General features: G+C 42.3%; 1 protein-coding gene and 1 non-coding gene across 5 annotated transcripts; one reads left to right on the top strand and one right to left on the bottom strand.

Annotated features, from left to right (window-relative positions):
* Positions 25,092-121,613, bottom strand: TJP2 (tight junction protein 2). Of its 4 annotated transcripts, none has more exons than XM_018052053.1 (23): positions 121,493-121,613; positions 63,640-63,693; positions 61,000-61,124; positions 60,245-60,347; positions 58,287-58,848; positions 54,282-54,385; positions 53,488-53,641; positions 51,703-51,811; positions 51,465-51,598; positions 49,612-49,678; positions 48,644-48,794; positions 44,714-44,822; positions 43,357-43,567; positions 42,422-42,609; positions 41,461-41,556; positions 40,670-40,749; positions 40,054-40,264; positions 33,232-33,332; positions 31,817-32,029; positions 30,428-30,538; positions 28,948-29,277; positions 27,387-27,472; positions 25,092-26,016 (listed from the first exon to the last, which is right to left on the bottom strand). In XM_018052053.1, exons 2-23 carry the CDS (start codon positions 63,682-63,684, stop codon positions 25,851-25,853), a joined length of 3,456 nt encoding a protein of 1,151 aa, XP_017907542.1. In that variant the 5' UTR covers positions 63,685-63,693; positions 121,493-121,613; the 3' UTR covers positions 25,092-25,850. The 4 variants fall into 4 exon arrangements, with proteins under 4 accessions (XP_017907542.1, XP_017907539.1, XP_017907541.1 ...); XM_018052050.1 differs by lacking the exon at positions 121,493-121,613 and adding an exon at positions 102,889-103,083; XM_018052052.1 differs by lacking the exons at positions 28,948-29,277; positions 30,428-30,538; positions 121,493-121,613 and adding an exon at positions 102,889-103,085.
* On the top strand, positions 87,624-87,695 carry TRNAG-GCC. The gene has a single exon. It is a non-coding gene; the product is annotated as a tRNA-Gly (tRNA).

Raw genomic sequence — 144,179 nt, 5'->3', positions numbered from 1 at the left:
AATACTGGAGTGCGGTGCCATTGCCTTCTTAAATGATATCATTAACCCCCCATTCTCTATCCCCCTGACCCTGGCAACCACAATCCTACTTTCTGTCTCTGTAAATTTGAATACTCTAGATATTTCATATAAGTAGAATCATACAATTTGTCCTTTTGTATCTGGCTTATTTCACTGAGCATAATGTCTTCAAGGTTTATCCATGTTGTAGAATATGTCAGAATTTCTTTCCTTTGTAAGTCTGACTAATCCTGCATTATATGTATACCATTCATTTTGTCTATCCATTCATCTATCAATGGACTTTTGGGTTGCTTCCTCCTTTTGACTACTGTGAATACGGCTACTACGAACTTATGTATACAAGTATCTATTCAAGTCTCTGCTTTCAATTCTCTGGGACTGTATACCTAGAAGTGGGGTTGCTGGATCATAGATGTTATCTTTTAAAAATATTTTTATGATGGAAAATTTCTAACATTCACCCAAGTGGAGAGGATATTATAAGCAGCCCATGTCCCCATCACCCAGCTTCAACCACTACTGGCTCATGGCTGATCTTGCTCCATCCATCCTTTACCACTGGAGTACTCTAAAACAAACCTACATGCCTACCGTTACATTTATAAATACTTCAGAGTCTACTTCTAGCAGAAGTGATTTTTTTAGGGAGGTTTTTTTTTTTTTAGGGAGTAAATGTACATTGTGAGTGCTTAACTACTAAATACCAATTTGGGTAAGTACTCATTGAGTATTTATCACTGTTTGGAGCTTTAAAGTGGCAGCCTTCTAAAGAAATGTTTTATTATAAAAATTTTGAAATACGCTATAAACTGGAAAAATTTGAACAAGGCACCCCCATGTGACCATCACTCAGCTTCAATGACGATCAATAGCAAAATGGTACTCCTTTTTAAAATGTAGGCATAAGATTGCTCATATGATAATCTGAAACTTCCTTCCTCTGGAGAAAAGAACAGGAACTAGAGTGGAATTGATAGCAAGAAGAATTCTTTTAATTCTAGAAAGGTTTATTACTCATTCCTTATTTTAAAATGACTGGAGCTTTGCTATAAATGCTCATAAATGTCAGCTCAAATTCTCAGCTACAGTGTGATTCCTGGTGTATCTGAGCTCACTTGCCTTTCCTCCCTGGCTTAAATCTAGGTGACTTTCAGATTTTTCCAGCCTAAATGGTTATTTACAGAAAGAACAAGTTGACATTTGAATAAAGGCAATGGCTAACAAGTTATTTCTCCTTTTATCACAAGCACAGAAAAAGTGCAGTCAAAAATGGAAGGTGCACACAGGTTTAACTTTTTTAAATTAGGGATTTGTATAATTTTAGAAACAGATGCATTTCCTAATTATTCTTATAAAGACCATATCACTAAACTTTTGTTGCCTAACAAATCATCCCTCAAATTTAGTGACTTAAAACAATAATCATCAAGATGGAAGGATTTTCTTCGTTAGATATCAAAACTTAGTATATGTCATTGATTCTAAGACACATTATCTTTGAAGTTAGGCTACATAGATCTAACAATCTCTGACATTGTGGAATCACTCTTCATCAAGTAGCAGTCAGGACGTATTTGTTGTTACCTTCACAAGACTGAATGTGGTCATGGCTGTTTACATAGTCACCACCTCAGCTGAGTAGAATGTATGGTTATATGCAAGTGGCTCAAACGATAAAGAAGGTGCCTGCAATGTGGGAGACTTAGGTTCTATCCCTGGGTCAGGAAGATCCCCTGGAAAAGGGAACGGCAACCCACTCTAGTACTCTTGCCTGGAGAATTCCATGGTCAGAAGAGCCTGGCAGGCTGCAGTCCATGGGGTCATGGAGAGTCAGACATGATTCAGTGACTAACACACACACACATGCGAATGTTTAATTAATCTTCAAAAAGACTGTACTTTTCGACCAAAAATCTATGGAAATAAGCTGTTCAGTTCAGGTCAGTCACTCAGTCGTGTCCGACTCTCTGCGACCCCATGAATCGCAGCACGCTAGGCCTCCCTGTCCATCACCATCTCCCGGAGTTCACTCAGACTCACGTCCATCGAGTCCGTGATGCCATCCAGCCATCTCATCCTCTGTCGTCCCCTTCTCCTCCTGCCCTCAATCCCTCCCAGCATCAGAGTCTCTTCCAATGAGTCAACTCTTCGCATGAGGTGGCCAAAGTACTGGAGTTTCAGCTTCAGCATCATTCCTTCCAAAGAAATCCCAGGGCTGATCTCCTTCAGAATGGACTGGTTGGATCTCCTTGCACTCCAAGGGACTCTCAAGAGTCTTCTCCAACATCACATTTCAAAACCATCAATTCTTCGGCACTCAGCCTTCTTCACAGTCCAACTCTCACATTGATACATGACCACGGGAAAAACCATAGCCTTGACTAGATGGACCTTCATCGGCAAAGTAATGTCTCTACTTTTGAATATACTATCTAGGTTGGTCATAACTTTTCTTCCAAGGAGTAAGCGTCTTTTAATTTCATGGCTGCAGTCACCATCTGCAGTGATTTTGGAGCCCCCAAAAATAAAGTCTGACACTGTTTCCACTGTTTCCCCATCTATTTCCCATGAAGTGATGGGACCGGATGCCATGATCTTAGTTCTATTATGTACCAAAAAAAGTGTTGAAGCAGGTCAGTTGCATAGATTATTGATATTACTGAAACAAATTTTCATTGTTGGAGAAATGATCTTGATTAGACAGATATGTCCTTGCAAATCTGTGTTTTATGAGACCAAAGAAAGGATCACTCACGATGGTGTGATCACTCACCTAGAGCCAGACATCCTGGAATGTGAAGTCAAGGGGGCCTTAGGAAGCATCACTACAAACAAAGCTAGTGGAGGTGATGGAATTCCAGTTGAGCTATTTCAAATCCTGAAAGATGATGCACTCAATATGCCAGCAAATTTGGAAAACTCAGCAGTGGCCACAGGACTGGAAAAGGTGTTTTCATTCCAATCCCAAAGAAAGGCAATGCCAAAGAATGTTTAAACTATCGTACTCATCTCACTCATCTCACACGCTAGTAAAGTAATGCTCAAAATATTCCAACCCAGGCTTCAACAGTACATGAACCGTGAACTTTCGGATGTTCAAGCTGGATTTAGAAAAGGCAGAGGAACCAGAGATCAAATGGCCAGCATCCACTGGATCATCAAGAAGGCAAGAGAGTTCCAGAAAAACATCTACTTCTACTTTATTGACTATGCCAAAGCCTTTGACTGTGTGGATCATAACAAACTGTGGAAAGTTCTTTAAGAGATGGGAATACCAGACCACCTTATCTGCCTCATAAGAAATCTGTATGCAGGTCAAGAAGCAACAGTTAGAACTGCACATGGAACAACAGACTGGTTTCAAATCGGGAAAGGAGTATATCAAGGCTATATATTGTCACTCTGCTTATTTAATTTATATGCTGAGTACAGCATATGAAATGCTGGGCTGGATGAAGCACAAGCTGGAATCAAGATTGCTGGGAGAAATATCAATAACCTCAGATATGCAGATGATACCACCCTTATGGCAGAAAGTGAAGAAGAACAAAAGAGCCACTTGATGAAAGTGAAAGAGGAGAGTGAAAAAGTTGGCTTAAAACTCAGCATTCAGAAAACTAAGATTATGGCATCTGGTTCCACCACTTCATGGCAAATAGATGGGGAAACAATGGAAACAGTCAGAGACTTTATTTTCTTGGGTTCCAAAATCATTGCAGATGGTGACTGAAGCCATGAAATTAAAAGACGCTTGCTTCTTGGAAGAATAGCTATGACCAACCTAGACAGCATATTAAAAAATAGAGACATTACTTTGCCAACAAAGGTCTGTCTAGTCAAAGCTATGGTTTTTCCAATATTCATGTATGGATGTGAGAGGTGGACCGTGAAGAAAGCCGAGAACCAAAGAATCGATGCTTTTGAACTGTCATGTTGGAGAAGACTCTTGAGAGTCCCTTGGACTGCAAGGAGATCAAACCAGTCAGTCCTAAAGGAAATCAGTCCTGAATATTCGTTGGAAGGACTGATGCTGAAACTCCAATACTTTGGCCACTTGATGCAAAGAACTGCCTCCTTGGAAAAGACCCTAATGGCAGGAGGAGAAGGGGATGACAGAGGATGAGATGGTTGGATGGCATCACCGACTCAATGGACATGGATTTGAGTAAGCTCTGGGAGCTGGTGGTGGACAGGGAAGCCTGGCGTGCTGCAGTCCATGGGGTCACAAACAGTCGGACACGACTGAACGACTGAACTGAACTGAAGAAAAGATTAGATGACATTGTATTTTATTTTGTGACTAAAACTCATTGAAAAGAATTGCCCATTATATACTAAAAAACTTTTCAAAATGGGTGTCAGAAACTTGGCACCCAAAATCATGTAACGATAGTTGAGCATTCCTTTAAGAAGTGCTACAGCAGACTGCCCTGATCGTACAGGGGATCCGAATCCACGTGCTAATGCAGGAGATTTTCGATTCCTGGTCCATGATGATTCCACATGCCTCAGAGCATCACAACTACTATGCCTGAGCTCTTGAGCCTTCGAGCTTCAACTACTGAGCCCATGTGCTACAGCTACTGAAGCTCGCACGCTTAGAGCCTGTGTTCCACAACAAGAGAAGGCACCGCAGTGAGAAGCCTCTGCACAGCAACAAAGAGTAACCTCCTGCTCGTTGCAACTGTAGATAGCTCTCATGCAGCAACAAAGACCCAGTGCAACCAATAATTAATTTTTTTAAAAAATGCCACATTTTCAGTGCTCTTAATGGCTGACAGACAAACCTAAATACCACTGACTCAATAAGCTATTGGAGAAGGCAATGGCACCCCACTCCAGTACTCTTGCCTGGAAAATCCCATGGACGGAGAAGCCTGGTAGGCTGCAGTCCATGGGTTCGCTGAGAGTTGGACACGACTGAGCAACTTCACTTTCACTTTTCACTTTCATGCATTGGAGAAGGAAATGGCAACCCACTCCAGTGTTCTTGCCTGGAGAATCCCAAGGAGGAGGGAGCCTGATGGGCTGCCTCCTCTGGGGTTGCACAGAGTCAGACACTACTGAAGCAACTTAGCAGCAACAGCAATAAGCTATAAGTTTGTTTCTCTGAGATATAAAGAATTCCAGGGGCAGCCTGTACAGGATGGACATATAGCATCACAAAGCTACCAGGGATATAGGTTATGTTTGATCTTACTGTTCTGCTATTTTCTGCACATGACTCTTGATTCATGACATAATATAGCTGCTTCAGATCCAGACATCATGTGCATATTCCAAGAATGAAGGAAAGAATGAAAAGGAAGCAAAGGGCAAGTGCCAGCTGACTTTCTAGAGGAGCATATGCTTGTTAAAGGAAGGGAAGAACAAGTCTGTAAACTCTGGGTCTCCCGGAGAGAAGCACCCCCCGCCCCCAGCTATTCACTCTTGTGTATTTTTAGGCCCTGGCTGGCATCAGCAGGTAGGTCCTAAGGGTCACACTGTCAGGAACCCAGAAGGTACTTCATGTGGACTCTTTGCCAAGGGCTACTCCGGAAGTGCTAGTAAAAGGAAGGAGCCAAAAGCTTCAGTATCAGCCTCCTCTCCTCCCTCTTCTTCAGGCCACTTCTCCCCACACCTGCTTGCCTCTCATTCTTCCTTCTTCTGTTTGGAATTGCCCTGTCAGATTCTAGAGCACTGTTTGGGCTACAGAGTCAGTAGAACACAATCTTGCCCAATCCAACATCTGGTGGTTCATAATCACCCAGTAAATCCACTCAGAGTATGTGAAGATAAGCAACAGACCTGCTCCCTCTCAGCAGGAATTGCATATTTCATGGAATCTCTGCAACTCTCAGACCCCTCCCTGAGGAAATGGGAGTGCATGAAGAATTGTGCCCCAAGTGCCTACTAGGTTTGAGGATCCTCTTTACAGAGCACCTCAGAAGTCTGTGATTCTTGTGTGACACTTGGCATGTCAATACATTGACAGCAAAAGCCCTCCCATAGGACATTCAGAATGTAACCCTACTGGTCAAACTAGGGATGCAATTTTCCCTCTCAGATCTTTGCCAACACCCAGCCCTCCCCAGGGCCCCTTTGTCCACACAAGTTTGAACACATCTTAGAACGAGGCTGACTTAGTCTCTGCCTCCACAGAGCTTTGTCCAGCAAGTCTGACAGAAGATTCAACTGTTTAAACTTAACGTCTCTGGTGGTTTTTTGTTTTTTTTTTAACTCCAGGAGGTAGATCAAAAAAAGATCTTGCTGTGATTTATGTCAGAGTGTCCTGCCTATATTTTCCCTTAAGGGTTCTATAGTATCTAGGCGTACATTGAGGTTTTAAATTCATTTTGACTTTATTTTTGTGTATAGTGTTAGGGAGTGTTCTGGTTTCATTGGTTTACATGTAGCTGCCCATCAACAGATAAATGAATAATGAAGATATGGTACATATGTACAACGGAGTATTACTTGGCCATAAAAAGAATGAAATAATGCCATTTGCAGCAACATGGATGGACCCAGAGACTGTCATACTGAGTGAAGTCAGTCAGAGGAAGACAAATATCATATGTTATTGCTTATATGTGGAGTTTAAGAAAAGGATACAAATGAGCATATCTAGAAAACAGAAATAGAACTACAGATATAGAAAACAAACTTATGGCTACCAGGGGATAAGGGGGGAGGGATAAATTGGGAGTTTGAGATTGACATATATATACTGCTACTGCTACTAAGTCACTTCACTCGTGTCCAACTCTGTGCAACCCCATAGATGGCAGCCCACCAGGCTCCCCCATCCCCGGGATTCTCCAGGCAAGACCACTGGAGTGGGTTGCCATTTCCTTCTCCACATATATATACTCAGTTCATTTCAGTCGCTCAGTCATGTCCGACTCCTTGCGACACCATGAATCACAGCACGCCAGGCCTCCCTGTCCATCACCAACTCCCGGAGTTCACTCAGACTCACGTCCATCGAGTCAGTGATGCCATCCAGCCATCTCATCCTCTGTCGTCCCCTTCTCCTCCTGCCCCCAATCCCTCCCAGCATCAGAGTCTTTTTCAGTGAGTCAACTCTTCACATGAGGTGGCCAAAGTACTGGAGTTTCAGCTTTAGCATCATTCCTTCCAAAGAAATCCCAGGGTTGATCTCCTTCAGAATGGACTGCTTGGATCTCCTTGCAGTCCAAGGGACTCTCAAGAGTCTTCTCCAACACCACAGTTCAAAACCATCAATTCTTCGGCACTCAGCCTTCTTCACAGTCCAACTCTCACATCCATACATGACCATTGGAAAAACCACAGCCTTGACTAGACGGACCTTAGTCGGCAAAGTAATGTCTCTGCTTTTCAATATGCTATCTAGGTTGGTCATAACTTTTCTTCCAAGGAGTAAGCATCTTTTAATTTCATGGCTGCAGTCACCATCTGCAGTGATTTTGGAGCCCCCAAAAATAAAGTCTGACACTGTTTCCACTATTTCCCCATCTATTTCCCATGAAGTGATGGGACCAGATGCCATGATCTTCGTTTTCTGAATGTTGAACTTTAAGCCAACTTTTTCACTCTCCTCTTTCACTTTCATCAAGAGGCTTTTTAGTTCCTTTTCACTTTCTGCCATAAGGGTGGTGTCATCTGCATATCTGAGGTTATTGATATTTCTCCCAGCAATCTTGATTCCAGCTTGTGCTTCTTCCAGTCCAGCGTTTCTCATGATGTACTCTGCATAGAAGTTAAATAAGCAGGGTGACAATATACAGCCTTGATGTACTCCTTTTCCTATTTGGAACCAGTCTGTTGTTCCATGTCCAGTTCTAACTGTTGCTTCCTGGCCTGCATACAGATTTCTCAAAAGGCAGGTTAGGTGCTCTGGTATTCCCATCTCTCTCAGGATTTTGCACAGTTTATTGTGATCCACACAGTCAAAGGCTTTGACACAGTCAATAAAGCAGAAATAGATGTTTCTCTGGAACTCTCTTGCTTTTTCGATGATCCAGCGGATGTTGACAATTTGATCTCTGGTTCCTCTGCCTTTTCTAAAACCAGCTTGAACATCTGGAAGTTCACGGTTCACGTATTGCTGAAGCCTGGCTTGGAGAATTTTGAGTATTACTTTACTAGCATGTGAGATGAGTGCAATTGTGTGGTAGTTTGAGCATTCTTTGGCATTGCCTTTCTTTGGGATTGGAATGAAAACGGACCTTTTCCAGTCCTGTGGCCACTGCTGAGTTTTCCAAAGTTGCTGGCATATTGAGTGCAGCACTTTCACAGCATCATCTTTCAGGATTTGAAATAGCTCAACTGGAATTCCATCACCTCCACTAGCTTTGTTTGTAGTGATGCTTTCTAAGGCCCACTTGACTTCACATTCCAGGATGTCTGGCTCTAGAGGAGTGATCACACCATCGTGATTATCCAGGTCGTGAAGATCCTCTTTGTACAGTTCTTCTGTGTATTCTTGCCACCTCTTCTTAATATCTTCTGCTTCTGTTAGGTCCAGACCATTTCTGTCCTTTATTGAGCCCATTTTTGCATGAAATGTTCCCTTAGTATCTCTAATTTTTTTTAAGAGATCTCTAGTCTTTCCCATTCTGTTCTTTTCCTCTATTTCTTTGCATTGATCACTGAAGAAGGCTTTCTTATCTCTTCTTGCTATTCTTTGAAACTCTGCATTCAGATGCTTATATCTTTCCATTTCTCCTTGGCTTTTCGCTTCTCTTCTTTTCACAGCTATTTGTAAGGCCTCCCCAGACAGCCATTTTGCTTTTTTGCATTTCTTTTCCATGGGGATGGTCTTGATCCCTGTCTCCTGTACAATGTCACAAACCTCATTCCATAGTTCATCAGGCACTCTACCTATCAAATCTAGGCCCTTAAATCTATTTCTCACTTCCACTGTATAATCATATATATACTACTATATATAAAACAGATAACTAAAAAGAATCTGCTGTATAGCACAGGGAACTCTACACAATACTCTGTAACGGCCTACATGGGAAAAGAATCTAAGAGTGGATGTATGTATATGTATAACTGACTCACTTTGCTGTACATCAGAAGCCAGCACAATGCTGGAAATCAACTGTACTCCAATAAAAATTACCAACAGATAACAAAAAACCCCCACAAAACTTAAGGTCTCTGATGTGGGGCAGTGTGTTTCAACAGACCTGATAATCACTATTTACCTAAGCTCCTTCCTTTGACCCTCCTTTTTCTTTTACTTCTTCTCAGGGATCTTAAAGGAAAAGTGGATCAAACATCTATCCTTGTTTGTTGCATGAAAGCCAGCCATTACTCCTTCCCAACATCTTCACCTTTCCCTGTTTCAAAGTGTAATTATCCAGTCTTGGAAGCACCTTGGTATAAACCCCCTTAGTGACCTGGATGTAAATATGGCAGGCTGTTTTTCCCCAAAAGGTCACAGCAAAGTTTCCAGCCCTGCATTGTTTCAGAATCTTGCCTCTAAGAAGAGGCAGATTCTATTCAGTCTTCCCTTGAACCTGAATGAGACTTGTAACTACTTCAGAGAGTAGGATGTGGCAGAAATAATGATTCATGACTTGTGAAGCTCGGTCAGAGAAGAAGATAAAACTTCCTCCTGGCTCCCTCTCTTGGAGGGCTTGCCCTCAGAACTTGGCCGCCATGCTGTGAGGAAGTCCAAACCAACTCTCATAGAGGAGCCACACGGGACAGTTGAAGTGGAGACAAACTGAGACTCCAGCCAACAGCTGGCATCAGCTGCCAGATGCGTGTATGAATGAACTCTCAGATGATTCCAGCCCCCAGCCTTCATGGCCCCAGATACTGTGGAGCAAAGGCAGGCTGTCCCTGCTGCATTCTGTCCAAATTCCTAACCCATAGACTCTCTGAACATGACCAATGGCTCTGTCCACCACTCACTTTTAGGGTAATTTATTAGACAGCCAGAGTAACTAGGACAGGAAGCCAAGCATAAAACACAAAACCTGCTAAGGTCCTTATCTCAGCACCTGCAGACTCCTACTCATCCTGTGTCACAGTAGCAATGCCCAGAGACCAGAGGGGTCACCACCGGGATGGTTCTGCTCCCATGGCCAGTGCAGCCATGAGGGAAGCGAAGATGTAGAAAATGGGAAGAGAAGTGCAGAAGCATAAGAACAATTGGGAATTGACTGTACAGTGTATAGAATGTCACTTACCCAACCCTGACCTTTCCTCTGGAGAAGGCAACGGCACCCCACTCCAGTACTCTTGCCTGGAGAATCCCATGGATGGAGGAGCCTGGTAGGCTGCAGTCCACGGAGTCGCGAAGAGTTGGACATGACTGAGTGACTTCGCTTTCACTTTTCACTTTCATGCATTGGAGAAGGGAATGGCAACCCACTCCAGTGTTCTTGCCTGGAGAATCCCAGGGATGGGGGAGCCTGGTGGGCTTCTGTCTATGGGGCTGCACAGAGTCGGACACAACTGAAGCGACTTAGCAGCAGCAGCAGCACTTTTCTAACCCTGGTGTTGTGTCTGCTAGAACTCTGTTTTTGGCATTGGCATTTTCTAGTTGCCCCTACCCCACTTGTTTTTTTTTTTTTTTAATTTTTTTAAGAAAAACGAAAAGGTATGTGGGCAGTGGGGGTTTGAATCATTTCATTCCCCTGGGCCTTATTACCTCCAGCTTTTTTACTTCCCTAGAAGGTCTTTCCTATTTGTACACATCTACTCCTTATTGCTTGGTTTGCTAAAGACCAAGAAATTGAGAATTTAATGAGCTGAATACCCAATAAGTGGGGGCACCATCAGCAACCCCCCAGTAATCCCCAAATCAACATAATCATTATCAACATTTTTTTGATGGTGTTTTCTGTTGATTTTTTTTGCCACTCTGTGTGGCTTGCGAGATCTTAGATCTATTAGGGATTAAATCCAGGTCCTTGAAGTGAAAGTGCAGTCCTAACCACTGGACCACTGGGAAAGTCCCTCATTATCAGTATTATTGTCATCATAATCTTTGATATGACCAAGTGATGCTTAATCTTATGAAAAGTAAAACTCCAAACCACTTGAGAATATTCTGCTGTTATTCATTTGTAGCTATCTTACTCTAGGTGCCCCGAGTAGAACCCAAGACAAGGGCCTATGTGCAGCTAGTCTATGTGGAAGGTGGCCCCAGGGAGTGAGAGTGAATGAGAGGGGAGACTAGACCTGGAAGGCAAAAAAACATTGGGTACATTAAAAGGGTACGTTTTTGCAGTTGCTTCTTTAGATTGTGGAGTGTGATTCCACTGGACTTCCTGAGAGGCACATGGAATTTCTCCACTGTAGGGCTTCCCAGGTGGTGCAGTGGTAAAGAATCCACCTGCCAATGCAGGAGATGCAAGAGATGTGGGTTTGATCCCTGGATCAAGAAGACCGCCTGGAGTAGGAAATGGCAATCAACTCCAGTGTTCTTGCCTGGGAAATCCCATGGACAGAGGAGCCTGGCGGGCTATAGTCCATGGGATCACAAAGAGTCAGACATGACTGAGTATCTGAACAGGATAATATTGGCTAGCATTTGCTGGGCACCAACTGTGCTATTTATTTCCAAACACTGTTTAATTATCAGAACAACACCATGAGGGGGGTTTTAATTATCCCCATTTTATAGATGACAAAACTGAGGCTTAAAAGCTTAAACTGTCTGAGGCCACAGAGCTTGGCAGAGGTGGAACCCCACCTTCTGACTTCAAAATCCTTTGCCACTTTAGAACAACTTCTCCTGTGCAAAGAGGGCAGAGAGTTTTGTTAGTCTTTCTCAGAAGCTCTTAGAAAATGCAAAATTATCTTTTTGGCCTCAAATCAAAAGCCTCTGAAGAAAACAGTCTTCAAAAGTAGAGTAGGAATTGTCTGGCAAACTTATACTCAGCTGGAAGCCCAGCTGAGAAGGAACATCCTCTGAGACCCTTGATAAGCCTCTCCAGCCCGTTATGTTTGTGAAGATGCAGCTGACAAGACGTCACAGAAACACATGGACTGCAAAACCACAGACCAATGAAAAACCTAGGATCCAAGGACTTAGGTCTCAAGGACTCCCTGGCAGGAAGCAAGTGAAGTTCCTTGTGGTCCCTTCACTGTCATCCTCCTTCATCAGTCAGAGTCCTATTCTTAGTTTGAGGGATCTCAGTTGTCACCGATGAGAACTCTCAACTGGCTGAATAATTACAGTGGCTCAGAATAGCACATCTGAAGTAGCGAGCCAAGCCGGCAGGCACGCTGCTACATTAAGAGAAACTGGGTGGGGAGGAGGGAGAGTCTGTGTATGCTGGAAGCCAGATCACAGGGCCTTCCTCTTCACTCAGGGAAAAGGCCAGAATCACTGGTTTTGCTATAAAAACAGTGCTTTAGGGGAGAAGAAGTAAATTTAGAGTAGAGAGCTAGTACACAAAGGCTAAAAAAAAGCAGCCTTTATTCATTTAATTCCTTTTCTTCAGTCTGTCAGATTTAAAAAATGGAAATAGCTTTGTTCTTTTGCAGTTATAAAATGAATGTATTCTCACTGTAAAAAAAAATCAGACACATAATAACGTACAAAAAGGAAAAGAAAAGTGAGTAAACAACATGATCCTAATGTATAGTACAGGGAACTCTTCAATATCCTGTGACAAACCACAGTGGGAAAGAATATATACATACATGGGCTTCCCAGGTAGCACTAGTGGTAAAGAACCTGCCTGCCGATACAGGAGGCATGAGATGCAGGTTTGGTCCCTGGGTTGGGAAGATCCGCTGGAGGAGGGCATGGCACCCCACTCCAGGATTGTTGCCTGGGAAATCCCACGGACAGAATAGACTGGCAGGCTACAGTCCATAGAGTTGCAAAGAGTCAGACACGACTGAAGAGACTTAGCATGCACACACGCATATATGTTTTTATACATATATATATATACACACACACATATATATATACACACACACATATATATACATATATATATACACACATATATATGTATGCCTGGGTCACTTTGCGTACAGAATAAATTAGCATACATCGTAAATCAACTATACTTTAATACATTTTTTTTAAAAAAAGAAAAGTAAAAACTGGTACTAATTCCATTATCCAAAGCTCAGAGATACAAACACTATTCACTTTATGGTATGGAGTTTTGTTGCTGTTGTATGCCAACAACTGGTATTTGCTACCCAGAACTTTCCCCTCTTTCTCCAGCAAAAGTCCGCCCAAATTCTTTTGGCATCTGTCTCTCCCTCTAGTTCTCAGCCTGGTGGTTAGGGATTGCCTCACTGTCGGTTCCATTATCCCTTATGGCTTCAGCTTACCACTGGAGCCCATCACCCTGGCCAAGGAATTTGGTTCATGAGTGCTCATGTGACCCAAAAGAGGGCAACACCAATGAAGTTCATGTCTTTTTCTGGGACACTGAGACAAAGACAAAGATGCTCTCTACGTTCTATGTGAGATGAGGAAACAGAGCCCCAGAGACTGATGGCAGCTATCTGGGGATCATGAGAGACAAAGCAACTCTACAGAATGCATAAGAGAAAGAGAAACCAGGCCCTCCAGAATGTCACTGAGCCCCTGGAATCCACCCTTTTCAGTTACAAGAAACAACTGACTTCATTATTATATCAGCTTTGAGTTGAGTTTTGTTACTAGTAGCTGGGAAAAAAATTCTAATCAATATCAGTTCTTTTGGACTTTGACCTTATCCCAACACTTATGGTTTCATGAATAGGGATTGTAGTATCTTTTCAGGTCAAGAAATACAGGCATATATAATAGTGATTTCTAACATCCATCTTGCCATGTAAAGTTCTACTTAAATGTCATCTCAGTCAGGCTTCCCCTGACTCACCCCTAGTCACTCTTTATCACAACACCCTTTCTGTTTTTATCCATAATACTAACATGACCCAGCATAAAAAAAAAAGTTTCTATTTATTCCAGGTAACCAATCATTAAAACGTAACCTCCATTAAAAAAGATACCTGTATCCCTAGATTTTACAAAGATATTCTCTCAACCTATGTGCTCAAAGAATGCTTACTGGATGAATGAATGAATGTCTGAATAATGTTTCATGTATACACCATAGTTTATTTAAAGTAAGCCCCTATTGTTGAATATTTAGGGTGTTTCCAAGTTTTTCCTCATAAAAACAATTATCTTCAAACATTTATTATTTTCTTAGGATAAGTTTTTGAAGTAGAACTGTTGATCCACAGCAAACATGTTGAAGGGTCTTGATGAATATTGTTATGTCATCCTGCAAAAAATGTATACCAGTTCTGCTCCAACAAGAAATCATGAGATTCTAAGACTCTACTTCATACTCCACAGATGAAAAATCTTTGTTGTCTTATTTTTCATGTGCCAGGCTTTGTGCTAAGAAATTACCTGTATTATAGCATATAACCCTCACAATCAACCTCTTGAGATAGATACAAATTTTACGCTTAGTTTACAGATGAGGAAACTGAGGCTGCCACAAAGATATTATACAATTAGCCCAGGATACACTAATGAGTAGTTTTCAGAGAGGGATCCAAACACAGGTAGTCTGTTCAGGGGCTGATATCCTCAATTACTGTGCTTTATGAAGTCATTGACTTCAGAGGAATTCTACTCCCTAAGTTTTGTCAGTAAAGAAAGGAAGATGACATACACTGGTGTTAAGTTTGGGCTAATATTTTTGCAGTACTTACACTGGGCCAGTCACTTAGGTAGTCTCTTTACTTAATTCTCACCACCATATTTTGTAGAAGGAAATACCACAATCCTTACTTTGTACACGAGGAAACTGCAGCTCAGGCAGTTTACCCCAGGTCCCAGAACCAGTGAGTCACTGTAGCCAGATCAGCTGAGATACCAGTGTTTCCTCTGAATTCAGGATGGATGGACATGAGTAGCTCTACCCCAGCCTTTCAGGTTCTCTCTCACAGGACCCTCTTCCTCTCTGAGCTCAGTCATCTCTGCAGCAATCCCACAGAATGTTACCCTCCTTCCAACCAGTTACTATAACTGCACGAAAACTAAAGAGTTGGCCCTGCTCCCCTCTGTCACATGCATATCTATTGATGGATAAGTATTGATTAATTTATGAAATGTTAATTCATTTAGTCCTGAAGAGGAATCCAGACCGAGGGATAATTCCAGCAGCTGGGCCTAAAACCATTATCTAATCCTCTGCAATGTCCTAGACTACATTCTTATTTCTATAGAGAATATTTCAGAATGCATTTCCTCAGACCAAGGCCACAAATGTGACCTCTACAATCATCCTGCTAACAAAGGTGGAAGAAATCCCATTTGGACCTTATTCAGCAGAGTTCTGGGAGCCGATTTTCCAAGCAACAAAAACATATTTGCCACCCTTTCCCAATCTCTGTTTTTCACTCCAACACATTTCAGCTGTAGTAGCCATGGAGAGCAGGACTTGAAGAGATATACTCATGAATGCTTTCTAGAGCCAAGTGAAATTTCTGGCCCATCTTATAGAGGAAGTTGAAAACCATGCCAGGGAGGAGCAGACTTCCTTCTGCATGTTCAGAATGCTGGCGTCCCTTGCAGTTATGTGGATGCTGCACACCCAGCATCGATGAAGGGAGGGGAGGGAGGGTTGCAAACTCCATGTCCTCACCAGTCTTGAAAGTCATATTGGCGAGTGAAGTCATATCAGCCCAGTTCCACTTTGGGCTGAAAACACGCAGCTCCCGCCTGCGACTGTCCTATAATGATGTGCACCCAAAACTGCCAAATCTACCATTTATAAAGAAAAGCCCCAAATCTTGACTTGTATAAAAAATATACGGATTTTTAAATTAAACAAAATTTCCATCACCTTGTACAGGCCAAACTAAACATGTTGGTGAACTAGATTAGTTCCATAGCTTCTGGCAATTTGCAGGCTCAGTTTAAAAGTGCTTTTTAAGAAATTGTAAGTAGAATGTAATACAACATGATCAACAAACTATCTCCAAAGATCCTATAGGAGTGGCCTCTGGAAGGAAACACTGGAAGACTGGACTCAGAAGCAGAAAACTTTGTTTTGAATCCAAACTATATGTATTTGTTATTAGTGAAGGATTCTAAACAATTTATCCAACTCAGTTATGGATTACTTATAAAATTAGCATAGCCACACCTGCTATTCTTAATATATATAGGCTGTTGCAAAGAACAAATCAGACTGTCAACTGAGGAATTTCTCATGCAAATAAAATAATTTGTAATGTAAACTTCTGAAAGGCAAAGAATAGGTCACAGTACATAGTGTTTGTATTTATCAGCACACCGATGCACTCAATAAATATTTTTAACTGACTTAGCTTACCAGAATCCTGCTATGATTCAAATTTAGAGAATTAATTTCTTTCAGAGTCTACAAAATACTTTGTGTGACTCTTAAGCATAATAATTCACATAGTGACTGATGAGTGGTAAAACTATTGATCAAAGTTCCCAGATTCAGTGAAATCACATGCTAATGTGTAGCTCTTTGTCTGGTAGAGATGCAAATAATTTTTGTCTGGTGGAAAAAACAAAGACAAAGGTTATCAATTACTATCCTGTAGGATATTAACCAGTTTTATGTAACTCTGAATTCTTAGCCTAATTGATATTCCTTAATAATTACTTATCCATAACTAGTTCTTCAGATGTTCTTTAAACCAATTCTAATATCTTACTGGTTGCCTCATTAAATAACAGTATTAAAAAAGCTTTGACAAGGATTCATATATTTGCATGAGAATTAAAATTTTATCCTTTTGAAAACTATACTTTGATATTAGCCTGTCTTTTCTTAGCCAAACTAAGTTCTTTGATTTTCTCAACTTGTTTTACTAATGTTCTCCAGTTTACATCAGTGCTGTCAATGCTGAAGTTTAACTGGGCACAACGTTAGAAAATCTTATACCACTGATATGCTTTTGGACAGATATATTTCAATTTATTTATTCATTCATTCATTCCATTTTCCAACAAATGTTTCTGGAATATATGCAGGACACTGAAGAGGACTCAATGATGAGTAAAAGACACACACACAAAACAAACATCCCTTTTAAGGAAGTTGAGGAGTGAGTGGGAAGTAGTTCTACACATTGATAACTAGAATATCAAAGAATACAGATGAAGGGCTATGGAAACTTACTGAAGGAGTCAGTGTTAAATTTGATTGAGGGCATCAGAGAAGGCCTGACAGAGAATGTGATACATTATCTGAATCTGGAAGGATGACTAGGATTCTGAAAAATGGTGAAAAAAAGAAAGGTATTCCCAGCAGAAGAAACAGATAATTCAAGGAATGTACTGGGGACGTATCCTTCTATGAAACTGGCATATACATGGGGTTTGAAGGAGAAACTTACCTGAAAAAGGCTGTGGGGGTATATTGTTATAAAGCAAACGACCCTAAACTCAGTGACTGCACACAACACTTGTATAATATTTCTCATATATCTGCTGATCTAAGCTGAGCTCATCTAGAATGTTTCTGCTCCACATTTCTCTCACTCTGCCTGGGAGACAGTAGGTGGTCTGAGGTGTTCCCTGGAATGGAATGGCAGAGGTGCAGGAGAGCAAGCCACACGATCAACCCAAAGCCAAAGGGTGGGGAGATAGATTCCGACTCTTGAGTGGAAGAAACTGTAAAGTCATATGGCAAAGAACATAGATACAGAGAGGGGTGAAGTGGAACCAGTGATGCAGTATCCAAGGGGAACCTGCAGGATACCTGAATGCCATAACAAAGATTAAACTCTGTTGTTAAGAAACTAGATCTTAATTGTTCTCATCACAAAAAAGAAACAATAATTATATAACATGAAAGGGGCCAACACCAAGGTGGTCATCCTACTGCAACATGTAAATATATCAAATCAACAAGTTGCATGCCTTAAACGTACAGTAGTAGTACATGTCAGGTATATCTCAATAAAATACAAAAGAGTTAAACGTTGTCCTAAGCAGTGGAAAGTCATCACTCTTTTTTGAAGCAGCAAGGAGACATTCTTAGGTCTATGTTAGATGATTCTGCCTGCTAGCTAGGTGGAGAATTAGAGAGTTTATAACCAGCTGAACTAGGGTAGTGGCTGTGGGAAAAGGGACAGAGGGACAAGGTAAAAATAGTTCTTACGTAGAATAAAGTAGGTCATCTTTCGGAAGAAAAATAGGAAAATTGAAGACACCACTCAGATTTCTAAAATGATATGGGGCTGAGAATATTACTAGCTACATTTACTGAACATTTATTTTGTGCCAGCTACTATTTCCAACATATTACACATATCATTTGATTAAAGTGTCACACAAAACCCACAACACAGTGTTAAGGTTTCTACCCATTTTATAAACGCAAAACCTGAGCCTTAAAGAGAGTTGAGCAACTTGCCTAAGGTTCTATGCTATACTTGACAAAGCTGGGGTTTAAACATAAAATTATTTTGAATCCAGAATCTGAACTTGTAAGCTCTATGGGCTGCCTCAGCAGCACAGGGATACTGAATGAGGGAACCAGCTCTTGGGGGAACTAACATTTGATTTGGGGAAGGGACTGGATTAGCGGCTTTATATCCTAGCCCATCATACTATTTTTGAGTAGTAACATGCCAGTGTATTTATTGGTATAAAACATCATTTTGATTATTTTTATTTATTTATTTTTTGGGGGGATTCCAGCTTTATTTATTCCCCTTTTAACAAAGTAGAAGAAATAATCATGGTGCCACTGTTTACAGCAATATTGAAGGGGAGAAAATAACACTAATTTAGGGACTGATATACCACAAGGTCCAGGTTTCACAGCATCAGTGCAATAAATTCACAAAACTATATTACAGCTAATCAGGTTTTGTTTTTTTTTATTTGATTATTTTTAAATGCCTGAAATTCTAATCACTTTGGCTCAAAGGGGCATTCATTTGGAAAGACTCAGAACCCATCTTCACACATACACACACACCATCCCCTCTCAAACCCTCCTGAAGTATCTTAGCTGTAATTCCCTCTTCTTAGGCTTCTAAGGGGTTTTTGTGTATTCACCGTTTGTTTCCCACAGATCCTTTGGCCCGTCTATACATATGGTAGTCCCTAACAGGGTTTAGAAAGGCTGAGGGGTGGAGAGAAAAGAGAGCATTCAGTGCGGGTTCTGGGAAGGAAGAGAAAGGAGGTTCAGGAGTGTATAGTCCAGCTCCAGCCCTTTCCTCTCATTTTTTCCAAGTCTTCCTTCTTTCCACTCCTTTCTCTTGTCCTCAGAGACAGATCTACTCTCATTAACTCAACACATCTCTCCAAGGATGATTTACATCAGTCAATGTGTTTTCCCCCAATCATTCCTCCTAGAGACTCAAGCTCAGGTCAGAGGGACCTGGACTCTGGTCCTCTCTGAGGTGGAACAACATCTGAGGCCAGTGCAGAAGCAATGAAACCACGTCACACTTTTTATTGTACGAAACAAATGCCAAACTACTACTGTTGCCATTCAATCACTACTAGTCTGGGGAATGTGAACTGTGTCAATTTCATACCTGTATATATGCAGAGGTGACTTAAAAAAGCTAGGATAGCAATGTGAAGAGCTCCCTCTCCACACATACAAATATATATTTTAATTGCCATTCAGCCTTTTATTTTAAACCTCATTTATTTCACTAAATGTTATTTTAAAATGTCAACTACCTTATTGTTATGGGGGTTTCTCAACACTATGATTTGAATTCCTTTTATTCATTTATTTTTTTATTGAAGGATAACTGCTTTACAGAATTTTGTTGTTTTCTGTCAAACCTCAACATGAATCAGCCATAGATATACATATATCCCCTCTTTGCTTTTAATTTTTAAGGCTTTTGTACATATTTTTATTTAAAACAAAATATATACATAATATATGCATGTGAAATGTGTACCATATAGAATCTATAAAGAGGTGTAAATATAATTTTCCCCCCTTTGGTTCATTTAGCTTTACCACTGGATGAGATGTCCAGCTACAGGGGTACCTACAAGGTGAAGGGTACTGTGATGGTTAATTTTATGTCTATTTGACTGTGCTGTGCTGGCCAGATTATTTGGTCAAATGTTATTCTGATGTTTCTATGAGGGTGTTTGGGGAATGGGATTAACATCCTAATCAGTGGATTTAGAGTAAAACAGATTGTCCTTCTTAACGTGGGTAGGCCTCAAGTCAGGCATGAACATAGAAAAAAGCTGATCTTCCCTGAGCAAGAAGGAATTCTGCCAGTAAGCCTCCAAGTCTTCCTTGGGTCTCTCGTCTGCTGACCTAGCCTGCTGATTTGGGATTTACTAGGCCTCCCTGGGCTTCCCTGCTGGCTCACACAGTAAAATATCCACCTGCAATGAGGGAGACCTGGGTTTGATCCCTGGGTTGGGAAGATCCTCTGAAGGAGGGCATGGCAACCCACTCCAGTATTCCTGCCTGGAGAATCCCACGGGCAGAGGAGCCTGGCAGGCTACAGCCCATGGGGTCACAAAGACTCGGACATGATGGAGCGACTAAGCACAGCACAGCACAGCACAAGCCTCCACAACAGTGGGAGCAAGTCCTTAAAATAAGTCTCTTTCTATATACACATCCTGCTGGTTCTGTTTCTCGGGAGGAGACTCATACAGGGATGTAGGCTTTCCCGTTCCACTCTCCCTAGGGGATAGTTCCTTAGTTCTTCTCATGTTCCCCCATGTTTCTAAGACACCAGACAGAAAAAACCCTCACCTTGGAGGCCTCAGTAGATCCACAGCCCAATCATCACCATCATACATGCCACCAGGGTTCCTCAGGACGTGCACCACTGCCTGCTCCAGCCTGCCAACTGCCAGCCTCTGTGTTGTTTTGCCTGAAAGAAGGGGGAGTTGAGGAGAGGGAAGGGGTCAGGACACCGTCTCCCCCATCAATGCAAGTATATTTGACCTGAGCAGCCCTCAGTCAGTCTAAAGCCAGCTGGTTTTAGAACAAACAGCCTGGCTCTCCCACCACCTGGGTGGGAAAACCCTGAGGCAAGTGTTTCATGCTTTTCAGCAGAATTTCCTGGGTGTGTGTGTGGGGGGGATGGGGTGGGGTGGGATTAAGTTCCAGTCTCCCATTGCAGTTTACCTGCATTTCCCAAACTACTTACACTCAAAATCTGGTCTTGGGTTCTGTGACCCAAATAACAATCTCCCCCATCCTCCACTGCACAACTACTGCTGTTTCATTCACCAAAGTCAAGGTTGACAGAAGCAGTAAAGTGAGGGACAGACAGGTTATGCTGTACTTTTGTAAGATGCTGCTGATGAAGCAAGACTACCATGCAGATTTGGAGAATTTCAGAGGGCGGAAGGTGCCCCAGAGACCTGTGAGGATACAAAACATCACGTAAGTCCCCCATGTTAGCCTGCACACTCGTGGGAGATTTGCACTCTGCCGCATGATCTACCTTGTGTTTCAAACACCCACCCCCGACTCTGAGTAAAATGGATTTTGCAGAAAGATGGATTACTTATTTTCCTTGGGGATTCATACAGGTCATATTGCTATCTGAGAGGCAATGGCCCTGAGTGCTCTAGAATTTTATTTGTGGATTAGATCAGAAGGCAGGGCAGTTTCTACATTGCAGTCTTCAGTGCTTTCTCTAGAACTTTTACTGAATGGTCCTTGGAATTATGCTACTGCCCTACAGTGAACACAGTAAGGAAAAAGTGAAGTTGAAATGAAGTCACTTAGTCGTGTCCGACTCTTTGTGACCTCATGGACTATAGCCTACCAAGCTCCTCCGTCCATGGAATTTTCCAGGCAAGAGAACTAGAGTGGGTTGCCGTTTTCTTCTCCACGGGATCTTCCTGACCCAGGGATCAGACCCAGGGATCAAATCTGAGTCTCCCACATTGCATGTAGAAACTTTACCATCTGAGCCGCCTGGGAAGCCCAATAATACTCGAGTGGGTTGCCATTTCCTTCTCCAGATCTTCCCAACCTAGGGATCAAACCTGGGTCTTCCACATTGCAGGCAGATTCTTTATCAACTGAGCCACGAGGGAAGACCACAGAAAGGAATGGACCTCCCAAATCCTAGCAAGAACGTGGTCACAATCGCATGATGCAACATGAGACCCCAGAGAATAAAAAGAAAAGGGGAGGGGATAGATTTCTGGAAAAACTCCCCTCCCTTCCTCCACGTAAACTGAACACTATCCTCACTCATGTTTGTCTTTCCTATTCTGATATTCCTTCCTCTTTCTTCATTTGCCTAGCACCCACTTTTTTCTTATTTAACATCCATATATATTGTAGGCAGCCTTAAATCCTCCCCAGGACAAAGCTGAATATGAGTTTAAAAGGGGTAGGGCAAAGAAGAAAAAGAAAGATATGCCCATTTGAATGCAGAATTCCAAAGAATAGCAAGGAGAGATAAGAAAGCCTTCCTCAGTGATCAATGCAAAGAAATAGAGGAAAGCAATAGAATGGAAAAGACCAGAGATCTCGTCAAGAAAATGAGAGATACCAAGGGAACATTTCGTGCAAAGATGGGCACAATAAAGGACAGAAATGGTAGGGACCTAACAGAAGCAGAAGGTATTAAGAAGAGGTGGCAAGAATACACAGAAGAACTGTACAAAAAAGATCTTCATGACCCAGATAACCAGGATGGTGGATCACCCACCTAGAGCCAGACATCCTGGAATGCGAAGTCAAGTGGGCGTTAGGAAGCATCACTATGAACAAAGCTAGTGGAGGTGATAGAATTCCAGTTGAAAGATGATGCTGTGAAAGTGCTGCACTCAATATGCCAGCAAATTTGGAAAACTCAGCAGTGGCCACAGGACTGGAAAAGGTCAGTTTTCATTTCAATCCCAAAGAAAGGCAATGTCCAAGAATGCTCAAACTATCGCACAACTGCACTCACCTCACACACTAGCAAAGTAATGCTCGAAATTCTCCAAGCCAGGCTTCAAACAGTACGTGAACTTCCAGATGTTCAAGCTGGATTTAGAAAAGATAGAGGAACCGGAGATCAAATTGCCAACATCCATTGGATCGTTGAGAAAGCAAGTATTCCAGAAAAACATCTAATTCTGCTTTATTGACTACGCCAAAGCCTTTGACTGTGTAGATCACAATAAACTGTGGACAATTCTGAAAGAGATGGGAATACCAGACCACCTGACCTGCCTCCTGAGAAATCTGTATGCAGGTCAAGAAGCAACTGTTAGAATTGGCCATGGAACAACAGACTAATTCCAAATTGTGAAAGGAGTACGTCAAGGCTGTATATTGTCACCCTGTTTATTTAACTTATATGCAGAGTATATCATGCGAATGTACATCAGGGCTAGATGAAGCACAAGCTGGAATCAAGATTGCTGGGAGAAATATCAATAACCTCAGACATGCAGATGACACCACCCTTTTGGCAGAAAGTGAAGAACTAAAGAGTCTCTTGATGAAAGTGAAAGAGGAGAGTGAAAAAGTTGGCTTAAAACTCAACATTCAGAAAACTAAGATCATGGCATCTGGTCCCATCACTTCATGGCAAATAGATGGGGAAACAATGGAAACAGTGATAGACTTAATTTTCCTGGGCTCCAAAGTCACTGCAGATGGTGACTGCAGCCATGAAATTAAAAGACATTTGCTCCTTGGAAATAAAGCTATGACCAACCTAGACAGTATATTAAAATTACTTTGCCAACAAAGGTCTGTCTAGTCAAAGCTATGGTTTTTCCAGTGGTCACGTATGGAAGTGAGAGTTGGACTATAAAGAAAGCTGAGTGCCAAAGAATTGATGCTTTTGAACTGTGGTGTTGGAGAAGACTCTTGAGAGTCCCTTGGACTGCAAGGAGATCCAATCTGTCCATCCTAAAGGAAATCAGTCCTGAATATTCATTGGAAGGACTGATGCTGAAGCTGAAACTCCAATAGTTTGGCCACCTGATGCAAAGAACTGACTCTGATGCTGGGAAAGACTAAAGGCAGGAGGAGAATGGAATGACAGAGTGAGATGGTTGGATGGCATCACGGACTCGATGGAGTTCAGTTTGAGCAAGGTCTGGGAGTTGGTTAAGTACAGAGAAACCGGGCATGTTGTAGTGCATGGGGTCGTAGAGAGTCAGACATGACTGAGCAACTGAACTGAATTGACGGCAGACACTGATGATCCACTGGGCACTGCTGGAACATTCTAGGGAACAGAGGTCCTTTCTTCCTGAGCGTACCTCCTAACTCATCAAAGAAAAGTGCTGCAGCCAGGGACAGTGCAACTCCTGCTCAAAAGCTTCCTTTCCTCTTCTCCCGAAGTTTGCAAAAGGACTCATTCCTGTATTTAAAGAGCAGAAGCAAACCAAACCATCATATATTTAACCATTTTTTTCCATCCACAAAAGGTGGCTTTTATTTATGAAATACGCAGATTTGAGTCAGTGCCTTGAAACCTGCTCAATTCACGGTGTTGCACTAAATGGTTTATAAATTACAGCACCTGAACAGACACAGACACAACCAAGGGTACATTTATAATATAACTAAGTTATGAGTATGCTGAATTTCCAACTCAACTAAAACATGTGCTTATTGTGTCAATTCATATTACAAAAAGCCCATAATGGAACCAAGACTCTTCTCCTTTCCTAAATTCAAGGTACTTCCAATTCCAATTTACACAAGCCTAAATTCCTAGTTTTTTTTTTTTTTAATTTCAAACATATTTTAGCCTTTAAACAGTAAATACAGGAGTATAAATTGATGCAACTTTTCTAGGATGCAATTTGGCAGTAAACATCAAAAGCCTTAAAAATGTTCCTCTGCTTTCACTCAGTAATTCCATTTCAGAGAACCTATCTGCTGCAAAGGATTAAAATGCTGCTCATTGATATATTAATATAAAAATGGATTATATATAAAAAGGTGCATTTCATATTAAAAGAAAAAAAAAAAGGAAATAATCCAAATGGCCAACAATAGTAGAACTATCTATTTAGGCAGCAATGGTCACAGCACACACTATGATTGTGCAATTATTATGTCCTCATTTTCATGATCAGTAACTGAAATAAAAGATGTACTTTAACACAGGAAGTAACATAGAAATTCACCACTAAGCACCTTATTGATTGCAATGTCCTCCTTTTTATTAAATTATAAAACTGGCTGTCAATATACACATTTTTGGAAATGCATTTTTCTGCTTTTGTGGAGCACATGATTTTAAACAGACAAAATATTTCTATATTAACTTCTCAGTCTTTAAGCTATTTTGTACCGGTAGCCAAACTACCAAGTATAGATATTATAATATACAGTCAGAATTTATGGAAAATATTACAAAGACAAATGCCTTAAAAAGATGACAGTGCAGAAAAACCATAGCTCTGAAACAGGTATAAAAATTTAGTCAAAATATTTTAGTCCATTATGGCTTTGCATAAAGCTTCAAAGGAAGAAAACTGAAGACACTTCTCATCAAAGGCACTTAAAGAATTGTAATAAAATACTTCTTTGAATCCGACAGTATTTTTTATCTCTCTTTTTCACATTCTGTCCCTCATTGAAACAGTCTTAGAAGGCAGCTATTAATAAGGAAAAATAGTTATCATTTCTTAATATACATGTTAAAAATATGCAAACAGAATTAATACAGATTTTGGTCCATGGAAGCAAGTAACAGTATCAGACTGTAGTATTTCTCTTAATTCTGAGCCCAAAGCTCTCAATTCCCCAGACTCAGTCCCCTGGGCTCCCCAGGAGGTGCCCCACCATCGGCACAGCACGCTGAAACTGGAAAGAGCCATCCTCCCTGCTCGGTGGGAGTGCTGCTCTGAGGGAACGGCCGCGGAGCACACAGGAGTCAAAACTCGGGTATTATAATTCTGTGTCCCGGTATCGGGAAGGCTGGCCATAATAACCGCGCCTTGAGTGTTCGGACAGCTGCTGCCGGTATTCCTCCTCCTCAGCATCACTGCCATAGCTTCCTCTGGGATCCTGATAAAGTCTGGCAGGGCCTTTCTGTGGCTCGGGAGGCCTGGAACTAACAAAGAGAGAGGGTTACGTGCAGCCCAAAGCTCGGGCCTCCCTGCCCGTCCATGCTGCATGCAGGGGGCAACTGCCCAGGACAGATGACTTACCTGAGTCACACTCTGCTAACAAACCAGGGCACTCCTGGCCCCGCTCCAGGTTCACAGAGTGGTGGAATTGAGGATAGGAATAACAGGTCAAGGCTGATACCCACTCAAGTAGCAAGTGGGGAAGACAGACACATACTCCCTGACCTAAGAACCCTCCAGCATGAGGGCGCCTTCCTGAGATCACTGGTCAAAAGTTCACAAGCAGAGCGAGTTCTTCACCAGTTTTGGTCAATTATACCAACTCCCCTCTGTTGCCAGGGGCCTCCTGGTCAGCTGTGCCACTATTTGATTGGTAAAGAAGAAACTTGCCTCTAGTTTTCTATTGCTGTAAAACTAGACTCCAGTTTCCAGTCAGAATGGCTGCAAGAAAATGTGGTTTTGTTTCCTATTCTCGGATGCAAGAAATGATCCAGTGCAAAACCTCAACAGGAAGACTCTGTGATAACCACTACTGCTTACGCAGCACTTTAAACATAAGGCATCCTACCAACACCAGTCAATTGACGTTCCCTTTCCCTCAGACCACAGCTCACACACAGCCTGACTTTGCTAAGTGACACAAAAGGATTACTGAGCTTGTTGGCCAACAGCTAGAAAATATTAACAATGAAACAACTGGCATCTAAACCCCAGGAATTTTGCTCATGAACTATCCTAACACAATTTAACACATCTGTGCCTCCAATTGGATTTCCCCGGTGGCTCATTTCCACCTACAATGCAGAAGCTGCAGGAGATGCTGGTTTGATCCCTGGGTGGGAAAGATCCCCTGGAGGAGGGCATGGCAACCCACTCCAGTATTCTTGCATGGAGAATCCCATGAACAGAGGAGTCTGGTGGGCTACAGTCCACTGGGTTGCAAAGAGCTGGACATGACTGAAGCAACTTAGCATGCACACACATGGCTCCAATTGTCAGTGATTACACTGTGTTGGAGAAGGAAATGGCAACCCACTCCAGTATTCTTGCCTGGAGAACTCCACGGGCAGAAAAGACTAGTCGGCTACAGTCCATGGGATTGCAAAGGGTTGGACATGATTGAGCAACTAAACAACACCACTATGTTAGTTTTAGCACGCAATCAACACTACCATAAAACTTTGACTCTATGGTCTTTATAATTAAATTTGACTGAATAAGTAAACAGTTTACCAGAAAAAAAAAAACAAACAACTTTCTTGTTACTTTGAAATGTAGGTGAAAAAAAATTCTTAAGCATCAAAGTCCTACACAAGCCCCTTTTTTACACCTATACCCTCAGAGCAGCCCTTACCTTGTGTACTGGGGTGGGCCCTGATCCGGCTTGTGTGTTTTGATTGGAACTGCATAGATATCAGGATGCTTCTGAGCAATTTCAATCTGTGGAGATTACGGGGATAAAAAAAGAACAAGAGGGAAGGGATGAATGACTAGCCAGTCAGCTTGCTCATTTCCTGCTGCTTCCATTCTCCAATCCCATTTTAGCCAAGAAGGGGAAAGACAAGCAAACCTCTAGTTTCCAGAGATGTATGTGATGCCTAGTGGTAAATGTCAAATAGGAAAAATGTTTAAAACTAATGAAAGTCTGCCACATGCTACAACATGGTTGAACCTTTAGGACACTATGCGAAGTGAAATAAATCAGCCACAAAAAAGACAAATATTGTATGATTCCACTTCTGTGAGGCTCCTGAGCTGTCAAATTCATAGAGACAGAAAACAGAATGGTGGTTAAGGGGCTGGAGGAAGGGAAAATGAGGAATAATTAATATACACAGAGTTTTAGTTGGGGAGGATGACAAAATTCTAGAGATCGACGATAGAGATGGTTACACCAAAATGTGAATATACTAATGCCACCAAACACTTAAAAATGTTAAAGATGGTAAGTTCCATGTATATTTTACCACCAAAAGAAGCACAAAAGAAAAAGAGTGTGGGTCATCTCTTGCCTTCTGAGATGGCCCACACTCTGTCCATAGTGTGCTTCTCCAGGGCCACTCTTGCCTTTGGAGACAGATTGCATTCTGTCTGTGGAATGTATCTCTCTAAATACATCCACTTTGTTACTAATTACTTTCTCTCTCACTGAATTCTTTCTGCAAAGAGACATAAAGAACCTGAGTTCCAATAAGCCCTGACACCAGGAACTAAGGTCCCCTCCCAGTTGGAGGATAGAATTATGTGGACCCTCCTGACTTCAGTCAACTACAGCCTGGACTCTGTCAACCTCTGTTCCAATTCCATGCTGAAGTCTTCTCTATTCAAGCCCTCTTATGAACATGCACATAGCCTTAGTCTTAAACCTCCCTAAATTTCCAGTTCAGGGAGACTGCTTTGGGAAAAGATCCCTCGTATTTTCCTTACTTGCTGGTAAGAAGGTAATAAATCCTTCTTTTCCCCTACCTTCCCCCTCTAAAAAAGAAAAAGGCTCAGAAGCACTGCAATTGTGACCAATTTAAATGAAGAAAACTCCCATAACCACTGGGCCAAAATGCTCCAGAAACCTTTATTTAATAAATGTTACAGTGAAAAATAATTTTGAAGAGGCCACAGATTCTCTTGTCACGCTTTCCTATTCCAGAACCCAATATAAAGTTCTGAAGCACAAAGAGTAGAATCCTATTCACCTGCAATGTCAGGTTTTCTTGACTGGAAGGAAAAGGGATGTGCTAATAGTCGGCAATCTGAAAATGACACACGCATCGGAGGTGCCTTTGTATCATGCATGTCAACATACCCTTTCATGTTTGCGGCAGTGGCAAAAGGACTGTAAGTCATTACACTGCAATGGAACTTCTTTAAAATTCTTATTGTTGACAGACTAAAATGACCCAGTGATTGAAAACAATTACCCTTGCATTCTGTGCTTCCTGGAGCTCTTGCATTCTCTGTAACTTTGCCTTGTGATCCATCTTCTCAAATATTTTTACTTTGCCCAGGACAGACTTGGGAGCATTGTGCTGCTCCTCACTGCCCTCTCCCGTCTCCTCACTCTCTGGGGGAGGGATGGGAGTGGAGGGCTTCAGTATAGGCCGTCCAAAAGTGGGTTTCGCTGCAATAGGAGGAGGACAACCTTTGGTAGATGCCCCTGGAATTTCGTTACCAGCAGCAGCTGAGGGGTTTGACTTGTATTCATAAGATCTGGAGAAGTCAAAAGATTCTTCTCTGTTTGGGGTTTTGGCCTGCAGAGAGCAATGACATAGTTTTAACCTTGAGCTTTCAGTTTATTTTCAAATCTCTATTAGTGATTTAATACACTCCATTTCCTGATCAGTTTCCAAAGGTGGTCAACAAATTCCACTCCAACAAGGAATCAAATACAAGGTACATGGCCAAGATCTGGCATCCAAAGCCCTACCTCACTCCCTACAGAAGAGTATTAAGTGCTCGAGGAAACCAAGAGGGTGCTGGGAGGCCTGCAAGTGCTAGAGGGGGATCAGACCTAACTGTCCTAGAGGGGATTTGAATCCTAGGGAGGACCTAGAGCAAGTCAGGCTTCAGGATGGAAGAGTGGCTCCTGAGTTCACACCATGCTGAGGGGACGTGCCTTGGCCCAGAGGTCCACCCAGAAGTGAGGAGACTGGGGTGGGGAGCGGTAAGGGAGAATATCATGCTGATGGCCGCTTTGTCTTCATACTTTCATCTTAGGCCGCTTGTAAACTTTCACTCATCTATATTATTAGGTCACCAATTACCTCTGAGAGATCACAACGAATTATTACTTTCTTCTTATCTAAAGCACTGAGTTAGGAAGAGAAACTTTAATGGGTTCTAAGGGAAAGCCTATAGTTATAGCTGTGATTCAGAGAGGCTCAAAAATCATATGATATTGATTTTTTTCTGGACAATGGTTTATTTAAAAAATAAACTGTCCTCATAATGAGAGGCACTGTAAACAACAGTGGTGATTGTTTCCTTTAGCAAGTCATCAGGAAGGATTTTTTCAGGTGCATCTAAATCAGATTGTGGGCAGAAAAATTTAATTGGATAGAAGAAGAAAAACAGATTCTATGACAGGTGATTCTGGGCATGCAGTATTCATCCAACTTTTATTCTTTCTACATAAACAAACAAACAAAAAACAAAAGGAAACAAACACTAACAGTCCTAAAATTGTACCCTCTTCTAAAACTGCCTTTCCATTTTACGTTTTTGCCATTTCTTAATTTTTTGGATTCACCCAAAAGATAGGCTCCAGTGGAGAACCCAGTTGGTCAAAACCATAATCCAGTGCCATCTTACTGTGCATGCTCTGCCCTGGCTAGGCTGGAGCTCCAGGTGAGCTCCATGTGTTTCTTCCTCCTTCCCATCCTGGGCGTCCCAGCCACGTACCTTGGGCGGCTCTGGCTTGAATGCCGGGGGCGGGCTATTGTCCCTAAGTTGATCTCTGCTAGCAGCCCTCCTCATCTGAGCTCGTGGCTCTGGGCTGGGTTTCCTTATGCTCTACAAGACATAAAGGTTCATTCACAACGAGAACATCCCAGCAGGAAGAAGAGAGCCACTGGTCTTCTTTGCTGGAGTTCTTCAAACTTGTAGGAATTAAGATGTTAAGGTTCCTAATGTGCGTAAGTTGAGCTACTGACCCAGTGCTTCTTTACTGAAAAGGCAGATACCTGGTATACTCTCCAATCACAAGTGTTTAAGGTGTATTTTTTCCGAAACTAGCTGCATCTCTCCCTTTACAGTAAGAAAACAAGAGGTTTCTGTAAAGTTTTGTCGCTAACAGCTGTTAATATTTTATTCTTTTTTTCTTTCGTGTTTGGCCGCACCATGTGGCATGCATCATCCTAGTTTCCCACATCCCCTGAAGTGGAAGTGTGGAGTCTTAACTACCTGACCACCAGGGAATTAACTACCTGACCACCAGTTGTTAACAGTTTAAAGCATTAGCTCAACTGTATCTGCAGACATTCATGAGTTAATTTACTTTTTATGACTTGTCCGACAGTATATACTAATTTTTTTTTGTCATGGTGAATTGTTCCTCCTTTCAACTTACATATTTGGTCCTTCTATATTGTAAAGAACAAAATTCACTGAAACAACCTAAACTGCTGAAGACAAGTCCACAGAAATCCAAATATATGGAGAATCCTGTCTGCAAAGGTCATTATCCCAGTGTTCTCTGAGGTGCAACCAATAACTACTCTGGTCCTAACTTAGTGCTGGCAATGTGATTTCTAGAATCACAGAAGCAGTCTATTCACTGGCCAGTGGATGCACAGTATGTGAGATCAGACATAATTAATCAATAAACTCAATTGAAAAACTGAAATACAAGAGAGAAGGAAACTGATGGGGAAACACTCAGAAGTTTTGGCAAGATTAGAAAGGTTAAAGGTAGGGTGGAGAAGAAAAAGCACAGATACCTAAGAGTACGGAGAGAGACCTAATCAAAGGTTACAAGTAAATACAACAATATTGTATTTAAAAATAATGCCCCACTGGTAATTTGGACAGCTGGCCTCACATCATGACATCATGCCCAGGGGCATCTGTGGGGTGAGTGCTGATCACTCAACCTCTCCCAGCACTTGGTTCCTGTCCCACTCCCCTCTGGACCATATCCACAATCACACAGGCATTAGCTTGGAATGAGAGGCTCCCTAGATATCAACCCTTAGGTATACCTGCCTCAGCACCCTGAATAAGCTGTTGGCCAAAGCAATTCGAGTGAAACGCCAGAACCTCCTTTTCCTGCCCAGGCCTGCCTCGCCTCACCTCCTCATGCTGCACCGGCTCTGAGGAGCGGGTGATGGAAGACACCAGCGGCTCCTCAGCTGGCTCATCCAGCTCATTGTCAGTGTAGGCGCCTCCTTCACCGTCGGTGTCTTCAAAGTCACTGATGAGGCGGCTGTCGCAACTCAGATAGTCCGCGCCCATGGCGGTTAAGTAGGACATGCGGTCTTCGGGATCATCATCCATCCCTTCCATCTAGAGGAATTTGTTTCGGAGGGTCAGTGGGATCTGAGATGGCTCCTGGGAGTGAGGACTCAAGAAAATTCCCAAGGGCACAGCCAAGGGACTGAAACCTCGACTTGTTCGAGAAAAGGAAGTTCACCTTTATCTTCCCGAAATCACGTGGCTTTAAATGACTATGTAAATTTTTGTGTATAGACTTAAATTAGAAACCCTCCACCCTATCTCTCCTTGCCACCATCCATCAGGCTTCCTCACATTGTGCACTTTTCTTCCAGAATCTGGCTCCCCTCCAGTTTTTCTGATGAACTGGTCTCCCAGAGATAAGTGCATGCTGTCTGGAGCTGTACGCCTCTCCACTCACCCACGAGATTCTCAAATCCTTGAAGGCAGAAGCTCCATCGTGCTCAGCCTGTTCTCACCACGGAGGCTAGCAGAGAGCCGCAGCAGGCATAAGCAGTCAGTACATGCTAGATACTCTGACTGAACACGCAATTCCTAAAGGGCAGGGCTAGGACTCAACCATTAACTGGTAATAGAGGCACTTACGGAACAAAATCGTACCCTGAATATCACAAACGACCTCAATTCAGCTGGACCGCAGAGTACCAGCACCGGGGGCTCCTAGTGCCACAGGCAGTCTCTAATTTCTCTGCTCCCTTCCTGCAGGAGGGCTGTGAGAGCCCTTCCTCCACACAGAAGTGGGCCAAGGTCAGGAGCCTATACCAGATTCTAGTGCTCTCCCATCACCTACGCAAAACCCTAGCACTCCTCCTCTGCCAACCTTCTTTCTAACACAACGATTCCAACTCCATTAGCTTTCCCTCCTTCTATTAATTCTTAACTATGTTCTCCACGCCCTCAACCTAACCCCTCATCTCCCCTCATCTCTGGGTTTCCCAGGTCCTTGGTAATAAGCTGTGGAGTTCAGCACAAGGTCTTGTAAGCTCTGATTAGTGTGCTTGGAACACAACACTAGTTACTACATTAAAAGCAAAAGGGAAGTGAATGTAGGGCTGCATATATCCCATTCTGCTTTTCTTGTAAAAGTCCCTTTGTTTTATTACTTTTCCAGAGAATTTACAAATTTTTGAACAATTGAAGCATATGTTGAGATTACTCGAAGTGTGCATGGTTTTACTACATTCACTACCCTCTTGAGAAAAAAATTCAGAACACAGACTCTCACCTCAGAGCAGAGCATCTGTGTCACATACCTTTCCTTCGGAAACCCAGACTGCTTCTCCTTGCTGATGCTGAATCGTGTCTTTCAAGCTGCCAAACCAGCTGTCGTTGGCTGAATTGAGGTTGATAGTAGCTACAGAAATGTAAACCAAAAGGTGTGCCTCAATTTCATGTTTATTAGAAAACGTACTGGACATAACTTACCCTAACTTGTCATATTTCAATTAAAACTTTAGCAAATAGAAGAGAAAGCTGGCACATATTTGAACCCTATTCTTTCAACTGAATATAATTAAAACTGTTACCATCTATCTGTTGAAGTCTGCATTATAGGTGGATGTCATAAAACTAAAAATGGATTTATGTTTATTTTTCAGAAAAGCTACCTTTAAAAAATATGTTTTTAAGAAATGAATTTGAGTCAGTTGTAGTGAGGTAGATCAACCTAGAGCCTGTTATACAGGGTGAAGTAAGTCAGAGAGAGAAGAAATATCACATATTAATGCATGTATAGGGAACCTAGAAAAATAGTACTGATGAACCTATTTGCAAGGAAGGAATGGTGATGCAGATGTAAAGAACAGACTTGTCAACACACTAGGGGAAGGAGAGGGTAGGATGAATTGAGAAAGTAGCATAGACATATATACACTATCATGTGTAAAACAGCTAGCTAGGGAGAAGCTGCTCTATAACATAGGGAGCCCAGCCTGGCACTCTGATGACCTAGAGTGGGTGCGATGGGAAAGGGGGAAGGAGGATCAAGAGGGACAGTATGTGTACACACACACACACACACACACACACATATAAATATATAAAATCATAACTGATTCATGTTGTTGTATGGCAGAAACCAACTCAACACTGTAAAGCAATTTTCTTCCAATTAAAAAATAAATTAAAAAAATACATTTTTAAAGAGTGCTTTCAAGGGCAACAACAACACATCTAAATAAAATATAAAAGTACATATTTTAAAAATCAACATATACATATGAACAGTAAAAGAAAAATATATACCAATGTACTGTTTATCTCGAATAAAAAACTAAATGTATGTCATTTTGATAGGCTTAAATATTTCAGAAAATAGATACAGACTAACCAACTCTACAGGTGTGTGTGTTCATGGGACACACATTTTCTATTCTGAACAAAATGCTTCCTACATAATAGCACTTACTAGGACTGACCAAGCACTTTCCTAAATACGTTACATGGATTAGTTCACTTTATGCTTAGACAAACCTTGCAAGGTGGGTGTTGCTATCATCCCTATTCTATAGATAAAAAACTGAGGCACAGCAGTGAAAGTAACTAGTCTAAGGCCTCACACCAATCAAGTGGAAAAGCCTGGATGCAAACTCAGAAGTCTGCTTGTAGAGCTTATGGCTTCAGCCACTGCGTGACTCAGCCCATCTGAAACATGAATTTGGAGCACCAGGATAAAATACCAACCAGTAAAATACATGTGATCATTCTTCAGCAATACTTTAGACCTAAAATGATCAAACTCCAGATAAATCGGTACTTTTTAGAGCTACATCATCATGGCCTATTATTAAGCCCATTATGTGTCACCCAAAAGAAAACTGGATCTTATTGCTGAAACTTGTTAGGCAGCCTGCTCCATCTATCCTGAAGTCTGCATACTTCTCTATAAATAACTCCAAAGAACCAGAAAGCACATTTTGTAAGCAATTTTGCTTCAAGATTTTCTTCCCAGTAACATATAGCATTCTTTCATTTAAAAAGTCCCAACACTGACCTTGGAAAATCCTGAACAAGCTGACAATTTCCTGGGCTATTAATTATTTATAGTATTAGAATAAACTGATACCTTGGACAACTAAAAGAAAATCAACCTTGTTTCCTTGGACTTTTGTACCCTTACCGTGTATGTGTTAGTCGCTTAGTTGTGTCCGAATCTTTGTAACCCCATGGACTGCAGCCTGCCAGACTCCTCTGTCCATGGAATTCTCTCGGCAAGAATACTGGAGTGGGTTCATTCCCAACCCAGGGATCAAACTTATGTCTCCAGCATCTCCTACATTGGCAGGCGGGTTCTTTACCACTAGCGCCATCTGGGAAGCCTTATCATAGTACCTTGTAAAGATTACTATCCTCTTGGTAACAGAAGTGACATTGGGCACCCCAGGGACAAAATGAGTGATCTCCACTTTGTAACATTCTGTATACAGAATGTTCAGCTACCTTTTTGAGCTTTATGCAGCCGTTGTCTAAGATGAGTACAGTTTGTATTTATCATGAGGAAAACCTAAAATTAAAAGGGCCATTTGTGAAATGCAGAAAATATGTTCATGCCCCCTGATAAAATGAAACAAGCCAGAAGCCTCTTACCGAATTCATACTGAAGTCTAGTGCATGGAAAAAAAGGAAAAGCAATGATTTCTAACTGAGTTGGCAGCATTCAAATCATGCACTTTACCTATAAGAGGTGGGAGCACAGCCATGATGTTGCCTTCCTTTCTCTTAGAATCAAGTTCCTTTGGTTTACTGTTGACTTTTGCTCTTCAGGTTTCTCAGATTCTTCGACTACAAGCCATTAGGTTAACTCCTATCATTTCCAACCTCTGGATTAGACTCATGCTTCCTTGGGTAGACTAAATACATCTCTCAAACTCCAGAAGGCGAAATACTGGAAGGAGCTTCCTTCAGCCTCCATCACAGCCAGGAGTCCTGGGCTTCTGAGGGCACCCATTGCCAGCCCAGGCACGGGTGCACTTGGCACTACTTCTCCTTCCACAACCAAGGAGGCTGGGAAGCACAAGAGCAAGAGCACAAGCTGACAAAGGCGACATGTGAGGCTGGCGGGGTGGGGAGAAGTCAGAAGTGACTGTAACGGTATGAGGTTTCTCTTCAGGGTGATAGAGAAGTTCCAAAGTCGGTGGTAGTGGTGGCTGTGCATCTCTGAATATACTAAAAACTCCTGAATTGCATGCTTAAATCAGGTGAATTATAGGGTATATAAATTAAATTTCAAAAATGCTATTCAGGGCTACCATTTAGAGGGACTCTAAATGGACAGGCATCAACCAAGGTGCCCAGCCAGGGAGAATGGCAACTTCCATCTGCTTCCTGTGGTCCTCAGTATCCCTACATATCCTTGGGAAATCAAAAATTGCCTATTGCAGTTTGGGTATTTTTAACTGGTACAAGATTCACTCCTCCCCACTAGGCTTTCTCAAACACTATATTATGGAAATGAAAAATGTTTACAATATGTAACAATTAAAGATTTTGAAAAAGTATAAAATAGTACCACTAATGAATAGCATTTATTTGGCATTTCCAAAGTCTTAGGACTGCATTAATTGTACATTAATTTTAAATTAATATAATTAAAGTAATGATCTGTAAGTTACAAATTTCACATTAATGAAATCTGGGAAACTGAGAAAAGTGCTGGACCATCCTGTGGTACCTTAAAAATCCCACAGTTTCGCACAAAGGATGGCTCTGCATGGATCTCTAAGTCCACCATTGCATTTCTGTGGTCTTTAAACCACGAACTGAGTGCTTCAGCAAAACATGTTCAACAACTCCAAGAAAATACATAATGTAAACTTCATGTTTAAAAAAATAATTTTTGTAACATGTACATGCAAAATGTATTATTCTACAGTAACTTTTTTAAAGTGATGGGGGAAGGTTGGGAAGCCTAACATTTTAATTTACATTGATAAGTTAACTTGCTTTTGGGCAAATCTCAGAATAGTTTCCCCTTGTCATCTCTGCATAATTGAGAAGTACCTTGAATGAGCAAGAAGAGTCATTTTGCTTTAATTTTTTTAATTTTTATTTTTTAGGTAAAAGGTATTTGATTATATTGTAAAAATAGTAATGGATATATGTTAAAAAAAAAGACAAAATAATTTATACCTTTCAAAAATGAGCAAGACATAATATTAAGCAAAACAGTACAAAAATAGTAAATCAACAAAAACTAGCAATGCTAGTTTTTCTTGTAACCAGCTACAATTAATATCATACTAAGCCCTGATTTGTCCTACATCTGAAATGCTAACAATTTATCATGACACTGTTTACAGATCTTCAGTTCTCCTACTCAATCACTTTTATACATAGTAACTTCAAGGAGAGTCATTTTAATACTGCCAAATTTAAATACTCATCTATGGAAAATGGGATTTTCTCATTACTGTGCAACAAGGAAAAAAGAAAGATATTCATTGAGTTAATCCACCTGCAACATAAGCCTTGATTTTGAATTACTGTTCATCACAGTAGCTCCATTTTTCCCCACTTAATTCATTGTGTGTGTGAAGGCATTGCTTGATGACTATTGTCACTGATGTAAATCTGATTCTTGTTGCTTAGTTGTTGTTCTGTTAGTCGCTCAGTCGTGTCCAACTCTTTGTGACCCCATGGACGGTAGCCTACCAGGCTCCTCTGTTCATGGGATTTCCCAGGCAAGAATACTGGAGTAGGTTGCCATTTCCTCCTCCAAGGGATCTTCCTGACCCAGGGATCAAACCTGCATCTGTTGCATTTCCTGCATTAGCAGGCAGATTCTTTACCACTAGCACCACGTGGGAAGCCCCTATTAATTCACTTAAAGGCCATAAATGCTGTTAATTTAAAATCATTAAAAAAAAAACCAACAACCTTGGATTCTGGCCTTGGCATACATCAAGTCACAACCTGGCCAGGTTGAGACACAGGGCATATAAAGTGCTCAGTGGGGCCATCCACAGAGTTTCAAGAGTTAAACTAAGCAGTCTGGAAAAGGCCGCAAAGGGCCATCCTTTTGTAAGTTACTCAGCATCCTGCTCTAACCATCATGAAGACTTGAGTCAGCAAATGAAGCTGACTCAAAGGCAGACCAATGAAGTGGCCAGCGTCTAGCACTCCTCAGCCTGGCTCTTCCTCTACAACTCATTATTTCCCTGCCTGCTATCTCAGATCCTCACATGAATCCCAAATTCAACTCTCTGAGGGAAGCTCCTAGCCACTCAGTGAACTTACACAAAGGTAAGGAGGTGGGGGGAAATGAAGTGGCTGTAGGTTTAACATCAGTCACAATCACATGGACCTCAAATTCAATGAATTATCTGTTAAATGGAGGAATGGCAACATAAGACCCCATTCAGCATCAGGATAATACTTCTGTGCTGTGACGTACATAGAATATTGGACACACAGTCAGAGACACCAGTGTTAGTCTGGGCTCAGCCATACACTAATGTGTGACCATGCAGAAATCACCTGGCCTTTCCTATGGCCTAATAAGACAGCACCCGTGAAAGGCTGTCCCACTGTTAGCTATTGCTGTCATAAAAACAGTAACGATAATGTTAATTACAGTAGTAGCAGTAAAACAAAGCAAAGATCACATATGAATATGCCAAAAGCACAAGCTTAACCTCGACTCTACGTTCACAAAAGTCCAGTTTATGAAGCACCACTTCCTTCTTTGCCTTTGGTTAGAGGACCTCTCAGTTAGAGCACTGCACCATAGTGGTACATAGTGCATCTCACTCTTTAATAAGAAAAGCCAGTAACAATGAAACAAGGGTCTAACGCAGACATTCATTCACACTCTCCCCTTCCCTTCCCTTCCCAGTGTCAGATAAGCTAAAAGTGGCATAGGTTGATGATGACTGGTGCTGAACTCAGTTTACTCGCTAAGTCGTGTCCGACTCTTGAGACCCCATGGACTGTGGCCCACCAGGCTCCCCTGTCCATGAGATTCTCCAGGCAAGAATACTGGAGTGGGTTGCTATTTCCTTCTCCAGGGGATCTTCCCGACCCAGGAATCAAAAGTGGGTCTCCTGCATTGCAGGCAGATTCTTTCCCAATTGAGCTATAAGGGAAGCCCGAATTCACAGAGCTATCATTATCCTAAGGATATTAATTATATCCACACAATTGCTACATGTGGCTTCCATAAAACTGCATGACCAAAAACTTCATGCAACCCTTTTAAACCCTTAATTACACCACATTCACAGAACTAGTCGTTTTTTTTTTAGGTAGTGCACACATTCAGTTACTAAAAAGGTCACATTCTTAAATCATTTTACTTTCACAAATAATAGCAACAGTAGGTCTTCACTTCAGGAATTTTAAAAAAATATCCTCTTAAGGAAAACTTCAGACATACAAAAGTGGAGAGAAGAGTATACATCATGAATGCATCACCCAGCTTCAACAACTATCAACTCTTGGCCAGTCTGATCTATAGCCACACTAACTCTCCTTACTGAAGATTATTTAAGCAAATCCCAGACATGATATTAGGTCATCCATAAATATTCTTATTTACCATACATGCCTAAAAATGAGAACTTCTAAAAAAAAAACCTAACATAATCACAGTATCATTTTCACCTTAAAAACAGAAGTAATAAATTCTTAACTTCATCTGATATCCAGAATATTCAAGGCTATTTCAGAGACATTTTAAAATAATGAAACCAAGTTCCTATCACCTTGTAAGTCAGCATACGCATGGAGGGTAACAAGAGAAGAAAGACACAGCCCATGCCAGATACGGGTACTCGGTGCTCTGCCAGGCTTAACTATTAGCCTTGTAGTCCCTCCCAAAAATTTGAACCTCATCAAAATGACCAGGTATTGTGTACTATGGATCTTTATGATCATGTTCAAACAGTCAAACTTACAAAGTTAAATAACAAACACCATGAGTCTAGTACACTCACTTTATAGGATTAGTTCCTTTCCTAGGAGTCATAAACAGAATTTCAGACAACTATTTTCCATTCAGATTATTTTCCTACTCCTTCCACCCTATAGTTTCTCATTCCTTACTTTTGAGCAAAGAGTACATTTTACATTTCACTTACCCGTGAAAAGATGTGCACAAGTTTTTTTAAGCTTGTTGGCTTGATCAAATAACTTCCGAGAACTTTTGTTAGAAGATGGATTCAACCTCTGTCTCATAGTTTTGACACCTTGCCTAGAGTCTGGGTTGAAAAAGATCACAATCGGGAACCACTGAGTATAGTTCAACAGGTCCACAGCCTTAGGAGTTACATCCAGGAGTGCGTGCTTGCCCTGTTAGAAAAACAGGGGAAAAGGTGACATAGGTGGGTAAAAGCCAAATAGCATCAAAGAGTTTGTGTTAATAAGTAAAGGTCACATTAGATGAAATGTGCCCATGTAAATCACAAAGCTAAAAACATTTCCATCACATTAGGTCCATTTTAATATTACCAATCTATAAGAACTTCTGAGAAAATCATTTAACAAGTTTTTGGTATAATGCTCAGAACTCCAAGAGAATTAATACATTGGTTCACAGAACATCAACTGATTGCCACACAATGAAACAACTTACATTTATATTCAGCTTACTAACATCTAATAATTATTAAAATACAGACTCTATTCTTAAAAACACTGCAGCAAACCATGACCCTATTCTTTCCAACAGTGTGGCCCTCAGGTGACTTTTCTTACCTGCTCAATAATTTGTCTCACGGTATTTAACCGCACCACCCCGGTGGATTTCTCAGATCCTGCGTCTCTTGGTTCCGTTTCTGCAGAGGAAAAAAAATAAAGCAGGTAGGGGTGGAATTAACAAAATTTTAGAAATCAGTGACAACCAAGTACCGCCCTCCTAGCATCAACTGGGACAAGAAACCTGACATTCATTGTCTCCTAATAAGAGGCAATGGGAAGGACCAAGACTACCCGTTTCACCAAAATCTAACCAAGGGAAACAGATCAAGCCAACGGGAGCATCCTATGAGACAAATGGTTTGGACTGTTCAAAATATCATGCCACAAAATAATTTAGAAAAGGAGAAGATCACAAAAGATACAAAATTCGAAAGTACTGCATTCTGAACTTAAAAAAGAAACAACAATAATTACCTTGAAAGGCATAATTGGGATAACTGATAAAATTTGAGAAAGGGACTATATACTAAATAACATTATTGTATCTGCGTGAAATTTTCTGGTTGTGATAATGGTATTATGGTTGTATAGGAGGAGAATTAGGAGATTTACAGAGGTAGGAAGTGTTATAATGCCTACAACTTAAACTTTCAAATACGTCAGCAGAAACTGTAAAAAGTGTGTATGTATATGAGTGTGTCTATGGGGGAAGAATATAGATGGCAAATGTTACCTGGTGACAAGTGATTCCAGGTGAAGGGTATGTGGGTGTTCATTATTTTTTCTGCAGGTTAGAGATTTTCCTAAACCAAAGTTGAGGGAGGAAAAAGTATCACTGACAGACTTACTAGCAGTTTGGAACAGGTCAGGCAAGTCATTTGCCAACTTCTCCAGGGCTATATCTGCTATGGGGCCGAATAAGACGACAGGTCTCTTGAAACCAGCTGAAACGAGAAAAGAAAAAGCCATGAAATTAGATGTAAAATAAGCTAGAAGGATATATTTTACAAAATGAGGAAGATGGCCAATATTTTATAATAACTACAAATGAAGTGTAATCTTTAAAAACTGTACACCTGTAATTTTATACATAATATTATACAGCAGCTATACTTCAATTAACAAAAAGAAAAGCCATGAAGACACCTACAAGTCTTTAGCTGTTAATAAACAAAAGTATTTTATAGAGTATTGATAACAAAATAGTGGACTTCCCAGGTGGTGCTCGTGGTACCGAATCTACCTGCCAATGCAGGAGACACAGGAGACCCGAGTTTGATCCCTGGGTTGGGAAGATCCCCTGGAGAAGGAGATGGCAACCCATTCCAGTATTCTTGCCCAGAGAATCCCATGGACAGAGGAGCCTGGCAGGATACAGTTCATGGGGCCGCAGAGTCAGACATGACTGAACAACTGAGCGCACACACTGAAAACACAACTAAAGAAAAGAAACTGTGTGTTCTTCCATCTCCAATTCAGCCCAGCTCTTTTCTGATGAATAAAAGCTCTCTCTTTTATTTTGGTTCATTCCCCTCACTATAACTAAACATAAACTTTGCTCTATAGAATATATAAAAACTTCTGAATGGTAGTTATTAAAATAAAAAATAACCAAGGTTGTAGAAATACAAGTTTGCACAGTTCAGTTTTTTGTAAGTCCTATTTTGTGCTGAAATATGATTCCAGCTGTCAGCTCACTTTGCCTAAGTGATATAGATAAATTGGAACATGACCATTAAAGTTTAAAAATGAAGAAAAACAGGCTCTGAGCCCAGTCAGGTCATTTCCTGGCCCACATGGATCCCTCACCTTCTCGAAGCAAAACCCTCTCGTAGGCTGGGAACTTGGTGCTGACGGTCACGGCGGCGGTCAGGTCCTCCCGACTCTTCCGTAGGTTCTTCTTCACACCTGATCTCTGGCCACGCATCCTCCAGAAGTCTGCCCTGTCCCCGGTGGTGTCTCTCTGGGCATTCTGAACGCTGGCCATTTGTTCCGCTCTGAGAGAAGAAGCCAGGAGAAGTAAAGTTCTGAAGTCAGGAAATGCGCAAACGTGAGAGTCACTAACTAAATCCAGCCACTCTCACTTATGGACTTGGATCAGAGCAGATGCAGCGTACCAATGAGCAATGCCAGGAGTTCTGGTTAGGCTGGTGGACAGACATGCCCTGTCTTCCTCTACTCTGCTTTATCATACTCTGCAGACCCTGCACTTTTTGTTTGCAAATTATAAAGATATATGGCAACTCCACATCAAGCAAGTCTGTTGGTGCTGCTGGTCTATTCCCAGCAGCATCCACTCGCTTTGTGCCTCTGTGTCACAGTTTCTCTCAAAATTTCAGCCTCTCCACCAGCAAAAACCACTATGAATCACTGAAGGTCCAGATGATGGTTAGCATTTTGGGGCAGTACAGCATTTTTAATTAGGGTATGTATCTTGCTTTTTTAGACATAATGCTACTGTGCAATTAATAGACTTAATAGTATAATATAAACATGACTCCTATATGCACCAGGAAACCAAAAAATGTGTGTGCCTTGCTTCATTACAATATTTGTTTCATTGTGGTGTGGTCTGGAACGAAACTTACCATCTCTCCCAGGTCTCTTCATACATGAGAAGTGGATGATGGGAGAGGTCATGACGACAAAGGACGAAGTCATATGGGGCTTCCTTTATGTGGGGGTGTTGTTTATGTGTAGGGGGGAGACTTGGGGGTTGTGTGGAATCATGTGGTCTCAGATACCTGCTTTTGTTGGGGATTAAGCCTTTCTCCAGTTCGTTTCCGATCCTCACGGCCAGCCAGTGGCCCAGTTTGCCATCGTAGAGTGTATCTACCACACGGAAGACCTCCCCTCTGGTGAAGGCCAGGCTCTGTGGAGTTTCCTTCTCACATTCAAAGTGGCTTCTTATAAAAAATGAATCCCCTCTGCCACAAGCCAGTATGTCTCTATATACTGAAAGACAAAAGCATCGTTTCATGCGGTGCTCAGCCTGGCCAGGGGTCTTTCCTGGAGCGGTTATTGGGTTCTCTGAGCTCTGATCACGTGCTTTACCTTCCATGCATTTAGTGAACTCAGCACACAGGCCCCATGGTAACCACAGCTCAAACAGGAAGGACAACTAACTAAGTTCACGACTTCTGCTGCGATGGTTAATTTTCTGTGTCAACTTGACCGGGCCATGCGATGCACAGATATTTGGTCAAACGTTATTCTGACTGTGCCTATCGGGGGTGTTTCTGGAGGAGCTAACATTAACACACAGACTGAGTAAAGCAGACTGCCCCCCCTCACGGGGGTGGCTTCAGCTAGTCTGTTGAACGTTTGAACAGAACGGAAAGGTCAATCCTTCTCTGAGTAAGAGATAATGAATTCTTTTTGCTTTCAAGGTGTGACGTCAGCTTTTTTCCTGCTTGCAGACTCAGATACACTGGCTCTTCCTGGATCTTGAGCCAGTCCACCTTTGGGCAACAACTACACAATCAGCTCTCTTGGTTCTCAAGCCTCTGGACTTGGACTGGAAGTAAACCATCAGCTCTCTTGGGGTCGCCACCTCACCAACTCACCCTGCAGATTTGGGGACTTGCCAGGTACCATAAACCTATGTGCCAATTCCTCATAATAAGCAGCTCTCTTTCTCTGTGTGCCATTTTGTCTGGAGAACCCTGACTAATACAGGTGCCAATCAACCCTCTGAAGCAGACAAGAAGATTCTATTAACTTTCATTTTACAGATGACAACAAGACCTGGAAAGGTGAGTCAACTTGTCAGACTGATAAGGGTTAGTCTGCGGGCTGACCTGCAGGTGTGGCCTCTGCAGCTGTCATACGGAAAACCTCAACCATAACTTCAGGCAGTAATTAAGGATGGATTTCTGTCCAGAAAAGCAGTTTTATTCCAAAAATCACACAACTAGTGAAGTTCTTTCAGTGGGTGCATAGAAAGCATTTCTGTAGGAAGTTAAATCCCATCCAAATTCTTTCCACATACCTATGACCTACAGTTAGGTCAATTTTTTAACACTCAGATTTGCCTATTCTGGTCCCAAGCTACCTCCTTTCCCCCTACCACCCACTGAACTCAAAACCAAACTTGCTTACCATCAGCTCGGCTCTGAGCTAAAATGGTCACCGTTTCACCTTTGGGGATTTCTAACAGGTAGAGAACAGCATCCTCCCGAACGAGGCCTCTGAAATCCTGTGTATTCACCTGATAGAGGAGGGGCAAACAGAAAAACAAAGCAAGAGAAAATAAGAAGTTGTTTCTTAAAAGGTGCTCCCTGAGCTTCAGATCTTTTGTCATCAGGGCCTACCTATGTAAAGACGCATACATCAGGGCCCACAAGTAAAGAAGCCCTTGGTGCCCTACTGAGGCCCGCCAAGCACCCAGCCTGGATTGTGGGCACCACCACAGCCTCCTGTTCCCCACACTGCCCACCACCCCTCAGGAATGTGTCATTCCACCAAGGACTCATCACTGGATCGGGTGAGAATTTCTAGGAGTGTGTCAGTCTCCCTCTTTGTGTCTCCCGCGCAGGTGGCCAGGGAGGTGATGTACCATTATGAATCCAATAACTAGAATTCAATAGGGAGTGGTGAGGTCTATGGCGAATGAGCATGCTGGCTCAGCTTAAGGCATTTCTACTTTTTAAATTAGTTCAAATAGAAGCCTGCAAATAAGGATTCTGCCCAAATCCACCTTCTTCTTACAGCTTCTATCATCTGAAATTGAAGAGCATTAGTTTTACATGGTAGATCATCAACCTAATGTATAGGCTTTTTTATATTTAAGCTTCTGCCACACAATGGGTAAAAAGCCCATGTTTATCCACTGCTGATCAAGTAGGGTACTCTGTAAACAGCTTTTGGAAGACAAATTAGAAAGAGTAAAACTCAAAAATGGTACAAAGAAAAAGACACTTTGCATCTTTGCTCTGTACCTTGAAAACCATTTTAAAACAGAAATACACATTAGTAAAATGCAAAAATCATTTTAAAGTACCTTATGTTTTAAAAAGGTATTATTACAGAAGTGAAGATATAGAATTTATCTGAAACATTTTCCTCAATCATTGAAGACTTGTAGAATCTTTTAATCAAAGAGTAATGCCTTACTACTGAAAAAAATAATTAATTGAGCCTAATTTAACTAAGGTTGGAATTTACAATGAAGTGAAAATGGCATTTTTTCTTCATAGAAGTTTTCAATGTGGGGAGATGAACTGAGCTATCCCTTTTCGAAGTGTAGGCAGACACAGGGACTTGGCGTTGTCACTAACTAGGCTCTCTTTGGGAATGTTTCTCCCAACACATTCTGCGTCATGCTTGTGTTATAACTACTCTGGAGACAGTCTGGCTGTGTCTAAACTGCATTACTGTTCTGTAAAATATAACTGTATAAATACAAGAACAGAATGTTGAAAAGAAAAAACAAGTGAAACTAGGCATGAGACTAAAACTATATTTGGTACATTAAAAATGGTGATTTATTAAACCAATCATGTTAACTTTTCCTTTGATACAATATTTAGCATTTAAGACAGCTCATTTCCATCTCTTTGTCTTTGAATTAAGGCTATTTGACCTTTGGTATTGAATCCTTTCTCGCGTGCTATCCGCTGATCTACATTCGTGTCTATTTATGGCTATGAATGTCTTTATATACACTGTACATGCTTGCATTTGTATATTTAAATAAAGCAGGGCCAAAGGGCATGGGGGAAGACCTTGGAAGGCCCTCTGTCCACCTCTACAAACTGAGAATGACTTTCCATCAAGCTAAACACTACAATGGTCAAAATTAAAGCATACATGGTAGCTAAAATCCACAGTTAATAATCAAACTTACAAGGCTCTTTTTTTCTGTCTTTTCTCTTCTCTAATAGTTTCCGAAAATGAAATGACAATCATACCAGGTAACCCAAGCACTAAAGCACGTGTTATTTCAGTTATCTACATGGCACATAATTTGCCACCCAACACACTCATGTTTTCATTCCACATGTCAAGTTGTCACCGTTACAAAAGAAAGAGCTGCACGTAAAAACCTGCAACAGAAGAAAGTGCTTGGTATATGTGTATCGGACCCTGGTATACTCAATCTGACAATGAAAAGAAGTGCTGAGACAAACTAAACGAAAAAAAGGCCAAGACAGCACTTTGGTTAGGTTGCATAGCCCTCTCTAATAAGTATTCTCTTCCATTATCTAGTTAATCGTCTACACGGTCCAGCTGTGTCTGTTGTGAGCCTGAAGAGGACTCCGTGTCAGCTACATTAAGACTGTGTCACAACCGCTCTGCCTCAGTAGGCAAGCTCAAGTTTTTTCACCTCTTTGCAGAATGGAGGACTCCTTTTGAAGTCAACCGAAAATTTATTCATGCCTAAGAATGAAGACCATCTACTGTCTGACCTCCCCATGAGACTACTGCAAAAGAGGTGGGTCCCCACAGTTTCTTCCCTGTCGCCAGGGTGATAACAGGAAATAAGATACTTTCTTAAACAGCAAACATTGTGTATCGTAATTTCTACCCATGGAAGTGACTCTTTCTGTCTTTAACTTGGAGAGAGGTCTGTGAAGCCTCTAAATGAATTTCCTTTTTTTTGCCATGAAAATTCTGAAAGTCTTTCTCCACGCCACCCTACTCTCACCCCCGGGGGTAGGAAAATATTTTATCCTTGAACCTTCAGGAGCAACAGCTTTCAAATTCCTCCCTGACTTCCTGTGGCCCCACATCATTTAGGACACATGCTTCTTCTCTGGCATCAGCCCAAGAGTAGACTGGTATGAGCTGGCACTTGAATGGGGTTCTTATTGGTAGCACTTGGTAAGCAGTGCTTCCTACGCTCATGTGGTACCCTGAGGTTCACTCAGGTACACTTTGTCTTCCAGGATCCTGGCTAGAGCCAAAGAGGATCTAGAATGTCACTGCAAAGCTTCAGAGAACCTCGTGGTCAAGGTCTGCCCTTCATCTGCTCTGGAAATGAAATCTGAACTACCACCATGAGGCCACAGGCCAGGAAGGAAAAGGACCACTTCTTTCTGGGCTCTGCTGCCTGCTGCCTTGGGAATTCTGCTTTTCTCCCCATTTCCTTTGAGGTTAGATGCTCTTCTTACCAGATCCCCTAGGAACTCATGATAAGAAAAGCAAGTTTACAGAAGCAGAAATTCCAGTGAAGACAATTCCCGAGCATTCTATATTTTTATAGTCACAATGTACTCAGCATGCTTGAAGTGAACACTCAAGTCAACAGAAAACACATGGTATGTTTTTCATAAAATGTCAAAGCAGGACTTGCTTATCAGTTGTTTTTAACCAACAGATTATACAAACACATATACAGTAGCTTTAAAAGTATCAATATTTGGTTAACTAGGTGTTCCCCTTCCTGAACAATTTTAGACGTAAGTGACACAGAGTGGCAGCAACTTGTTATTTTTCACTGGGAAAAAGAACGGACTCTGACCCTCCTCCTCTGTGCTAAGAACTCTGCTGAATTCTTGTATCATCTGCTCTAACTTTCCCAGGATCCCTGCGAGGCAGGTATGCTTATCGACATTGAACAGATATAGAAACCTGAGTCTCAGAGCTGGAGCCAAGGCCACAAACTAATATGAAGCTGGGACAGGATTCAAATCAGACGATCTGATGGCAATATTCACCTCTGCTCAGTTACAGCGCACGGCCTGCAGAGTGATAACCACGCAGGAGAACGGGCCAAAAACCACTAGCAAGATCTTCCCTCTAGGCCTTCAGTGAAGGTCTCAACTGTTCTGTGAATCAAACTAATAAAAATCTTTGGGAGGGTTCTGAACGCTATAAGTTCCCACAGACATAAGGATGGGTTTTGAGTTCCAGGACTGAGGAGACAGGGTTCACTGGAACGAAACGGAGACCTGACGCTCAGCGGCAACAAGCCCGCAGCTGGTCTGTTTTCACCAGCGGGGCCACTTCTTCATCCTTTATGTAAGACCCTCCAGGAAACCCTACTCTTTCCCAGTAACACCTACAAACAGGGCTGGGATCTCATACCTTCAGAATCTGGTCCCCTTCTTGAAGACCTTCTTGCTCCGCGGAGGTACCCTCTTGAATGCCAGCCACAAATATCCCAACGTCATTGCCACCAGCCAGCCGGAGGCCCACACTGTCTCCCTTCTTGAACCTCACCATTTTGGTGTTGGGGCTGCAACGGGTTCAGTTTCAGTAAAGAAAGATGGGAGGTTTTCTTATTTTTTTTCGGTAAAGGAGAATCAACATTAGCAGTGAGAGATTTAATTTCTTCTATCTATAGCGTGATTGACCCTTTATAAACTCTTCCTTATATAATCTATAATTTTATCTCCCTTGGGGCTGTGAGATGAATATCAGGAGGTCACTTTACCAGTGAAGAACAGAAACGGAGAGAATGTCTAAGTAAACTCATTTAAGATAAAAAGCAAATAATGGGCAGGGTTGGGGTAAAAATTCAAGGCCATCTGATTCCTACTTCAGGATTCTTCCTAAGAAAATCCTGCTGATCCCACAGGGCTCCTGTCAAATGGAGACAGCCTAAGTCCAGGCGGGCATGTTCCTAACCCATGGAACACCACGGAACCAGGGGTTCTCTGTCAAGTGCAGAGCCCTGCATCACTTCCCCCCTCCCTCCACACACCAGGGCCTCCTGTCACTACAGCCCCTACAGAGGCACCAGAGTTAAGCAGTTCTTCACCCATCTGGGCATTCTTGATCTGGCAAACTCAACTATTCAGAATAACATCGGGAACACTAGCCAGCTAAGCAGACAAGCAGGCAAAATGAACACTCACTTACTTCCCCATTTTACTCTTCCTACGAATGATTTCTCTTTCTTAAAAACACTAGCAATAGAGATGGGTTAAAGGCAGCTGATTATATACAAAATCATCACCATTTAATGGTGTTTAAGAACACCATTTTTCCAGATTTAAGTTAAGTGACAGAGCTGTGTGGAGGAAGAAAGGGGAACAGGAAGAGATGCCTACCCATATATTGCTAAATCTTCAGGACTTGGACGAAGAACAGCTCTTGGGGCTGGTTTTGGTGGAGGAACTGTGGATTAAAAAACATCACTAGTTATAAAATTTAAAAAAAAATCATTAGCAACCAAGACAAACAGGTTTTGTCTCTAAATATGAAGACCACAAAATCCACAAAAAATTCAAGTCTGTTCCTTATGCTACATATACGTCATCACATCAAATGAAAAATGTCTTAAAAGTTAAATTCTGAAGCACTAGCAGATGTCAGTAGTTTCTCAAAAACAAGTGAGAAGGAAAATGAAACTTAAAAATGCAAGGTGCATAATCACATTTACAAAATGGTAGCATTTTAAAATAATTTAAAAGTCATTGTTAATGCTGCTTTTTCCATGGGTAAATATTTATACATTTAAATTATGATACTAATTTTATTGTGGTGGGGGGTAGGGGATGCAGTTGAGATCAGAAATGCAGGGCTTCCCTGGTGGCTCAGTGGTGAAGAATCCATCTCCCAATTCAGGAGACACAGGCTCCATCCCTGATCCGGGAAGATCCCACATGCCACGGCTCAGCTGAGCTCACATGCCACAAGTACTGGGCCTGCACTCTAGAGCCTGGGAGCCACAACCACCAAGTCAATGTGCCTTAGAGTCTGTGCTCTGCCGTAAGAGAAGCCGTGTACTGCAGCAAGAGACAAGCCCTTGCAGCAACGAAGCCATGCACTACCACAAGAGGAAAGCCCCAGCACAGCCAAAAATAAATACATAAAATTATTTCCGAAATAAAGAAATGGGACATAAGAGGACTTTAATCAAATCTGACAAAATGCGACTGTGTGACATAATTAACAAGTATGTATCTGGTCTCTGCGCCACCCCCAGGTCCTGACACAGAGATCCTAAAACCCCTATAGTTTCTGGAGTGAAAGGGGTACCAAGAGCATCTTTTGCTCTAATATTTGGTCTTTAACCCTAATTTCTGACATAGAGCTCCAACATCCTTTGGAATTTTCTGGGTGATAGGAGAATCCTTTGCTCTAAAGAGATGACTCCTAGCAGGCTTCTGGACAGCCTCAATCTGGGGCTGGTAACCAAGAGGAGGAAGTCATGCTCATGACAAAGCCTCCCAAAACTAGGGGATTCAGAACACTGCAGGATGGATGAAATCATGGAGGTGCTGGCAGGGTGACCTGCCCAGTGAGGGCATGAAACCTCTCCACCCTCTCCCCATACCTTGCCCTAGGCATCTCTTCCATCTGGCTGTATCCTTTATTTCTAAAAAAATGATTAGCAATAGTAAATGAAGTGCTTTCCAGAGTTCTATGAGCTATTCCAGCAAGTTATCAAACTTGAGGAGGGGGTCATGGGAACTTTCAGTTTAGAGCTGATTGGTCAGAAGTAAAAGCAGCAACCCAAGGCTTGTGACTGTCATCTGTGGTGGTGGCATCTTGTGAGACAGAGCCCTTAACCATCAGGCTCTGCAGGAATTCAGGTAGTCAGTGTCAGAACTGAACTGAATTGCAGGACAACCAGGTTGGTGTCTGGAGAACTGATAGTTGGGCAGAAGACAAAACCCATGCAGCTGATGTGAGAAGTGTTGTGAACAGAAAACAGTTCAGGTTGGGATCAGGGATGGGAGACAAAAGGACCATGACTAATGAAATATAACAGAAGGTGACCAACCTGTTGGTACATACAAAAGGCAAATTCTTTTTTATTTTTTAAATATTAAATGAGTTAGGAGTGCCTCTTCTATACATAAGAATGATTTTAAATATTTTTTCTCTCTCCTACCAGCCACCCTCTGGAATTACCAAGCACACACACCTGAACACAACTGTGTAAAATGAGCCTCACCTGGGGTTTCCTCTTGGTATCTGGGTTCCTTGCTGGGCTCCATGCTGCCCGCAGCCGCCAAATCCCCAGTGGACTTAAAGGGAGTGGGTGTGGCGCCCATCCTGGACCATCTGCTCTGCGTGTCCTCTCTGGAACTTAAGCACACAGCATGTTAATGTTTCATCACGTGACAGATTTGCCCACAAGTATGCGTATACACACACAGGGACATGTGCAAGGGAAAATGCTATCATCTTACTTTGGTCTCTCCTTTAGCTTTTCATTTGAGGAATGGTAATCATAATCGGAATACTGCTGCCGTCTCTCCTCTGGAGAAAACGATCGGTTGGACTCTATTTCTGAGATATCTGGTTTCAAAAATAAGAAAAGTCTTTTTAATGAAACATTTAAGACCTGTGCCAGAAATTATTCAATTCTCTGAGCAAGGAAACATGGGAAATGGAAGAGAGGGCAGGCAGTAAATGTGCTATTAAATAGTTTCATAGTCTTCCCTCGGGGGGGGGGGGGGTGGGAAATTGGATAGCTTGAACAGAAAGACATTAATTAACAAAGAGGAATCCAAATTCAGAATTTTATGTTCCTCATTCATTATTCTTTCCATCAAAGCTGCCACTGAAGAGCCAAAAGCCAATGATGGGGATTTTATAGATGGAAAGATACACAAACTCATTTTTACCGTACAACAATGCTTCTCAAACTTTAATGTGTATACATGTCATCTGGGATCTTGTTAAAAGGCAGTTGTTCTGGGTAGGGCCTGAGATTCTGCAGTTCTATCAAGCTCCTGTATGACACAATGCTATTAGTGGATTGAGGATGACATTTGGAAAAATGAGGTAAACTGCAAGCTCCTTGCAAGTTGGGATTATTTCTCATGCTCTCCTTGTTCTCCTGTACTCCGAGCAGTAACCACTTGATTAAACATTTTATATAATAGAAATTAAACTAAGTTTTAAGGTTTTATGAAGTAATTCTTTTAAAAAGCAAGTCCATTTCTAAACTTGAGCACTTAACATTTTCTAAACTTTTCTGCACAAAGGCAATACTAGATGGTTACGTAGGAAATGCCATGCCTAGTTATTTTTATTGGTAATTTTTACATGGTTAAAATGTTATCCTGTGTGTTGTATATCAACTATATCTCAATTTAGAAAGAAAAAGAAAAAAATCATAATAAAGACATGCCTAAGAGCCAAAAAAAAAAAAAAAAAGAATAAAGCACAAAATATCCAAGACCAGTTTGAAGAACATGAAGTTGGACTTGTTTGTGGAAATAAACAAGACTGACCAACTAAATAAATGATGTTATCCTATGTACTATTCATCTTCAAGTTAAAACTAAAAGAAATGAATACATCTTCATACAAGAGGTGACACAAATTCCAAACCAATGAATACTATAATATTCAGTTGTTCTAACTGATTCCTTATTGTAGTCTACCAGTTTTAGCTACGCTCCATATTGTCTTCTCTTTGTTGGAAATATTAATAGCCACTTCAAAAATATCACGTAAGAAAGCCCAAGAAGGAGTAATTTACAAATGTATGTGGTTAGTTCTTTTTGTTTGTTTAAATATTTATTTATTTGGCTGCACAGGGTCTTAAACGCAGCACACAGGATCCTTAATTGCTGCATGCTGGATCTTAGCTCCCTGATCAGGGACTGAACCCGGACGCCCTGCATTGGGAGGGCAGAGTCTTAACCACTAGACTGCCAGGGAAGTCCTGTGGTTAGTTCTCTGAGCCACTCCGATATACATTTGTTTACTCACAAGTTTTGTATTCAGTGGCCTTAATCAGAGTCCACTGGGACTCTTAAGTGCACCAGAATTCCATACTGGAATTCCAACTTTAATAGACCCTTTAATAAGAAAATAACAACCTAACTAGGAATTAAAGTTTAAAAGAGAGGTTTGTTAGGAATTTAACTTCCAGCTGAACGGCTATGATAAATAGAGATGAGAATGCAGAAGCAACAGCCTTCCTCACTCCCAGCTAAGTTCACACCTTCCCCTTTCTTTACCTTCTATTTCTGAGTCACTGTCATTTAATGAGGGGATGTTGATGAGCGTCTGTTTGCTGTCCCTCAGCACCACGAGCTGGAGTTTCCCTCTTGACTTTTCTATCAGTTTTCGAGCATCCGTTAAAGACATGTTCTCAGTTACGGTTCCATTTATCTGTGTATGTGAAGAACAGTAATGTTCCATGTAATACAACTATTAAGAGTGAAACAGAAAAGTTCTTATTTCCCCTGCTAAAAATGGAAAGGCTCTGCTCAGCTATTCAAACAGACATGGGCTTTAAGATGATAGAATGAACAAAAATGAATTATCCTTTAAATTAAATATAACCTTGCATGTCTGAAACCCAAACACAGGCATGAAAGCTATAGTGTGCTCAAGTGACTCTGTGAATTTACTGAACTTCCAAGTTCAAGACAATGGCTTGGTTTACTACTGGAATATGTTTCCTGACTGAAGAGGCTTACAAAAACTATTAAATATTTAGCATTCATATATCACCATGTCATCCTCTCATCTTTCCTTCATTCAGAAAACAGGAGCTTAAACTTTAAATAAACAGGGGAAGAAGGATGTCTTTGTTGAGATTCTTTTCTTTAAACTGACATTCCTCTATTACAAATCTCTAAGTCTAGTTTTCCTGATTAAAAACGATCTCTTTGCTATTCTTCCTGGCTTTGTCTTACTATTGAGACTCCCATCTCAACAAAGTTTCACCGTGCTGGAACTTAAATGTGGAAATGCAGACTATGAAGCCGAGCATGAACCTGGTTGTTCTCTGCCCTTATCTGCCTACCTTGAGAATTATGTCTCCTTCATGCAGGTTGCCATCTTTAGTTGCTAGACCGGTTCTGGTCATTTCCTTTATGAAGATCTGACTCCCAAGCCGGAGACCATATTCTAGGAGACAAACACAGAAATATACACATATTTCATTAACATGTCCAGAAAACTGAGTCTGGCTTTCAGGACTAACTACTTAAAAATATGCATGAAAAGTTAATTTTGCATGTGGGAGAGTGTATAAGACCACTGGCTTGAACTTGTCAAAACTGTCAATGTCATAAAAAACAAAAGAGGCAGAGAGATTGTTCTAGATTAAAGGAGATACCAAAAAACAAACACACTGCATAAAACTTCACTAGGTCCTCAATTCAATGCGTGGGGGTACAGAGGGGCTGGTGTTGGGGGTGAGGGTGGATTACATTATTTTGGAGTAACTTCAAAATGAACTGGGCTATAATATATTAAAAGGCATATTCATACTAATTTCTTAACAGTGATGATGGCATTATGGTTATGTAAGAGAATGTTCTTGTCCTTGGGAGATACCCACCGAAATATTTAAGGGTAAAGGTCATCTTGCCTGCAACTTATTTTCAAGTGGGTTCCAAAACACCAATTAGAGACAGAGAGGACGTAGGGGAAGAAGAGGGGGAGGGAGAAAGGGGAAAAAGAGAAATGGAACAAATGTGGCCAAATGTTAAAAACTGGTAAAACTAGGTGAAGGCTATTTGAGTATTCATCACAAAATTAACACTTTTCAAAACAAAAGTTGGGGGAAGAAAAACAAACACAATTCAGTACAAGCATGTTCTATTGAGAATCCAGTTGCCTATAGGAAGGTACCACCAATATTATACTCTCTATCTGTAACAAGTTAAATTGTGTAGGGTTTGGCACTGAAAAAACTTCAGTGTGTGAAGAAAAGGGATAAATACACCAGCAAAGCAACAAATACAGTATTCAACTAAAACTGGCACAGCTCTGGGGATTCATGGGCTTAGTGTTGCTCTCAAAAGAAAAACCACTGTATTTACTAAGTATACATATACTATAAAATATTTTAAATATTATTCTGATTTTACTAAACTTGTAAATAGACATATTTTGAGGATGAACTTTGGTTATTTTAGGAAGCTACCTAAACCTGCTGCTGCTGCTGCTGCTGCTAAGTCGCTTCAGTCGTGCCCGACTCTGTGCGACCCCATAGACGGCAGCCCACCAGGCTCCTCCGTCCCTGGGATTCTCCAGGCAAAAGTACTGGAGTGGGGTGCCATTACCTAAACCTAGCAGGTTTTAAAAGAGGCACATTCAAATTTTCATTATTATTGTTATGGGCTAAAATCTTATCAGTTCAAAATAACTTTTTACTACTTAGACATAGATTTAAAGATCAGTTTTAAGTGACTTACCGTAAGTTTGCATCAGATCTTACAATGATTTAACTGTGTTGAGGTCCACCCCTACCTTATTAGAAGATGACTCTCAAGAAATAATAAGGGTAAGATGGATGACATTTTCTTTCAAGGATGGCAATTCCTTACTGGTTAAATAGCCTCACAGTCCAGCACAGAAGGCTGAGACAAACCTCAGCCATGAATTCTCATGTGTCTACAATTCCTCTATCCTCTTAAAAACTGTACTCTTACTGTAAAGTTAACAAATAAGTTGCTATTGATGTGTTTGTGGGCATCTTTCAAATTAAGAAAAAAATCAGCTGACCAGCTTCTAAGACTTTTACCAGCAAGTCTATCTAATACCCATGAAACATGTAAATGCTGGGCATATGAGTGGATCATATTTACCTTAATCAAACGAAGGTCTTGCCAACAGCCAGACAGTTTTAAAGATTAACTTTTAAGGAACTCTAGCCAGTTATGCTTAATTATTACGTAATCTTAGCAAAGTGAAAGTGAAGTCGCTCAGTCCTGTCCAACTCTTTGCGACCCCGTGGACTCAGGCTCCTCCGTCCATGGGATTCTCCAGGCAAGAATACTGGAGTGGGTTGCTATTTCCTTCTCCAAATCTTAGCAAAAGGTGGCTTTAAAAATCTTTTTGAAAAAGTAGAACTTTGGGAGGAAAACAATGAACACTGAATTCCAAGTTTAAAGAACAAAATGGCCCAAGAGGAGTAAATGTCATATCTGCAAAGGGGCATGAGCTCCCTTTGTTCCTTGATAGTATTACTAAGACCAGGCATGACTTGGGCAGTTTCTTAGGACACGCAACATCTTTTTTAACTGTGGATCACAACTCATGAGTGAATCTTGAAATCAATTTAGTGAGCTGTGACCAGTATTTTTTAATTCAATGTAATGGAACTATTCAAAAACCAACACACAGTAAGGATTGTCCCATGAAACATTTGGTCAAGTTTTTCACATATTGGTGCACCCACGATTATTTGCAGCATGTGGTTCTTTCCGTGGCAGGAGTAGGAGGGGGAAGAGAAGGCAAAAGAGGAAGAAGCAGGAGAGGAGAAGGAGGAAGAGGAAAGTACTGAAGAGCACTATAGCGGAGAGCTTGGGAACCTGGGTGCAAGTCCTACAGAGCATACAGTAGACCTCTGTGAAGGATGCCTCACATCAAGTCATCTTTCTCAAAACTCCTCAACAGTCCACAATCTGGAAGCAGAATGGTTTCCACTCTGCAATTCTTGGGGGTTGATGATGTCATTATCTAGGATGATAAGACTCTCTAGAATCCTTAAACCAGCTAAGATGCACATTCCTCAGAGATCATACAATCTCAACTTTCACCATTACCTTCTGGGCCTGTGCTCCAGGTATCCTGTTATTCACATCCTTGCAATTATTTCAATATCTTTTCAGTATCAGGTCTTTCAACAGGTACCCAGTACTATAACTCAACTCTTTAGGCACCGCTAGAAGAGCTAAAGAAAACAAACCCTTTCATCTGATAGGCTCTTTAAAATGCAAATTCCCAACCTTAAAAGCAAGCGATCTTACACATTACACTCTTGGACACTCATCTTTTTTCCTCTTGAAGAAGAATTAGAGAATGAAAAGAGATAAAACGTATATTACAAGGAATTTAAAATGTTGAATGCCAAGAATCAATGCAAGGAATATCACAACATGGGGCTCTAAATCCCTGTTCATTCACCTACTTGTTTCCTGTCATTTATTTTCAAGACATGAAGTTTAGGTTCCAACTCTATCACTTACTTATCAGCTTCAAGATGTGGGCAAGTCACCTCCCACCTCTGAGTTTCACCTAAACTGCAAGTAATACTGCTTTGTCTACCTGTCACCCAGGGCTTTAGTGAATTTGGACATGATTAAATGTGTGCAAATGCTCCAGGCACATGACATGGATCAGCAGTGCAGGACAGAGCCCACCTCATCCATGGACACACCATAAATCTCTCCTCACATACCATAAATCTATCCCCACCAGTAAAAGAGGAGCGAAGTTTCCTACCCACCACGCAGGCTTCTAGTGAGGATTAAAGAAGAAAATATTTATTCCAGAGAGGCCCTGGCATTGAGCAAAAACTCAATCAAGACTGGCTGGAGTAGCATCCTCTACTGTGGTTTCATTAGTTTAAGCTGCTCTGGGTTCACCAGGAAAGCTTAACATAAGGGGTCACCGAAGTGCCTCTGATTCAGTGGGGGCTAGGCTGGGGCCTAAGAATCTGCCTTTCTAACAAGAGTCCAGGTGATACTTATGCGGGGCCTAAGAATCTGCCTTTCTAACAAGAGTCCAGGTGATACTTATGCGGCTTTGAGAATCACTGGCCTATCCATTTAAAGCCAAATTTCTGCCACCTGGCTCTGCCATTGATGATTATAACTCTGTGCAAGTCAACGGACTTTTCTGCACCTCAAGTTTCCTTGTCTATAAAATAAAAATATGAATAATGCCCACAGGAGGTGGTGGTGAGGATGAAATGAGCTAATCTATGCGAACCATTTAGGTCAGTGTGTGGAACAAAGCAGGTACCACTGAAGAGTTAGCTGGTGTTACAGTGCTTTTCTTCATCACGCATGCCTACCTTCATTTGCTTTGCTTTTCATCAGAAGGACCCCGATGGGCTTGTCTGAGTCCGGCCGCCCCCGGGGCTCCGGGCTGGGGCTGCGGGAGTGGAGGTGCTCACGGCTGCGGCTCTGGGACGCCCCATACCGGCCATCAGGCTGGGCCCTGTGGCCATACTCCCCCTCGGGGGTGTAGGCGCGATCGTAGACCGGGTCAATGTTCCGGCCGCGGCTGCTCTCCCGGGCTCGCCTGTAATCATCGTGGTCCAGGCCCCGTTCGAGGCTGCGGCCACGGCTGCGCTCCCGGGCTCGCCCATAGTCGTCGTCGTGGTCCAGGCCCCGCTCCAGGCTCCGGCCCCGATCCCGGCTGCGCGCCCGGTCGTGGGGACGGCCCCTCTCAGGGCTCTCCTCCCAGCTGCGGCTGCGCCCTCCGCGGCTGCTGGGCCGGCTCCTCTCGCTGTAGCCGCTGCGGGCGCTTCTGCCATCAAACTCATCCATCACCTCGAAAGCCCGGTCATCTTCGTGGACAGGAGGACTGTCCCGCAGCGGGGCCAGCTGGACCTTCCGGGGCCTCTTGACCACCTGTCACCAAAAACAATCCCAACCAAGCAGAGAGAATACAGTGGTTAAGAGCCCGGGTCTCCTTTCCAGCATAACTGTGCATTCCTACCCAGGCTAAGCCTCAGGATCCTCATCTTTAAAACAAGAAGGATAAATACCTTAGAGTGTTAAGAAGAAAGTAAGACAATGGAGTATAAAATGGAGCACAGTTGCTCCAAATATCTGCTTCTACTCAAAAGTGTGAAAAGCACCAAGAGGCTTTAAATCAATAAGTTACAAAAATGAAAATGTGGAAAGTGAGACATTCTGTATAGGAGTGCCTAGGTTCATCCATAAATCATGTCATTCAAAGTGGGGGGTGGCATGTAGGAGGAGAGAGGAGGGCAAAGAGGCATCCTTCTAGATAAAAAAGGACTGATGAGATAAGGACCAAGTGTGACTCATGAATTTTGACTAGCTCCCGGATGGAGAACAAAAACAGTCTATCAAAGTCACCTTAGGACATGGACTATGTACTAAATGACGCGGTGAAGTTATTACTTTTCTTAAATAGGATATCAGTAGTATAGCTATGTAAATGAATGTCCTTATTTAGGAGATTTCAGAAGTAAGAAGGGTTGAACTGCCGTGTCTTGCCCCTTCCCCTCAAATGGTTGACTAAAAATAAGTATGTCTTTATGTACACATACAGAGAAAAATTAAGTGAATACAGCAGAATATTAACACTATAGAAGATATGTGTCGGTTATACTAATCTTTGAACTTCCCTTTTTGTTTGAAAATTTTTACCATATAAAGCTGGAAAAAAAACATCAAATACCACACACCCCATGTATCCCCCAGCACTGTCCCTAACACACCATGTTCCCAATTCTCGCTCAGTGTGTCCACTTGCCCTGCTGGAGTGAACACTCCTTACAGCTCAGACCTGTTCCAGGGCCAAGCGGATTTTCAACCAATGTTTGCTGAATGACTGAGTGAGCCGATAAATGAGTGAATGGCACAGACTGCCAGTTATCTCCAAAGAAATGCGAGTTTATGAAGAAAGATCATGATCCTGTGAGACCTGTTACAAATGAGTTTATGAGCTCATAATTTAGTTTCTAAATTAATGCGGTTTTACCATTGTTTGCAATCTAGCTAAATCTCTTAGAGAGTAATTATCTAACCTGGCTCTTCAGGCAAATTCATTCAGGCAAGAGAGGCACTGGTCTTAAGTTAGGAGAAGGATGAGAAGGCAAGAAGGGATCTTTACATCAACCGTAGTTAGCATCACCCTCCCAACATACTGAGGATACAGAGGGAGTGGTCCCTAGATTGTGCAATTCTGTCAAGTGCTAAAGAGTAAGTAGTAATTTTCCTCTGGGCAAAAAACAAAGCTCTACGGAGTCAAGCTGAAAACAAACCCAGGACATACAATGGCAGCGATCTTCCCACTTTTCCTCAGCTGCTGAACAGCAAATGAATGGAGCACGTCTTCCATGGGGGTGCCATTAACCATGACCACCCTGTCATTCTCTCTGCAAACAAAACAGAAAAAGGGGATATGAAAAACCCCCAGCTTGCCCCTATGAATCATTTATTTAGGAACAAATAAAAGCAAAAGATTGACCCAAAATTTCTATTAAAGGCTCAGTGTCTAATGACTGCTGAGGTTTAATCTGTCAACTCGGTCTGAGCTCTTCGGAGGAAGGAACCCAGGAGACTCTCAGAGCGCTTTGGACAGTGTCTCCTGGAAACCATCTGTGGAGAAGGACCCAAACCCATGGGGTCCCTACGAGTCGCTGGATGGCACTAAGGTCTGAGCACAGAGGGAACTTGTACATCAGGCCCTCCTTACCCACGGTGTTTGGTGGAACACGGTACATGGTATGCTCTAGCAAATCTACAGATGACCCCAAAGGAGGCTGACAGTCACTTGTGTTTTGGAGGGGATGAAGTCAAGAGGTTGCCTCAGCTTCTTAAAGAAATTTTGAGGTCACAGAACCCTAACTTTTAATTTTATCTCATCCCAAAAATGATGTAAAATTTCAACCATGCTCTCTGTATGAAAGAAAACTAACTTATATATATATATATTCCTTTCTTTTTTTAATTTTAAAAGTGCACACCACCAAAAGCCCCCTGTCCAGTGGACTGGCAGGGATTGGGAGCAGGAAGAAGGACACTCACTGAAGCAGCCCGTCGGCGGGCCCACCCGGGAGCACGTCAGAAATGACGATAGATGTTTCCCCATTTTCAAAGTGGGGGTTGTCTCTGCCTCCGGATACTGCAATCCCAAATCCTCTCTTGGAATCCTGGTCATTGAAGTTAAGATAAAAATTAAAATAAAATCCTCTATAAGTGGCTTTCAGGATTTATTACCAGCAGTCAATAAAATAAAGGTCAAACCAATAACCAGAGACAGTTCAGAAACAGAAGGCTTAGAGAAACAAGTGAGAAATGGAACACGGCATCATCATGGTTAGCCGACAGGTTTATAAAGGGAAACACCTTATCTAAAAGGAACAGCCTTGTGAAAGCTGGACAAGATTAATAGCACAGACTGGAGTTATCACTAGAAGCTGGCAGGGGATGGAAATTACATCTTCTGTCCAAATAAGAATGTGCTATTGGAATCACCAATCACATCTGTTCTCATATCCAGGCCTGAGCTGGAAAGGCTTGTCACAACTGAATCTGTGCAAAAACTGTATTTTTAAAGAATACCTTTAACTTATAAGTTAGAGGAGCTAATGGTCTTGTTTAATATACAGTGAAGAAGAAGTATATGGATTTTAAAGACAAAATCTGAAGATGAACTTATTTTTGACATCTTATGAGAGAGCAAAGTATTAAATTCTTTTCTATATGCATTTAGGATGGAAATAGAGATGAATGAGATTGAAGATTAACCTAGAAATGTATACAGGTGAACCCAAATAATACAGAATCTTAATTCATTTCAGTGTTCAGAAAAGCTAAGCTCCTGGATTTCACCCAGGTGACTATATGGACTATATGTGGACTATATTCACATCCAGGGATATATGTGGCTATAAGGCCAAATAAGGGTTTGATTATATAAAAAGCTATTCAGAGAATAAAAGAAACCTTCACCCAAAAAAAAGTTCCCATGTGGGGCCCACTATGCCAGTTGACAGCAAACAGAAACACAGAACAAGCTGGGCTGCTGTCCATTAGCCCCACGGCTTTGAGTTTGGCAGGACTGTCGCCTGATACCAGTTTCCACACAAAGAGAGCTCCATCCTCTGCACCAGGCCTAAAATGTTTCTCACCTCTGCCAATTTGTGGTTTAAATTCAAATGGTATATGGCGAAAAGGCAGAGAAAACAGTCAGAATGGAAGCCCCAGAAAATGACAAGAGGCGAAAAATAAGACCTAAAGGGGGAAGCCCCTCAACTCAGGAAATCATGATTACCGCTCCACAAGTTTCAGCACCTGAGCATCCATCTGTGTTTTTCTATCTGAACTGATTCCATACATATTTATTCAGAAACCAGTTTCCACTGAAGTCATGGTCTAAAGTTCACGGCTGTGATGGGCAAAGGAAAACTCCCCCTTTGAGGAACTCAGACTCCACCTACTCAGTGACAGAGACTGGAAGGACTCAGAGTGGAAAAAGACCCATACAGGGCCCAAGAAAATCATGAGGCTGACCAAGGCAGCTTGATGAGTAAGACTTTGGAATCACGAGTGTGTGTTTAGTTCATTTAGCCACACACAAATCACTTACAAGTTCTTAATGGCTGCACTTGTCTTACGTGGCGCTAACACCTATCATGCCTACCTCGAACTCTGCTGTCAGAATAAAAAGGAATAGAGCTAGCAATTATTAACATGTACTGGACTCCAAGTTCTAGAAGTTCTTTGTATTATCTAATTTAACCAAGAGGGGTAATACCTGTGACATAAGTTTAAAAATTCAGTAAAATACATTTACGTATTTTATGATCTTACTTTATGATCTTACTTCTACTTTCAATCCCATTGTGTGTTGGAGGGAGGGTGAGGGGGCATCATTAAAAATCTGATTAACTTAGCCCCAATAATACAATCAGGAGTGGGACAAGGAATACAACCCATGTCTCCCGAGTGCTAAACCAATGTTTTAAAGTCCTGTTTGGACTTAAAATTCAGTGAGGAAATAATGTTATAAATGCTATACTTAAAATTACAGATATTGTAGAAGCTGCCTTAACATTAAACAGAGCAGATTATTTCCATTCCTCCCCTTCTTTCCTCTTTTTCCTGCAAAACATTCTATCTGAAGACATGTGAATACATTAATGAATCTCTATGATTCTTCTATATTATACAGATCTTAGCCAAAAAATAGAACATACAAATCCTTGTTAATGCAGTAATCGTGTCTGTGTACAAATAAATAAGATCCATGATCTGTTATGGTATCTATAAATGGAATAATAGTCATTATATGTCCACTCGTATGTGGAATCCAAGAAAAGATATTAATGCAAATTAACCTACAAAGCAGAAACAGAGACATAGAAAACAAACTTATGGTTACCAAAGGGGAAAAGGAAGGGGGAATAAATTAGGAATCTGAGATGAACAGATACACACAACTATACATAAAGTACACAACAGGGTCCTGCTATAGAGCACAGAAAACTGTATTCAGTATCTTTTAATAACCTATAATGGAAAAGAATCTGAAAAAGTGTGTATATGTATCTGTATGTGCTGTATACCTGAAACAGTCAATCAACTATACTTCAATTAAAAAAAGGTTCATGATCTGTAAATACAAGAACAGATTGTAGCAGATATGACATACGAAACACTCACCTTCTGCAGGGTCACGGTGTACTGTTCCCATATCAGTTCTTCCATGCCTGGAGCCTGTTTTAAAAGAATCAAAACCAATTTGATTAAAACCATAAGCATTTCAATGCTAGAAATAAAACTGTAATTCAAAATGTCTCCATAGAAAGTCCAGCTCACACATTCCACACATCAAAAAGAGTGGGAACATTATACTACTTATTTCCAAACACACTTTCCTTCAATGAAATGGCAGTCTTAACAATACAAGGAAAATTAGTGAAATACATACTGAGAGATACACCCTAAAAAGGGAGAAATATTAAGTGTTAAGCTTTTTTCTTATCACCACTCCAAAACACGGTCATGATAAAAGTGCTTATCTAGAGTTGGAAACAGATATATTTCAATTAAAAAAAAAATTCTCATTCGTCCTGTCAAAAGCAACTTCCTAGGGAAGTTTATGCATTTTTAAGTCTAAGGGAAACCTTGGCCTTTATCAAGAGAGTGCCAAACTTGATACTATTTGTATCAAGGTCCATGGGACCCCTTGGCCTTTTCCCCATCAGCATTATGGGTGTAAAAGATGATAATGCCAGCATAAACAGACCCCTGGGTGTCAATTTCTGACAATATTCTAGACAAACCTGAAAACAGTGGATATCATTTCATAATTGTAATAATCCATTAAATGCATGCTGGCTTTGAGGGGAAATCCTTAAAGTCAAAAAATGCCAAGAAAGCTTAAAGCCAGAGAGATAAGGCAGCACACTGCAGCAGGCATTTCAACAGGAGGCTGGAAAGAGAGAAAACTGTAGATGTAAACAGGGTGGAGATCAGATCAGAGTGGACGTATAAAGGGGAAAAGCATGTGAGGCAGATGGAGACAGCAGGCACAGCTGCCTGTCTCATTCTTGGCTCTGGGCAGAGTGGAAATAACTAAAAATATCTCCCTGGAGAATTCCTGTATTGAGAGACCTGTACTCACTCAGGCTTGAGACTGAAATTCATGTTATAGACGTGACGACACCCTCCCCTACTGAAACACTCATACCCAAAGTGGTTCTACACTGGCACCACCACCCAGGTACATGGAGTGAATGAAATACTCCAGGAACACACTAAAATTACCCAGGAACACACTAAAAAGCAGGCTTCAGAGAATCCTGCAGACAAGTATCTGTGGAACATGAGTTCACAGTTTAAACACAAACACAAAACAGGTCATCATTAGTGAGAGTTAAGAGAAATAAACTGCAGAATCAAAGTCTGTGGATTTTGGAAAAAATCAATCACAGACCAAAAGAAAAGTATAGTATGTCTCATGTGTTTTTCATAAGAAATTAAAAAGGGGGAATTCAAAGTGTACTCAAAGAACAGCATCAAAAATGATCAGGCAAATCTAAACTTTTTTTAGAAATAAAAAAAATACGATAATAAAATTAAGTTTAAAAATGGATTGAACCACATACCACAGAAAGTTAAAGATAATAATGAATTGGAAGAAAGATGTGAATAAATTACCCAGTGCAGCACAAATCATTAAAAAAGTGAAACAGTTGAAAGAAATTGAAAGTGAGATAGTCTTACAATGTGTCTCTTTAGATTTCCAGAAGAAGTTAAGAAAGTGAGACAGACGCAATACTCCAAAACAACAAGACCTGATGATTCTTCAGGTTCAAGACTGATACATCACAAACAGGGTAAATTAAAAAACCAAATTAAAAAATCACTTTGAAAAACATGGTAATCTTACTACAGAAAAAGATAGAGACTTGAGAGCAGCTAAGCAGAAGAGAGTACAAAAGAGCAATCAGAATAACATTTGACTTTGAAACAGCAATAATGGAAGCCTGAACTTAGTAGAACTACGTATTTAAACTAGTATCTGTTGATTTGGGGGACAGACATTTTTTAAAAAACAAAATTGAGACAGATTATTACCCTAGACAAGCAGTAAAAGAACTTCCAAAGGACAAATTTAAGAAAGGGAAATAATCCCATAAAGAAGAATAAAAGACAAGAAGGGATGTACATCTGGAAGTATACTGGCTATATGCAACTATAATAAACGTGTAATTTTTGACAGTTAACTAAGACAGAACTAAAATTCTGTGAGCTTCCCAAGTGGCTCAGTGGTAAAGAATCCACCTGCCAAAGTAGGAGATGCAGGAGAGATGGGCTCGATCCCTGGGTCAGGAAGATCCCCTGGAGGAGGGCACAGCAACCCACTCCAGTATTCTCACATAGAAAATTCCATGGACAGAGAAGCATGGCTGGCTACCGTCCATGGAGTCTCAAAAGGCAGGAAACAACTGAGCGCGTGCACGCACACGCGCGCGCGCACACACACACACACACACACACACACACACAGACATACACACAGACACACACCAGGCAACACAGTATGTAAATCTAGAAGCATGTAACATGATTTAATTATTCTAAATATTGCATTCAAGAGCAGAATTAAACTGTTGATTAATTTTGAACTTCATTGAGTAAAATCCACATATTAAATTTTCTGGTATAACCACCATAGGAATAATTAGAATATATAACTTCCAAATAGCAAAGGGAAAAATAAAATGAAAACAAAAGTCAATCCAAAAGAAGGCAGAAGAGACAAAATGGGAAATTTAGTAAAAGGAGGGCAAATATTAGTACAAAACATAAACTATGATTGTAGAAATGAATGTAGAGTTATCCCAATAGACAGATGGTCAAAATGGATTAAAAACAAGAAGATCTAGTTACATGTTTTTTAATAGACAATATCTAAAACATAAGGACTTAAAGAAATTTAATTATATGAATAAAAAGCTTTACTGTACTTATTTACAAATAATTTAAGAAAAACTCTCTAGCTACTTTACATTAAAATTTTTTTAAACTCAAATTTGCCAATTCCCGCACTGCTACTAATAAGACAGAGAGAAGAGAATCAAAACATGTCCAGATACTGTCATCCTGTTTTACCCAGTTAAACTCAGGCTTGGTCGGGAAGATGCCACTTAGCACAAAAGGCTAACAACTGATAAATTAGAGCAGATAATTTCTTTCTTTTGGTAGAATGGGGTTAGAAAAAGGCAATTTTGTTTGTACAGCAGATGAGCAAGACTACTCTTGAGTGGCTGTCACTGATTACTCAAATCGAGAGGATTTTATAATCCTTTAGTTCCCTCCTCCCTCTATGTACTCACTGTGGGGACATTTCCCTGGTTAATACCATCTGGCTCCAAGGGATCAGAATTCTCAGAAAGAGATTTAAAAATAGAACTTAGATTGTCTCTAGGGTTAGAAAGGACTCAAAAAATGGTGCTTGGAAAAGGTGAGAATTAGTTTCTGTGTTACCAGCACACCTGGGACTGAGTGCTTTCAGGGTGGAGGTGCATTAGTGTCCAAAAAGGGGTGATGCTTAGGCTAAATGAAGGCATGGCAACACAATGAAATATGTAAGCATTCAAAAGAGGTAACTGTCTAAAATATGTAAATCTCTCCCACTGTTTAAGTTTATTCACCATGATCACTGTTCTTCAATTTAAAAAAAAGAAAATGGATTTTCAAGTGACTTTTTTCTACTCACTTTCGTCTCATATCTTCTAGAACAGTGTCTGGCACACAGAGTAGGCACTCAAAAAGTTTTCTTTTCCATAAATTAACAGATATATTATTCATTCATCACCCAATTAATATGATGAAGGCACCGATTTCTATTACATCCAAGTTTTCCTTTAAAGTAAATTTCTACTCCATTCAGTGGCTCTCTGCTCTTTCAGTATCACGCTTGAGGTGGTTAGCTGGAAACTCAGGTGCCTATGGTCTGGTGTTCCAGAGAGAAATAGTTTATGGCCATTTCTCTCCGGATTTTTGTTGTCTATAACAGCATTTTCCAATTTGTGCCAGTATAACACAACTTTCCCAAGATTTTAATAAAGTTTCCTATTATTTTTTTTGAAGTGCTTCTTCTTAAAGGGAAATAATAAGCAGAAATCCAGCTGATCAGAACCGATCGTCCCCTTCCATTTTCACAGAACACTTCCTAACATCTCGACACCTGTTTTCAATGTGGCTTCAATACAACCAACTCACCATGACCTGGAAGTAATCTTACTAGCATGTATGTTTTCCAAGTTTCTTCTCTGCACTTTACTTTAAAGCTGACAGATTTCAACAGTGAATTACTCTGAAAGTTGCGGTAAAATAAATACAGTTGCCAAATCCTCTCTGAGTATAGCTATACTCTCACGTATTAAGAAAAAACATCATTCAGTACCCTACCCCAAAAATGTGTTTAAAAGTCATCAGGAAAGAAGCAGTACCATGACGACGACTCCGAGGACTGGGCAATGCTATGGGGTAGATGGAGAGCATAATCCCAAAAGGACAGTGATCTTTAGGCTAAATAAATCAACTCACAGTGAAACACACAGGCACTGAAATAATCATTTAACTTCTGTCCACTTCTAAAGGTTTTTTCATCATGATGACCATATTTTCAATTAGAAAGAGAATTAGTTTTATGTTTTTAGGCCAGCCTGTTCTTGGGAAGCAGTGGGGATATAAATTGGCATAAATCTTCCAGAAGGCAAATGCCTTACGTATTTCAAAATGTAAAATCTACATACCACTTGATCAATCAGTTCCAGTTCTAGTAATTTATTCTACAGAAATACAAGTGCACAAAGATATACATATAAATTTATATATATATACAGCTTTTTATAGTTTTTAATTATCAATTAAATGCTCAACAATAGGAGACTGGTTTTATACACACACACACACACACACACACTTAAATGTCAATTAAAGGAAAAAGAATCAAGGTGCAAAACATCATTGTTTGTTCCTGTTTCTTATTTCTCCGACTTATTTATTTTTGTAAGCATGCAGGGAAAGGACTGGAAGAGTAAATGCCAATAAATGTTAAATTTCTCCAGGAGTTGTGAGGGTTTAGAGAATATTTTTATGAGCACATTGCTTTTAGAATATATGTCAAAAATAAAAACAGAAAACTCTCTATTAACAGTTTTAAATTTTTTATCAGTTAGCAAAATAAATACATTACTTCAAAATTTTATTTTCAAAACATTCTCCTAGTATGAACCTGGCTTTTGTAATTCACTATTCTTTCTTAATAAGATTAAATTGCCTTTAAGTATTCCTGTGCTGCCTGCAGGAGTAATTTAAATTCAATTTGTCAGAGAAAGGATTAATCCCTTACCACTACTGTGCCAATCACAGGAATGAATGAAATTTTTAAATCAATCAGACCTTGCCAAGTGCCAAAGACTTCATCAACTTGTTATGAAACTGCTCAGATTATAAGCAACCTTTTCTTACCTAGAGTTAATGGGCTGTGACATAACCCATTAACTACTTAAATTTTAAGAGAATATACTAAGTGATAAATTTCAAATCTTAATTTTAAAGGTAAAGAAATTAGAGTGAAATAAATTTTAATAGCTCTCTTGAGCATTAAAAATAAACCGTGTTGCACACAACCCGCAAAGCTGTGACTTTGTACAAAGGTCGCACAGAAAACCCTTCATTCTTTCATTCCTTCACTTGTTCAGTCACTCAACCACGGGTGTGCCCCAAACAGCAAATCACCGACTGTCTTCTCTGCCTCATCTGTATAACTATCTTTCCAGAAACACAGAGCACCCTACACAATCACAGAAAATCAGCTCCCGATACATCCCCAGGGACAGCCTGCAGTCATGCATCAGCTTAGGCAACAGCTGAGACCACGCCTTTCAAACTGGGCCAACGGACCCCACCCAACCTGTGCTGGGCTGTGCAGAGATCCGAGAATTGCCGTCAATATTTAGCCACTGCATGAATGCGGGCAGGGAGCTGCTTAGCCTTCAGAAAGCTTCACATGCCAGACCATAGGAAAAGTACATACATATATCAGGCAGGGTAAAGCGACTCGTATTCATGATGCAATGATTTCTCTGCTGGTCAGAGGCCCAAGAGAAATGTGCCAGTATGTGCGCACAGATCCACAAAGTATTCACAGCAGGAATGTTTCAACAGCCCAAACTGAGACAACCTGAATGATCTATCAAGGGCAGAACAGACGAACAAATTGTGATATGTTATTAAAATGCAATGCTATACTGCAATGAAAACTAGAGCCACACACCCACAACACAGGAGTGTCTCAAACATAACACGGAGTGAAAAACATCCTGCAAGGGTTTATATAGAGAGCTATCATTTTTACATAATTCAAAGATGGAAATGTGAATATACAGGACGCCACTGCACTGCACACTTTTGTTTAGAGGTGTTTGTGTGTGTGTGTGACCCAGGATGAGGTAGATGAGTGAGAAAGGACCTTGGGTCCACCCTAGTGAGGGTCCATGGGTATCGTGACGGGCTCACGAGTATATTTTATAATTACACTTTATGATTTAGATACATAATTCTCTTCTATACCAAACACTCTGTAAGTTAAAAAACAGGGGTGGGGGGGAGGAAAGGTGGGCTCATGAGTAAACACCAAAGGGTACCCAATGATTCCTAGCCCAAGGACCTCATACCAATATTTGTTACTGCAGAACAGACGGCAAAGCCAAAGAGCAAAAGTGCAATCATTCAGACTGCCAGGGGGCAAGGAGGGGATGGGAACAGTAATTTGAGAAGTGCATGAAGGCAGGCAAGGTGCAGAAGCAGGCTGGCTCCGGAGGAGCAGAAGGCTGCAGAAGAAGCCGAGTCTCCTTTTCAACCCAAGAGACAACATTCCGGCAGCAGGAGGATCTCCAGTGCTCTCCCCCACATCACTTTCACTTTTTCTATATGTAAGGTGAATAACCACCCCCACGAAATTGTAATGACTCATTCCTAGACAACACAGAAAGATAAAAGGGGGCCATTTTTAAAAACTGTAAATAAAAAGCTTTGTGTTGGCAGTAACGTATATACATGAAGAATGAAAAAGGGACAAATAGTTATTTGATTCGTCTCTAAAAATACTCTCTAGTTGTTAAAGTTTCTTTCCTTTGAAAAATCTTGGCCAAACAGATAAATTCCGTATTTTACATAAAGAATATTGAAATGTGATAAAAACCAACTAGGAGGCAGTTGCCTTGACTCTCCCAACAGAAAATTTTTAAGCTTTTTATCTACAAACTGTTGGTTTTCAGCGATGGAAAGTCACAGCCAGAGATGAATCAATATCTGCCCATAAGTGACATGTTTGATAAAAATCCCATCATAGAAGTAAACACTTATACATGTTATAGTGCACTCCATGTTCAATCCATTGGGGGGAAAAAAGAACAAGGGAAAAACTTTTTTCTATCATTTAGAAACCAAGATAAAAAGGATACTAACAAATAATAGTACGATTTCTGCTGGATAAGGAAGCAGAAAGCTTTTTACCCAAAAGAAGAAATTACAATTACCCAAATACAAACAAACATCTTCCCCAGAAAGCAACACCGTGCTTGCAGATTCCCAACACAGGGGAAACAGCAGCCTTTGATTCATAAATCCCATTAAGAGGCTATCAGTTTCACTTAAGTCTGCCTAATGTAAGACAAGTATTTTTAAAACCCACCAATGACTACAATCTGCATCTCACAGTTTGTTCCTGAGGGCTGCCAGAAGCACAAATAAATCAGAGGAGAAAGGAATCACTGTGAGAAGGCTCCCCCTCCCAATTTCCCACAAAGAAAGGTTGGGGAAGAAGAGGGGGAAAGGAGAGCTTGCGGAGGGACTCACATGGCCTTTCAATCTCCCCAACTTTTTAACAGCCTGGACCCACATCCTCTGGAGGAACTGCGCGGTCTTCATGGCCTCTGGAGGGTGACTAGCCAGAGCACTGCCTACATCCCAGGCTGCTCGCCCATTGCCACCACTCCACGTGGTTACGTAAGGCAGATACAATAGTGGCCCACATTCCCAGCAAATCCTGTTGTCATCTCACACAGTGACACATCCATACAGCGGGACACCGAACGCTCTGAAAAGCACTACTTATGAGGAAAAAGAAAGCATTCTGGATTTGCACCACTCTGCTGCTTTCCCTCCCTCTCTCCCATGCCAGGGAACTAGAGAATTAAGAGTAAATATTCCTTTTAGACATGTAAAATGATTCAGTATTTGAGCAGAAATTTTTAAGTTAAGGAGGACATTCTAGAGCAATATTGTAGAAAGGAACACTTAGAAGTATTTATTTACATAGATGCCCCCCTTCACCCCCCTACACACACATACACGAAAAGCATAAGCTGGCTGAACAGCAACGGGTAATGTTTCAGGTGCCTGGAATTGCTGTTATCACCTAGAAAATTAAAAGGCTTGAAGATACAAAGCTGCTCATCCTTGGAGATAACTAAGTCTACACTCGGGCAGTGGGTACAGTCAGGGCCATAGCGGGGGCAGAGTGCTCACTCAGCAGAGCCTCCTCCTCTCTCGCCCCTTTCTGTAAACTTCACAGATAAAAGAATAACAAAGGGCCCTGCTCTCCATTTCTTTGTCTTCACCACTTGCAGAGGGTGGGGGTGGAAAAGCACATTTGGGGTTTTTGAACATCTAAGAAAACCTGTATGGGATGCTGGGGGTTTGGAAGCTGGGTTGGGATTTTGGAAGCATGGTCTTGGGGAGCAGTGGTCCTTGTCACCGTATATTGTATTTTACACCAATGGGCCAGACAGGCTGCAAGGGAGGAGCGAGCCCTCTACATTGTTTGAGGTTGTGTGCTCAGTCGTGTCTGATGCTTTGTGACCCCATGGACTGTAACCCTAACCCTAACCCTATGTAGCCCACCAGCCTCCTCTGTCCATGGGATTTTCCAGGCAAGAATACTGGAGTGGGTTGCCATTTCCTTCTCCAGAGGTTGAGGTTGAGATGTGAATTAAATGTAGACCACGAGATGCACACCACAAAAGGAGCAACTTGACACAGAGGCAAGGACGATCTGGGGGCCATCTCTGTCTTGTTACCGAGCTGTGGGGCCTGGGATAACTTATCTCCTTTACTAAATGAGGAAAACATACCTACACCTCAGAGGGCCAGTGTCAGCCTGGAACGCGGCAACCTCTCCCGACAAAGCGCAAAGCTCTCAAAAGTGCTCATGGCCTTCCCTTGACTCCGTAAGAGTAGGTGCTTCAGAAGCGCTGGGCCAGCAAAACGGGATCAGAAATGAATGAAAGTTTGTTTCAAATCTTACACTGAGAGGGCACGGAAGACAAAGGAGCCCTACTGAAGCGGGACCTTGGGAGCTGAGCGGATGCCCAGGACTCGACCCCGGGTGTGCAGGCGCCCCACACCAGCCAGGCTCAGCCCAGGGCCCGGGCACAGAGGAGCATGGATGGAGGGCACAAAGCAGCTTGCTCCTTTCCTGTGACCATCCTCAGGAAAACACTCCTGCTGCCCTGATGAGGAAATAAATACTTCTTTCCCTTAAATGCATGAACATTACCTAGAAGTCACTGGCATTCTACAAGTTAATAATTCCAGATTTTTCTTCAATGATTTTCAAAACTTACAGTTTCTGCCATCACTCACTCTTTTTCTTAAATATGCAGGAGACATAAGAGATGTGGGTTCGATCCCTGGGTTGGGAAGATCCCCACTCCAGTATTCTTGCCTGGAGAATCCCACGGACAGAGGAGCCTGGAGGGCTACAGTCCATAGGGTCACAGAGAGTCAGAGATGACTGCAGCAAAACAACACAGACACAGCTTAGCAAAACAACAACGGAAGAAAGACTGCAGAACATAACATGCACCATCTTAACCATTTCTAAGTGTTCAGTACAGCAGTGTTAGGTCTGTTGACATTGTTATGCAGCCAATCTCCAATACTCTCTCATCTTGCAAAACTGAAACTCTAGACCTTTTCAACAACTCCTCATTCCTCCTCCTCTCAGCTCCTCACAATCACTATTCTTTCTGTTTCCACGAATGTAACTATTTCGAATATCTCATGCAAGTGGAATCATATAGTATTCAGCTTTTTTGGTTCTGGGTTATTTCATTTAGCATAATGTCCTTAAGGTTAATCCTTGCTACATGTGCCAGATTTTCCTTCCTTTTTAAGGCTAATATTCCATTGTATGTGGTATGCCATATTTTATTTATTCATCATCAATGGACACTTGGGTTACTATTACCTCTTGGATTGTGAATACTGCTGCTATGAACATGGGTATGTAAATATACTAATTCTTTTTTTTAATCTATTTTTAATTGAAGGATAATCGCTTTACAATATTGTGTTGGTTTCTGCCATACTTCAGCATGAATCAGCCATAGGCATACATATGTCCCCTCCCTCTTGAACCTCCCCCCCACCTCTCACCCCATTCTACCCCTCTAGGTTGTCACAGAGCACCAGTTTGAACTCCTTGAGTATTACACCAATTTTCCACTGGCTATTTATTTTTCATATAGTAGTGTATATACTTTCATATTAATTCTTTACTTACTCATTCAACAAACGTTTACCAAGCGCAACGTGCCAGATACTGACGTTCACATGAGGATCAAACCATATATAGCACTGTCTTCAGGAAGTTTGACAGGAGCTAGCACCTGATCTCATTGGATGATTGCGAAATAGGGGCTATTTCCCAAGAACAAGGCCACTGAGATGAGGTCTGAAGAATGAATACAATTGGGGGTGGGGTCAGTTGTGCAGGATTTACAAAGTGGTTCAGTGGTAACGAATCTGCCTGCCAATGCAGGAGTTGTGGGTTGGATCCAATGGGTTGGGAAGATTTCCTTTAGAGAAGGAAATGGCAACCCACTCTGGTATTCTTGCCTAGGAAATCCCAGGGACAGAGGAGCCTGGCGGGCTACAGTCCATGGGGTCGCAAAGAGTCAAACACGACTGAACATATGTGCATTGGATTGTGCAGGACCCAAAGAGCAGCAGAGGACAAAGACCCTGAAAGAGAAAGGCAGAGGGCCACTAGTGAAAAGGCCATCTGAACCACTGCAGGCTGTCCTGATGAGCAGTTGTTCTATCAGTGGCATCAAAAGGACACCTGGTGGTGGACAGCTGCCTCCATGAGAAGATCAAGAGTTTAGGGCTTTACCTTTCCCAAGATCCCTAACTTCCATAGTCACATATTTGAGAAATATCTACTGAGCAATTAGCACCCACCCTGTGGATAAAAAAAAAATTATCCTACATCATTACCCTCAGGCAGTGACAGTCCAGGGGGGAACCAGGACACGTAAACAATCCCGATGCAGTCCAACTACAACCGTAGATGGATAGACAAGGCTCATAAACTCAGCAAATATTCCTCAGGAACCTAGGACACGTCAGACACTGCTGGGGGTACACGAATCAGATCTCCCCACACAGGGAGGATTTTAACAGAGAAAACAGACAATAGACAAGTAAACATATAACCTCCAGTAGCAGTAACTGCCACGGGATGTGACTCTGGAAAGAAGGAATCATAAGAAAACCTGGACCTCTCTCCAAGTAGAGGAACAGTAGATGCAAAGGCCATGAGGTGAAAAACAAGCTTATAATCATGGAAAAGAAAAAGGGCCACATGGGGCTGAAACAGGGTGATCTCTGAGATAACGGCAGGAATATACAATGTGGAACTGATGGCATGGGTGCATGCCATGAAACGGGGATGAGAGGTCCAGGGGGGACGGCTGTGTACCCCCGAGCTGAAAGATGACTAACTTGTGGGTGGGTGACCACAGGCAGGGCAGGAGGGATAACCTGAAAGGTGTGTCCAAGACAATGTGGACAGGCACTCAGTGCGGCTGCGAAGTAAGCACAGGATGTTACACTCTCAGCATGGAACAGAGATGTTAAATAACTTAATCTACAGCTTGGGAGTCCTAAAACACACACCCACCCCAGAAATAGGAGACAAGATGAGTGTGAGAACTGGAACAGAAGAAAGCTATCAACACCCAGCAGGTACCTCGCTCATAGCGCTCTGTAGTTTTTCACAGAAGCCCACAACCTATAGAAACTCCTTTTCCCCAGAAAAGTTTGAAAATGAGCTTCACTCTTGCTCTTCCTAAAATGAGTAGTTTTTAAAAATTATAAACCAAGATTTTGGGTTCCAGGCACCTGCCTGTGTCTCTTCAAAGCTAAACCCTTCCAGTAGCAGTAACCAAGTCAGCAGTGAGTTAAACAAACCCTTATGTAATTCTTTTTTTTTTTTTTAAGTCTCTCATAGTTGATTCTATGGTAACAAGATCATCACCAGCTCTTTACCCTCCCTTCACAGCTTACAAAGGTGCACGCTGATGGGGAACAGTGACAACTAGTGTACAGTGTGCTCACAGCACACAACTCACAATGGACACAGCTGAGTGTGACCAGGGTGAGAGAAAAAACCTACACATAACAGTTTAAAGAGGGATTCTTGATAGCTCAACAATTCACAGGATTAGATTCCAGACCTACTGCTGATGGGTACCAAACGGAGTTATGAGGGTTTTGTTGTTCTTATTTTAACCCGTCACCTATTATTTACCTAAGGTAAACTTTCAGCGCATATTTAAGTAAATAATGAAGAACAGAGAGAGGACAACGGTTTGCCTAGAGATGCATTTCAAAAGCAGAAGCAGTCGTGCTGAAATGCAAAAAGCAATGAACCCAGGCTCTAAGAAGACACTTCCACCCAAGACTCTGCCCCTCCCAACTGACCCAGGACCTTGGGCACCCACTCAATTCCACTGCCAGTTGGTAAAAACAAGGATCTCCTCATCTGTTTGACAGGGCGAATTGAGGCAAACTCCCACAAAAACACAGGAAATACCAGGCCAGTAAACTTGCAAGGAGGAGGTGGGATGGTCATGAATGCCTCTGACAACCACGGCCACAGAACATGGTGGGAATAGCCCTCTAGAGCCCTGCATATGCCAGGGTCCAAGCTCAGCTCCCACACACCTGACAAGCTCCATGAGCTGGAGCAGCTCCCTTGCTGCATATGCCAGGGTCCAAGTTTAGCTCTCACACACCTGACAAGCTCCATGAGCTGGAGCAGCTCCCTTGTTGCACATGCCAGGGTCCAAGCTCAGCTCCCGCACACCTGACAAGCTCCATGAGCTGGAGCAGCTCCCTTACTAAGGCTCAGTTGCTTCATCTACAAAATGGGCTCAAAATCCCTACCCTTTATAATTGTTGTGAGGACTGAGTGGACAAATGTTTATAAAGAGCCTCACCCAGTGCTCATCACACAATGAACACTCTCCATAAAGGTCCCCACCATAATTCTGCAGCAGCAATATAAGGTGACCACTCCCGTTTAAGAACCTGTTCTTTTTCTGAGAAGAGCACAGTATGATTAACTAAGAACACATCATGGAACCCAAGGGAAATGAAAACATATGTCCACACAAACACCTGTACACAGATGTTCACAGTGGCATTATTTATCACAGCAAAAATGTGGAAACCACCCAAATGTCCATCAACTGTAAAGGGGTAAACAAAATGAAATATATGAATACAATGTGTTATTATTCAGGCTAATAAGGAAAGACATACAAATACATGCTATAAGGATAAACCTTAAAAACATTATTAGCAAAAGAAGCCAGACGCATTATATTTTCCAGAATCACAAAATATTGATTCCATTTATGTAAACTGTCCAGAAGAGGCAAATCCACAGAGATCACATGTAGATTAGTGGTTGCCTAGGAATAAGGGACTATCGGGAAAAGTGGGGAAAAACTTGCTAAATGGGTATGGAGTTTCCTTTTTGAGGTGATAAAAATGTTCTCAAACTGATATGGTGTTGGTTGCACAACTCCATAAATATACTAAAACCCACTGAACTGTACATTTTTAGTTTGATATGTGAACTGTATCTCAATAAAGCTTTTTTTTTTTTTTTAAGACTAAAAAAAATGCACCATGGATTCTGCAATCAAAAAGTGAGGATCCTTTTTTTTTTTTTTTGGCTGTACCACACGGTTTGTAGGATCTTGGTCCCCAGCCAGGGATTAACTCTCAGGCCCTCACTCATGAGAGTGCCAAGTCCTAACCACTGGACCACCAGAGAATTCCTAGAAAGTGGGGATTCTAATCCTTGTTCCACCACTTCCATTACTTAACTTCTCCATGCCTCAGTTTCCCCCATCTGTAAAGCAAGGGCAGTTATAAGACCTACTCCACCAGGGTTGTGAGAACTTAATCAGATTATTTATGTACAGAATTCAGGGTGATGCCCCCCTAACAGCAAATGCTCTGTCATTTTCAGCTATTATCATTATCATAATTATTGGACTCATTTTACAGAAAAGACCAAAGTCAGACAAAGTAACTTGTCTGAGGTCATACAAGTTAAAGGTAGCAGAGGACAGATTCTAACCCATGTCAGCATGGCTACCAAGCCTGTATCCTTTCCACTGTACAGCCTTTGTGCCTTTCAGAACCTACCCATGAGTGATGACTGATCTCAGGCATGCAAACAAACAACCCACCCCAAAAACACGGCTGGTGGTGCTTGGACACCAGACCTGCAATGGATCCAATCACTCTGACAACTCAGAACATCTTAACAAGCATGACAGTCACTTTCAAGCAGTTGGCCTGGGTTCAGTCAACCTGGCTCAGTAACTCATCCACAGTGACTTGCTGAGAAGAGGGTACACAAAGGGCACTGGGCTGGACTTTATTTTATTTCTGGTTCTTCCAATAACCAGTTACGTATAGGTTCCCTAATGGCTGTGCCCTTGCAAACACATGCTTAAATGAGGGGCCTGATACATATCATCATTAACTGAATGTTAAAATGTGCCAGACACTGTGCTGAATGCTTTACGGCTGTTGCCCAGTAATCCTCCCCAAAACTCTACACAATTCCTCCCTTTTTTAACATATGAAAACAGAAGTCCTGATGATCCACAAAACAAGGAGCTGAAAAGCTGAACTCCATTAAAATAAAAAACTTCTGCTCTGTGAAAGGAAATGTCAAGAGAATAAGAAGACAAACCACCGAGTGGGAGAAAATATTTGCAAAAATTACAACTGATAAAGGACTGTTCTCCAAAAGAGCTCCTAAAATTCAACAATAAGAAAACTACTGGACTAAAAAAATGGACCAAAAACCTCAACAGAGAGAAGATATATATGTGATAAGTTCTGTTCAGTTCAATCGCTCAGTCGTGTTCAACTCTTTGCAACCCCATGGACTGCAGCACTCCAGGCCTCCCTGTCCATCACCAGCTCCCCAAGCTTACTCAAATTCATGTCCACTGTGTCAGTGATGCCATCCAACCATCTCATCTTCTGTCGTCCCTTCTCCTCCTGCCTTCAGTCTTTCCCAGCATCCAGGTCTTTTCCAATGAGTCAGTTCTTCACATCAGGTGGCCAAAGTATTGGAGTTTCAGCTTCAGCATCAGTCCTTCCAATGAACATTCAGGACTGATTTCCTTTAGGATAGACTGGTTGGATCTCCTTGCTGTCCAGGGACTCTCACGAGTTTTCTCCAACACCACAGTTCAAAAACATCAATTCTTTGGTGCTCAGCTTTCTTTACAGTCCAACTCTCACATCCATACATGACTACTGGAAAAACCATAGCTTTGACTAGACAGACCTTTGTTGGCAAAGTAATGTCTCTGCTTTTTAATATGCTGTCTAGGTTGGTCATAACTTTTCCTCCAAGGAGTAAATGTCTTAATTTACTGCAATCACCATCTGCAGTGACTTTGGAGCCCAGCAAAATAAAGTCTGCCACTGTTTCCACTGTTTCCCCATCTATTTGCCATGAAGTGATGGGACCTGATGCTATGATCCTGGTTTTCTGAATGTTGAGTTTTAAGCCAACTTTTTCACTCTCCTCTTTCACTTTCATCAAGAGGCTCTTTAGTTCTTTGCTTTCAGTCATAACGGTGGTGTCATCTGCATATCTGAGGTCATTGATATATATGGTAAAGAAACATATGAAAAGGTGCTCTACAACTTAAGTCATCAGGGAAATGCAATATATATATATATATATATATATATATATATACACACACACACACATACCTACACATACATAGGAAATGGCAACCCATTCTGGTATTCTACTCCGGTATTCCTACTCCAGGGGTCTTCCCAACCCAGGGACTGAATCTGCATCTCTTGCATTGCATGTCCTGCACTGGCAGGTGGATTCTTTACCACTGTGCCACCTGGAAAGCCATATACACACACATATATGTATATGTATAAATACATCTCCTGAGATATTAATTGCATATAACCCCACAGCTAGTAGGTGAATCCAGATCGGTATGAGTCCAATTTTAATAAGATAGGAGGCAAAAGATAACAATACCATCAGCAGATAATTATACTTAATACCTCTATGTTCATAGTTCTGGACACTAAGCTATAAATTATAATTACAATTTAACAAGCCATTCTTATTTCTAATCACAAAGAAGCCATTAATAAGCCAAAAAAGGAGGAGCTAATTTGGCAACACAGTCGCAGCCCTGTCTACTCTATGATTTTAAATCTGACTAAGCCTGTATAACCTTCAAACATAGCCTCACTTTGAAAAAATAAACACACATACAAACCACCACCCATGTTGGTACCAAGATAAAGAAAATTATAAACTGCTTTGTCAAAAGGCAGGCTAGAAAACCAATTAGAGTGCTCAGCTAAATCCTGCCAGCAGGATTGGCCCTGTATTAAATACCCAAGGCCAACTGTCACTCCCTGTCTCAAGGCACTATCAGAGGACAGCTCACACAGGGTACTTCCACCATGTATCAATGTGCCTGGCTAATCCCCAGAAAGTTAGGAAACCTACAGAGACCTGCACCTCAAAGACATGCCTTTCCTATGAGAATCAGGGAATGAGCCCAGGAACTTAAAGACCCTCACATTTCGATACTCTATTGCCAACACCTGGAAGCGAAATCTCAAGCCCTACCTTGGACCTATTGACAAGAATATGCATTTTAACAAGAGCCCCCATGTGATCAGTACGCACATTAAAGATGCAGACTCAAGTGTTCCCAACAAAACTCTGTCATGCTAGCAGAGCTCTCTGTCATGAAAACCACTAGCCACTTGCATCTACTAAGCACCCCAAAAGCAATTAAGGAACCAAATGTTTTATTTAAATTTGTAAACAGTCATGCTTACCAAATAATTAGCCATATCCCTAGCAACCAATTTTTTGGTACTATAACAAATACTATAGTTAACATTCTTGCTATGTAGCCCCTCCCTCATAATTTGTGGTATTTCTGAATTAAAGAACATGCTCATTTCTAAGTCTTTTCATCTATAATAACTTAAATTCTAGCAGTTTACAGCACGGTATCAAGATGAGTCAAATGCTATTTTGAGGACAAAACACCGCTTATTTACAGAAGCAGTGCTTGTTTTCATACTTTGAAGATATTTCTGGTATTCTTTTGGTAAACTTTTCTGCAAGAACGAAGAGATTGTGGGGAAAAAATATTCTGAACTCCTTCTGTAGGCACATTGGTAAAACTTTGCAAATGACCCTTCAAAAACACTAATTCAACCAGCTCTCAGTAAGAGACGCAATAATTTTCTATTAAGCCATTATCTATGGATGAGATTTAAAACTTTCCAATTTATGGCTTCAACTGCTTAAGTATTTCTTATATATTTTTATTTTTTACTTTTAAAATTAAAGTTGACTTACAATGTTGGAAGTAATGTTAATTACTGCTGTACAGCAAAGTGATTCAGTTATACATAGATATTTTTTAAAACATTCCTTTTCATTATGATTTATCATAGGATATTGAGTATAGTTTTCTGTGCTATAAGTAGAACCTTGTTGTTTATCTATTCTACATATAAGCTTACATCTGCTAACGGCAACCTCCCATTCAATCCCTCCATCAACCCCCTCCCCGTTGGCAACCACCAGTCTGTTCTCTATGTCTATGTTTCTGTTTCATAGATAGGTTCACTTGTGGCATATTTTAGATTCCACATATGAGTGACATCACACGGTACTTGTCTCCTTCTTCAGTTTAGTTCATTCACTCAGTTGGGTCCAACTCTTTGCGACCCCATGGACTGCAGCACATCAGGCCTCCCTGTCCATCACCAACTCCCCAAGCTTACTCAAACTCATGTCCATTGAGTTCGTGATGCCATCCAACCATCTCAAGCTCTGTCATCCCTTTCTCCTCCTGCCTTCAATCTTTCCCAGAATCCGGGCCTTTTCCAATGAGTCAGTTCTTCACATCAGGTGGCCAAAGTATTGGCGTTTCAACTTCAGCATCAGTCCTTCCAATGAATATTCAAGACTGATTTCCTTTAGGATGGACTGGTTGGATCTCCTCGCAGTCTAAGGGACTCTCAAGAGTCTTCTCCAACACCACAGTTGAAAAAAAATCAATTCTTTGGCAATCAGCTTTCTTTATAGTCCAACTCTCACATCCACACATGACTACTGGGAAAACCATAGCTTTGACTAGACGGACCTTTGTTGGCAAAGTAATGTCTCTGCTTTTTAATATGCTGTCTATGTTGGTCATAACTTTTCTTCCAAGGAGCAAATGTCTTTTAATTTCATGGCCGCAGACACCATCTGCAGTGACTTTGGAGTCCAACAAAATAAAATCTGTCACTGTTTCCACTGTTACCCTATCTATTGCCATGAAGTGATGGGACCAGATGCCATGATCTTAGCTTTCTGAATGTCGAGTCTGAAGCCAACTTTTTCACTCTCCTCTTTCACTTTCATTAAGAGAGTCTTTAGTTCTTTTTTGCTTTCTGCCATAAGAGTGGTGTCATCTGCATATCTGAGGTTATTGATATTTCTCCAGGCAATCTTGATTCCAGCTTGTGCCCAACATTTCTCATGATGTACTCTGCATACAAGTTAAATAAGCAGGGTGACAATATACAGCCTTGACATACTCCTTTCCTGATTTGGAACCAGTCTGTTGTTCCATGTCCAGTTCTAACTGTTGCTTTCTGACCTGCATACAGATTTCTCAAGAGGCAGGTATGGTGTTCTGGTATTCCCATCTCTTTCAGAATTTTCCACAGTCTGTTGTGATCCACACAGTCAGAGGCTTTGATGTAGTCAATAAAGCAGAAGTAGATGTTTTTCTGCAATTTTCTTGTTTTTTTGATGATCCAATGGATGTTGGCAATTTGATCTCTGCTTCCTCTGCCATTTCTAAATCCAGCTTGAACATTTTGAGCATTACTTTGCTAGTGTGTGAGATGAGTGCAATTGTGTGGTAGTTTGAACATTCTTCGGCATTGCCTTTTTTGGGCCTTTCTCTTTCTGACTTTACTTAATCTTTAATTGCATCCATGTTGCTGCAATTGCATTGTTCTTTTTATGGCGGTGTAGTATTCCATTGTGTGTATGTACCAAATCTTCTTCATCCATTCATGGATATTTAGGTTGTTTCTATGTCTTGACTGTTGTGAATAGCACTGCTATGAACATAGGAGTACATGTATCTTTTTGAGCTAGAGTTTTGTCTGGATATATGCCCAGGAGTAGAACTGCTAGACATATGGTAGTTTTATTTTAATTTTTTAAGGAACCTCCATACTGTTCTCCATAGTGGCTGTACCACTTCACATTCCCACCAAGCGTATAAGAAGATTCCCTTTTCTCCATATCCTCTCTACCATTTGTTATCTGTAGACTTTTTAAAGATGGCCATTCTGACTGGTGTGAGGTGGCCCTTCATTGTAGTTTTGACTTCCATTTCTCTAATAATTAGCAATGTTGAGCATCTTTTCACGTGCCTTTTGGCCATCTGTATGTCTTCTTTGGAGAAATGTCTATTTAGGTCTTCTGCCCATTTTTCGATTGGGTTGTTCTCTTGTTGAGTTGTATACTTGTACATTTTAGATATAAACTTGACGATGGAATGTATACTTGCACAATACATTCATCATGATGAGTGTGCACCATCTCAGAGAATCAGTGGAGGAAAACAAAAGATCCATCCGATTGTTGAAGAAAACACTCCATTAAGGGGAGCGGACAGCAAAGACCAGAGACAGGAAGGGGAAAGGTGAGGTTTCCTGCATCCAGCTCCCACACCAACGAAAGGTGGGAGCCCAAGCCAAACTATTAAAAATAATCAAAGTGCACTTCAGCAAGCCTTAATAATGATTTTGACTTAATAATAAAACAGAAGAGATGAAACTGAAGCAGGTTGTATCAAAACAGTTAGCCTTCTATTTTTTTTCTCATGACAAAACTGAAAGAAAAAGTTCAGGTGTTTAGAACAGCCTTATTGCTAAACTTAGAAGGAGACAACTTTCTTTGACCTAGTATCTTGTATGGCATTATTGTATAAATTGAGTTAAATGGACAGTCCATAAAACTGTGTACAATACCCTTCCCCACCCTCACTCTTTTCCTTTACTGGTGACATGGGAAATTTCAGACATAGGTCAATATTATTTTTTAAATTCTGCATTAAACAATGTTGAGCTCCTCTCAAAAACTTGTCTATGCCTAGTAACATAAATTATTGGCAGAAACTGTATGCAATCTTAAGCATAAGAAGGCACCCAACATTCACTACCCTTTCATGGAATTTGTTTATCAGGAAATCGGCAAGGCTACCACATAGTAACAGACATAACCCACTAGGTGGTGCAATGATGCAGACATAAAAAAGGAGAGATGGAAAAAAATTACACTTTTAGTTGTCCTACATATACTATTAAAAAAAAACAACCCACTGGAACCTACTGTATAACACATGGAACTCGGCTTAGTGTTATGTGCCAGCCTGGTTGGGAGTGGGGTTTGGGGGAGAATGGATGCATGTATATGTGTGGCTGAGTACTTCTACTCACTGTTCACCAGAAACAATCACCACACTGTTAATCAGCTACACCCTAATACAAAATAAAAAGTTTAAAGTTTGGGGAAAAAACAAAACAGTAGATGGACTCCAGGGGGCATGGGTTCGATCCCAGGTCAGGGGAACTAAGAACCTGCATGCCACTTGGGGCAGCCAAAAACAAAACAAAACCACTAGAGCAAAACAACTGACACCTTACAAGGCTTTTGACCCTGTTCTGGTTGTGGGATAGTCAGAGCAAGTTAAACCATGTGGAACGTAGAAGATAGCACTTTCTCATTGTTAATCACTGGACCTAATTGCTGAAATATAATTTCTAGGAGGAAGAGTTATTGGAATTGAAGTTTTACACAGAAGGTGGAATCCATTCATTGATTCACCCAATACATGTTTATTAAACACCTTTTTCATGCCAGGCTTTGTACTGAGCACTAGAGGTTAAACAGTGAGAAAAATAAACAGGATCCTGCCTTCATGGAGCTTACAGGCGGACGGGGGCTCAGCTGTAAATCAAGGAGTCTGTCAGCAGCTGTAGAACTAAAACTGTGACGCATGCTATGAAGGGAAGTACAGAAAGGTCCAGAACAGGAGGAGCTGGCCTCCCAGGGAGATCAGGGAGGGCCTTCCTTTTTAGTGACCCCGTGGAAATAGGGACTTCAATCCACTGAGAGAGGACACAGCTAGAAACCATCACGGCTGGGACACGGAGGGGGAGGCCGATGGGAGAACCTGGCTCTCAGTAAGCATCCCGGTCTCGTGCATGAAAAAAGTAACTCTAAGTCTGAGGTGGGTCAAGGACACGAGTGGATTTGTATTTTTATATATTTGAGACCAGACTCCTCATTTCCCTGAGAAGCAGGAAATAAGTCTAAGCTGAGGTCGACAGCCCCAGAGGGGTTACTGAATACAAGAGGTGGGAAGGAGGAAGAAAGGGAGGGCTGCACTGAATTCCTGGGTTTCAGTCTGGGGCAGTAATGGCCTTCTCAGAGCAGTAAGGCTGAGGGCTTACCCTAGGGTTTAAGCCCCAGTGAAGATCCCCCTTCTACTGTGAGGAAAGTTTAAATCAAACCACCATTTCTAAGCCAAATTCCAAAGTCACCTTTGCAAGTACCTAACTTAGGAGTGGGCAAGAAACTGCTATCAGGGCCAGCAACAGCAATGTTTACCGGGCATTCTGAGAAATGGATACAGACATGGAAAAAGCCAAAGGACCATGGAAACAAAACGCACTATCAAGAGTGCTTCACTGGGGAGTTCCCTGGCGGTCCAGTGGTTAGGACTCAGTGCTTTCACTGCTGGGAGCCCAGGGTTCAATTCCTGGTGGGGGACTAAGATCTCAAGGTCACCATGCGATAAGGCCAAAATAAACAGATAAGGAAATTCAGGTAAGGACTTCAAATACATTTGTCAAGAAGACTCAGGCTTCTGCTTCCCTGGAGGCTGGGGGCCAGACAACACTCTGGAGCTCTCTCCAGCTGTTCTAGTTTGTCAACAGATGAGCCCCTGGTTTGTCACTAACCAGCCGTAAAACCTCTAAGCTCGCTGCACAGCTCAGGTAATAGTACCCACCTCACAGGGTTCTTTGAGATCAACTGAGAATTTTACATGGAAGTTTTTACAAACTGTAAAATGTCACACAAACGAGGGGGTACTTCCTCTATTAAAAAAGTCCCACTCTAAAAAAGGTGATATGGTATACATTTAATAAAAGATTTTTCTTTAAGACCTCTTTTAGTCATTCAGCATTTAAGTATTTACAGTGACTCAGGCTTTGAAAACAAAGGCCTATCAACATAGAACAACAGTCCCCACCCTCAGAGGATGCCATTTTTTTTAGGATGTAGAAAGGCTTGGAACAGTCTGGAGAACAATGGCGGTGAATGCGTACTGAACTACGGTGTCAGTCACTGATCTGGCAGCCCCAAGTTTTTCCAAACCCAAAGAACAACATTAATTTCTCTTCTGCGCAACATTTCTTCAAGACTTTGACCATGGTGATGGTTTATTGTATCTTTGAGGTCCCTTCCATCCCCCAGAAAATAATGAATTGTTTAGAAATGAAACACCCAACCACTTAGAAATACAACAAACGGTATTTGTCCCAAAGCTGGAAATCCAGAGCATAAATAACATCCAAAACTCAGGCAGAAATGTTTTATCACTGAAGGACATTTCAGTGTTTTAGCCTTTCCACATCTTAAAATGCGCTTTGACATGTACTTTCTCCACATTTTCTCCTACTTAAGTTACTTCTTAACTTGGAGGACATCTACACTCTTAACTTCTCAACTGGCTCACCATCTAGTCGCTGTCTGGGGATAATTTTGTTTTCTTGTTTCTTGTTATTTTTTAGTTATTAGAGAACAGGGGCTTCCCAGGAGATGCAGTGGTAAAGAATCCACTTGCCAGTGCAGGAGACACAAGGGATGTGGGCTGGATCCCTGGGTCAGGAAGATCCCCTGAAGTAGGAAATGGCAACCCACTCCAGTCTTCTTGCCTAGAAAATTCCACGGAGAGAGGAGACTGGTGGGCTATTCTTCATGGGGCCACAGAGTCCGGCACAGCTGAGCACACATATACACATACAAGGTCTTAGCGGATACATAATTGCAAAGTTAGGCCAATTCAAAGTGAACTACCCTTGGTTTCCATTGCAATGGAACTTCTGGTTATATTTTACCTAAACAAAAATCTGAACTTGTTAACAATTTCCAATCACATACCACATGGGAAGCTGGCCTGAGATCAGATTCTTGCTTGGATAATCCTCCAAGTGGAAAATTAACTACAGGTGGGAGCATTATCAACACACGTATTGGGCAAGACACTGAGGAAATGTGCTGAACACAGGAGTGAAAACTCTGGTTCTGCTCTCAAGCTGGGCTGCTGCCTGTGTATCCCCACAGAGAGACAACGAGCATGTGGCACCCACAGACCAAGACCAGTTGCCACTGGAGAAGAAATTTTTTAAAGAGAACATGAGAACACTGGAAGTTTCCATCACCCACCACAGAATCTGGTCGGAATTATATATCCAGCTTTTGTCATGGCTGAGCTTCGAGCCAAGAACCAACATTTCAAACAATGTCAGCCTTATCAGACTGTCTATGGAAGCTCATGGACCTCCTCAGTCCTGGGTCCTCAGGGAAGAATGCCATGCGGTGAGGCTGGGAGGATGACAGCAATGCCCCTAACAGGACTCCAGGGCCTTCCCTGGTGGCTCAGAGGGTAAAGCGTCTGCCTGCCATGCAGGAGACCCAGGTTCGATCCCTGGGTTGGGAAGATCCCCGGAGAAGGAAATTGCAACACACTCCAGTACTCTTGCCTGGAGAATCCCACGGAGGGAAGAGCCTGGTAGGCTACAGTCCACGGGGTCGTAGAGTCGGACACGACTGAGCGGCTTCACTTAACAGGACTCCAAGGGCAACAGGAGAGAAACAAAGTTTGCACTTGGAGCCTGTCTAGCTCTTTCTACCCCTTGTGCTTGTTGCTCTGGTTGTCAACGTCCTCCTACCCCAAAAGCCTCCAAAGGCGAACCCCTAGCAATCCATCGCCAAAAGTTCTGGCTCCAAAATCCCCTCTCTCTCTATCTTTAACCCAGTCTCTCAGTTTTATACATCAATGCTTTCAGTCTCAGCTGGATATCACAAAAAGATGACCTGCCTGCCACTGAACTGTGCTTGCCTGGTGACCTACACCTCCTAGCGTTATTTAAAAGATGTACTTTGACCCTGACGAAACTAATAATGGAATTCTGATCCTTAACAGACAAGTTCCCAAACACAGCATATCAAAGATGAACATTCTTTCAAATTCCACAAATCATATGCTTTGTAGCCGCCAACAAGTTTTTCTTGACATTAACAACTGTTGTTTTCTGTGGGATGGGATTACACAGTCATTTCTAACTGGAGGCTGTGGACTTGCAGAAAGCGGACACTCCCACTTGAGTCTTAATATTTCTATTAAAAAACTATGATTTTCACTAGTAGCCTACATAATCAACTTCCCCATAAAACTCTGTCTTGCTCACCTTAGCGTCTTTGGGGCTTCATACAGTAATGGACACACATGAGTCATTGAAGATTGATAACAACTCTTAAAAACATTGCTATTTCATTGTGACTCCCTGGAGGAAAACTTTCTGTATACTTTCAGTGATAATGTGAAAAAAAATCCTACAAATCAACAGAGAGGCCATTAGCTTCTCCCTCTTATTTCTCTGCTCACCTGATTCTGCAAAGCAGAACTGGGAGCTGAAAGCACCTGTAAGTCTCAAATTAAATGGACCTTGACTCAAATTCCCTCCCTGTCACACAAGTTATGCGACACTGGACATGTTACTTAACATTTCTGAGCCTCCTTATCCTCACCTATAAAATTGAGTTTTAACACTCACTCCCAGTTGGTTGGGAGGATTCAGTGAGGTCTGTACCAAGGTCTGCTGCTGCTAAGTCGCTTCAGTCGTGTCCGACTCTGTGCGACCCCATAAACGGCAGCCCACCATGCTCCCCCATCCCTGGGATTCTCCAGGCAAGAACACTGGAGTGGGTTGCCATTTCCTTCTCCAATGCATGAAAGTGAAAAGTGAAAGTGAAGTCGCTCAGTCGTGTCCGACTCTTTGTGACCCCATGGACTGCAGCCTACCAGGCTCCTCCGTGGGAGGAGGGATTTTCCTGGAGTGGGTTGCCATTGCCTTCTCTGGTACCAAGGTCTAACACTGTACTAACACTGCACCAGCTGTGTGGCTTCTTTCACTTCACCAGAGAAAAGTCTGTCTGCATCTTACTTTGTGTCCTGGGGTCCCCTGACCATTAGGTATTTTACAGAGACATCAGGAGTTCTACTTGGGTGGAACTTTAGTAAGCCAGCTCCCAACATACTCATGTTTGCAGAAATCAAGGACAGAGCCTCAGAGCCATTCTATAAAGTCCATTAATGCCTATTTTACATTTGTTCATCCAATAATGGAATGGAATGTTGCAGCTTCAGTCTCCAAGCCACCTGCATGGTTGTGGCGGGGAGGGGGGCCAGTGGGAAACACAGTGAGCAAGGTAAGAGGATACATACCCCGATCAATCTCATTTCAGTTTTTTAGGACTGTCTCTATTCTCCTCCTTTCACCTTCCTTCATTTACTGAGCAACTATTCTGTGCCTGGAGTAGTAATGCCAAGAACCAGACCTGCCTGCGAAAATTCACAATCACCACCCCTCCCCACGCCGCCTAGTGTTAAAAGTGACCCTCCTTCCAACACTAGGCAGAACCCAGGCCTATCAGAAAACACACTGCTCTTCCAAAAGGATAAACACAAGCAATGCAGTTTACATCTAATTGAGGACATTTATTTTGCAGTTTACTGTTTTCCAAGCATTCATTTTGACGAAGCTCATACCAATCAAAAAGCTTATGTTGCTTCTCACAGGGAAAATGAACTATCCGTGTTGCAGACTACACAGATGGAGCCAACAATATCCAAGCTGGACGAGACAGAAGAGACAGACAGCAGACAGGCAGAATACCAGCTCAGTGTCGAGGGCACCTCGCTGCATAAACCATTATCCCAAATGTAAAGCTGAAAGGACAAGTCTGGTGACTGACTGGAGTGACAGGTGAGTGACTTGCATTTTCTCAGGACAGTTATCATTGGGACATAATCCAATCCGGCCAACATTAATATGTCACCAACTAATCACACTCAAAGACCACTTAGAACAGCAATGCCATTGTTCCTTGGAGCTTATTAATACACCAAAGCTAAATGAGCTTCCTCCCTTCCCCCACCCCGAAGTGACATGTGTATTCCCCTTGGTTCTATTAATAAGCGAGACAGATTCTTTAAGGCAGCGCATACTGCCTGCAGATATTCTGGGGTAATAGATAGTAAAAACATTGCTGACATGTGATTTCTAAAGTAAATCATAAACATGAAATTTAAGAAATTCAGAAAATTTGGCAATGCCTGAACTAACTTTATTTTTAACTCAGCTCTATTTCCCCACATTTTACAGAGGAATGGCCCCCAGAGAACTTTATCTTTAAAAAGCTGGTGACTAAACCAGTTCTCAAATATGAGGAGGTTTCAAGGACTGACAGGGGTGATGATGCAACGCCAGCTGCCTTTCTTAATTCCTTGGCTTTTGTGGAATTATCATTTTATGCCAGAATTTGACTTCTTGTTTTAAGTTTAAAGGACACTGTCAAATAAAAATAAGGCTGCTTTGTAAAAATACACAAAGCAGCACTGTGCGACCCTTCCTCAGGCTGTAACACTACTAGCTGAAATATAGACACCTGGATCAGAAATACATATATATTTAAAACCAATCATTTTTGTCGTAGGAGTGAAATTAGGTCAGTGCCCTTAAGAAGCCCCCTTCAGCTCTATTTTCCACTTTCGAAACAAAGAAAGCTTTTGTGCATTGTATTAGCCACTGTAAACTGTTCGGACATCCACTGTTAGCCCTGGTTGACTGGCTAAGTCAGGCGAAAAAAGAGATAAAACAGGAGATTCTGTCAGTATATTTCTAGCACATTCAAATTTAAGTGAGCTTTTGCACAGAGCCAGATCACTCTGCTAAACCAGCGGCTGAAGTGAAGTTACTGCTCATGCTTATCTTGGCACTTAGAACATTTGCTTTCCTTACCACTTCAAATTTCTCAAGCAGTACTATAGATCTAAGCCTAATAAAATATGAATCAATAAATCATTTGGCTAGTCTGTTTCTAGATAATCGCCTGAAAGCAACAGTAGTAACGTCCCTAATTAGTCAGGGTCATAGGCAAAATTCTTTTAATGAGAGAGAAGATTCACAGACATTCTAAATTAAGAAAAACTCAGTTCTTTCCCAGAGAAGGCGATGGCACCACACTCCAGTACTCTTGCCTGGCAACTCCCATGGATGGAGGAGCCTGGTAGGCTGCAGTCCATGGAGTTGGTAAGAGTCGGACATGACTGAGTGACTTCACTTTCCCTTTTCACTTCCATGCATTGGAGAAGGAAATGGCAACCCACTCCAGTGTTCTTGCCTGGAGAATCCCAGGGACAGAGGAGCCTGGTGGGCTGCCGTCTGTGGGGTCACACAGAGTCGGGCACGACTGACACAATTTAGCAGCAGCAGCAGCAGCAGCAGCAGCAGCTCTTTCCACATGGGGCATCATTATATAGGGAGGGTTTTGCAAAAACCGAGTCAAGATTTTTAAATGTCTCAAGAGCAACACCTTACAGCTCATGTTTTGCAAATAGGAAGTGGGACAGACACTATTGCCAAATGTTTTAGTAGACTAGCACGTGCTGTCAGCATTGGGCGTGAGGCACAAAACAGGACCAAGATTGGATCTTTTCACTTAACTTGTCAAAAGATAGAAGAAGTTAAAGACAGAGGGAGGAAAAGGGGGCAGTCTCTTCAGGGGATCTTCCCAAACCAGGGATCGAACCCGGGTCTCCTACACTGCAGACAGATTCTTTATCATCTGAGCCACCAAGGAAGCCCATCAATCTATAAACCAGATTTGCATATCACCTTTTACTTTATTAAAAACTAACAAGTCAGGGGGAGGGACAAGTTAGGAGTTTGGGATTAAATCATACTGCTACATAGAAAATAGATATCCAATAAGGGCCTACTATATAGCATAGGGATATTACAGTACCTTGTAATAACCTTTAATGGAAGAAAATATTTTAAAATGTCTCTATATATTTATCTACATGTATAAGAGTTGCTTTGCTGTACACCTGAAATGAACACAACATTGTAAATCAACTGTATTTCAATAAAATTCTTTAAACATTAAAAAAAAAACTAATAAATCAAAACAACTTCAAAAAGAAAATACTTGGACTTCCCTGGTGGTTCAGCGGTTGGTTAAGAATCCACCTGCCAATGTACAGGACACAGGTTTGACCCCTGGTCCAACAAGACTCCACATGGGCAACTAAGCCCACGTGCCACAACTACTGAGCCTGCACACCACAACTAGAGAAAGCCCACGGGCAGCAACCAAGATCCAGCACAGCCAAAAATAAATACATAAATTGTTTTAAAAAAAGGAATATTCATTAAGTTTCACAAAGTTATACATCAAAAAGCGGCTCTTAGAACCAAGTCACTTCGCAGCCTGTATTAATTTATGGGCCTGCAAATGAAAACTTCTCAAGCTTACTCATACTGAAAAGTATCAACCATCACAGAGCAGTTGAGAAACAAAGGCCCTTCAGAGACAATACTTTGGGAGGACTTAACAGTGGTATCCACACCCCAGCAGGTGATTATAAAGTCTAATTAAAGTACTGATTCTGAACACAGATTACAGAAAGCAGTCCTGTGACTACTGTGGCATCATGTTCTTCAGTAATAGTGATAATACAAGGAAATTATAACCACTGCAATGAAATTGCCATTGCAATCCTAGGAGGCATCTATGCCATTTCTTGCTTGCTGGTACTCAGCTTCCCCTAGTTCCAGAGACTAGAGGGCCCAATATCTTTGCCCAAAGGGTACCAATGAGGTACAAATATCTACTTAAGATCTAAAGGATGAAGGGAAACAGATGCCATTAGTTTTCCTTTTTCTTTTCCTGTAGCAGCAGTCATAGGCAGAAACTGACTTCCCAGACCTGAGTTTTGCAGCTGCCTCCAAGCTCCCTATCGTTTCAGCCTCCTCTTGGCTACAGAGGCTGATAAAATCAGAGGTCCTGGCAGCTTTCTAACCTTCTAGGAGGCAAATCAGAGACCTAGAGATGGGCCCTTGGTTTTCATCCCTCCAGCTTTTTGTTCTGTAGGCATCTAATTCCCTCCATTAAATCCCTTTCTCCTTGAAACATCTAGAATAATGTCTGTCTCCTTCACTGAGCCCTGACCCAGAGGTATACAATGCCCATTCCACAGCTGAGCAAAGTAAACTGCCTAAGGCCATGCAAGTTTCAGGACAAAAAGATCTCACACCCAGGTATGCCTGATTTCAACAGTCACAGAATGGAAGTTAAGCATGTCTCCAGCCCATGACCCAGCGATTCTACTCCTAGGAATTTACACAAGAGAAATGGGTGCATAAGCCAACAGAACAAAGTATTAGGTGACTTTCACAGCAGCTTTACCCATAATAGAAACAAAACAAAAACCTGACAACAACTCAAATATCCATCAACAAAAGAGTGAATAAACAAACTGGGAAATTCATATAAGTGACGTATATATTATTGAGCAAAAGAAATACTACCGAATCACATAACCACACAAAGATTATGCTGAGGAAAGAAACCAGATACCAAATGCTGATTTCATTTATACAGATCCTATCAAAGTGAAGCAAAGCTATACGATGGTAAGAGATGTCAGAAGAGAGGTTCCCTTGTCAGTGGGGTGGTAACAGTCGAAAAAGTGGCGAGAGAAGAACCTTCTAGAGTGATGGAAAGTTCTATTTTTTGATCCAGGTGGTAATCACACAATGCATACATTCATGTAAAAGTTCAGCCAGCTCTGCAACTGGATAGTGACGGTGGCAGCACAAGCAGATGCCACTGAATTTACACTCAGAATGGTTAAAATGGTGGGTCTTACTGTGTTTTACTACAATTAAAAAAAAAAGTATCACGCTCCCCACTTCTGTGTTTTACTATATATGCTATACTTCGACTTTTTAAAATACATGAAAATAATAATAAGAAAAAACTTCACTGTGAGTAAGTAAGCTTCTGAGGACACACTCAGGAGACCACTGTTCCCACAGGAAAATTTTCCTCAATTTCAGGCAAATATTTTTCACCGCACTTCTTTGGTAAATTCAGTCTACCTTTCCTGTCTCTCCCCAACTCTTGAGAAAAGACATCTGCAAATATACTTAAGCGCTACAAGCCGATCGAGTATCGCTTCTTTTACTGCTGCTGCTAAGTCGCTTCAGTCGTGTCTGACTCTGTGTGACCCCAGAGACGGCAGCCCATCAGGCTCCTCCGTCCCTGAGATTCTCCAGGCAAGAACACTGGAGTGGGTTGCCATTTCCTTCTCCAATGCATGGATGCATGCTAAGTCGCTTCAGTCGTGTCCGACTCTGTGCGACCCCATGGACAGCAGCCCACCAGGCTCCTCTGTCCACAAGATTCTCTAGGCAAGAATACTGGAGTAGGTTGCCATTTCCTTCTCGGCCTCTGATTAAAATCTGAAAAAACACCGATATTCAAAGTGAACTACCTCTTGATTTCAACGTATTTTCTTGCCACTTGCCTGTTTTTAGATTCTTCACAATAACACCAGAAGGAAAAGCACAAATGCTTCCAGTTGCATTTCTGGAAAATTTCAATGGATGTCTGAGATGCTACAAATCTCTCTCCCCTCTTAAAACTCACCCAGACACTAAACAGACCCAACCACGGCAGGCGAAGTGCTCTCCCTGAAGTTAGGCAGAAAAAAATCCCGTGTGCCTGAGGTATCCATTAAATGTGGCTGCCAGAGAGTGACTTCATGTCAGTCAGTAACAGCGAAAGAGGCCTTGAAACAGTCACCAGGAGGCTGTCTCCAGTGCACTGGTGAAGAACAAATCAGAAAGGGATCCTAGTGACAGGCCTGCCTTACCTTCTGCGCCCATGCTATAGGCAATGTGGTTCCTGGGAGAGGATTCCATGGGGGAAGAGAGGGGATACTGGAGGCTCCCAGGATGCAGTTTTCACTGGGAAGGGTGAAGGGGAAAAGGAAGAAGGAAAAAGAACTCTCAAGAAGCTCTGTGAGATGGTTGCAGCTGCTGACTTGGGGCTGCAGAGTGAGGAAGGGAATTCAGTACCCACTGAGCTAGTACATTATTTAAGCTGCAACTGAATAATAGATCTTTCCATCACTTCATGAGCTAAACAAGACAGCCACTCTTAAAAAACTGCTGTGCAGAGAGACTTCGTTGAATCTCTTCTTCAAAGAGAAAACAAAGAGAAAGAAAACACACACAATTTGTCTGAGTATGAAAGCACTTCAAGGTGACAAGAACCAACAGAAATTTAGAATGTTCTCTAGGCTTTACACTGGATACTGAGAATCTTAAGCACAGTAAGAGACTTCAGAGATGATCAAGTATAGTTATCCCCATAAGGTAACTGAGAATTATTAATAGAATTACATGCCTTAGCTAAAGTCACCAAGCTAATTCTTAGTACAGCTTATATACCAACGAAGAAACAATCTGTATATTAATAAAAATTCTACATTATTTTTTTTCTTATGGACAAACTATCATCCACTCACGCTATCAATGTCAGGAATCTAGGAATCTACTTTTCTAAGTTCTCAAAGAGTCTTTCATTCTTACTACTTCATGCAATAAGGCTTCCCCAAATCAAGTCAGTAAAATGTGGTCGATACTTTAGGGAATATGCTTGGTGACCTGTCAGTGTATGGGGTGACCAAGATGACGCAGACCAGGGAGGGGCTCACAGCTGACAGGAAATGACTGGCATAAGGCAGACGTGATAAGGGCTCACATAAACACTGGCGTGTGCACACTACCCAATCACAGGCCAGGAGGTTAACTGATTCAGCCTGAGGGAAGAAGGATAAGGGAGCAACTAAAAATGAGCTCACCAGGAAGTTTCTTCTGAACTATTCTTTTCGAAAGCAGAAATGGCTAGTTTGGCTAATACTGATTTCTTCAAAGAACTTCATTCTGCTTTGCTAGATATATTTGGAGAGAGTCGTCCAAGGATGGAGAATGGGCTGGTAGCCTCTGATAGGTACATCACCCCTCCTACCCATTGCTGAGCCCAGCACAAGCAACCTCTCAGATGCCTGCTGCAAAAGAAGGCAGAGAAGAAACCCCACCTAGGATTCAGAAACCTAGGATTCAGAACACTTCCTTTATAAAAAATGTCTCTCACTGAATGGAAACAAACAGCCATATATGGAACATTATTTTATCAGAAGAACAACAAAGGTTCCCGAAGCTACAAGTCCTAGAAGAGAAGTTCACTAAATCCTACTGATGACTAGAATGCATTATTTCCCCAGTTCACCTTCAAGTGACAAAACCTAGAGTATCTGCAGTATTCTCTCATCTCTAACAAAGCTTTTTCTAACATATACAATGGCAAAGATACAACTGGATTCTGGGACTCTCCTGGTGGTCCACTGGTTAGGACACTGTACTTTCACTGCAAGGGACCCAGGTTCGATCCCTGGTAGGGGAACTAAGATCCTGTATGCCTTGTGGCCAACAAAACAAAACATACAACTGGATTCTAATCATTACCTATTAATTACAGCCCAATAACTGTTAGTGAAAGTCGCTCAGTCGTGTCCAACTCTTTAATGACCAGCAAGACTATCCCAATAATTTTCTTCCACAGTGTATTACATATGTTCCTTCTAAATGCCTCTGACTTCTCACTAACTATAAAAACATAACTATATATTTAGTCCTGTGTTTATATAGGGTGTCAGATGACGCATACTACAATTAAAGTTTCCAAAGACGACATCATTTTTCTCTTGTGAACATAATGTATATATTTCATATGGCTGAGTAAAGTCTATGACACAAATAATAATTACTGTATTGATTAACTCTGAAATCCATGTTTACATATGCATATGGGTAAAATTCAGTAAACATTTGTACTCAAGGATGTGACATGAGGTTTTTGCCATGATTAATAGTATAATTTGAAATCCTGGGGTCAGAAGAGCTTCCTGTAATACCCAACAAATATTTTATTTTCAAAAGATCTATCAATAGTCTTTTACCACTATTATCAATACCCCCAAACTCTCCCCCACCCTCCCCACACACACACACAAAATGATGGGGGAACAGAAATGTAAGTAGAAACTATAATCTATAATCTAATCATGCAAAATATTTAGCCTGAAAGCTAAAACAAACACTCATTATCATCAAAATTTATACTGCTATGGTTTGCAACACACCATGATGTGTAAGTGACAGAGAAGCTGCATTGTTTTTAAGATTAAAGACCTGATTTAACTTTAACCATCTGGCAGAGGCACTAAACAAATATCTGGACTGACTTTAAATGACTGAAGAACAAGTTACTAATTGAAGCCCTAGGTTTTCTCATGAAAACTGTGCATACCCACAGAATGAGGGATTCTGGTGACTGAAACAAAGTGTTTTCTGCCGTGGTTTTATTCACCGACCACGAAGAACCTCAATTGCTCTTTTCTCCAGGTCATAGCAGCGTGTTTTTTCCCTATCTCAAGACTTGCAATTCCTATGACAATCCTTGTTAAAGCATAATTTACAGACCATAGGCTTCCCTGGTGGCTCAGATGGTAAAGCGTCTGCCTGCAGTGCGGGAGACCCGGGTTCGATCCCTGGGTTGGGAAGATCCCCTGGAGAAGGAAATGGCAGCCCACTCCAGTGCTCTTGCCTGGAAAATTCCATGGACTGAGAGGCTCCTCAAGCCTGGTAGGCTACAGTCCATGGGGCTGCAAAGAGTCGGACACGACTGAGCAACTTCACTTTTATGAGCTTCATTTTTAATGAGTTAGATGCATTGCATGGGAGGCTGCTTGGGTCTCTCTACTCTTAAGCACTTATGAATGGTGACTAAGACGCATTTGGTAACAGAGGTATGTCCTCCAGGAGTGCCAAAGCTCTTCCCCTCTTTTCACGCTGCTGCTGCTGCTAAGTCGCTTCAGTCGTGTCTGACTCTGTGTGACCTCAGAGATAGCAGCCCACCACGCTCCCCCATCCCTGGGATTCTCCAGGCAAGAACACTGGAGTACACTATCTTACTGCAAACGTCACACCAACAGACCTTAAAATTGCAGAATGGCTCATGGGAAGCAGAGAAAGGAATGAGACTTACGGAAGACGTTAAATAGCTTCACAAATACACTGTCTGGGTAGACAATGGCACGATACACACATTAAGACATAAAGCCCATCAAGCTCAACTTTCCTGTCTTTTCTGAGCCATGCTGTGGTGACTATCCTGAAGGTGTGGTTGAGGTATACCTAGCTCTCCATACCTAAATGTCACACTCACAATTTAAGAGTATTTTCCAAATCTCAGATTTCAAGGGCTCTCTTCACAATTTTTTATCTTATTCTCACTCCGCTCATCCTAATGAGTTTACAGACTGGCTTTACGTTTTTTATTTATACAAGAGGAATGCACGGTAACTGAAGAATGGGCAATGTCCCTCCCTGTACAGTCTGTCTGTACAACCCACTTGGGGGAAAAACACTGTTCAGGAGATAGCAAAAAAGACAAGAGAAAATGCGTAACAAACTTAATAGATGGTTTTCCAATGACAGTCCTGCATCTCCCTTTTGAGCACACACATTATTGAGGCTGATACAGCTTTGGATGAAAGAGACTCTAGTTCCCTTAAAAAGCCAGTATGAAACAGTCACCATTAGGGGAAGACTCATGCAGGCCTGCCTGGGCTCTAGCAGTCAGAGACCAAGTTCTAGGAAGGGCATTTCCTAATGAAGCTGCAAAAGTGGATGCTGGTACTTTCCACCTCAGAACTCTCTTCCTCATACGGTGACATGGGCATAGTACAGATTTATTTGGCTCCTTTCCTAGGTAGCCTTTAAACCTGGAACTAGCTATTGCCAATAGCAGATAGTGGGACTGAGTGCCTGATAAGTTTTTTCCATTGCTGTTATATGACTTTTGCAAAATTTTTAATGGAGATACCAACTCAGACCCTCATAAATTTGCTAGCTAAAGGAGCTTCTACTCATAAAGGTAATCATAAAAGTTCCTGTGGGGATAAAGTAGGTTCTAAATTGCTTTAGGGAACATTTCTTTCTGAACTTTCAAAAAAGCCCGTACAGGACTTCCCTGGTGGTCCAGTGGTTAAGAATCCACCTGTCATTGCAGGGGACAGGGGTTAGATCCCTGGTCTGGGAAGATCCCACATACTGTGGAGCAACTAAACCAAACTCTATGAGCCCCAACTACTGAGCCCACGTGCTGCAACTACTGAAGCCTGTGCACCGACAGCCTGTGCTTCTCAGTAAGAGAAGCCACCAACAATGAGAGATGCCTGCACCACCATGAGAGCATCGCCCCCGTTCACTGCAACTAGAGAAGGCCCATGCTCAGCAATGAAGATCCAGTGCAGCCAAAAAATAAAATACATGTATATTTTTTTTAAAAGGGCCATGTAAAACAAGTTTTTAACCTACACAACAGGTGTTGAATCTGACCCCTGAGTCTATGTTTCTGACCCTGACCCTTGGATTTAGGATGAAGAAATGAACTCAGTAAAACATCTTAGACAATCATTCTACTATGTCCACTTAATTTTCAATGAAAATTCTTCTCAACCCCAAGGCTGGCTGGTCCAAGGCCATTCCAGCCCAGCACTTGTTGCCCTGTGATTACCACCTCAAGTCTGATCAACAAGGCATTTTATAGGGTATCAGCCCTCAATCTAGATAAGCTAATCTACAGCCACAGCTCCTCAATGGGATTTGTTTTAGGGATTAGGCAAGGAATTCCCTGATGGCTCATATTTTTGGTAGAGGCATGTGGAGAGTTTCAGCATGATTACTAACCCTTCCTAACTCTTCACCCCACCCGCCCTTCCCAAACGTCAAGCTACTCTCGCACCAAATCTGCATGACATATGACAGCACACAAGACTCAAGTGGCCCCGCCTAGTTTCAAGGACTTATCTGTCTCCTAAGAACTTCTTCAGAAAAGAAAAACTTGCTAAAGTCACTAGGGATTTTAGCATCTCCCTCAAATTCCCAGGCACTTCTCCCACGAAAGAGAAATGTCTGGCTGTGACCTTTTGTCAATATACAAAGAATTAGACTAAAAGTCTAACAAATGGAGGCAGAAATCCTTGCAAATGGAACTCCCCAGCAAGTGATGCTAAAAAATTTAGGATCTTAAGCATATGAGTGCCCCCCCAAATAGTAATATTCCCTATGTAGGGGGTGTGGGGTAGAGTGTTTACTAGGAAACTGGCTCACTCCTTTGCAGGAAGAGTCAAGTCATTAAAGCATTAGGTATTTCTGTGGCTTTTTCTTAAAGTTCTCTTACTGGCATTCAAGGTCTTTCAAGAGTGTGAGCATCTCTTGTTCTTTCCCCCAGCAACTGCCTTGATACCTACCTGGCATCTCCTATTTGTGCTTCTAGGTCCCACTTGCTTCTAGGTCCTTGCCTTGCAGGTCCAGGATCCTGCACTTAAGAGTTTTCAGCACCTGTTTTGGTTCATATTACAGTCAGCCCTCCATATCCTGAGGATTCACCAATCACAGATCAAAAATGTATGGGGGCAGGGGAGAAATCCCAGAAAGTTCCAGAAAGCAAAATTTGAATTTGACACACCAAGAACTATTTACACATCATTTACATAATATTTACATTGTATATAGTATTGTAAGTAGCCTGTGCTTGCATGCTCAGTCACTTCAGTCTTGTGGGACTATTTGTAGCCCTATGGACCCTTTGCAACCCTATGGAACATAGCTGCTAGGCTCCTCTGTCCATGGGGTTCTCCAGGCAAAAATACTGGAGGGGGTTGCCATGCCCCTCCTCTAGGGAATCTTAACCTAGAGATGATTTAAAGTGTACAGGAGGATGCCTTGAGGTTACAGGAAAATACTATGTATGCCATTTTATATTAAGGACTTCGAGCATCTTTGGATTTTGGTATCCTACGGAGGTCCCAGAACCATTCTCCCCCTTCCCATGATACCCAGGAACGACTGTACAAGCTACTGTTTATTTAGCACCCACTAGTCAGGCACCTGGCACATTTCATTCAGTCCTCACTCAACCCTGTGAGGTGTGTTATTAGCCCCATCTTCCAGACTGACTTACGCTGTGAGGAATCTGTTCAAATGGCAAACTTTCCTCCCCAAAAGAATCCCTGAAGGGAGTGTGCACAGGACAATCCCACACTTTGTTGCATTTCTGTACTGCAGAGTGAACATCTGTATTTCACACTCCCTCCTTCAGCCACAGGTATCCCAGCAGAGAGAGTCTACACAATCTAAAAATACACCTAAAATTTTCAGCTCGCATAGCAGACTCTTAAAAGACAGAAATTGAGTCTTGCTTATGTCATGCACTCACCTCTTCACAATGGACCGGCACAAGTAGGTGCTCATTACGTTATTAGCTGCATGGTCCTGAAAAAGCTGCAGCAGCGAATCGGGGCAGGGAAAATCTCTGACAGCAGCTCAGAAAAAGTGCTAGAAAAACCCCAAAAGACACCACCACCACCACCACCTTAGTAAGGCACCCCCCCCTGCTTTCACCTCCCCAAAGAGGGAAAACGACAGCATCCTGTTCATCTCTCTAACTGGAATACATCAGAGTCGTAAAGATTGGCATTCTTCCCCAACAAGACAGGGTGACAGAGGCATCCTCACACTGAAGTGAAGCCAGTCATGAAAATTTATCAAATAACCAAATTTCATTCTCTAAGGCAGGATATCACATGGCACTCTGCTACAAATGCCATCATGACCACTAACTCCTCACTTAAAAAGAAAACAGTCTGATTCCAAGGTCTGTGTGCAGACTGTCTCGCCCAGGAATAATCCAGACACAAGTGGACCTGTTCTCCCAGAGTGTCAGCACAGCTGGCCCAGACCACCTAAAGATCTGAGGACAGGGCCTCCTGCCTTCTCTGCTGGGATTCCCCCAACTGAGGAAGGGAGGGCAGTTTCTATGACGGGATGAGGGCAGTTTCTATGAGGGCAGTTTCCACTGGGAAATAACACAACCATTATTCAGGCTAGACAGCTGCCAAGGCGGCAGCACTGCCTAAGAACTGAAGCTAAAACAGAGGTGGGAGGCTGTATTCCTTTCCATTACTAAGCCCTGGAGTATTCACTCCCAAGTTCATCCACATTTCAAGAATGTTAAAACCCTGTAGTCAAAACCCTGATTATTTATAATTTAAAATAAACTACTGTGTAAAGCAGAGACTTCACAAATGAAGACAGAAAAGGAACTGGTGACAGGTAAGATAATACCAGAGGACAAAGCATCCATCACTCTCTTCTCTTGGCGTCCTCCCAAACCCCAGCTCCATTTCCTACAGCGAACAACTTTTACTTCTGCAGATGTAACCGATTAAAAGGGAAAATGAGGATTCTTGTCCAAAGAGTTGTCAGTGTGTCTCACGCACACACGCCTGTAATTTTGCATCAACCAACAGAGAAGGAAAACGCAGGCACAGGGCAGGCGGCACAGCAGGCGCAGCGAGACGCCCCCGAAGTAGCAGGGATCCAAGACAGAGTTCAAGACAGTTTCTCCCTACTCGCGACTTAACCTGAAATCCAAGTGACTCTGGAGAACAGAGAGAAGGATCCAGGAGCCTCGGAGGCCACGAGCCACCACCCCCGTCCGGTGAAACCTACCCGCTGCCCTCAACCCCACCTCCGCATGGGAGAGTCCCAGTCACCCATGGCGCCTCCGGGAAGCCCACCACGCGCTCCCAGGCTCTCTCCTCGCGACCCTTCTCCCAACCAAGCGGAACGCAAGAGGGAACTTACAGGGAGCCAACCTGACATTTCCCGCCGAGGTGGAAACCCGCGATCTCCTCGCACCGGCATCTTCGGGCGCGGGTCCCGCGTGGGCGCGCCTGTCCTGGGCCCCGCTCTTCCTCCTTGTCCAGGCTGCAGGTCAGTCCCCCGCCCCGCAGCCGGGTTTTAGCCCGGTGCAAGTCCGCGGGGACCCACCCCTTTGTCCCTCCCTCCAAGGCGGCGGCGGCGGCGGCGGCGGCAACGGCCCGCCCCCTACCCAACGCCGCGCCTCTGCGCCCGCCGCCTGGCCGCGGAAACTCTCAAATGGGCCGCTACCAACCCTGCACGGCCGGGGGGGAGGGCTTGCCGGCGCCGTGCCCCCGGAAACCCCGCGGAGCGCAGTGAGGGACTCTCGGCCGAGGACGGAAGAGGGGGGCGGCAGCAGGGAAACCCCGAGGCCAGAGCGTCCCGCGGCCCCCACGCCCAACCCCCCTCCGGCGGACCCGATGGTTCGCTCCGCGGCGCGCACTGGGGGCAGCAGGTCCGGCTCCGGGCGCGCGCCGGGGAAGCGCTGCAAGTTCGCGTGAAGCAGTGCGTTCGGGGTGGTCTCATTGTCCGCGGGGAAAGAATCTGCCTGCAGTGCGGAAGACAGAGGTTCGAATCCCTGGGTCGGGAAGATTCCCCTGGAGAAGAGAATGGCAACCCACCCCAGTATTCTTGCCTGGAGAACCGCATGGACAAAGGAGCCTGGAGGGTCCATGGGGTCGCAAAGAGCTAGACGCTACAGAGCGACTGACACTTTCACTTTCTTTCTGCCCCCAAGGTCGCGTGCGCATCTTGTACGAACACTTTTTTGGAGAGGTTTGCAGAGGCTTCTTCCCAATTCTCTTCCAAAAGAAAGAACCGGGGAAGCTCCAAAGTTTCTTTTTGTCCTGCGCCTAGAGACCAGACCGGCCAGCCAACACACACACATATACACCCAGGACTGTACCCCACGTTTCTCGGCTCAACAACTGATACCCTGAATTCGGAGATTGTGAGAGGTTCGTGTTAAATAATAAAACAAGACTTTTGGGAAAATATACTCCAAGTTATCTCTTTGGCACATTCCCAACAACTCCAATAGAGATTAAAACTCCTCTTTCATTTCTGAGGCTTTTTTTTTTTTAAGTGAAAGTCGCCCGGTCGTGTCCGACTCTTTGCGACCCCATGGACTATAGAAGTCCTTGGAATTCTCCAGGCCAGAGTACTGGAGTGGGTAGCCTTTCCCTTCTCCAGGGGATCTTTCCAACCCAGGGATCGAACCCAGGTCTCCCGCATTGTAGGGGATTCTTCCCACAAGGGAAGGGAAGCCCCAAAGTAGGTCACAAATGCTTATCAGGAAGAATTCATCAAATTCAACTCAGTACATTTATTCATTGTAGAATCCTCTGTTGTGTGTTAGTCACTCAGTCGTGTCCAACTGTTTGCAACCCCATGGACTGTAGCCCAACAGGTTTCTCTGTCAACCGGATTTTTCAGGCAAGAATATTGGGGATCTTCCCCACCAAGGGATGGAACCCAGGTCTCCTGCATTGCAGGTGGATTCTTTACTGTCTGAGCCATCAGAGAAGTCTCAGTTCAGTTCAGTCGCTCAGTCATGTCTGACTCTTTGTGAGAAGTCTACGTATATATAATTGTGCACAATAAATAAGTTTCCTTATTTTAAAGGCATGTAAGTTATTTGGAGAATCAAAACAGGTACCCTGAATAAAAATATACCTTTGGGTTTGAAATCTTAAGGAAACCGCATTGTGAGAGAGAAATGTTCAGTCCATCCTGCTCTTCGGTTGAATAGTTCATAGTTTACCTAGGCCCACCAGAAGGTAGATGGAGGAGAGCATGGCAACCCACTCCAGTATTCCTGCCTGGAGAATCACCATGGACAGAGGTGTATGGTGGGCTACAGCCATGGGGTTGCAAAGAGCTGAACATGAGTAAGCGACTGCACAGCACCTCAGAAGGTAGAAGGGTTGATGGACCCACTGAGGAGATGCAGAGGCCAGGCTCTCTCCCTGAAAAGTTGCTTCGTTTCCTGCCTAATAAAAACAAGTTTGGCAACTTATGTGGAAAAACAAGTCGAGCAGATGCCTCTGAAAGTGTTAGCTTCTGGCTTCCTTTGCAATGGCAAAGTGCCTGCCTCTGAATAAAAAGCACTGTGAGTAACATTTCCCAGTTTTAAGTCTCCAGAATTAGATACTTTGGTTGTATTCCTGAGGTAAGGTGTTACTCTCCTGATGAAAGCACCATTTAAAAAAAAAAATGTTTCCCAAATTAGGCAGTGCTGACTAATAATAACAATGACACCATATGTGAACTGGTCACACCTTAGTGATGTGAGCTTATACCACTAGCATTTAAAAAGAAAGGAACCCAGAATGTAGCAATTATATCTGCTGAATGATTTTCCTTTTTCTCTCTAGAGTTGCATTGTCCAATATGATAACCACTTGTCACATGTGAGTATCAGATACATTTAAATTTAAATTAAAACTAAAAGAAACTAAAAGTCCAGTTTCTTAGTCATGTTAGTCATATCTCCAGTGCTCAGTCAGTAGCCACACATTTGTGGTTCCCGTATTGAATAGTGTAGATATAGGATGTCCATCGCTGCATAAAGTTCTATTGCATTGTGGCTATTTATTAGTCGCTAAGGCATGTCCAACTGTTTTCATCTCCATGGACTGTAGCCTGCCAGGCTCCTCTGTCCCTGGGATTTCCCAGGCAAGAATACTGGAGTGGGTGGCAATTTCCCTCTCCATGGGATCTTCTGGATCCAGGGATCAAACCCAAGTCTCCTGATTGGGCAGGTAGATTCTTTATCACTGAGCCACCAGGGAAGCCCTTCTAATACATTACAGTACTCCAAATGATGACATACTTTTATAGTAGAAATACCAACATTCGGACACAATACATAGTTCTGACTCATGTTGAAAAAAGTCTTTCAATTGATACAGTACCATTGCTGGTGGCAGTATAAATCTATACAACTCTTTGGAAAAGCAAGTTATACTAGTACATATTTCTCACAAGTGGGCTTGCACATGTGAACCCCATTCCTAGAATTTTGTTTCTCCAAAGAACTTCTATCCAACAAATAATTACTAAACACTTTCTATAAAGTCAGAACCCCCTGATACAAGACTTAGTTAGGCTGTAGCCTCAGAGTTCAGCCTACTACAGTAGACAGTTAGTAAATTATAAGAAACCATTTAAGTACCAAGATTCCTGGCAGCTCAGAGTAGTCTAGGGTCTTTCTGGAGGGGTTCCTCACCCAGACAGGGGTATGGGGTTTAGTGAAGTCTTTCCAGAGATGAGACAGCAGCTTACACATTCTAAAGGACAGGGAGGAATGACTTCGTGAGACAAAAAGAGGAGAAAGCTTTCCAGGTGAAGACAACAAATAACAAGTGGAGAAAAAGGAAGAGATCACAGACTTGCTGTTGAGGTAGCAGGAGGTAAGGTTGTTCAGGCAAACAGAGTTTGTGGTCTACTGTGACACTGCAGGAGTGGGATTCGACTGGCATTTTTTGAAGATCGCTCTGTCAGCTTCTTAGAAAATGGATGAGTTGGGTGGGGGTTGCAGGGAGGGGCATCAGTAAGAATGACAAGGCCAACAGCAAACAAAAAAAAGGATTTTTGTGGGAATGCAGGTGAGAGATGATGTGATTATGAAGTTAGACAAAATAGGCCAGTTCAAGGGATGAAGGAAGTGGAATCAGCAGGCTGGGTGACTGCCTGATCAGATATGAGGTAAGGAAGAGGGAAGTGAGTCTAAGGTGACTCTCAGGTTTCTGGCTTAACTAAGTAGATGACAGTGTCTTTTGCCAAAATAGGAAACAAAGGAATGGGAACAGATCTTGGGAGGGGCTTGAGGAAGGATAGTGAGTTTAGTTAGGGACTGATTGAGTTTTGAGGGTCATGGGTCCTCCAGGTGGAGATGTTCAAGTGTCTACTATGTGCCAGGCATTAACGAGATCTTAGGTAGAGAGGTTTGCGGTAGAGGAAGAGATTTGAAATTGCCAGTGTATCAGGAAAGCTGATGTCATGGGAGGTAATGAGAGTATTCAGAGACATGACAAAAACTGAGGCAGGAAAAGAATAAGGGTATGCCAATACTTAGGGAAGATTCCAGGGAATGCCAATACTTAGGAGGCAAGCTTAAGACCCCAGGGTAGAGATAAAAGAGGAACTGCCAGAAAGGGGAAAAAAAAAAAATCCACTGCAGTAAGGTGTCCAAAAAGTCAAAAGAAGAATGAATTTCAAGAAGGGAAGAACAGCCAACATGGAACTTTGAAGAGTTCAGTTAAGAACAGAAGATGTTCACCGAGAACCACAGATCATCCTGGCCAGAGCTGTCTCAATAACAAGACAGGATTGGAGGTTAGATGACAGCAGGTGACTGGGAGGTGGGGCAGCGCTTCATCGTATGTATAATAACATAGGATGGAAACCATCGCTGTCCAAGGCTGGAGAACTGTTAAACTACAGCAGATCAAATTAATGGGCATAGCAAGTCATCATTCAAAATTATATAAGGAAGTCTGTGGAGCAACAAGGATAATAACAATATAATAACCAATGAGAAAGAGTACAAATAGCATCTATCCTCGGGAGTCCCCTGACAGTCCAGCAGTTAGGACTTTGCACTTTCACTGTCACGGCCCAGGCTGGCTGGGGAACTAAGATCTCACAAGCACACAGTGCGGGGAAAAAAAACAACCAAACAAAAACACTATCTATCCTGATGGCAATAACAAAAAATTACTATATATATATAAAAGAATTGGAAAGTATATGAGAATATGATTTGATTAATGGTGAGGACTGTGTATACTTTTATTTTTTAATTGTAGTTATTGTTTATGAAATGTTTTAACACTTGTCATTATGTATTACAGTGTATAAAGTCTTTAAAGCAGGGTCAGAGGACCTGAAATAACTGTAAAAAACTAAACACTTTTAATCAGATTTCCTCAAGAACATTAAGATTTGGGGATAAACACACACACACACATACATACTTGCAACATGATTTTATAACGTATCATTACATGGGAGCAAAAGAACCCGACATGAAAAGTTTCCAGGCTAACTAAGCAATTGAGTTGGCCTGTACACTGGGTGGTGGATTAGAATCATGAAGGCACTCCCGGGACTTCCCTGGTGGTCCAATGGTTCAACTTGGCTTTCCAATGCAGGGAAAGTTTCCAGTCCAGTTTCCCACATGCCTTGCAGGCAAAAAAACAACACAAAACATAAGCAACAGAAGCAATATTATAACAAATGCAATAAATACTTTTAAAATGGCCCACATTATAATGATACTTTCCTTCAATAAGTGTTTCTTGAATGCCTAGCAGGTACCCTGGGGTAGGTATATAGCAGATAAAGGCAATATACAACAGGGGGCTTGCTCACAGCGTGATGAAGAGAAAGACACGTACACAAACGATGACAGGCACAAGAATTGCTTGAGCACGTGCATGATTTCGGTGCTGGCAGTTAAAACTCTGCCTGAAGGAACGGTACCTTTCAGGAGAAAAGGCCTGGCATTCCTTTCCCTTCCCAAGCCAAACAACCATACCAGTAACTGTGCATATTCACTTAGAGGACTCCTCCTTCCATAAGCAGTCACCTCACATCCCCTAAAAGAACATCCAGGAGAGAGGCATTCAAAGTTCTGCCTTCACATTTCGTTATTTCATGGTACTCTCACTAACTTTCCAGGTTCGTTAACTCCACGTGCATGCACCTAGCAATGGCCCTGGGAGCACACAGCGAGAAGGCGGCTGTTTGGAAGCCAGGAAGGGGGCCCTCACTGAGGACCGAGTCTACCAGCACCTTGATCTTGGACTTCTCAACCTCCGGAACTGTGCGAAGTAAACGTCTGTTTAAGCACCCTGTCCGGGGTGTCCTGCTGTGGCAGCCTGGGCTAAGGCAGCCTCCGTGTCCTATATGCATGGACCCTGCTGCCTTCTCCAGGCTCAGCCCAGCCTGCACTCTCCCAAGCTCACTTCCTGGAGCTGCACCGGCCTTTCTTTGCAGTTGTTGCTCTTGAGACCCTGCCAAGCTCATTCCTGCCCCAGAGCCTTTGTTGGAGCTTCTCTGCCTGGACCACAAAGCCAGCTCCTGCTTAGATTTCTCTTTCCATCTAAAGTAGAAAGCATCCCTTGAGGTTACTACCAGGAAATGATGCCCTCAGGAGAAAGCCAAGTTTAAATTAAAGCAAGAAGGTGGAGTTCAGCTGAATGTTTCATTTACAGTGAGACAAGGGTTTCAGAGTCCAGTGCAGGGTATGAAAGGGTGGGAATGGTAGATGGTCTATTTAGGGGATGGGAAGACCAGAGAGGAACAATAGCAGGAAGGGAGAGTAGCCCTAGAAAGGGCCCCCTCTTTTTAATCACCATCATCATCATTATTACCACTGATAATATGTTGGCATTGCTGCTATTATCACTACAATGAAAAGATATTACAGTAAGTACAAAGAGCATGAAAATTTCATTAATCAGACTTACAGGGAAAGAAAGTTTTCAGTTCTAAATGGATGGTGGCTTCTACTTGCCTCTCCTCTCACTGCTAATGGTACAAACTCCAAACCCCAGCATACCCCACCCTGTTCCTAACCTCCATCCTGTGTAAGCACTGGGCAATGTTTCTGGCCATGATGGGTTCACCTGGCCACAAAGTTGACGGAAGAATTAGCTGTGTAACTCAGAATCAGCTGGATGGATTACAAGTCTGAAGAGGCCCTGGAACGGTGCTGGGGGTAGTTCTGGTTGGAAGGAGGTGGCTGTGGTCTGGGCTGACCTCAGGGTGCCATACTGTGGATGAGCAGGCTTCTAGGAAACTTATGGGGCTGACCTGGGTATATTCAGCCTGCTCAACAGGAATTGAGATACAGCATAATCCAAGTCCAATCCTGGAGATCACAGAAGCACTTTCTGGGATGTGGTTTCATCTGGACAGACCCTGCTACAGAGCATGTTCTGTCTGTGGAGAGCCCTCTCCTCCTGGCAAGGTGCCCTGGATCCTAAAGGCACTGTGCTCTGCGTTTGACATCTTTAATTATTTTTACCACTATTTATATTGCAGAGTATATAAAATCCACACTCTTCAGGGAGAAGTGCTACTTGTTAACACCCCATCAAAAAACCCAGAAACCTGGATTAAAAAGTAATTGGCTAAATGCACACTATGTGCCACAAATCTTTCAAACACTATATTAACTCATTTAATGTAAATCCGTCCATCGCCCCTGTATATTTGATATTATTGCCCTGTTTTAAGATGAGGAGACTGAGCTTCCCAGAGGAAAACAGCTTGTCCAAGGGCATCACAGAGTAGATGATGGGTAAGACTCCAAACCTATCAGACTCACAGTCCATTCTCATCCCTGCCCGCCTGTCCCTCAGTTCACTCTCTGCAGCAATGAGACAACTGCACAGAGTTGGGGCAGAGGTAGGTCTTTGGTTGTCATTATTGTTGTTTTCCTTTGGGTTCTTTTGAACAGACTTAAGAGGGCTTTTGCTGACACAACAACTGAACAAATAATGCTGGGGAATCATATTTGTGAAAATCTTCCTGTGCAATATTAAAAAGGTAAATACCACAAACGTCATTTGACTCCAGCCAATGAGCTAATAGCTAGTACAGATATGAGAGTTGGACGAGAAGGCTGAGTGCCAAAGAAATGATGCTTTTGAACTGTGGTACTGTAGATGATTCTTGAGAGTCCCTTCAACTGCAAGGAGATCAAGCCAGTCAATTCTAAAAGAAATCAACCCTGAATATTCATTGGAAGGATTGATGCTGAAGCTGAAACTTCAATACTTCGGTCACCTGATGTGACGAGCCAACTCTTTGGAAAAGACCCTGATGTTGGAAAAGATTGAGGGCAGGAGAAGGGGGCAACAGAGGATGAGATGGTTGGAGGACATTACTGACTCAAAGGACATGAGTTTGAACAAATTCTGGGAGACAGTGAAGGACAGGGAAGCCTGGCATACTGCAGTCCACGGGGTTGCAGAGCATCAGACACTACTGAGTGACTGAACAACAATGAGCTAGGAATTAGAATCCTGAAATCAAATATGATTCTAGCGTCTAAGAATTCTCAAATTTCCTCTCCCCTAATAAGTTTCTTAAAAAAAAAAATAAAAATAAACCTTTAATAAGGGAAAATTTTTCCTTTTTAAGGGAAAAAAGTCCTCATCTCCCATGCAAGGGAGGGAATCTAAGGTGAGAGTGGCCCAGGGGACTGTCTGTGTGATATACAAGTCCTCCGCGGAGCCCAGAGAGGCCTCTGGCAACTTGAATTGGTTAATCCTGTAGCACTAAGAATTCAGTATCCCTGACCAACACAGATTATAATTGTTGAAGTGTCTCCTTGATTGTCAAAGAATCTTCAGATCTGAAAGGGGCCTTAGAAAAAAAGCTGTTAAGTTTTCCAGGGCAGCCGAGCAAAATAGTACAGGCCTCTGAAAACAAAGGAAGCTGGTCCTGGGAAAGGCAAATCCAAGAGCCATTCTATAAAAACTTGAAAACACATAACATACATTTCTATAAAGACAGCTTCTTGATGATAAGAATCACCTGAGGCATCCCAGGTCCTTCCCTGAGATCCTGATTCAGTGGGTCTGAGAAGGGCCCTGGGGAATTTTACATTGCAGCACTGTACCCAGCAGGTGAATCTTAGCATCAGGAAAGTTTAAGAAATTCTGCTAAAGGGACATTGTTACAATTCTCTGACAAAAGATAACAAGGTTTCCAAGGCAGGTAAAACATTCATTTTGAAGGTCAGAAAATTATTCTCCTGTGGGAAAGGATCAGGGGAAGGGATAGTTCCTGATTTGGGGATAGACATGTACACACTGCTATATTTAAAATGGATAACCAACAAGGAACTCTGCTCAATGTTACGTAGCAGCCTGGGTGGGAGGGGAGTTTGGCGGAGAATGGATACATGTATGTGTATGGCTGAGTCCTTTTACTGTTCACCTGAAGCCGTCACAACACTGTTAATTAGCTATGCCTTGCGAGTTCAGCCATGCTCGACTCTTTGCGACCCCACAGACCCACAGACTGTAGCCTGCCAAGTTCCTCTGTCCATGGGATTTTCCAGGCAAGAATACTGGAATGGGTTGCCATGTCCTCCTCCAGGGGACCTTCCTGACCCAGGGATCCAACCCACATCTTCTGCGGCTACTGCACTGGCAGGCACATCCTTTATCACTGAGCCACCAGGGCTATTAATACACTGTTGTGAATCAGTTATACCCCAAAACAAAACTAAAATTTTAGAAAAGAGAGAAGAATTCTCTTCTGACAAAATGCCTCTGGCTTACAAAAGGGTCAGATGTTATAATCCTCTTGGTATGTTGATTTGCATACATATTTGTACATACATATATCTTTGAGTTTCAGTTATTTTAAAATAAATGATACTTGTTTATTTACACAAACCATACCACAGATCACACACACACACACACAAAAGAATAGTAAAATGCAATTAAAACGTCACAATCCTGAGCAAACCACTGGTAAATAACTGGATGAGCATCCTTCCAGGTACCTCCATGCGTAGGTGAGCATGTAGATGTCCTATATGACATCATGCATCTGGGTACACTAGACATGCCCTTTTGCTGCCTGTTTTTTTCTACATGCTGCTGCTGCTGCTGAGTCGCTTCAGTCGTGTCCGACTCTGTGCAACCCCATAGACGGCAGCCCACCAGGCTCCCCCGTCCCTGGGACTCTCCAGGCAACAACACTGGAGTGGGCTGCCATTTCCCTCTCCAATGCATGAAAGAGAAAAGTGAAAGGGAAGTCGCTCAGTTGCGTCTGACTCTAGCGACCCCATGGACTGCAGCCTACCAGGCTCCTCCGTCCATGGGATTTTCCAGGCAAGAGTGCTGGAGTGGGGTGCCATTGCCTTCTCCATTTCTCTACATAGGAATAGGCAGTTTTTTCATGGCAATATAGTTCTGTATCATTACTTTTCTGTGTGTGTGTTAGTCATTCAGTCATGTCCGACTCTTTGCAACACCATGGACTGTAGCCCACCAGTCTCCTATGTCCATGGAATTCTTCAGGCAAGAATACTGGAGCAGGAAGCTGCAAAATATCCCCATTTGTATGACTATACCATAATTTGCTGAATAAATACTTCAAAGTTCTTTTAAACAATGGTACAGAGCAGAGATCCCTAGCCTCCTGGCTGTGAATGGGTATTGGGCCACAACCTATTAGGAACCAGGCCACACAGTAGGACGTGAGTGGCTGGACAGCTAGCAAAGCTTCATTTGCCCCTCCTCATCACTGGCATTACCACCTGACCCACCATCCCACCCAACCACCATGGTCCATGGAAAATTTTTCTTTCACAAAATTGGTCCCTGGTGCCAAAAAGTTTGGGGACCACTGGTATAGAGGACAAGGTAAAAATCAGATGGATGAAATTCCTAAGATTTATTTTCCATAGATAATGAGAAAGCAATCAGTTTGTAAGTTGTTATTCTTTAGCTGCTAAGTCATGTCCGACTCTCTTGCAACCCCATGGACTCTAGCCTGCCAGGTTCCTCTGTCCATGGGATTTATGAGCCAAGAACACCAGAGTGAGTTGCCATGTCCTTCTTTCTCCAGGGGATGTTCCCGACTCAGGGATCCAACCCAAGTCTCCTGCATTGAGGCAGATTCTTTACCACTGTGCCACCTGGGAAGTCCCACAGTTTGTAAGACTCAGGCACAATTTGTAAGATGTATATAGTATAGACAGTATGTTAGTAAGATATGTTAAAAAACAAAATAGAATAAATGAAGTGCTTTTGTGTTAAGTATAGATGAAAATAAAGAAACAAATAAGAATGTCACTTATAAGCAGAAGAGTTCCAATGAAGGACAAAGTAAATCTTAAAAATTAATATTTAATAAAGCCACAAGAAAAGCCCAATAAAATATTAATAAATGCACTAAATATCTAACTTACAATTTTAGATGTAATAATATAGTTTATATTATTAATAAACATTTCCTAAAATATTAATAACACATAATAAAGCCCAGCTCATGTTGCCTCTAGATTGACAGCTATGTCATCCCTAAAGTGATCACCCATTGGTGACACCCATTATGTACAATTCTGGCCACCTGTATACTCTGCCCCCAAAGGCAGGCAAATTACTATTGAGCTACAGCTACTGGCCAAGTATACTTGGCCTGTATCCCTGCTATGGGGAAAGCCTATGCTGGCTTCAGACACCTTCCATCTGCCAAGCCTCCTGTTCAACCTCAAATCTGGTCTCTGTGACCACACCGTCATTGGGGAAAGCTAACACTGCAAAGGGACAGGACATGTGAAGACTGCAAGCACAGGATTCCAGAGTGTGGGCCTTTCACCTTATTTATATCCTCACCTAATTATGTTAAAAGGGTTTGAATCTTTCCCCCTTGCATCTCAAAGCATGTTTTCAAGGTGAATAAATCATATGACTGGAACAACTGACTTTGTTCTCTAAGCCTTTCTGTCTCATAATCTCTGGGAGAGTTTCCTTGGCAGTATTCTTGGAGGCTAAGACTGCATCAAAGTTACTTCCCACACTTCTAGAGTAATGGAGAGAAGCAAGCATGGTGGGGGGCCATAATGGCTAAAACTACACACATAGAAGGAACATCAAATTCTTTGCCAGTCTGGGCCAGAGGGCAAGGGCAATACAAAGTGCAATCTTTCATTTAGTTTCAGGAATGTATCAGGTTTTCAGCTTTTCTTGCCTCCAAAGTTATTATCTAAGTTTCTTAATGAATCAATCAGAATTTATTTTCAAGAGATTCTGATATTTATGTTGTATACACTAAATCACCTAAGCAGTTTTAGCTATTCTTCCCAATGACATTTTATTTTTCACCTATCTTCTCTCTCCCTGATCTATTTCTAGCTCTCCTAGAACCATCCTCCACTTGCTAAAGTATTTTGATTCTTGTTCTAAATCTTGCCGTAAGTATCCTACTGAGCTAAAGCCATCAGAAGAGACAAATTCAACTTTAACATAAGTATGAAGTCTCTTTCAAAGCGTGTTGCCAGTTATTTTAGTTACCAGACTTAAGATCTGAACTAAAAATAATTATATATGTAATTATTTTGATTTTTTGACTATCAATAATTATATCACAAATATCCATGTCAAACATGAATAATTATAATCAATCATGTATTTTTTTCAAAAATCAATAATTTTTTAAAAATATCAATAAAATTAGGATTAGGCAGGGGAATTCCTATCTAGGGTGTTTTGTCTAATCTCACTGTACAATCAGATTACCTCTAAATAAATCAAAACTTTGGCTGAACTGAAACATGCTATCACCAACCACTCAACTAATGAAAATGTGAGGTATCAAAATCAGGACTCCAGTGATGACACCCTTCCAAACCAGAAACTAATTACATCTTTTTTTTTTTTTTTAATTTTTGGCTGTGCTGAGCCTTCGTTGCAGCACACAGGCTCTAGTGTACATGGGCTCGGCTGCTCCCGCAGCATGTGGGACCTCAGTTTCTTTACCAGGGATTGACCCGGAGTCCCCTCTTTTGGAAGGCAGATTCTTAACCACTGGACCACTCAGGAAGTCCCTGCATTATTTTATTATAATAGGAATCATAAAATAAGCTGCCTCCAGTCTTCCCCACGCAGTCACAGTACCAGGGGTCCAGTACAGGTAGCACACACACAATGTAACTGTTGATTGAAAACTCAACTGCATCTTCCAGGCAGGGAAGAGTCCTTATCCATGAAAATTTCCTGAGGCAGTGCTGTGCTTAGCCCTGTGCCTGTGTGTCTAGCCCAGAGGGTACCTGAAACCAGTTACTGGATCCTGAGTGGCTGGAATACGTGGAGGAGGAAGTGCTGAAGAGAGAGGCAGGTGGAGGAGAGGAAAAACGGTGGTAAGTACAGAGATTCCTTTTAAGAAATGTGGCTGTGAAAAGCAAGAGAGAGGTAGGGATCTAGGTTTACAGGCCCCTGGCATGTGACCTACTATGTCTCTGACACTTTGTGACCCCACGGACTGTAGCCCACCAGGCTCCTCTGTCCATGCGATCTCCCAGGCAAAAATACTAGAGTAGGTTGCCACTTCCTTCTCTAAGGGATCTTCCAACACAGGGATCTAAGCTGCATTTCCTGCATTGGCAGGCAGATTCTCTACCACTGCGCCATTTGGGAGTCCCTTTCACCAGCTCCTGCTGGTGGCGGTGGTTTAGTCGCTAAGTCCTGTCTGATTCTTGTGACCCCCGTGGACTGCAGCCCTGCCAGGCTTCTCTGTCCATGGCATTCTCCAGGCAAGAATACTGCAGTGGGTTGCCATTTCCTTCTCCATCACAAGCTCCTAGTCATGTTTTAATTCTTAGGTTTTGGGTTCTCTAAAACATTCAGGAGTATAATTAAATTTATGTTTCAGAACCTAGGTTGAATATTACTCATCTCTAATATATGCTATACTTAAAATATCCAGACATCTCAGATTTCCAGAGATAAGCAAATGGCTACCACTCCATCTTGTTGACTTCATGAGGGAAGCATGCACTTTAATTTTTGTTTGGAAAACATATTAGACTATAATTACAGCATTCAAACACTTCTTGTTTTTATTTCTCTTCCACTTCAATGGTACACAAATATACATGATGAAATTTTGCTTTAACTGCTAAAGTGACCAAAGTCTTTGTACATAAGTATTTGGGGCAATTCTCTTTCATTATAAATACTTAAAGAAGAAAATATGGAATTATTGCATGAGTACTGACAAAACTACTTGTCTAAACTCTCCACAGCTAGACAATTAAGTTGCTTGAATCCCTGAATGCCGAAACAATTCCAAGTAAAGGTACTTAAAACACAAGTGCAGAACTAACACATTGCTTACAAATATTTAGGTTGGTTTGAGAAGGAAATTAAGAATAGGACATCTATACTCTGATAACCTGTGTATTTATAGGTAGCGGTGGTTTAGTCACCAAGCTGTATCTGACTCTTGCAACACCATGGACTATAGCCCACCAGGCTCCTCTGTAGGACATCTATACTCTGATAACCTGTGTATTTATAGGTAGCGGTGGTTTAGTCACCAAGCTGTGTCTGACTCTTGCAGCACCATGGACTATAGCCCACCAGGCTCCTCTGTCCATGGAATTTCCCAAGCAAGAATACTGGCGTGGGTGCCCGTCTCCTTCTCCAGGGAATCTTCCTGACCCAGGGATCAAACCCACATCTTCTGCATTGTAGCCGGATTCTTTACCACTGAGCCACCAGGGAAGCCCATATGTATAGGGCTTAATAGCAATGTTTTAATAGCAATGAATTTTCAATTTCATATACGCCAGTGGCCCCAACCTTTATGGCACCAGGAAGCAGTTTTGTGGAAGACCATTCTTCCACAGACTGAGCGTAGGGGTGGGGTGGGGAATGGCTTCAGGATGATTCAAGAGCATCATATTCATTGTGCGTTTTATTACTATCATTAATATATAGCAGCTCCACCTCAGATCATCAGCAGTAGATCCTGGAGGGTGGGGATCCCTGACATAATCTGGTAATTTCCCACCACTCTCCTTAAACAGGCAGGACAGGAAACTGACATATAAAAATATCTGATCCATAAACTCAAGAATTAGAAATAAACAGGCTATCAGCTTGGTATCCTGACCTCTACACCGCTGGTTTTCCCAGTGAACCATGAGCAGACATAGCAGAGAGAAAAAAGGGGGAAGGCCAGTAAACAGAGGGAAGCTCTGGGTGAAAGAATACAACGATGAATCAGATCTGGGGTTTCAACAAACCCCAGTTCTGCTACTTCGCAGGTTTAGCGTATGCCACTGCCACTAGTCAGCTGTTCCGACCTACCAAAATGGCAAGTTACACAGCTGGACCTGACGGGCGTGTGATTTATGTGAACCCTCTGAGTTTCCATCTCTGCACCTGTAAAATGGTGTAGTGAGTTGTATGGTGTCTCCCCAAATTTCACACGTTGAAGTCCCAGCTCTCCTTACCTCAGAATATGATCTCATTTGGAATCAGGATCCTTACAGAGGCAATCAGGTTACAGTGAGGTCTTTAGGTGGGGGCCCTAATGCAGTGTGACTGCTATCTTAAAATGGGTTAATTTAGACAAAGAGACAGACACACATAGCGGGAAGACGACCACCTTCTAGCTAAGGAGAGAGGCCTGGAACAGATCCTTCCCTCATAACTCTCAGAAGGAACCAATCCTGCCAACACCTTGATTTCAGACTTCTAGCCTCCAAAACTATCAGTTCAGTTCAGTCGCTCAGTCATGTAATACAAACTATGAGACGATACATTATTGTTTATACCACCCAGTCTGCGATAGATTGTTTTTGTTTTTGTTTTTTACTGCAGCCCTAGGAAACTTATACAAATTAAGATTATAGTTGGACCCATATCTCATAGGTGGGTCTGAGAATTAAATGAAAAACAATGCAGCTAAATATTTAGTACAGTACCGAGTACACTGTAATAAGCTCCCAAATAAATTTAAGGCTTTCATCTTTATTACTGTAGGTTGATACTTCATATTAGAATTACAATGGAACTCTCAACACAAACAACTTTTCTTTTCACAGTACAGCATCTCCAGGCCTCTGAGGTACAGCCTGTCCTCCCCACTTTTTTCTTCCCCTCTCTGCACACCTGGCCAACAACTTACCCTCCTCGGGAGCCTCCTCTCACATAATCACTGCTTCAGGCTTTCTGCTCTGCAGCCCTTTTCACACAGCAGTGTAATTACTGATCTCAAATTAGATTCCCAAGTCCCCCAGACAAGCCTTTACATTCCTCTTAGCTTTCCTCAGGCAGCCTGTGAGGTGCTCATTAAAAGTTTGAGGGAAAAAAAAAAGTTTGAGGAAAGAATCTCTTCACCACAGGTACGGAAACTGGCCACATACTATCTACAAACAAGCCCAGGCTCTAAGACACCTGTTAAAAGTACGGTCCAGGTTAGTGGTTCTCAAAGTGTGGTGGGGAAACCTGAAGTATCAGCCTGGATGGGAACTTGCTAGCAATGCAAATATCCTGGGGCTCACCCCGAGGGACTGAAGCCACAACTCTAGGGAGGGAACCCAGGAATCTGTGTTTTACCAAGCCCTCCAGGTGACTGATGCAGCTAAAGTTTGTGAGCTACTGTTCTGTCTCCAATTCCATGTGAAGGAGTTGGGCTGCTGGTTGTGAGCTCCCCAGGAATTCCTACAGAGGAGGAGTCCCAGGGGAGAGGGGACTGCAGAGGGGCTCTCAGAGGCACAGAAGCAAAAGTTTTAATTTTCACTTTCAATTCATTTATCTATACCCATATTATGGGATGAGCTGGTAACAACTCCAAACTGTTACTATCTAAATTACCTAGCAATGAGAATCCATGTCTAGGAAGTGAGGCTCTGTTCAGACTCTGAGCCTCCTTCCCGAAAGCAAAGAGGAAAAGATGATTTTGCTGCATAAGTAGCAACAAACAAATGCCAGGCAAATAGTGCTCTCCAGAGACTTTAAGATAGTAAAGCAGGGCAGCTGCAGGTAGAAGCTTATAATCAGAAACAGGTAAAGGGCCTTCATGGATGGCCTCCTCCATCCATGCCAGACATTGCTAATGGGTCACAAAATTCTTACTCAACAAACGTGGACAGTGTCTGTATGCTAAGTTGCTTCAATCGCGTCCGACTCTTTGTGACCCTATGGACATAGCCCACCAGGCTCCTCTGTCCATGGGATTCTCCTGGCAAGAATACTGGAGTGGGTTGCTATGCCCTCCTCCAGGGGATCTTCCCGACCCAGAGACTGAACCTGTGTCTCTTAAGTCTCCTGCACTGGCAGGCAGGTTCTTTACCACTGGCACCAGCTGGGACGTATCTGGACATCTTTAACTCCAGGCAGCCACTGTCAATTGATCAGATCTGGCCCTTGCGAAAAACCCATTACTATCCTAGTTTAGGAGTTAAATCCTCAAGTTCTGTAGAGTTAGTATGGGAAACAGCTGCTATTATAGGAATCTCACTGCACTTGGGAATCAGAGGCTATGCAATCTTGGGGAAACCATTTAAAATCTTTGAATCTCAGTTTCCTTATTTGCAAAAGGGAGCTGGCAATAGCTCCTCCAGAATGTTCTGAGGATAAACAAGATGGATGAAAGCCCCTTGTCCAGTCCCTGGCAAATAAAACGCTTTTAATAAATGTCCGTTGGATTTGAAACTATAGCCATGTGGGGAAAACCGCACCACCCAAGCTTGCCTGCAGCTAATTCACCCAGAAACCCAGGTTTCAGTGTTTATCTGTGAAGGAGCTGTGGAGTAAGATGCTAGCTTGGGAAAACAAACTGATGTTGAAGGGTATGTGGTCACTAGTATAGGCAATCAGAACCAGGGAGACATTTATTAGGAAGAGCTTGTTTGAGTCCTTGTCCAAAGACAATGCCAGCTCCAGGTCCTCCTTTGCCATATCCATACTGGACCTCTAAATCATTTGACTAAAGCAACAGACCCTACCCAGAAATCTACTTTCAGGAAAACCACTTCCAGGGTTTGGGCAAGCATCTGTTTTCTTATGTTTGGAATGTTTAAAAGCTCCATAGAGAACATCTCAGTAAACAAAACCCACTCCTAGCCTTGTTAGTTCAGTGGAAACTGAGGAATTCCCCACTCAAGTGTCCCCATTTGGACAACTAGATGGCAAGAAAGGCCTTGGTGTGTGACCGATGCTTGCTATATGTTAACTCATTCAGCTTCATGTTAACAAGCCCTTTTTACAGGTAAAGGATCTGGAGCTCATGGACATTAAGACGATCACACAGTCAGAAGGCAGGAATACTAGGATTTGAAGAGCTATCTGCCGGTCACACTCCACTGAATTCCAACACTGATATGAAGCTGGAATCCACCCCAGTAAGGTCGTCAAGTTTAAACAGATAGGAATTTTGAAACAAACACATGAAAAAAAAATTCTAACCCCATTCTAGCAGCCATGGACTGGCCTATAACCAGGGGTTAAAGTGTAACTAAGAATAAATACATCCTAGCATCTGCCAAAATAGAATTTAATACCCTGTAAATCCCATTTAATTCGTACTTAAAACTGAATCAGTCAATAGATAATACTCAGCCCTTTTTCTAAAAGCCTGTACGTAATTAATCTTTAGAAGCCAGTGTCACTGATGTCTTTTTTATTTTCAGCAAAGCACTTTCCACTGTTATATAATTTTGCTATATCAAAGATAATGGAAAAAATGTGACCTACCAGAATGACTTATAAACCCTACACATCAAAATACCTTGGTATGCATTTATTCTGAATAATGAGGGTTAGACCTAGGTGCTTTATCAGCATTTGCCCAGAATTACCTATCAATTCAGACCATAAACGCAGGCAAGATCTTTCTCACCTTTGGGAAACAGGGCATTACAATTAAATTTTCTTGGATACTATACAATTTCATTACCAGCAACATCGAATAGGGTGGCCTTGACTTGTAGGATGTGAGATTATTTAATCAAACTAGGCCAGTAACTAAAGCTGCTGAGAGACCAAAAGGCAAGTACCTGGTAAAGCAGGCTGTCTGTTGGCACGTGTCTGTGTTTCCTGGAGCACTTGTGCCAAGAGTTGCAGCTGGGATGCCAATCCCACTCACAAGGAGATGACAGCAAGGTAGTACTTCGCACCCTGAAAAAGACACTACTGTTAAAATTCAGCACGGTCATTCCCAGTTTGGCGAGATCCTTGAAATGTACTGAAATTCACATTCTGTACAGTTTACCCACCTACGTTATGGCTTTCAATATATTCACAGACTTGTGCAACCATGACCACAATCCATTTTAGGACATTTTCATTACTTCAAAAAAGAAACCATTTAATCCTCCAATTCCCCCCTCCTCCTCCCAGCTGTAGACAACCACCAATCTAATTTTGTCTCTATAGAGTCACCCCTTCTGGAGATTTCATATAAATGAACTCATATGTGATCTTTTATGACTGGTTTCTTTCACTTGGCATAACATTTTCAAGTTGCATCCAGGGTGTAGCCTGTGTCAGAACCTCACTCCATGTATGGATATATCATAGTTTACTTATCCACTTTACCACTGATGGACATTTGGGTTGGCTGTTTCCACCTTTTAGCTATTATGCTCAAATGTGTACATGGACCTAGTTTTCATTTTTCTCAGCTGTATACCTAGGAGTGCAATTGCTGTCCTGTTCTTCAAAACAGAAAAAAAAAAAAGAGTAAAGAATTCGTTTCGGGGGAAGGGGTGGGTACTTCCCTGGCAGTCCAGAGGTGACACAGTGGTAAAGAATCCGCCTGCCAATGCAACAGACACAGGAGATGTGAGTTCCATCCCTGGGTCGGGAAGATCCCCTGGAGGAGGAAATGGCAACCCACTCCAGTATTCTTGCCTGGAAAACCCCATGGACAGAGAAGCCTGGTGGGCTATAGTCCCTGGGGTCACGAAGAATCTGACACGACTGAGCACACGCATGTCATGTCATGTCTCTGGGGGTCCAGTGCTTAAGACTCTGTGCTCCCGATGCAGGAGGAGCGGCTCAACCCCTAATCAGGGAACTAACATCCCACATGCTGCAAGGTACAGCCAAAACAAACAAACAAAAAATTCACTTTTCAGGTTGAAAAAAAAATACCCAGCAGGTGATAAAACATCTAGAGAAAACTTTTTTTTAATTTTGGTAAAATACACTTAACTTAAATTCACCATTTTTAGGTATACAATAGAAAAAACATTTTCAACTAAAAGGGAATTACAATACTGGCTTGTCTCTATATTTATACATGTAGGCTTCCCCCAATCAGAAAAGATGGCAGATACTTTTTATTTTAACACCTCATCCCAAGACAATCCAAGAAAATGCTTTCTGGACATTTTTATGAATCCTGCCCGTGCCTTTCAAACAGCACAAGAGGCAAGCTCCTTTCTGGGCAGGGCTGGAAACCCAGCAGCCTCATGTGGGGATACATCCAGTGGGAGGAGGAATGTGCTTCTCACCAGTTCCGCACATACTCCTCTGTCTGCTAGACAAAGTGATATTGTGGCATCTGTGCAAAACACTCGCTACACAATGGAACAGAAATCAGAGAGTGTCCATTTTATTTGTGCAGGCAGGAGACCCATTTCCCTTCTCCAAGGATCAGCAGGAAATGTGGGCACAGGCTAATGCAGGGACATCTGGATATCCTACAAAGCAACCAGCAGGATTAGAGCCCGGCCCACATACAGTTTCTGTTATTACTTCCCACAATAAATAAATGCCCAGCAAATCAAGATGGACTTGCTTATGCTTTGGGCCTTAGTATGAAATTTTCCTACATGTATCAATGCCAAATAGAGTTTGCCTCTTTCACTGAAATAGCTTGCTTTTGAATTAAGTCAGTTTTCTGCATTTTGACAACATCCTGATTTTAACTATCTTTTATGATACTGCCTGAAGTTTCTGACATATACAGGAACCTCAAATAACAATCAGCCATTTCTGAAATACAAACTATTGACTACTGATAGTCGCTCAGTCTTGTCCGACTCTTTGCGACCTCATGGAATGTAGCCTGCCAGGCTCCTCTGTCCATGGAAATTTCCAGGCAAGAATACTGGAGTGGGGTGCCATTTCCTTCTCCAACACTGACTAGGGCTACCTATAAATTAAGGAAAAGCTTGGAAGAAAACTAAATACACTTGGTATGCAATAGTATTGGCAAATATGTAAAATTTTTGTCAGCTAACATGAGTTAGTGCTGGAAAACTTCACTAAATTTTAAAAGGAAAATCCATAAGTGGCTCAGTAATCAGATGTCAATTCTTGTTTTTTTTTTTTTTTCATCATGCCATGTACCATGTGAGATCTTAGTTTCCCAATCAGGAATTGAACCTACGCCCCCTATGTTGTGGGCATGGAGTCTTAACCACTGGACCACCAGGGCAGTCCCTGGCTGTCAATTTTTTTAGGAGAAAAAAATTTTTTTCTACTTGTGGCTATTTTTTAAATAATTTATTTTTATTGTTGGTTACACACAGTCTTGGTTGCTGCACACAGGCTTTCCTTGTTGTGGCAAGCGAGGGCTACTCTTTGTTATGGTGCACGGGCTTCTCACTGTGGTGCCTTCTCTTATTGCAGGGTCTGGGCACGTGGGCTTCAGCAGTTGCAGCTTGCGGGCTCTAGAGCGCGAGCTCGGTAGTTGTGGTATACCGGGCTTTGTTGCTCCGCGACATGTGACATCTTGTGACATCTTTCCAGACCAGGGATTGAACCTATGTCCCTTGCATTAGCAGGCAGATTCTTCTCTGCTGTACCACCAGGGAAGTTCTAGGGCTATTTTAAAACCAAGTAAGCAATGGCAAAATATTTGCCAGTGTACCTATCGTGTTGGGCATGGGGGGTCAATAAACACATGTGCAAGTTATCCAATCTGTGCTTCAATAAACTTGCAACACTTGGTCAACTGGTTGGCAGCTGGTTTTGACCTATCATATGATTACAGTTTGTAGAGTAGAAGCCCCAGCACAGTTCTGTTTACAGAAGCAAGACAAAGTACTAAGAGGAAGGGGCTGGTAGTGAAAGAATTTCTTGAGGTCTTGAAAACTCAGTCATGACCTGACTTCCAATTATGTTCTAAAACCCAAAAGGAGCTGCTCATAATTACTATCCAGTATTACATGTACGTTGCGGTAATTGGAATAGTTCTGGAAAAGAATGAAAGGAACAGAACCCTTGGAAGAAATACTGGCCCCACTATTTAGTCAACCAGCTCAAGAGAAATCTCCAGTCAGAATGCTTGTCAGCAGATTTCCCTCCGTAGAAGCAGAACTTATCACCTACCTTCTAACCACTGAGATGTCTAACAGCTGTAGGGAGGGGAAGTATTTGGACAAAATTTTTAGGAAGGTCAGAGAACTGTGAGGTCAAGAGGGAACGAGTAGGATATCATGGAACGGGCTGCTCTAGATGCTTGTTCCGTCAAGTGTGAGTCATGGACCATCCACTGGGCGGGCATCACCAAAACTGACAGTATCACCTATAAGCATATTCAAATGCAGACTCTCAGGCCCCACCACATCTACAGCATTAGAACCTGCATTTTAATAGAGCGGTTCATATGCACATTAAAGGGTGAGAAATAAGATATCAAGGTGCCACTGAAGGATTTAGAACTTATTTACAAAATTAAACAGTAGGAGATAATCCCTCCCAGGATGCCAAGAAAGCAGAGTTTACTACAAGGTTAGTGAAGGATATTAATATGTCTACAGAAAGGCTGTGTCAAGTGATAAAGTCAGCAAACAAAAAAATGAGTATCAGCAAAATACTCTTTTGTCCATATATATTCAAAGAACTCAAAGTATTATAAGGAAGATCTTGACCTGTGATGCAAAGACATTTCATCAGGCTTAAACAAAAATTTTTTTAAAGGGAATTAAAAAAAAAGGAACAGTCAACTCTCCTTATTAAGGATCATTTTGGAATGAATGCTTTGACTTCTGTTTGGCTAGACTTGGGAAACTGAGGATAACCAGAGGTGGTTCTACCTAGGGCATTTACTCATTCTAATGGCTGGAAAAGGTTATCTCCAAAAAGAAATGAATCATGTGGCAGTCAATTTACACATCTGAGTCATGCATGTCTGTTTACAGTGAATCCTTTAATGACTGGTCCTGGGCCAGAAACTAAGAACATCCAGTTGCTGTCTGAGGGCTAAATCTTCGATCACGATGACTCAAATGAGGCTGTTTCAAACTTGTAAAATTTGAAGACTAAATTATAACTAAGGAATGGTAAAGATATATAGCATGTGTGTTGCAGTTTCCCAGTTCTCCAAATTATATGTCTAGAACAAGTATCACTCATTATTCACAATATTCCATACTTGGCCTGGGGATCCTCCCTAACTTGATCCTCTCAGTTGTCCACCCATCAGCAGGTTTTGGCATGATATATGAAGCTTGCCTGCCATCCTTGACAAAAGGTCCTCCCAGCTCTAAATTTCTGTCATTTTGGGACAAAGAGTTATGCCCAGGGGCTACTTGAAGAATCACAATTTGGTCATTACAACATGTTTTCCATAGCCGTCACTAAACACGGACCCACGTCACCTCTCCTAGGGTCACTCTATACCTCTTGCACCCTCTACACATATATACACTTCCTTTCACTTTCAGGTAGGTAGGTGGATTTAGTCACTAAGTCATGTCCGACTCTTGTGACCCCATGGACTATGGGGACCCCACCAGGCTTCTCTGTCCATGGGGATTCTCCAGGCAACTGGAGTGGGTTGCCATTTCCTTCTCTAGGGGAGATTCCTGACACAGGGATTGAACCCAGGTCTCTTGCACTGGCAAGCAGACTCTACCATCTGAGCCACCAGGGCAGCAAAATCATCATCATCATCTTCTTGCTGCCTCAGGATTCCATTCTAAAGCATCTCTGAAATTTCCCAAAGAAACACCTAGTTTGTTTCCCATAAAAACTACTTTGTAGTGTCAAAGAGGATCTACCTAAATCAAGTGTCTCAACAGCAATACTATGCAATACTATGGACATTTTGCACTGAATAATTCTTTATTCCATGGGGGGTGGGGAGTGGGGAGGGAGGCAGGGAGTGCTGTCCTGTCCATAGTAGGAGGCTGGGCAGCATCCCAGGTCTCTACTTGCTAGATACCAGTACCACCTCCACCCACCCAACCAAAACTGTAACCAGAAATTGCCAAATATCCTTTAGGGGACAATTCCTGCCACTGCACCTCCTCCCTTGCAAACTACTGACTTAAATGATTATACAGGAACTTCTAAAAGTTCCACCTTTTAGAAGATACAACTATGGATCACGATTTTTCTTCTGTATTTCTGAATGTATATTGTTGATATGATAAAAATAACCTAAAGACTACTTTCTTTTTATTTCTTTTTAATTTTTTTCCCCTAATTTCTTTTAAAAAGAAATACCATTAGCTACACAGATACCTCAAGCTGATCCCTGAGTGAATGCCAAGTGTTTGGATTGTTCAGTTTAGAAACTGAATTCAGTCCCTGCATGTGCATCATACAGGAACTTTCAGTTAAACTTCTCAATGTGTAAAAGACACAAAAGAGGGACTTCAGAGAAGAAAATCAGAACTGAAGCCTCTAATCCTTCTTCAACTGGTAGATCGGGGCAGGGGGTGGTACTGAAGAAAGACATGTTGAAGCAAAGACTGTGGCTTCAAGAGAAGTAATTACCTGAAAAAGCCTGCATGTACACTTCAGTCAGAAAAATACTTGCATTGTCAGAAAAAAAATGAGGCGCAATTTACTTCAAGAACTGCCGCATTAATAGACCACGTAAAAATTTTTTGAAAATCATAAAATTAAAATATCTGAATGCAAAAATGAGGCTCAAAACACATGCATTCCTTCCTCTTCTTGACTGCTAGACCAGGAATTTCCTTAGAAGATTATACATTAATTTCATTACTGACTACTTTAATTCAGTCTGGGGAGACCATATCTGCCAGGAAGAAACGATCTGCATTTATTGAGAGAACATAAATTTGGAATCCGAGCTCAGGCTGAACTTGAAATAGAGTTTAACTTTAGCCATAAAAAAAAAAAAGGTAGTGTGCTTAGAGAATGAATATGATAAACAAGATATATAAAAATTGCTTTGGGGAGTAGTATTATTTAAAATTCTGATGAGAATTAAACAAACGGGAGGTTAGCTACAAAAAAAGAAAAGAAAGAAACAAGTTCCCAATGAAGAACTCAACATCTATTACCCTCATGACAGGGATGACCCTTGAGTCCACCTGGGCCCCCAAACACACACACAAAGCAACCTTCTGGTCTCCTCTGCTTACCCAGGTTGCTGCCAAAGGTTCACGTGTCTTCTGCTCTCAGGTAGAAGTTCTCTTTTGTTCAGTGGAGTGATGCCCACTGCTGCTTCCAGAATAGTCATATATTTCTTGTACCTCATCTTGTCCCTCTCAGTACAAGGTCAAGGAAATTTGGGGCAGTGTTCCGCTGAAGCCGATGAAGTAATCTTTGCAACACTGGAAGCTGCTCTACTTTTAGATGCTCAGTGCATCCCCAGCCAGTGCTATTAAACTCTACTGTAGGGGGTAAGGCGTGGGGGCGAGGCCAAGGCCAAACCACAAACAAATAAATAAATAAAAGCCTTGTTCAGATTTCCCTGCAATGCCAGTATTATATAAGGCTAGAGAATTTTGAATAAAGCACTAATGAAAATGATTTGCAGGATGATGGTGGTTCTAAACACAGCAATCTAATGTACACTCCCCAATTAATCCGCACATAAATCTTTTGAGGGCACTAATCCTTCAAGTACTAATGGCACAGAAGGTGATTTATCTCAAGGTCTGGTAATAATTGATCCAAAAAGCCTGCATGCCTCTGGGTGAACTAAAATCAGAAGCAGATCTGCTCCTTCTACAAATACTTCTCTCTAAAAGGCTGCACTTGACCCTGAAGAAGGGAGTTCCAGTTGTCATTTATGGCAATTCATTTCTGCTGCTGCTGCTGCTGCTAAGTCGCTTCAGTCGTGTCCGACTCTGTGCAACCCCATAGACGGTGGCCCACCAGGCTCCCCCATCCCTGGGATTCTCCAGGCAAGAAAGCTGAAGTGGCTTGCCATTTCCTTCTCCAATGCATGAAAGTGAAAAGTGAAAGTGAAGTTGCTTAGTCGTGTCCGACTCTTAGTGACCCCATGGACCGCAGCCTACCAGGCTCCTCCATTTACGGGATTTTCCAGGCCAGAGTACTGGAGTGGGGTGCCACTGCCTTCTCCAAATGCATTTCTACACACTATAAACTTTTTGCTTGAGTCAGTTGCAAAGCAAACATTAATTAAGAAGCAATTTTTTTCTTTTTAATTAATTATTTATTTATTTTTAATGTGGAACATCTTTAAGTCTTTACTGAATTTGTTACAATATTGCTCTGGTTTATATTCTGTTTTTCTAGCCAGAGGAATGTGGTATCTTAGCTTCCTGACTAGGATTGAACCCATGCTCCTGCATTGGAAGGCAATGTGTTAACCACTGATGGCCAAGGAAGTCTCAGAATATCTTTACCTCTAAAACCCAGCATGGGTGAGCTCTGCTAGCATGAAAATAAGGCTGTTAGAAGATATTCAGAATCTAACCCTCTCCCTTTTTTAAACGGCTCCTCTCAGCCTTAAGGACTTTTCTTACCCTTTTTCCATGGGGTAAAGGTGGATGCTCCATCATAGGGGTTCATCTAATGGGTCATGGTACACAGGACCCAGACTGGGTGGACTAGCCTTCCCTGGGATGAAAATAAGACTCTCAGAGAGAAATGCCCTCTTTCTACCAGTGTTGACAACCAGGGCTGACAGGAAGTTAGAGCTGTTGGCAATCATGCTCCCCAGCAGGCAGAGAGGGGGTCACCACTAGTTGATAAGAAAAACAATATGAGGAGAAATGTGATTACATCATTTGAGTTCCTGAATCCAGCTATGCCTGACCATGCTAGGAGATATGTGGTACATTTTTACCGAGATAATAAATTCATTTTTGTGAAACTTAGTTTTAGTTGAGTTTTTGTTATTCTGAAAGAGTTCTGATTTATATGCCTCCTTGACCACTTCTTCAAGCTATTTTCTATTTAATGCAATATAAGTTCTACTGCTACTTATCTAAACAAATCCATACACAGAAGGGAAGTAAAATCAAGGAGCATCATCCTATAATACTTCTGACTAACCTAGACACTCACAATTAATAAGCGTCACAAGCCCATGTCCCCCAGATTGTGAACTCTCCTTCCACAAAATCTCTTTCTTGACAGCAAATTTCATTTTTTTTTTTTTTTTAAATCTAAGGGACCTAAAACAGTGGTCTCCAAAGTGGGTGCATATACCAACAATCTTTGGGGTGTGGAAAGAAAATATTAAACCATCTACTTCTTTTTTGTCTCTTGTCCATTAAAATTTTAGTTTGAGCATTTGTTATTAAATATTTGTAAGTTTGCTTTTGGAACTAATATATTTTAAATTACATAAAAGTATAATTCTGTGTGTGTGTGTGTCTGTGTGTGTGTGTGTATTTTGGCCACACAGCATGTGAGATCTTAGTTACCAAACAAGTTGAACCTGTGTTTCCTGCAGTAGAAACCTGGAGTCTTAACCATCAGGGAAGTCCCCAAAGTATATAATTTATAAAGTAATATACTCATATATATTATAGAGTATGCTTAAAAATCTGATGGGGTGTGTGAGCAAAGAAGTTTCATGGTCAGTCACTTAACCCTTCAACTGCTTTCTAAACCTCAATTTCCCTCTTGATGAGAGGCCTGAACTGATGAGTGCTAAATTATTTTCCAAGAACAGAAACAGACTACGAGCCTCCACTTCCCTATTATAATATTATAGGCAGCCCTCCATATCCACAGATTACTATCCACAGATAAAACCGACCTTGGACTGAAAATATTGGGGGAGAGGGATTCCAGAAAATTCCAAAAGGCAAAACTTGAGTTTGCCTAGCTCTGGCAACTGTAGGACATAGCATTTTACATTGTACTCACAGCTATTCACACAGCATCTACGTTGTAGCTGACTTCCCTGGTGGCTCAGATGGTAAAGCGTCTGCCTACAATGTGGGAGACCCGGGTTCAGTCCCTGGGTAGGGAAGATCTCCTAGAGAAGGAAATGGCAACCCACTCCAGTATTCTTGCCTGGAAAATCCCATGGAGGGAGAAGCCTAGTAGGCTTCAGTCCATGGGGACACAGAGAGTCGAATACGACTGAGCGACTTCACTTTCACTTCCATTGTAGTTACAACTATTTATGCATCATTTACACTATTAGATATTATAAGTAATTTAGAGATGATTTAAAGTATACAGGAGAATGGGTTGCACATTGTTTGCAAACACTATGTCATCTTATATAAGGTACTTGAGCATCTCTGGGTGTCGGTATCCTTGGGGGTCCTGGACCCAATCTCCCATGGATACTGTACTATAACTGACCACAAGTAAGAAGTGAAGACAAAGGACAAACCATTTGGTCTTGAAATATTTCATTTTCATAGTATTCATGAATACTCCCACTGGTTGTTCTACAAACAATTAGTACCAGTTAGTCACTGGAATTCTTTTACAGGCTGAACTTAGTTGGCTACAGCTGTCACTGCTCAAAAAAGCTCTAATACAGCCCTCATTTACTCATGCAGGATGGTATAATTATACTTACATAACAGTCTTTGTTCTAACAATTTGTATTTCTAATGACGTGCAATAAAAATTACTACACAACCCTCTCAAACAGTAAATGAAGTTTGAGTTACCAAAAACAAAAAAAGCAAGCTAAACTTGTTAGCCGTTGGAAGCTGTTTTACTACAATGAAACTGACACTTTTAAAATGGCATGTTTTAAAGTTTAATTTTCTAAAGGAATTTCTGATGCCTTTAACGTAACTTACAAAGTGATTCTTATCTATGATGATCTCATACAAAATTAAAATTTGGTCTTTTATTAGGAATTCTCCCTTCGCAAGTAACTAAAAGAACTTCTTTTTCTTCCACAAATGAGTTGTTCAGTTTTCTATTCTTTTTTAAAAATTGTCATCTTTGTATAAACTCCCTCATAATACTACAAGAGGACAATAACACAGAAAAAAATAAATTAAGTCAAAATTTATAATATGTATGTAACAAATACAGATATGTGTGGATTGAAAATTCAAGTTTTGCCTTTTAGAACTTTCTGGAAATCCCCTCCCCCAATATTTTCAATTATATACAGATATGTAATTATATGGCTATTTTCTTTGTAATTCTAAAAAGTCTTTGGAAATTTTCATTTACTTGGTTAACTCTAATTTCTAGAGTTCTAGAAATTCTTTATAACTACAGCTATTTGATTGAAAATCACTTTTTAAAAATTATTAAATATATATGATCTAAAAACCTTTTAAATCAGGATGCTCAAATTCTCTTTCTGAATGATTAAAATTGGATATACAAATTTACAGATAAGGCTGACCTTTCCTTTGAACTGATGTCTACTTATTCCTGCTGGAGGAAGAGTGGACATCCTTCATCACGGGGTATTCTAACTGTTCCTGTGTTTTAGAAGTATAAAAATGGAAATGAACTAATGCCCCAAACAGGCTGTTATACAGGGTGTGGTTTGCTTTACAGGGAGCTGGAAAAAGCCTTAACTAAAAGTAGAAGAGTCAGGGAAACCGTCTTTTTTTTTTAACTCCACTACAAACAAAATAAACTATGACTTAAGGCATCATTTCATCCCTGCCAACCCCCAATAGCTTCATTAAAATACATCTCTACATATTTGCTACTCAGAGGAGCCACTAGAACATTGTTAGGAAAACAGACTACACAGTGTAAAAGAATTCCAGAGTTCAAAGTTGTGCCTTTCCTAGATTTAACACTCACCTCCCTGTCAGCTCAAGCTTGGCTTCTCTCTTCACAGCCAGTCTCAAAACGCACTGTATTGGGTTTATACCATGACCTTCAACTGGATATACTACATCTGTCCTTTCAACCCTGTCCCCCCACCCAACCCAGTATCTACCTGAAGGAATCCACTGCCCAGCCCCCAGCAGCAGTTGCTTCTTGCCTTTCCTGTTTTTTGCATCCTCCTCCTGGCTCTCCCAGCATGAGACCTTGAAGTCATCCTCACCCATTCCTGGGGTGCCCAGTCATACAGGGAAAGAGAGCTGAGTTTAAATGAGAAGACCTGATTTGAATCCCACCTCTGCTGTTAACACCATGGGACCCTGAACAAGTTACTTGACCCTTCTGAACCTATTTCATTATCTGTAAAGCTGGAAGACCACCACACAGAGGTGGCTTTAAATAATAAATGAGATATGTATTTGTATCTCCCTCCCTTCCTTCCATCTCCTCTGTCTTTTCCCCATTCTTAATATCTCTTCAAGAAACCTCCGTAAATCCTCATTTCTTTGCAGGCAAGCATAAGGAGTACTTATACACGTCTGTCCCTTCCCTGCAGCTACAAAAAAAAGCCCAAGGCTGAGTGGTTTTGTGGGGAAAACAGGGAGACTGACTAAAGGGTACAGGAATCCAGGGGCTAGAGTAAATAATGAAAACTATCAAAAAAAAAAAAAAAAGGGAGAAAATAGTCCAGGCTTGCTGTAGGAAGCGGAGGAAAGGGGCCCAGCTTAGGTGTTATTCACCAGCTGGGGAGGTTCTTCCTTAACCATATTTCACAGATTTTCAGTTTCTGCTAGTACAGTGTTGCTAGTAAAGTTTTAGTTTCTGCTAGCAAAGTGTTAGTCCCTTTGCTACCCCAAGGACTGTAGCCCACCAGGCTCCACTGTCCATGGGATTCGCCAGGCAAGAATACTGGAGTGGTTTACCATTACCTTCTCCAAGGAATCTTCTCAACCCAGGGATCAAACCCAGGTCTCCTGCATTGCAGGCAGATTCTTTACTGTCTGAGCCTGAATAATTAAAAGCCAAAAGACCATATCTCTCAAATAACTTGAATACATAGTAATTCTACAAGTGCTCTCTTTTCTAAAAGATAAAAAAAATTTTAAACTCCTTATATGAGGGAAATTCACTCCTTGTTAATATTGTAAAAATTATACCAAAAAAAAAAAAAAAAAAAGAGAGAGAGAGAGAGTTCCCTAGTGGTTTAGTGGTTATGATTCAGCATTTTCATTGCCATGACCCCGGTTCAATCCCTAATCAGATAACTAAAATCCCACAAACCACATTGTGTGGCAAAAAAGAAAGAAAATGGAAAAGAAATGGTGTTCATGTTACATTTCTACTTTGAACCTAGAGTTGCAGGATTCTAGCAGATCTCTCGCTTGGGAGCAGATGACCAATGGCACTGCACAGAGTTTAGGACACTGACAGGAGCTGGTTTAAATCAAGAAGGGCTTGGCCATTCATCGGGTTAGGGAGATATTAGTCACCTTTGCTCTGCAACTTTAGGAGAGGGACAGAAGCTCCAGAACTTGGTAGGGACTACAGAAGGTGTGAAGTGTGGAGACCCAGCAGTCTGTGGGCAGTGGCTGGACAGTGTACGTGCTCAGTCGCTAAGTCATGTCCGATTCTTGGCAACCCCATGAACTGTAGCCCTCCAGGCTCCTCTGTCCATGGAATTTTCTAGGCAAGAATACTGGAGTGGGTTGTCACTTCCTACTCCAGGGGATCTTCCTGACCTAGGGGTCAAACCCACGTCTCCTGTGTCTCCTGCATTGGCAGGCAGATTTTTTACTACTGAGCCACCGGGGAAGCCTTGGCTGGAGACAGCAGTTCACATAATCTCACAACTCATCTGCCGACACGTGCTCTCAACTTCCTTAGCATGAATTAGGGTGCCTCACCACCCATGACTGAAGTCCAGCTCCACCACTAACTAGCTGTAGTGATCATGGATAAGTCACTCAATGTCTCTATGCCTCAGTTTCATTATTTGTAAAGTGGGGCTAATCATAGCACTGACCTCACAGGCCTGGTTTAAAAGCTAAATCAGAGGCACAAACTTTCAGTTAAAATATATGAGTCATAGGTATGAAATGTACAGTATGGGAAATATAGTTAGTAACTGTGTAATATCTTTTGTGGTGACATTATAACTAGACATAACATGGTGATCATTTTGAAATATATAGAAATACAAAATCACCATGTTGTGTACCAGAAACTAGCACAGCACTGTAGGTAAGTTATTCTTCAAAAACAAACTTATAGAAAAGGAAACCAGATACATGGTTACTAGAGGTGGGAGTTGGGGAAGGCAGTCAGTCACATTTCCAGTTATAAATAAGTGCTAGGAAGGTACAGTACAACTTGATAAATATAATTAACACTGCTATATGTTTTCTATGAAAGTTGTTGAGAGTATATTCTAAAGTTCTCATCACAACTTTTTTCTATTTAATTTTGTATCTATACGAGATGATGAATGTTCACTAAACTTTTTGTGATACTCATTTAATGATGTATATAAGTCAATTCATTACGCTGTATACCTTAAACTTACACAGTGCTGTATGTCAATTATATTTCAATGAAACTAGAAGGGAAAAACAGAGAAGGCAATGGCACCCCACTCCAATACTCTTGCCTGGAAAATCCCATGGACGGAGGAGCCTGGTGGGCTGCAGTCCATGGGGTCGCTGAGAGTCGGACCAAGCTACTTCACTTTCACTTTTCACTTTCATGCATTGGAGAAGGAAATGGCAACCCACTCCAGTGTTCTTGCCTGGAGAATCCCAGGGACGGGGGAGCCTGGTGGGCTGCCGACTGTGGGGTCGCACAGAGTTGGACATGACTGAAGTGACTTAACAGCAGCAGCAGCAGCAGAAGGGAAAAAGAGAAGTAACAGAGAAATTTTTTTTTTTTAATGCTAAATCAGTTTTTACATGTAAAGCACTTAGCATGTGTAATGTCCAGCATATGTGTTATGTGAATGCGTTCTTTCCCTTGCTAATCAGCTATGTCTTCATTTCTTCCAGAAAGCTCTCCTTAGGTGAACCCCTTAGACAGGGCTAGGTTACTCTTTCTTCTGCCCTCTCAAATATGTTCTGTTTAATCTATCAAAAGTAGAACCAAAATGAATTCAAATTCCATGTTTAGGCATGTGCAGAGGATAGGGGTGAGTCTCCTGGGCCATCGAGAAGATTAATCAAAGGTTAAGAAGGAGTCCTGGGTAGCACTGCAGGGTTTGAGTTCCACATTGATTCAGGTCTGGACCCAGTCCTCTCCAGTGGTGGACTGCCTGGCCATCAGACACAGGTTTGGTTCCAAACAGAGCCCTGTTTAGTGATCACAGTATTGTGGTCAAACTGGCTTCAGAGCCTTAGTGTGGGGCCCCTGGAGGAGTGTCATCCTGCCCTACAGGGGTACTTTGGGCAAACCCAGGAGAAACTTCAGAGTTCAAGGCAGAAGAAGTTGATGATGTGATCCCCCATCCTGCTTTCCTGGGACATCAGAGGGAGACGGTGGAGTGTACGTGTCAGCAGCTGTGTTAACATCTCTCTGGGTTCCAGGCAGAATTTCTTGTTCTGACTGTATTAGTTTGCGAGGGCTGACGTAACAAAGGACCACAGACTGGTGCCATGATAACAGAAATCTACATCTACTTCCAGGAGGCTGGAAGTTCAAGTCCAAAATTTTGAGAGGATTGGTTCTTTCCGAGGGTTGTGAGGCGGAGCTGTCTACTTGGCTTATAGATGGTCACCTTCTCCCTGTGTCTGTCTATCATCTTTGTGTAGTATGTGTCTGCGTCCAAATTTCCTCTTCCTATAAGGACACGGGTGATACTAGCTTAGGGCCCACCCAAATGACCTCAGTTTTACCTGATTACTTCAATTAAGTCTTCATTTCCAAATAAGATCAATTTTGAGGTGTTAGGGATGAAGATTTCAACATATGAATGAGGGGGATACAATTCAATCCGTAATGCTGCCTAAAGTTGGGGGGGTGGGGAGGAAAAGCTTTCTTCAAGTGAGATGAAAAAGACAAAAGCCCAGAAGAAGTGGGTTGCCTGGACATGTCCAGCCTGTGATTTGATCTAGCATATATGCTTTACAGCAAATCAACTGGGAAAAGAAAAATGCTCCATGTTTAAGATGAGCCAGCATCTGGTACTGTGAGAATGATCTGTTCTCTGGGAGCTGCACCCAACAAAATACAAGAGGAAGAAGTTAAATCTCATGTAAAAGCATTATGAGCAACTGAGAAAGACTTGGGATCTCCAGACGGCATCTAGGGCTTGTGTTGCAAAGTCAGATCAAGTGTCTGGTGGGACTAGGAGAAGCTCACTCAAGATCACCTTCTACCCACAGACATAAAAGATAAACTTGTGGTTAGAAAAGGGGAAAGATGGGGGAAGAGAGGGGTAAATGAGGAGTTTGGGATTAACATATACACACTACTATACAGTGTATGGAATAGATAAACAACAAGGACCTACTGTAATGCACAGGGGACTATACTCAATATCTTATAATAACCTATAGTGGAAAAAAATCTTTAGAAGCATATATATCGGGACTTCCCCGGTGGTGCAGAGGTTAAGAATCCACCTGCCAGTGCAGGGGGCACGGGTTTGATCCCTGGTTCAGAAAGATCCCACATGCCGTGCAGCAACCAAGCCCATGCACCACAGCTACTGAAGCCTGAGTGCTTAGAGCTTGTGTTCCACAACAAGAGAAGACACTGTAATGAGAAGCCTGTGCATCGCAACGGAGAGTAGCCCCCACTCGCCACAACTAGAGAAAGTCCATGTGTAGCAACAAAGACCCAGCCCACCAAAAACCAAATTAATAATGCATATATATATAATGCAACATTGTAAATCAACTATATTTCAATAAAAATTTTTTTAAAAGAGATAAGCTTCTCTTGGAGAAGAGAAGTGAAGTGAAGTCGTTCAGTGAAGTGAAATCTGACTCTTTGTGACCCCGTGGACTGCTCCTCCACCAGGCTCCTCCATCCATGGGATTCTCCAGGCAAGAATACTGGAGTGGGTTGCCATTTCCTTCTCCAGGGGATCTTCCCGACCCAGGGATCGAACCCAGGTCTCCCGCATTGCAGGCAGACGCTTTAACCTCTGAGGAGAAGAGAATGAGGTAACAAATTGGAATCAGGGCATGTCAACAATGTTGATGACCAGGCACAAAGATCCAGGAGGGAACTGACTAAAATTCCAAAACCGAGCATGCATCTCACCACCCCGGATGGAGAGAAAAATCAATTCTCACCAACGCTGCAGAAGAGAACAGAAAAGCAGAGCCGATAGGTCATCTTAGTGATGAGAAAGCCTCTAGTGAAAGTGTGGTCACAAACACTCACGAGAGAGGAAATGAGATGCTACTTCATCATGAGAAAGAAATGCAGCATGTTGGGCTATTATCTGTCAAGACAGAGAAAGGAGGGAAGGTCCGAAGCAAATGACAAGCTGAGCTGTGACCATGAGGAGCAGGAGAACTTGAAGAAAAGCTGCAATGACTCCGTCTTCTTCTCAAAGCCAAATTCTCTTCCTTCAGAAGGAGCCTATGATCATTGGTTTGAGAGCGTGGGAGGCTGGATAAAACTTAAGACAGAAGAGTGCCGACTTGAGACAAAAAACCATAAAAGCAATGAAGCTCGAACCACAGCAATTCAGGGAGAAGGCAGTATTACTGACCCCCTTTACAAAGAGAAAACTAAGGCTCAGAGTGGAGAAACCTGCCCTAGATCTCATGGCTTCCAACTGGCAGAGGCAGCATTCAAGCCCAGGTCGGACTCTTTCTTTCCTACTCTGCTCCAGTGCCTTCCTGGGTAACCTACGTGCATCTGAGGACTCAGACAGCACATCTCTTCCTGATCCCTGGCAGAAGTGCTCTTCCTCTGAGACAGGAGAATATCTCAGCCCTACTCTCCAACCCCCTCTTGGCTGCAGGCTTTCCCCTTCCCTCACCTCCTCTCTCTCAAATCTGTTATTTCCACTGGATCCAAAGGTGGAGTCTGTGGCAAGAAGACATCCTCTTGGACTTCCCTGGTGGCATGGTGGATAAGAGTCCACCTGCCAGTACAGGGAATATGAGCTTGATCCCTGGTCCAGGAAGATTCCACACGCCATGGAGCAACCAAGCCCACGTGCCACAACTACTGAGCCTGAATGCTGCCACTACTGAAGCCCATGCTCCGTGAGCCCGGGCTGCGGAACCAGAGAAATGACTGCAGCAAGAAACCCACCAGCACAAGGAAGAGTACTCCCAGGTGCTGCAACTAGAGAAAGGCCGCACAAAAGCAACCAACACACAACCAAAAGTAAAGTAATTAAGTCAAATTAAAAGGGGTGTCTCTGGTGGCACGGGGGAGTGAACAGGAATCTGCCTGCCAATGCAGGGGACATGGGTTCGATCACCCAGGAATATGCCACATGCCTCGGAGCAACTAAGCCGGTATGCCACAATTACTGAGCGCGACTTCTATGGCCTGTGAGCTGCAAATACTGAACCCACGTGCCCAAGCAAGAAGAAGCTGGAGCACTGCAGTGAAGAGTTGCCCCCACTTGCCACAATTAGAGAAAGCCCGTGCACAGCAATGAAGACCCAACACAGCCAAAAGATATAAATAAATAAATAAAAGAAGAAATCTTGTTCCTTCTCTTCCTTCCAAGGAGCACTCTCCCCCAACCCCAACCATCACCAAGCTAGCTTCCCACCTAGGGATCTCTGTCCACCTTATCCTCCTCCTTATGGACTGGGTTTTTCCCTGAACACCCCCATCCAGGCAAAAAATATGAATTACCTCCTGGGTTTACTAAGCTTCTGCATGTACATGATCTTCCCTAATAGTCAAGATTCTGAAATACCACAAGGCTTTTAATTTACTTTGTTTTAAATTTTCCTGTAAAATATATCTAAATTATCTATATTTTAGTTAAAAAGCTTTTTTACATAAGTGATTCTACTTTTCCTCAAATTGTATCTTGATAGTATTATAAATTTTAGGATATGCATGCATTACCATCATTTAGTTATTGTCATTACATTAGAAACTCTAGTAAAAATAGTCAGTTCTAATTTGATGACTCAGCTCCCTATTTTCTACACAATATATGTAATTTTGAGCACTTCAGCACATTCTAAAATAGCGAAACACTTACCTTTGCTAATGGTCCTGTGTAGTAGTTACAAAAGAAAGGTGAAACAAAGTTTCTGTTGGCCTTAATACATTTCCACTGACTTCAAAAGTCATAGCTGCTTCTCTAAACATTCTGTGATGGCCTAGAAGGCAGATAAGATGTCATATTCATCTTTGTATTGCTAGCATCTCTTCTGAGGAATCAGCATATGACAGATACCCAATAACATCAGAGTTTACTTCCTAACTAAGAGGCAGCAGGGTATAATGGTTAAAATCCTGCTCTCTAGAACCAGACTGCCTCAGTTTGTGTCCCAGCTTCATATTTAATTAGCTGTGTAGCCTGGGCAAGCCTCTATACCTCTCCAGGGCCTCAGTTTCCTCCTCTGTAAAGAGGGGATAATAATGGTGCCTACCTAATAAAGTTGTGTGAAAATTAAACTTAAAAAATATATGCAAAACACTTAGGATCTGAACCATCTGAAGTGCTAAGTGCTAGCCATGATTATTATTTACTCAGCAAATATTTATTGGCCCAGGTTATTATGGACTAAATGTTTGTATCCTCTTAAAATACATCAATCAAAGCCTCAGTTCCTAGCATGTTGGTGATCATGATGGGGAGCTGGAACGTAAATGAGGTTTATGTCGTGTCACAAAGGTGGGTTCTTCACGGTGGGATGAGGAAGAAAAAGAGACAGATGGCTCCCTCTCTGTGCGCATGCACCCAAGAAAGGCTGTGTGAGCGCACAGTGAGAAGGTTACCTTCTGCAAGCCAGGGAGGTGGTCCTCACCCAGAAATGGACCATGCCAGCACCCAGATCTCAGGCTTCCAGCCTCCAGAAATGTGAGTAATAAAAGTCTGTGGCTTAACACCCCCAGGCTGTGGTATCTTGTTACGGAAGCCTAAAATCAGAGATCCAATCCCAGACAGGTTTTCAGGTCACTGGGTGCCACTTCCTCAGTCAAGCCTTCCCCAACCCCAGTTTTCCAGGTTCCACTTGGACCACTTCAACCTTCCAAGTTTCCACTTAGAGTTCCTGCTCGTTGGCAGCTAAGGTGTTGGTAACCTTTGATCTACCTCTCCATCCCCATCTGGAGGATTCCTGGCTCTTCGGGAGTGGCTCCCTGCCTGACCAGTTCTTCCAGCCTGCAACAACCACCCAAGCTCCAGCAGATATCACACCGCCCAGGGCATCAACATTTGCACCGCCCCTTTCTCCTTGTTCCTGCTCCCCTTGCACCTGCAGCTGGGCCAGACTCTGCTTCCCTTGTGTCACTTCTCTAATTAAACCTGTTTGCTATCTATCTCCCCCTCTGGACTGTCAGGGGCTGCTCTGAAGGCAGATACCTATTTTGCACATTGTATCCATTTCCTGTTGGGTTCTAGGTCCAGCCCAACACTCCATTCATTCATTCACTCCCTGGACAACCCCTGAGCTGCTCCCTATCCAACATTCTGAGTGATGCTATACATACAAATAATATGAAACCATCCCTTCCCTCAAGAACCAAGTCTAGCAGAGCAACAGATAACCGTAACCCAGCACACTGCAGTAGGGGTCACAGTGACCACGGAACAGGGATGAGGCAGGAGAGAGTGGATAAGCCTGTTCAAGGGGCTTGGCTTGGGAAAGTCTTCACAGAGAAAGTACTTGAGTTAGGTCTTAAAAATATGAGCAGACATTCCTTAGGCTAATGGAAGGAGCTGAGACATCTGAGGCAGAGGGCAAAGTATTCCTAGGAGCCAGAAGAGGGAAACAGCAAAAAATGTTCTCAGGTCAGTAGGCAGGACGAGCTGGCAAGAAGGCAGGATGCGGTGCACCTATGAGCCCAGGGCTAGAGATGTCTTCTGACCTTGGGCTCTGCACACAGCAGGTATGGCAGATGCTACCCACTCTGGCCGACACACCCTTCCCCTGGCCGATGTGTGGCTAAACCATGTTTTAGTGACCACATTCACTGTGTCTGCCACTGAGATAAATGCTCCCCTTAAAATGCATTACCTGGGCGTCCCTGGTGGCTCAATGGTAAAGAAGCTGCCTGCCAATGCAGAAGACGTGGGTTTGATCCCTGGTCCAGGAAAATCCCACGTGCCATGGAGCAGCTAAGTCCATGCACCATAACCACTGAGCCTGTGCTCTGGAGCCCGGGAGTGGCAAACATTGAAACCCAGGCACCCTAGAGCCCGTGCTCTACAAGAGAAGACACTGCACTGAGAAGCCTAAGCATGGCCACTAGACAGAAGCCCTGCTTTGCACTACCAGAGAAAAGCCCACAGCAATGAAGACCCAGCACAGTCAAAAATGAAAATAAATAAAAATTTTTAAAAATGCATTACCTTAGTTCATTCTCACAATGACTTTCAAAGGTAGACATAAATTCTGTTTTCAGATGAAGAAACTCAGGCACCAGATGACCAGGTAACTCCCTCATGGCCACACTGGTAATAAGTACTGGAGGTGTGATTCCAACCCAAGATGGTCTGATTACAAAATTCATATCTTCTGACACCCACTAAGCCTGGGCACTGAGTCTCTAATGAAGTTCCCTGGTTGGCAACATTTCATACATGTGGTCTGTTGGAATTAATCATGGCCTATGCGCCTGCCCTAGGAGACGATACTTGGAAGCCTGTGCCTGGTTTCCTCAGATTCTGATCCAAGTGGCTTCTTCCATTTACTGATTTTGCTTTGTGTACTCTCACAGTAATAACCATAGAGGTGAGACTTTGAGTCCTCTTAGCAAATCATAGAAACTGGAGGTGACCTTAGGGATCCTGAAACAGCAGCTCTCCCAGAAGCAAGACTGAGAAATGCTTCTTGTCTAGTTCTGACCATTAACCAGCGGAATCACACACCCTCGGCCCACAGGGGCCAAGGAGGAATGTAAAATTGTGCAACCGGCTGAGTGGGGTGGAGGACGCCAAGGTGAGTCTAACATAGGTGGCAGCTGCCCAGCTCTGACCTCAGCAGCACACCACAGGCAGAGCTGGGCGGCGATCACACCCATGGATACCAAGCCCTGTCCCCCTGCTGATGGCAGGTGCTCCCAGATGGGAACACAGAGTACTTCGGTGGCAGGCTTTGGCCTCATTCCAAAGCCCAAGATAAATGCTTTATATCCTCAGACACAATGAGGATTCCTTTCATGCAAAATATGAAATAAAATTAGACGTTAGTCTCAAGCCTGTGAAACCACAGGGAAGGTGGGTCACAGCTTAACTTCACAGGACCCAACAGCAGTGGGCTACCTCCCTTGCTGGATTTCTTTTCTGTAGCGAACCTGACCTTCATGACATGGACTGTCAGCACCCACTCTCAGAATCCGCTTAGGCCAAGTTATGCTAAGGAGACTAGACACCTGGTAGCACAGATTTTTAAGCCATTAAGCTGAGCTGGCAAAGGCATGAGAGGAGGGAAACTAAAACTTGATGGCTACTCCTTGCCTAAGGGACTCTTGCTCTGGCTTACAAAGCTCCCCAGATTCTAGGTTGACTATGATTAACAGTGATAGTCAAGATGGGGAGGGGCCAGTCATGACTCCAGGACTTTGCCTGAAGGACTACAGGGATCCCTTATCTTATGAAGGCAAGTTCACACTTGGCTCTGTCCCCAAGTAGCCCATTGCACGACCTGCTAACGCTGGCCTTTCTGGAAGCAGTGAAGAGCTGTGTCCTCACTCCCCTGTTGACATGGAGTTGGGGTCCTCAGTGGCCTTGGTCTCCTCAGAACCCTCTCCCCACTCCTTCCCCATATCAGAGGCTTCTCTTCCAGCTACCCCTCCCCACTAATCCCTATGTCCCAGTTCCCAGCACCTGTCTATGCCCTTCCTGAGTCACACCTACCTCCTCAGCTCTATCAAGTTCCTGCATGCACAGAATGCAGGAGCCCACCGCTAGCCTTGTCCCTTCCCTCACTCTTATTCCAGTCCATTTCCAAATGCCTCCAATCCACTGGGTCTCTAAGTGAGGCCTCCAGACCAGCAGCATCAGCATCACCTGGGTACTTGTTGGAGATGCAGATTATCAGGGTCCCATTCCAGACTAACTCAGGAGCCAAATTTGGGGTAGGGGGTGGTCAGCAATGTATGTTTTATCAAGCTTCCAGGTGATTCAGATACAGCCCAGTGTGTGAGGACCGCTGAACCACACACTTTCATTTGCTTTTATTCTAAGGAATAAGGAAATGGAAGTAATTTTCTAAATCTGGCTGATTTTTCCATTTCCCTTATGCTCTCTACATTCACCAGTAATATAAGATTCAAACATACAACCCAAGTTCAATATAGTGGGCCTCTAAAATGCCTACAGGTATTTTAAAAATTCACGATCCGTTTGTAACTGTAGACCATGAAGATGATTCTCCACATGGCTATAGAGAAAACATACTGCCATGCAGCCTGGGAAAGAAAGAACGGAAATGCACAAACTCATGCCAAAACGTCCACCAGCACTCGGAGTATGTGAAAATAAAATCAATATTCTGCTAATGCAGAGAAAACGGGTTTGATCCCTGGTCGGGTAAGATTCCATAGCCTGTGAACCACAACCACTGAGCCCCTTTGCTACAAGTGCTGAAGCCCGGAGCCTGGAGCCTGCTCCACAGCAAGAGAAGCCCATACACC

This window comes from Capra hircus, chromosome 8, assembly GCF_001704415.2.
Source record: "Capra hircus breed San Clemente chromosome 8, ASM170441v1, whole genome shotgun sequence".
Lineage (NCBI taxonomy): Eukaryota > Metazoa > Chordata > Mammalia > Artiodactyla > Bovidae > Capra > Capra hircus.
Note: the sequence above shows the minus strand (reverse complement) of the source record. Positions and strands in the feature narration are given on the sequence as shown.

What these genes read in the sequence shown, in the direction of transcription:
- TJP2 (XM_018052050.1), bottom strand. Translation starts at nt 102,948, where the DNA reads ATGCCGGTGCGAGGAGATCGCGGGTTTCCACCTCGGCGGGAAATGTCA. An exon ending in AGCTCAGAGCCGAGCTGATG is followed by an intron (nt 43,568 to 44,713) that starts GTAAGCAAGTTT and finishes TTTGTCTTTCAG; the next exon opens with TATATAGAGACATACTGGCT. An exon ending in TCTGGGTTTCCGAAGGAAAG is followed by an intron (nt 32,030 to 33,231) that starts GTATGTGACACA and finishes AAATTCCTCTAG; the next exon opens with ATGGAAGGGATGGATGATGA.